General features: G+C 38.6%; 2 protein-coding genes across 3 annotated transcripts in view; one reads left to right on the top strand and one right to left on the bottom strand.

The window, feature by feature from the left end:
* Window positions 1–14,885, bottom strand: part of TGFB3 (transforming growth factor beta 3) — a 22,200-nt gene extending 7,315 nt beyond the window's left edge. Inside the window, exons 1-5 of the mRNA XM_032231811.1 lie at window positions 14,168–14,885; window positions 8,077–8,240; window positions 3,272–3,401; window positions 1,637–1,744; window positions 594–765 (exon numbers count right to left, since the gene is read on the bottom strand). Coding sequence (XP_032087702.1) covers window positions 594–765; window positions 1,637–1,744; window positions 3,272–3,401; window positions 8,077–8,240; window positions 14,168–14,513 — 920 coding nt within the window. The 5' untranslated portion in view covers window positions 14,514–14,885. The remainder of the gene's footprint in view (window positions 1–593; window positions 766–1,636; window positions 1,745–3,271; window positions 3,402–8,076; window positions 8,241–14,167) is intronic.
* A 2,769-nt stretch (window positions 14,886–17,654) lies between these two features.
* Window positions 17,655–95,955, top strand: IFT43 (intraflagellar transport 43). Of its 2 annotated transcripts, none has more exons than XM_032232777.1 (11): window positions 17,655–17,758; window positions 19,168–19,251; window positions 25,790–25,851; window positions 58,497–58,532; window positions 61,562–61,605; window positions 81,072–81,144; window positions 81,398–81,473; window positions 82,028–82,090; window positions 84,066–84,225; window positions 94,720–94,857; window positions 95,849–95,955. In XM_032232777.1, the coding sequence occupies exons 1-11, from the start codon at window positions 17,717–17,719 to the stop codon at window positions 95,851–95,853; spliced, it is 783 nt and encodes a 260-aa protein (XP_032088668.1). In that variant the 5' UTR covers window positions 17,655–17,716; the 3' UTR covers window positions 95,854–95,955. The 2 variants fall into 2 exon arrangements, with proteins under 2 accessions (XP_032088668.1, XP_032088679.1); XM_032232788.1 differs by having other exon boundaries at window positions 61,562–61,593.
* The last annotated feature ends 48,224 nt before the right edge of the window (window positions 95,956–144,179 follow it).

The following is a 144,179-nucleotide window of genomic DNA, read 5'->3' on the forward strand; positions in this document are numbered from 1 at the left end:
TTTCTGGATCCCTTCACTCAAATGTTGTAATCTAACAGAACTCATGAAGCGTGCCTTCTTAACCGAGGACCCCACCTGGTGGAATACCTTCTCCCTGAGCTCACAAGCCCCACCCATTTGAATTTCCAGAAGAACTTAAAAAGATGACTTTTCCTCCGGCATTGGGATCAGGTGAGGCTGGACTCTAATGGTAGGTGTGGTTTTGTTTTTCAAGTATTGCTTTTAATTGTTTTGTTTTTCCACTGCAGTGAATCAAATAAACAAACATGCAAAAGAAAGAGAGAATTTGCCTTCTCTTTTTCTAAAGGGATGACTTGGTTCTTCCTACACAAAGTGGAATTTTTCTTCTCTCAGCCAGAGAAAATAGATTTTGGATACTAATTTCACATTTAAAGTGAGGATTAATCAATTGCCAAGATTTAGAGCTGGGAGGGAATTATAGTTCTCAGAGACAGTACTTAACCAGTGGGGTTAATCAGTTGCACTTCACTTTAAATTTCAAAATGATCCAAAGTCATCCCAATGTTGCTTTCAGGAGCATTTTTTGACAAAGAGATGGTTATTTTCCAGTAGGTTCAGGAATCTTAGCTTACCGGAAGCAATAATTGGTGTCCAATGCTCGTTTCTTTCTCTGGCTTCTCACAGCTGAACCTCCAAGACGATGTGGAGGCAGCATCATCAGAATCAGGTGGGGGTTTTGTAGGTCTTTTTGCCTCTTCAGGCTCCCCAAATCCCCACGGCCATGGCTCTCTTCACCATCTATCCCTGAGAAGCATGGGGAGAGGGGGGAGGGGAGAGGAGAGACATCAAATGTCATAGTTGCTTTAGAAAACTTGGAATCCATAAATCTATCTTTTGTAAGGATTGTGGTTTTAACAGGATAAATAAATCTGACAGAAAATCCTGAAGGTCCATTTGTTTTATAATTTGCAGACTGATGATGGAGATCATTTTAATCTATCTCTTGATATCTCAGTCAGTTCCTGAACTGGCCAAAAGAGATAAATTACTTAATAATGGATGATATCTGATTAGACCCGAACGGCTGGAAAAAAAAATCTGAGATATAAAATTCCTGAATATTATTGCCAACAGTGCAAGACCCAAAGCCAAACCCTTGCTAATACTGAGATTACAAAAGTTGCTGGCTTCCTATGATATTACAAACCATTCCGAATCTCTATGCCCACACATTGCAGCAGCACAGCAGAAGTGAGTTTTTGAAAGGCTGGATTTACAAAGTTGTACTTATAACTCAGTGACACAGGTAATTCCCATAATACTTTTATGGGAATAATAATAATAACCCCATAATACTTTTATAGTTTTATGCCAGTTAAACCATCATAGGTTTCCCCAAAGTTGTATGAAAACATGGAGAATTCTACTAAGAGATACCAGTTCTAAGCAGCCGGCTTAGAGTTCCCTGAAAAGAGTATTGTTGTTAAGGCAATCTGTAAATGCACAAGTGCCTGAGCTCATTATCTATCCTTAATGTAAACAAATATCTGACAATTGCTGGCAGAGAAGCACACACATTGCTATGTAATGGAATATGATTAGGCCATGAATGCAATAACAATACTCAAATTTACGTGAGTTACTTTACTTTCCCCTCCAGTTTCATTTCTGTCACCTTTGAATTTGATCTCCAGCACCTCATGCAGATTCTCCAGAATGTCACCATTGGATTGGAAGGTATTACATGGGCAATGGACACTAATCTCGAGTCCTAGATTAGATTCTGTAAAAAAATGAAGAATTAAAAAAAAAAAACCAGCCAATATTTTACCAACCAATATTCCTGAAAGCAAATAATGTCTCAGCAATTTTCATTTCTTTTCTTCTATTAATTGAATCTGTTAAGAGTGGAGATCCTGAATGGATGTTCTCTTAGCATTACAAAAGATTCAGAACTGAACTATGTGTGCAAACCATACCAGATTCCTTCCAGTAGTAGCTTCGTATTGAGTTTTCTGTCTTGTTCTGGATTGCTAATCTGAAATTATCTCAACCTTAAACAAAAACAAGTTATACATAATGTACTATGATGATATTTTGGAGCAGGCTGGACTGACCTATCAACTTTTGACAGGGATCTTAATGGGTTTTGCCATATTAGTTTGAACCTTAAGATACTTTTGAGTTCCTCAAAGAAATTAGCAAGGCCTCAGTATTTTATTAAAAGGCTGTTGGTTAAAAAAGAGAATTTGCCTGAATAATGTGAATAAACAATCTAGAGATCAGTGACACCCAGTTTCAAGATTTCCAAACCTTAATTATTTGGATGGAGCAATACCACAGAAATCAATATATCTTTCTTCCAAATAAATAGAAAAAGGCCTGGCTGTTGTATTTTTATACAATACCTTTTTCCAACTACATTCTATAAATGAAATAACTAAGTAACTTTCTGTTGGAGGTCTAAACCACTAAACCCAAAATCCAGCAAGAAAAGACCTTCTGTACAACAATTAGGATTTATATGGGAAATGAATATTCCAAGTTTACATATAATATTTGGACACTGCTTTGCATTTAATTGTCATGGAATCTGAACATTCTTGGCAGAATTATTGGAGATAGGAAACATGAGAGTAACAAGCATATCCCTCATAGGCAGAGACCGCTGTCTATGGCCAGAAGCATAGTCTGAAGTTCAAGCCTGAATTTTAGCACCTGTCCAGTTTTCCAAGCTAGCTGCAGCTGCTGAATCTCACAGCCTGTGTTTTGTTCTATTATTCTCAGCTGAATGCTAATCTCTGTAGCAACTGCTGTATTGCATTAAGCTATAAGGCTCCAGGGTAGGACTCTCTGTCAATTTGTAGCTCTCAGCATTACCACCACCACCACCACCAGCAGCAGCTTTTCCTCTATGAACAATCCAGGCACATGATCACTAGTCTGCTAAAATCATTTGCCTACATATCTCAATTTTGGCTGCTGCCCAGATGCTAATGTTCCTGTGAACCTCAGCAACCAAGAAACTAATTTATAAATCATGGTATGATGTTCGGCTCATTACTAATTATGTGAGAAAAAACTTCATATAAAACAATACTAGAATCAATTCACATCAGATTTTTCCAATCTGGAATTTCCCAATGTATTGGACTTAACTCTTATTGGCCATGATAGAAATTGCAGTCCAATACTTATGGAGCCCATTAAGTGGGGAAAGGCTGATTTCCTATATGTCTCTGTCTAAGCAGACACATGTAACTTGAGTAAGTTAGTTAGAGAAAACTAACTTACTTTACGTGCCACTCACCTCTATGAAAAAGCCATTCACGGACAGTCTCTGTGACATCGAAGGACAGCCATTCAGGAGAGCCCCGTGTCAGTACATTTCGGCCACTTAGGTACCGCTGCTTTGCAATATGCTCATCAGGTTTCAAGATCTACCGAAGCAGATGACACATGACATTGTTTAGTTCACAAGGGACAGTTCCTGGGTTTCCTTTGATAAGACCAACTCTTCTAGTAAGAATGCTTGAGTTATGTTTTTCCCATCTGGTTTTCTATAATATGTAAAATGTCTAATGTGATTCATCTGAGCAAATTCTAGCCATGTCTCCCAAAGGAAGAATTGAACATGACAGGAAAGCATGCATGTAAAAACTGACATAGGGAATGATAAAATACAAGGGGATGAAGTTACAAACTGAAGCGGGACTGCACAATAATTTGGCCCATGGTTTCCCTAGAAAACTACTTGTCAGAACCATGTCTTGATTCCCTGTGAGAGATGTGTATGCCTCCACATGAAGGGCTTAACTTCTCATATGCTACCATCACTATGAATTTTTGAAACAATACTAGCCTAGATACCCAAACTGCCTTATATCTTCCTGGGAGCAGCTCAGGGTAAACATTGGCCATGAACTGAAAGGGCAAAAACTATGGTTAAAAGGAATAATACTTTCCTAAATTATTAGTAGGGCATCTAGTTTCAAATACATATCTTTCATTCAATAAGGGTGCTGTGAATAAGCCAAGTGCTCAGAAATGATTTCTAATACAGCACTCCTATTTGATATTTTCTACTTCTCAAACTGAATTACAATATTGGATATAATGTAAGTGATTAACAGTATGAACTTTCTCTTCTACTTACCAGTATGCCTATTTGCTTATATTGGAAGACTGCTCAAATCCTAAATGACTCTAGGAGACATTCAACTAAAAATCAAACAAAATTGGGCTCCACGATCATCTTGTCCCCAGACTTGGGAAAACAATCAGATTTTCAAAATGTCCTGGATGACATTTAAGAGGGAGTCATAAAAGGGAATCTTTATCCAGTAGACCTTTCTCCCAGGTAAATAGGCATATTTTGCAATGAAGAAATTAAAATAGTTGATAGCTTCTGTATTTTAAGATCAAACAAGTAATTAAGAAACACACTGCAGTATTTGGTAGAGCAGCCAAGATGATTTTTGAAAAGTTATTCAAGTGCCATTACATCTTTATACCTACAAAGAGCATAATTATACAACCAGTGGTGGGTTCTGGATCCCATTGCAACCGGTACAGTGCAACAGGGCCGGGCATCCACCACATGCACACACGCAACATGTGCATGTGTACTTACCGCCCGCGACACTCCGTGACATTCCAGCTGCTCGGTGGAGCATCATGCAGGCGCTGTATGCTCCGTGCGCATAAGCCCCAATCGGCTTAAATACAGGTGAGGGCGGGCGGGCCCTCTGGAGAACCATACCGGAACGGTACTTGGTGCTCCCAGCAGGCACCAGTATGCCTGTACCGGAGCGTACCGGTCGTATCCCACCACTGCATGCAACCCATGGTTTTGTCTATAACACTCTGGAAGAGAAAGTTGGACTTTGAAAAAAACAGATAAGAAGAATATTGATGCTATTGGACTGTAGTGATAGAAAGCACTGAGAATGCCAAGAAAGTCTGCTTGCCAAGAAAGCAAACAAAGAGATAATCAAACAAATCAACCCAAAGTTCTCACTCAATGATAAATGACTAACTTTGGACATATTATATAAAGATCTAGCTTTCTGGAAAAGGCTGTAATTCTGGGAAAGGTAGAAGAAAAGAGAAGAAAATGACCAACAGTCAAATGGAGGACTCCGTTACAGTGGCAATGAGTGCTTCACTGGAAGACCCAAAGGACCAGGTTAGGGACAGATCACCATGGATCAAATCTATTATGTGTCTGCTAAGAGTCAACAACAACTTGATGGCATGTAATCATTCAACTAGGCATAAGGATTGCATTATGCTATACTGAATCCAATGGATTTCCTTGATTTAAATGGCGTGCTCTCTGAGTGCCCTTATGCAAAGTATTTGCTTTTTTGTTGCCTGATTATAATCACTAAAAGACCTAGGCCAGAGGAGTTATCCAATTATAGAACAATCAATTAACATGATCAAGAGATAGACAAGGTCATGGTTCGAATGCTCCTCACTGCACTCTTGTTGCTGCATGCCCTGTCTGCCCCCTGCCCACTATGTTCCTGAGAAGCAGGTGGCTCAACAGGCTGACACAGAGTCTGTCTTCAGTTTGCAAGGGAAAGATGGTGTGGTGTTCGACAATGCAATAAAAGATCTTCATCCAATAACCACCTCTGCCAGTCTGCTTTTATCCCATACCTGCTCTATGTGTTTCTCATTCGCAGAGTGATCTGTCTCTCCCCATAGAAGATTCACTGCTATCCCCTCTAAAGTTACAATGCCAAGAGAAAATCCTGCATTCTCAGGCCACCAGTGTAGAGTTATAGAGCCATTTGCACGAAAGAAGGAAAGACAAATCCTCTGGACTTCTAAGGAGAAAAAAGAATCAACTCCTTTCTACAAACCAGATCAGATTAGTTAAGATTCCACCCTTAGCCTGTCCCTCCCTCTCCTTTAAACATTAGTTACTGTTGTTGTTTTTACTTCAAAGAGCAATTTGTTTATATGATAACAAAAGAAAATTGCAGTATTTTAACCAGCAGCTCAAGAAAAGAAAAGAAAAGAAAAGAAAAGAAAAGAAAAGCAAGATAGTTACCAATTATGTTGAATACTGCAATCTTGATTATATCTCCTCCCTCACCCCACTGGACTTCCCTGGTTAAGAAATTAATATGCTTCATCCTTCCAATAATTTTGTCATAGGCAACATTACCATATGAACAATTTCTAGGCACATTTTAAAATGCCATTAAATAAATATTTTTAATATCTAATCCGATTGTCTCAAAGATGCTTTTCAAAAGTCAACTGGACTTTCTGAGCTTTTTCTTGAAAATGTTTTGCTTCTCACCCCAAGAAGCATCTTTATCCAATTGCTTTTCTACTTTTCAGGTATTTTAATTTTTGATCAATTTGCTTTATCTATTTTTATCTCTTTTTATTAACATATAAATATCAGTTGCTGTATTAAGCAAGCACCAAAAGCAAGGACCTCACTTGAATGTATCTTCCAACTTTCTGCCAATTTCCCATTGAGTGCTTATGGGGAGCCAGCAGAGAATGTCAGAAATTGTGATCACATAACTCCAAGGACCCATTATAAATAACTAATACTTAGATGTGAATTGCAGTGATTCTTTTTAAAAAAAACTTCAATAATACTGTTTGTAACTCTGACATACTACGTGGTAATTAATACTGACAGAATCATTTTATCTTTTTTACTATTTTTTAAACTTTTAGTTTAGCTTTGCTTAGAATCTGATCTTGGGGATAGGGAAATTTTCAGAAGGGAAGATGATGCTCTACTCTCCTGATTTACCAGCAACCCCTACCCTATGTATCTCCCCACCCAATAATATTCTTGCCTTCCAGATACACAATGAAAACTGCATGGGGGCAATGCCTGGAAGGGGAGAACTCGTTCACATCAGCCCGTTATCCATTAACATATCACAGGGCTATCCTTGAGATTCCCCCACATGGTGCATTGACATCCATGCTAGATGTTTGCATCTGGTGATAGTGGGGGCTGCTATCAGCAGTTGGGGGTAGGGCGTGCTGGGATTTGAAACATTTCCCTCTTCTGGCAGAAGCAGTCAGCAGCTGTGCTGGCTTACTGAACAGTGAGGAATCCCTGCGCAATATATTGGCAGCCATGGCAGCCGGCTGACACATTGTACAGTAAAGAACAGAGGGGAGGGGTCATGCCTATACCAGCCCAAAGTGGCCAATAGTTGTTGGAATGATCTCTTGGCTTTGCATCATTAACTTAGTATGAGCCAAAGTACTAAGCACAGTGCAAATAGCCTGATTTCCAGGGGAAGGTGGAAACCTACATTTAATTTCAGTTTGGCTCAGCTGGCTTGGGCTATGGACTAGGGTTGAGAAGGCTGCATTATATGTATGATCTTTCAAAATGGTTAGCCAGATATTCTCAGGATGGACGTAGGAAGATGTGAAGATGTGCCTTTTAGTAACAAAGGACAAGAGAAGTCACTTTCTAGTTTGCACTGCTGGATAATATTTATTTATTTATTTATTTATTTATTTATTTATTTATTTATTTATTTATTTATTTATTTATTTGGCATAGGGATCCAAGCTAGTGGTGGAATTCAATTTTTTTTACTACTGGTTTTGTGGGCGTGGCTTGGTAGGCATGGCTTGGTGGGTGTGGCATGACTTGGTGGGTATGCTTGGTGAGCGTGGCAGGGGAAGGATACTGTAAAATCTCCATTCCTTCCCGATCAACTGGGACTCGGGAGGCAGAGAATAGATGGAGGCGGGGCCAGTCAGAGGTGGTATTTACCGGTTCTCCGAACTACTCAAAATTTCCACTACCGGTTCTCCAGAACTGGTCAGAACCTGCTGAATACCACCTCTGATCCTAGCACATAACATGCCTTATCTATAAAATGATGAAATAATTCTATAATGCTAACACAACCATAGCCTTGCTCATTCTCCCTTCATCACACCCCTGCCTTCTGTAGGAGGAAAATACTCAGATACCAGAGACAAAAGGTTTGTAGTCATGGACCAGGCCTTGGAGAGGAGGGTATTGAAAAGAAAGCAAAAATGTCCATTAGAATTAGCAGATTGTCCCTTAAAATGCCCTGGGGTCCTGCTAGGAAGCAGGATTACCTGAAAGAGTTCAATACGCTGCTCAGAACGTTTGGAACTGAGGTTTGGCAAGCGAAGGACCCGAAACTCTGCCCGGAAGAGGTTGGTGATGTTTGTCTCTGCTGAAGACACATTGAAGCGGAACATGTTGGAAGTTACTCCTTTGGGGCACAGCGGCAGCTCATCTAAAAGAAAATGACAAATGAGCTGGAATGGCATTGAGGAGGGAGATCATAACCCAAACAGGATTGAAAGCATTTCATTTAGTTATTTATTAAATTTATATACTGCCCATCTCACAGTTTGACGTGACTCTTTAGATCTAGGTAGAAAAATCAAGGCAGACTTAACATATTATTTTACTCCTTGGAAGTACTTTCTACCCAGATGCTATTCCTTAGACAGATTAAAACATTTAAGAGCAAAAGAAACAGTGGCCTAGTATGAATCAATAAGTTGATATCTTCAAATAGCCATCTTTTAATGATTCATCCTTCAAGCTTATTAATAATTTGGTCCCATATATTCAGGATAAAGAACAATCTTAAACTGAATAAAGAACAATTGGTTTAAAGTCACTGTAAAGGATAACCACCTAAAACTGGCTCATCAAAAACCAAAAAATTATTTTAAAAACACATTATTTTCAAACAGATTCTCACCTAAACCAACTAGGAAATTAGTAATTTGGTAATTGTTTTTATAATTAAAATAGCTGTATTCAATCATTTAAATATTCACATGTCAGTTTTTTCTTATTTCTTCATGAATAAACAAATTAACCCCAAATCAAAAGCTGCTGTTTTGCCACCAACTTTTGTTGGTGCAATCTTGAGGAAGCCCTTGGACAACATACTGTATTTGACATTGTGATTTCCCCTCTTTTTCCATGACTAGTCATAGAGTAGGTGTATTAACACATTTTTTTAAACCCTACATCGCACATATTTCGGTTTCTATTGCAGTTCTTGTATGTCCCTCACCTCAAAAATGGCAGGAAACTCAAATTTAGTGATATGTTCATAGGGGACTCTGGAGGCTCTAGGTTGTCTCTCTTGATCTATGTTATCAAAGGCTACTGAAAAGTCCAAGAAAATCAACTCCAGGTGGAAATAATACATTGAGATCACTGGAATGGACTGAATGCCAATTCATAGGTCAAACTTACATTGAAATAGGGCTACACAAATCTTGTCAGTCTCAGGTACCTCCTTATCTAACTTAGCTTGTGCTTCCTTTGCTCTCTCTGTCTCCTCTATAGAAGCTTTGGTATTTTTCCACAGAAGTTGACTTTACACCTTAGGTCCAAAAAGCAGACCACCAGGAGAGGGCTAGATGGAGTCTTTAATTCCTCAATTCCTTGCCCACACGCATAGACTACTCCCCCAAGCCCCAAAAGACAGGGCTCTCCACTGCTTTTGACAAGAAACAAAGATGTAGTGCTCTGGGAAGCCAGCCACATGGCGTCATGTGGACAGGAGCCACTGTTTTTTTTTGGGGGGGGGGGGCCACATACACTCCTGTCCTAGAGATGAAATGGGCGTGCATATGCAAGGATCTACTTCGCCTGTCATCATTTGGAATCAGGATGTGGGACTGTCTGCTTTTCTATCGGAGTGAAAGCTCTCCTCCTTCTGCTATCTTGCTTCCTCTTCAGGGCTAAAGTCCTGGAACAAGACAAATACTTTCAGCTATCTGGTGAACAGTTTGGAGCCAGTTCTATTTCCTGTGTATGCCGTTCGGAATTGTCTGTATCAGCACTGAAACCTCAATGGAATAAGACTCGCCCCACTTCCTCGGGTGGCGGGGAGTGGGGGAGGAGAGTGGGCTTGGCTCTATGTTTGTTCTGAATCACCACCTGGCAGAGGGACAAAGCCAGGGAAAAGTTGAATACTGGCCACTTTTGAAGACATGGGACCAAATCCATCATCCAGGCAAGGGAGAGAAATGGCATAGATTTCAGCAAGGCAGGCCTCTGCTTTCACCAGGGTTAAATTGCACTCTTATTTTCTTTATCATGATCTAACTTCTATGGCATCCCTTGGAATGCAAATTGTTTGGTCCCAGGAGACAAGTCAAAACAACACTTCCTCCCAGAGAGTCCACCGTTCCACTTCTCACTGTAAGCAAGATCCTACCTGGTTGAGTCTGGGATTGTTGTCAGCCAATCTCTGTTCTTACTGCCTTTATCTTGGCCTGGCGTTTCTCTCCCTGCCCAAGTACATTGACTTTGTATCCTGAATAAACTCCCACAGATCTTTGGCTAAACTTCTTTCCAGGACATACTTCAAATTAAGTATCATTTCCCCTATTGAAAAATACAGAATTTTTGGGAAGTTGGGCCATAGTTGGGATTTTAGAAGTATTTTGTAATCACTTCCACAAAATAGTTATTCATAACACAGCTGCCAGAGTTGATATGGGAAATCACAAATCCCCTGTTAAGTAGAGGATAGATTGTTGGGTTCCTGATGTTCCCTTAGCAACACCCAGGATTATGTCTATCATCCAACTGGGTTGCAGACACTCATTATTTTGGTTGTCTAAGAACATCCACAGTTCCCTCTTTCCATCAACAAAATGTAGCTCATCACTGTTCTATAACTAAAGCCAAATGTTGACTGCTTTCCCTTTCTCTGTACCTTAAGATGTGCTTCTGACAATTGTTGCTATTGGCACGGATCATATCCATCCATTTTTATGGAACAGTTTAGTCAAATTAAAGTATGATGCAAATGTACAGAGACATTTGCATCGTCACCTCATCATTTATTGCAGCTTGGTAGACATAGGAATCCCAAATGTCATTCATGGATTACTTTTTCCAGTTGCGATATTTGAAAACTTGTGAAAGGTATATGTTATATCCATTAATTGTTTTGCTGTCTCTTGTGTAGAGCATTGCAAGTTTCCACCAAATTCCTTGCCAATTTGTAGCAAGGAACAGAAACAGAACATATATTTCATGTTATTTCTCAAATAGCATTTCAAGCAACTCTTCCTTGTGTTTTCATTTATTTCCTGAATAACAACATTTTTAGGCTGCTGCACAATTTGTTCAGATAGTGTCTATTATGGATCAGGAAAATAATTGAATAAGTAACTATAAAGTGCCAACTTTATTGAACTAAAACTCCTATGATCTCATTTAATATAACCATATTGGCTAAGGATGCAGAAGGCACCTTTTTTATCCTTCAAGTGGCATTTGTTCAGGGAAATGGGCCTCAAAATAGGACTCCATAAGGAGATGTGAATGGGGCAGAATTTAAAGGGTGGTGACAAGCTTCAAGCAATGTCTTCTGTTGAAGAGTTTGTTGACTGATTACCTTCAATAATTGGATCCTCCCCATACCTTCCAAGCAGGGCAGTGGGGCCTTCTTTCAGCTAAGGCTGATGTAATCTAAGTCGGCACAAGAACAATAGAAGCAACTTTTGAGACCGCAGTGGCTTTCACTGCAGGAAAATCAGTAAGTTGGCTGAACTGAGTAAGTTATGGAAACATCTTGTTCTACTGGTTACTTCTTTTTCAGAACAGAATGTGAATTAAATGATGGGAGGTTTAGTTATATTTGTAACTAAACTCAAACACTGAATAATTCCCTAATCCTTTTATGATTTTCCTAACATGAATTCACATGGGTTAAGCAATGAATCCCTGAAACTTCTCTCTCTGAGGAAAAAATCAGATAAGCATAATTGTACCCTACAGTCTAGGTACTGCAATACTTTATTATAAACTCCTCTTTTATTACACTACCACAGTGAAATGCTGAAACTCAGAAATATTATTTTAAATTTCATTTAGCTTTGGGGCATTTGTTGTTTTTCATCTTCTGTGGCTCCATATTTTTACTACTTCATAGCAAAAGAAAGCACAGGTGTACAACATCTGTATCTTTGGTTGTTTTTTTAACCTATGTGAAGACCACTCAGAATCCTCTTTTCCTCTTATTTGCTTTATATATGTTCTGTTATGTATCATTTTCATAATGCTCTCAGCATTATGAAGAAGCTACTGTGCCACCTCTATTATCCTCTTATTCATGTCCACATTTTTCAACTTAATGAATTTCTTGGAGGGGAAATAATGTGATGGTGTAAATAAACAACTCTGTTGGTGTCTCTCAGAAGAAAAGCCATTTTTAAGGGTAGCTGCCTATACATAGGCTGAGTTTCTAACTTAGATCCTTGTTGCCAAGATAAGGACTATGATCTCAGATCTGATGTTACACCTAGTGTAAAGAAAGCCAAGGCTCTGCATGGAAAGGCAGAAGCATCTTCTTGGTTTCCAACAACAACCTGGCTGCAAAACTATTATGACAATCAAGATATATCATCACAATAAGGAGATGTTTACATTTTTGCAGAACTGGCAAAAGATTTAAGTGGCTGAATTACCAAATTTGCCAAATATTTTCTTTAGAATTCCAACTCTGCTCCTGAGTGCAGGTTCAATAGTCATACTGATTGCTGATTATTGAATGATTTACTTCATTGCATGCAAAGCAGAAACCAACTCTACCATGCCAATTGTGGCTGAATATACATTATGTATTATTATAGGAGAAAACTTCCCCAGCATCTGCAGTGATTGCTAGTGACATATGGAACATATTAATATATCTATTCTGTCCTTCAAAAATAATTTTGGCTTCAAAGCATCAAAACACTTTTTGCTCTCTCAATCTTGAAGTACATTGCTCCCACCCACTCATGTTCTTTGTCCCCCCCCCACTTGAGCTTTGTAGATATCCTTGGTTCTTCTCACACTGTCTGGATTTGGGGATGATGTTATTCCAAGGCACTGAAAGCTAGCTGAGCTTGCTTATTACCAATGCTAAAAACTTTTCTACCCGTGGGAAGAGGGGCTACACAACATAAAAAACCCATGATGTTTGTAACTGTTGGGTTCAGAGGGGCTGCAGGCTTCCAAGAGGCTATCGGTGTTTGCTCAGAGGCCAGCCCTACTTTCCTTAGTAAAAACTTACTTTCAAGAAAGGTGCAGAGATTGCAGCCTGAATTGACTAAGCTCTTACCCTCATCACTCAATCTATCTTCAGGTCTCTGCAGTTATCATCAACAAACTGGAAGATATTCTTGCCATTCTCTTCTCTTGTTGCTTTTTCTACCCCTCCCTCAAGGATACTTGGCCACGTCTTCTGTCTCACCTCCCACTCAGCTCTGCTATTAATTCGAGAGTCCATGAGGACACCTAATGGCAGTCAAGGAAAAAGTACTTATGGCCAGAAACTCACAGCCTCTTTCTCCAACTCTTCCATTATTAGAAAACCCATCTGAGCACACTACCAGACCCAAACCTGAAATATGCTTGGTAAAGATAGGTATTAACAAATCATTGTACAAATCTGTTTGACCCACAACTTTCACCCATGAGTTAAATTTGTATGCCACTTCTAAAGTCAGATACACTTTATTCTCATACTCAAAATGTTCTCTCCACATCCAACACATATACTTAAACATTTCTGGTTATGTTGGAAACACATTTACCTCTGTCTTTTGTATTTGCTCATATACACAGACATACTCGCACAGAGACACAAACACAAACCTATTTGCAAAATCACTTGCACATCTAATATATGTCCAGGCAATCAGCTCTGATGGTGCATGCATACAAGTATACCCTCATCCTTTTGCATAAATATCAGTGTCTTGGCAAGCACTCACCACTCACTGATACACCATGCCGCAACGAACAGTTATTGCCAAAAGATTCTGCATCCTAAAAGGGGTGGGGAAAACTATTTATCAGGATAGATCTCTCAAGAGACCTGGCAGAGAAATGCTCTTCATTTTTGCAACCAGGAATTTACAAACAGCTAAGCAACTGCAGAGAACCCAGACTGCTGTCCCTTGGATTCAGATCTATGCTTACAGGAGGACTCAGTCATGCTAAGGCAACAAGGACTCAGCTGTTGTCACAGGTTTTTTCCACACTCCAATCTTTAACTGCTTGGTGACTTTTCTTTCAAGAGGAGATGCTGTGTCCCCCCCCCCCTTGAATAAATGTTCAGTAGGCAACATCTCCCACCTCTTCACACTTTTTAAATTGCCCTCCAGGAACCCAGAAGGAACAAGGACTTACTGTGTTCGGGAAAGCCCTGGATCATGTCAAACTTGTGGATCTCTTTGGCGTAGTACTCGGACTCCGAGTTTTCCTGAGAGCAGCTGTCCTCCTTCTCCTCTTCCATCTCCTCTAGTAGTTCCCGGGTGCTGTTATACAGAGCCAGGACTTGATAAGGCACGTGGCTTCGCCCCACACTCTCTGGAGGGCTGGTTAGGCGCAACTTGCTCAGGATTTGGCCCCGGATGGCCTCTATCCTCTTCTTCCTGATGTGCTCCAGGTCCAGCGTCGTGCAGGAGGAGAGCGACAGGCTAACGGTGGCCAAGCTCAGGAGCGAGAGGAGCAGCAAAGTCCCGCGCAAGTGCATCTTCAGGCGGGGCGCAAGGTGGGGAAAGAGCGGCGGGGTAACTCCGCAGGGAAGCCGCGGGCGACCAAGCAGATCCTGCCGTTTGGCACTTAGCAAGAAGGGGCATGAAGGATCTCCCCGCCGGCCTCGGGAGCGGGTTGGACTCCGGAGCCTAGGAAGCACCGACGGCCGCCGTCCAGGCAGAGGAGGAAGCGGATCGGCACTCCGCCCCGCCGGGGTTCCTCTCCATGGGGGCGAGGGCGTCCGCGCAAGGGGGGCAAATCGGGCCGAGCTGCCGGCTTCACCGTCTCGCCCGGGCTCCCAATCCCGCTGCGCTGCTGGGCAGCTTCGGAGGAGGCAGGCGGCGGGGAGACTCCACGGGGAGTGCACGTGTCAGGGACCGAGGGAGCCCTTGTGGCTGCCCATTCATGCTGCTTCGTCGCTCGCCATGCCGGTGGGAAATGCGCCGGGACCGGGTCCCCTCAAGACACGCGCCTGAAGGGCCTTGGCTGTTCTTCCCTCAAGAGCTCCTGAGCTCCGCTCGGGCGGGCGGGCGGGCAAAGCTGCTAGCGGTGCCTCCTGACCGGCTCTCGGAGCTCGTCCGCCGTCGCCCGTCTGCCCAGTTTCTGATGGAAGCCGCCTCTTTTCTTCCGCCGAGACCCAGCCGTTCCGCTCTCGACCGCCACCGAGCTCCCCTCGGCCCCCTTTCGCCGTCCGCCTCCTCTGCCTTTTCTCGCCAGGCGCACTGCCTGCTTCTGTTTCTCTCGCCTGAAATTTTATACCTCCCTCTCATGACGTCTTCGAGACCGGGCCGGGCACAGGGGGAGCAACCGAGGGCTCTCTCTCCCTCCCTCCTTCTCTCTCCAGCGCAATGCTCTGGGGGCGTCTTCGGGCTCTGGGGAAGGCGGGGGCGCCTGAGCGCTTCGGCTCCCGAGCTTCGACGAAGTTATCAGTTAGGGGCTGAAAGGTTCGCCTCACGAATTGCACCGTCTTTCCTTTCTCTTCCTCCCCCCCTCTTCTCCCCAGAAGAATGGCGGGCCCGAAAATCCAGGGCCGTGAGATAAAATAGGGAAAGTTGGTCGGAAATTGTTCGAGGCGCCTCGATTACAGGCGGCGTCCTCGAAGCATCCCAAGCGTTTTTTCTGTGTGCTGGTGTTTTGCCACTCTGTCGTGATCACCCGTGGGGCCAACAAGTGGAATCTATGTGTTGGCACACCTGTATGATCCTGCAGTCGAATCATTCTCCAGCACCAAAGGCTCAACTGAAAGACCAACTGAACTGAACTGATTCCATCACGGAGCCAGACTCAAATATAAAGCTTGGTGGAATGATTTCTCCCAAGTAAACTTGGCAGATCGGTTGAATTCTAATAAAGATCCTCGTTTTTAACTATGGCTTGAACGTATTACAATGTTACAGCGCCGAAAAGCTCAGTCTCATAGTTGCTGAAACGGCGCCGTGACAAAATGTTGACCTTGAAGAGGAAAAAAAGAAAAGGAAACAGTTATGCTGTGTTTTGAAGAGCTGGATGTTCTCTCCCGTTTTGTTTTGTTTGTAAAGTATTGGGAATGTGAGGTTGCGAACTGATTTAGCAAGCGGCTTGGAATGCCCGTGTGTTCTGTTTTTAATTTAATTTTTAGAATTTGTAAAATCATCTTTTGTATTTTTGTAAACCCCCCCCCCCCAAAAATCAGGCTCTCTTCTTAAGCATCTTTAAAATTAACAATAAAAAAGAACTATGCTGTGCGTCGTGACCCCGCCCCACTTCATTAATTTTATTTATTACATAAATCGCTGCAGCATAGGAATAAAGCGTAGCCAAGGAAGCGAATAATGCCCTCTGGTGGAGAGTGCTCGCTTCGCTTTTAGGAACAGCTCCTGTTGGAACGGTTTTCAAGGAAGCTTGTTCCTGAAACGGAAAAGGAGAATGGATTGAATATTTTGGCATTACTATATATCATCCTCCCTTCCCAGTAATTTCCAGATGCTAAACAATATCTTGAATCTTAATGCTATTACGACTTTTTATTTTTTTAAAACCATTTCTCTTCCTGTGACAATCTATTTCCACTTTTATATTAGTGGCTCTTAGAATGAAAACATGCCTGTTGGAAATATGCCATTCCTTACATCCATAGGTAATATTTTAATTGATTTAATGTTAAATAAGTACTTTACTTTTCTATTAGAGAATAATATTCAAAATATAAAATATAGCAACCAAACAAAGCAATGACAACAGTTCTCCAAATGTATAAAGAGAAAGAACACGATGCACATAGAAAGCAGAAATTTAAAAATTTAGAAAATAAGGAAGTGATCTTTTTTCATAAAGATTGAGTCATTAGTGCCCAATGAATCCAATTAACATTACATATTCCAGTGTAATAGAAAGAGCTACAAGAACATGCATTGATCAACCTTCACTATCTGCATGCTATAGTAAAAGACATGTTATGCAAATTGCTCAATAATCAGAAAAAATGTATAATAAAGAGTATTTGTGTGACTGCTTTGCTAGCATAAAAGCAATACATTTCCAGCAGGTAAAATTATGGAAATATGTTACTTGAATGGAAATTTCTAATATGAGAAATTATCTCGGGGTTCAATTTCTTGAAAATCAAGCATTTGGTTCAGGGTGAAAGATTTTTATCATCTGAAACACAAATGTACAGACTTCTTGGGCATTAAACTTTCGACGTCTCTGCTTTTCTTAGTTTTTTGTGTTAATTTAGACCTTAGTTTTAACTTAGTTCTTAGATTTCTTAATATTCACAGCTTGTCCTCAATGAGCCTCCACGATCCCTGACTTAGAGACATATGTGCAGTAGTTCTTAAGACTGAGCAATGCTTAAACACGTGTCTTGCTAGCACCTACGTAATTAAATTAAATACGTCCAGGGGGATAGCAAAAAATACTGTACGGTCAGCACCTTTCACTCCAATCCTCCAGCCAGAAGATGACCGCGGACCCTTTAAGCCAGAAGTCTTCAAATTTGGCAACTTTAAGACTTATGGACTTCAACTCCCAGAATTCTCCAGCTGGAGAATTCTGAGAGTTGAAGTTCTTAAGTCTTAAAAGTTGCCAAGTTTGAAGACCTCTGCATTAAGCGGAAGTCGTGGTTGCTATGGACGCTTAAAGGGCGGGTGTTTTTTTTTCTCCGGAAGTAAACGGCTCCTCGCTCCCAATCTCGCGCTCCGGGTACGTTGGGCCTGAGGGATGGAGGACGAGTTGGAGCTGGATGAGGAGATCTGCAAGGGGGTAAGGCGAGCGAGAGGACATGAATGCCATGGTAACGGACATGTTTTCTCCCCCCCCCGGCCCATTTTGCAGCCCGTCTTTTGCGTGATTTCCTTTGGCGGGCGAAGAATCTCCTTCCTCAGGCATTTAGCCGGACTTCGCGGCTGAGGTCTTGCCCCCCCCCCCCGCCTTCCCCGCCTTCCACAAACCCAGCCCCAGTTCCCTCTCCAGGCCCCAGAGTAGGTCTCTCTCTGGATAGGTGCGTAGCCAAGTTTGTGCCGCAGCTCCGTTGACAAACTCAGATTTGGCGCGCCGGTCGTTAAAAGGGCTTTAAACGACGAACTTTGCAGCAGAGCCTCCCGGGCGAATGTTTTTTTCTCGGAGGGTGACAGCAGAAACGCACTTCGATCATTGCTACAAGTTGACATCCGTACGAGGGGAAGCTCTGCCTCTTATTATGATTTTCTTTGAAGACGTTTCGCTTCTCATCCAAGAAACTTCTTCAGCTCTGACAGGATGGTGGGGAAAAGAAGCTTCTTGGATGAGAAGCGAAACGTCTTCAAAGAAAACCCAGAAAGTCCCGTTGCCTCTTGAAAAAGCATCTTTGGGACAACCATGACCTGGATGACTGAGAATCTCAATAGACATTCATCCCTTAACTCTTCTTGATGAAGTTTTTTGACTTTTCACCCCGTTATACGTCAATTATTCTCAAAGGTGTTTCCTGAGTGATAGCTCCAAAAACCATTGCTGTGAAGCTTGTCCATCTTTCCCTCCTTAATGAACTCTTTCTGATAACACACTAAGGCACATCAAAAGAAATGGTAGTTAAATCTGATGGTTATGAATGGTCCCTATACAATATTGTGAAAGAGGAAGGACAATGAAACAAACCAAAACTTCATCCCTGATTACTCTCACAATAAATTTAATGGGCAAGGGAATTTATACACATTTTCTTTTTCAGAAGTAAACTATACTGTATCCAGTGGAGCTTACCCTTTAGTATTTTGGGGACAGAAAACTTTGTTCAAAAGAATTGAATCTTTCAAATGTAACATAAAGAATTTGTAAAATAAGTCAAACATAGCTCTCTAGTTGAATTTAATTTCTTCCACTTTCTTTTCAAGAGGAAAAGAAAGTGTTGCCTGTTTTTTCCTCCTTCCCATTCTGCAATGGCTTACTTTTCTCCTTTTTTGACACTTTATTCAATTTTTTGAGAAAAAAAGATACCTATTTTTGTTCGCTGCACATGCTTATTGTTGGATTCATTTTTCTGATGTAAAATCATTTTTTTACAAGTCATCATGCATGAATGGCTCCAGGCTAAAATAGTCTGTTAACCACAGATTGATTATTCCTGCATTCAATTATTATGTGCAGTTCTGAGGCAGATCTTTTGAATAACTACCGTAATATTCTTCATGTAGGTAGTAAAGATGGGTAGACGTGCTCATCAAGATTTCTTTCCAGAAGAAAACCACACTAGCCAGACGAACTCTCCGGCTGCACAGGTGGGTATAACTAAATAGAGCAACATTGTCTGGAGGACTTGGATTTGACTTTCCTGATAAATGGATACATGTTACTCAAGTAACAATGTAATGCTACCCTTCCTGGATTGCAGAATTCCAGTTGACCATTGCAAAACAGAAGAAACAGAAGAATATCATACAGTAACGGTTGTGTATTTATTTATCAAATTTCTACACAGTCTATCTTACCTCAGTGAATTTGGACAGTTTGCAGACGTCTGGCAGTTGTCTGTATTTTTGCAGCCCAGATACCCATAGTGAGATTTTCTAATTGTGAGACCTGCTAGTTGTAGAAATCTTGTCCTTCTGGAACATGCTGTCAAATATAGCTTTTCACTACATGTTATATTTTCATACATCTGTGACAGAGTTGGAAAAGCTGGTTTGTTAAATTCTGAATGACTATTTACCAAGTAATCATTTACAACACAATGTTTTGAAGTACTTAGTAAGTTGGTCATTGGTATAATTTTTATCAAATAGCATTACTTGGTTCACCATATTTCAGATTGGTTGCTGCATGTCATAATGTCCTCAAAGTTACTGCAAATTTGAATAGCAGACTGGAATATTTTCTTACGATTACGTCAGTTAAATGACAAATTATTCAATGTTTGTTTATATGCAAAAATATATCAACATGTGTAAGGAATAGACAATTCTCTGACAGCATGGATATCTATAGAAGGACCTTTTCAGCAAATCTGAAGGGAAAAATTTGTAACAGATCTCATGGATTCTCATATTGTCATGCCCTAAGATGTGTAGGACTTTAAGAGTTAATACAACATCTTAAATCATGCTTGATAAGCAATTGATCAAAAGAGTAGATATTTCAGTATGGACATCTTGCAATCTCTTTTCCTTTAGCAGCCTAGGTGCTATAATTTGCAACTTGGGGACACTTTTAAAGGATATTTCATGTACTGAGCATGTAATAGTTAGGATAGGGTATAATCTAGGCATAAATAACTGCTGTTAAATCTTACTAGCCCAGGAAGTGTATTAGTTGTACTAAGTATAATTGTTCATTGTTTATTTTTCCTCATTCTACATATTATTGATAATAGACAATTTTCAAAAGCACTATTCTCATTATATTGATGACACATTAGTTCAAATGCTATTCTCATACAATTTTATGCAGTATCAGCATGTATAACTGAGAGGTTCTGAGGATATAAAGTTGAAAAGCCTAACTATGGCATTAGAAGAATTGTATACTTGCTGCCATGCAGTGTTTCTAGACCTTGGAATATGAACAAATGATCTCTTTAGACTGAAATTAGATAATGTTTGCCAAAAAATTTTTTACCCAGCTTCTTCTTGCTGTAAGACGTCTGCTATGACTTGACATTTTTCATTTTCACATGAAATATTAAATTCTTATCATCATAATAATGGGCTGAAATGAGCAGTGAATTTTGGATTTTATCCCCCCACGCTTCTCCTTTTCCTATGTGACTGAGAAGGAGGTATTCAAATGTTTTTTTTCTTAATTGTGGTTTCTTTCAACCAAAGTGACAAAATGTTTTAATATTAAAACCATAAAAACTCAAAGCAGAAAGAATTAGCAAACATAGAAATAAATTATTGCAATATTTATTATATCATGCAAAACGGAGACATTATTCTTGTAAACAACGTTGACGGGAACTGTCCACTTTCAGTAGTGCTACAGTGTTGTTGTTATTCCACCTAGTTGTGGATTTTTACTTAATTCAGGGCATATAGTTAGATTAACCAAAGCATAGTATCATGTACTTCTGGGATATAAAACTCAATGTGGAAACACAATGTGCTTTGAATAATACAGAAATATGGAGATCTATACAGATTTTCTATTTGAATACTCTCTTCAAAACATGTACTTTAAATATATAAATATATTTTCCATCAAAGGAGAATCAGTATTAGTATTGCCCATCCTATGGAAGTCTTTGTGGAATGGATCAGTGTTTCTTCTTTTGAAGCCATCCAGCTGCCTGTACAATAAGTGTTGGACTTCCAACTGTTCCCTTGGTATGTTGCCAGATTCTCCAATAGGAATCTGAAAAATGTAGCTGAACTCATGTTCCCTAATTAGGTCAGCTTTCTTAAAATGAGCTATAGCCTCATTCAGCCTGAAGCTCCCCAAGGTCTTTTATTTAGCCTGTAGAACCTTGAATAGCTGCCTAGTTATTTTTGGCCTGCTGGGGTTATCTCCTTATCCTCAATTACATTTTTCATCATTCTCCTCAAAATAACTTTTAAAGTATCTATATTTCCCACTACTTTTCATTTTGGTCTTCACTGTTAGTACACTGATCATTGTCGAGTGTTGAGCACAAGCTCATGGGAAAGGTTACATAAAAATTCTAATTCTACCATGTATTTCACTTTTTAAAATTCTTTCTAACCAGGCCCCACCAAAAGATGAGGGAAATGGCTATTATTTGAATGCTGTTTTTCCTCACATTGGCTGGCCTTGCAACATTGAAAACTATTGAAATACACTGTACAGTACTGTGCCATGGATTATGTCTCCCTAAAAGAGTTTGGATATTTCGATATTAACAACATGGTCGTGGATATAAGGATAATAAAATATATTTTTCAATTAGAGTTAAGCAAGACAAGAGACAAAGCAGGTACAAGAGATACTACAAATTTAAACCTTTTTCAAGGTTTCAAGTAGGGATTAGTTTTAAGAGGTTCTATGCTTATATTAAGCAAAAACACTTCTATGGATAAATAGGTAATTTAGACATAGTAACGATTTATAAATATTTCTATAGAAAGAACATACTTGGTAGTTAGGTTGCAAGATCCATATTGTTTCATAAACAAGGATTACTTCCATTGGAATAAATGTATTGTCAATACAATGTAATGACAATATGAAAGCATTTTTATTCGGATGTAATACCTGAGACCTGTTTAGTTTCAGTGAAGGAATACACTGTACTTCCCTTACATCCAGTATTGTTAATTAATTAAATAAAAGCTCATCCAATTCCAATATGGCATGCAATATAAATTTTAAATGATAGAATATAAACAATACAAAACACAAGTATTCTGATAAATAACATAATTCTAAAATACCTATTGTCATCATACAATTTTTCACAGATCAGTTGTCCATTAAGGAATCCTCTACTCACTTATAATCCAAGGAGAAAGCCAGATTTTGAATGCTCATTTTAATAATAATTGTAATCTTGTGGGGGGGGGGATATTTCAGGGGGCAGGTACTATGACAAGGAAGGCCTGATTCATGGTCCCATCAGATGAGACTTTGAAAATGATTGAATACCTTTTGCAATGGAAATTCCTTTTGATCCTATCTTTCCTTCCAGTTATCACTGTATTGTATGTCTCTGAACTTTGCAAAGATGTAATCAATTAGGTATTCTTTACTTTTATCCTCCCATTTTTATTCTTGACTAATCTATTTTTGCCCAATCTTAATTTTACTCACTCTTTAACCCTTATAACTGCTCTTGCAAAGTTTATGCCAACATTTAAAGTCTTCTGCCTTCAACAGCCATGATACCATTTATTTTAAGCTCTCCTACTTTTTGTAAGTTAAAAATATTAATTAACTACTTTCTTTTTGTTAATGTTTTAATCTGCAGCTGAAATTTATATTTAAGTGAAAGTTATCTTGCTAAATTTAGTGGGATGTTTATTCTTAAGAAAATCCTGCCTAGGACTGCAACTCTTATCTCCCACAAAGTTTGAATCTAGTACTCTTCTTTGTCTTTATTTTTTGTCTGTCTACACCGTATACACATTTTTATTTATGGTTGTGGGATACTTATTAAATCCATATTTCTATTCTAATAATTCTTCAGCTCGGTTTACAACAAACCCTCCAAGCCATTCTATACTTAAAAGTTGTATTTTATGTGATTTAGCATTTTTGTTAAAATCAAGCATAGAGTTCCGCCAGTGTGTATGGCACACATAATGAGAAAGTGAGGGAGGAGTCTAGAAAATGGCAGACGAACATGTTTCTTGGTCCATTCCTTTAGTGGAGGAATGGACCAAGAAGGTTAAGATCTTCAGCGATCCTCAAGCCACTCATGGCTAATGACTCTTTCCTTAAAACATGACTCTTTCCCTCAGCATGCCTAATATTTCTTTACAACACCCAAAGAGAGCTATTAAATATGTTACAGACTCAAGAAGGAAACAGTTGCCTCATTTGATTAGTTAGGATATTAGTTGTTTTTAACTAATATAGACATTGAATATTTCTAAAGGATACATAACTGCTATTTTTATTGAAAGAAAACATTAACAGTCTACAGTTAGCAATATGTCTCATTTAAATACTTTGCCTATAAAAGTATAAGAGAAAATTGAGAGTTTTGCTTTGAGGAAAGTTTCATAATGGTATATACAGATGCAGTATCAACTACTTACAGGTTAGGAAAAAGTTATTAGAGATATGATTTTTTTTAAAGTGTAATAAATGACAGCTTGTACATATGTGTAGCTCAAATATGTTGCCTTAATGCATCTAATCAATGCTTGGGAATGCGTCTAATCAATGTTTTGGAATTCAGTATATTCTGTGACAAAAATATGTATGGGGTCTTTCTGTGTATGTAGTCTTTTACATCCATATGTGGTGAGTTTCCTTAAAGCATCCCAATTCAAAATGCTCCTTTTTTGGCACTATAGTCTCCTGGCTTTGGCATCTTAAGAATCTGGAGAAATAATTTAAAGATCAGAAAACTCCATTCACTGCAGCCCCTGAAGGTTTCACATTTTGTGACACAGTCATTCCAGTCGACTGAGCTCTGTCGCTTGCGGATAAGCCCATATAAGGAAGCTATTTCCTGCTTTCTAAGCTCTGTTTGTCCTTCTGCCCTTCTGTGCCCCCTTTGCTGAAGAAATCTGGTATGTTGAAACTGCAGCACTTGGCTTGTCCCTTCTCCCTGTTTATTTTTGGAGAATGACTGTTTTTGCTCCTGTTAGGGAGTTATGCTGGGTCATGCCTCCTCCTTCCAGCAGGCAACAGCTTCCAATTTCAAATATTGTTTATTTCCCACACTTATAGTCTACCTAAAAATCAATTATCTCAATATCTATAGGAAAGGCTGAGTTTCCCCATACAATTTAATGTTCAGGAGTGTTCTCCATTCTTTGTGATTTTTTAAATGATTGTCCATTTTTCTTGCTTTATTATCATTGAAGAAACTTACAAAAACACTAATCTACAAACATTGTTAGACTGCTTGATAGCCAGTTCAAACTGTATCACTTTAACCAGTAAGCATTATTGGATATCACACCTTAAAAAATAAGAGCATTGTAGAATCAGACCATAGAACTGTCTATATGAGCATCCTGATTTCAAAGTAGCCAACTAAAAATCTGCAAGTGGGACATAATAATCAATGCATTTATACACCCAAGATGGCACTGAGACCAGAAGAATTCTTTCCATTCTTTCTTCAGGGTACTGTAGTACTATCAGCATATTCCCCCAACTTTATTCGGATAGCAGGTTTTTCCCATCCACAGTATTTCAGTTTCCTGAGACATTTGTTGAATATTTAGAAGATATTCTTTTACAGTATGTTTTTTTTATAGTAACAAGACCTTAGTCCAAATATTCAGATGACTTTTATTAACTATTAAAAATTGATATTAATAAACAGAAATTAAATGATACAAACCTGGCGTACTCCATTTGCAAAGGGTAGAACAATGGTCCGTATGTCAAGTAATGTCCTTGTAGGACATTACATTAGATTAGAATCATTGGACTTTTCTCAGCTAGCCCTCTACTTCAGACTAGGTAATGAAGAGAAATTCCACAGCTAGTAACATCAAAAGCCATTGATAAATCTCAGGGAACTATCAGAGTTACGTTCTCTATCTTCCTTCTCCAATTCAACGTATCCTTTAATAGTTGCCCACTCCTGTATTACAGAAAGTGCAAAAAGATGTAATAGAAAAAGTAGGAATTAAAATGCATACATTGGGAAAAAAGTGCATGGAAGAAGGTAAGGTTTTTAAGTTTTTAAATATTAGGTTAATATACAGTTAGAAAAAACATGAAAGTGAATGAAATCATACTTGACATATTTCCAATACATATAATAACACTCCATTGGTTAAATTGTAGCATTTAGACCTGCGCCCCCCGAAACTTTAAGGCTTGTCACCCTGGCGGGGGGGGGGGGAGAGGGGAAGCAGACTGCACGGGCAGCAGACCAGCTTAGCTTGCCACTTGTTGAGTGCCAACCTGCTGCTTGTGTAGCCCAGTTACAAATAGGCTACGGCTTGGTAGTATGTTGCAGCACAGGGGTTGGGGACACCTGATTTAGACTGTAAAAATATTTAAGTATAAGTACTATTGTCATTGTACTTAAATACAACAAAATTGGTTATAACACTTGATTTCATTATAATTATTAGCTATTATAAATGTCCCCTTCTTGGGTCACTAATGTAGAATACAAATGACCAATAATAATTACTTATTTTCTTTTATATTGTTTTTTTACACTTTAAGCGTCCATCATCTAAACCACATATACGTGAAGGAGTGTGGTCTGGCTTTGTTGGTGTAAATAAGTAAGTACAATTTTGTTTAAATAAACTAAATATTCAAAATATGATGTTACTGTAATCTGGGCAACTTCCTAGAAAATGGCAGTGGAAACCTTTTAGAGTATTATAATGTTGGCTCAGCCTTTTTGGTTTTGTGCAAAACCAATAATGCATCTCACATGCATTTTTTCTAGAAGAGCTTGAGGTCATGGGGGTCTAGTGGAAGAGAACACTATAACAACAGAATTTATGTCAGCTCTTGGTTCTTTTAGGAGCTAGGTCTTCTGAGATATAATTCCATTTCTTTAGAAAGCTATCCCACACTATACTTTTCTTGAATGGAAAGAAAATAATGCAGTCCTTACAATTGTTGTAAGTTTATGATAGCATGTGGTTGGACTGTGTAATACTTTGGTGAATTAATACTCACTAAAATCCCACAACTGCTATCAACCTTAAGAGTTTTTCATCTAAAAACCTTGTAAAAGCAAATTTTTACATCCTTTCTGAATAATAAGGATGGATTTCATATATTGGGACAATATTCCAAAGTGAGGGAGCTGGTACCAAGAAATTCATTCTTTAGTCTCAGTGAGTGGGTTCTCATCACATCCCTTCTTGGCTGTCTCATATTGTGTGAACTGATGCCACCTAAAGTTGGTGGTTCTAATGCTAATAAAAACTTTAAGTAACAACCTGCCCCTTGAATTGGGTCCAGAATCCTCTTGGAGATCAGTGTAGCTCAAACATTCCCAAGCCTGAATCCCAACTGGAAGAGATCCAGATATCCGTATCGTCCAGAATACTCAGTAATTGCTGCCCAGTAACTTCTCCAGCCTTTCCTAGAAAGGGAAGGTTGCCAGTTGCTTGATACCCTGTTTCCCTGAAAATAAGCTCCCCAGATAATAACCTCAATCGGGCTTTTGAGCGCATGGGCTAAAATAAGCCCTCCCCAAAAATATTGCAACACAACATAGTCATGAGGTTACCACGCTCGCCGCTGCCTACACCTTAAAAATAATAAAACCTCCCCAAACATAAGGCCAAGCGCTTATTTCGGGGGTCAAAAGAAAATAAGGCCCTGTCTTACTTTCAGGAAAACACAGTATTTATCTTAAAAGGCTGAATTGAATGATAGAACAGGCCAGGAGGGGCATAGATTTAATCTACTGATGACTCAGTTCATCCTAGAAAGAAATCTGTCCACATCCATTGATGTCATAAGGTCCAAAACAGTGCCAGATGATCTTATGAGGAAGAATCCAAGGTGATCACAAGACATTGTGTTTGTCATCTCACATGTCTCTGTCCCACTGGAGTCTAGATATGAGGATATATGCATTTTTGTCTGCAAAGAACCTGGCAAACTGCCCAGTGCGTTATGGCATTTTCCATCAATTTCTGGAATGAGATTTAGAATCAGAATCTTTCATCATCTTTTGACATTTGGTTTATTGAAGTGCTGAAAAAATCCATGTTTATAAAAGAAATGTTGAAGGAATGGTGGTAGCACCATGAGTTAGTTCTCACCAGAAGCTTATATTCTCTCATCCAAAGATATTCTACTAATGGAATTCCAGATGCGGTGCTTGCTTTGTTAATGAAATTGAAAAGCCTTTTATGGGATTTTAGGACTATCTTGGAGGAATAAGTTGAAGTTGTCAGAGCATCACTGATGTTTCATGAAACATTTTAAGAAGCACTACTATAGTGGGCATGATAGATCAGGATATATCAAAAAGAAAGAATAACCCAAGATAAATATGAAAGGGACACGAACAAATAAGTACAGTGTGTTTGCATTCTTTATATACTTAGTATCTTCACTATTTTCATTACATTGCTCTATAACAAAATATATTGAACTCTGACTAGATATATTTCAACTACATGATTAGTTCTTCAACCAGTAGAGGGCACTCAAGTTCTGTTTTGAAAATTGTACAAAGTTATTTTATGACATCATTTACCTTTTGATAAATAGATTTACCGTAAATGGCTCCTTATATTAGCTCATGCATTACATTTATAAAACAAAGCAGGAAAGAAGACTGTGCTTGCTGAAGAAATCACCAGTCATACGGCAAAGAGGCACTTATTTTCATGTGTTAAGGAATTTAAATGAATGAAGGTTGGGGAGATGAGAGGGTAGAATGAGATAGGATGAGAGAATTGCCAATTTCTTCTTTCAAAATCTTAATACGTTCTGCTTCTATCAGAGATTTCTTTTATATTCTATGTTTTGCACGTCTTTGTCTCTGTTTATAAAATTAACATGTAGCAACTTATATAGTTTTTTCTGTTCACTTACACACGTAAACTGTAAGTGCTTTGTAATACAAACACTATTTTTTATCCTATTCTCCAGTGATAACTATCCCTGAAAAAGAATCTTAAAATATGAGTAATATATTTGCTCCTTATATTTGATTGGGTAGTTGAAGCAAAAGTGATATGATTTCCCCCCAAAATGATGCTTATAACATGCAAATATACAAGCCTTCATATTAGCAACTTAGCTAATACTTGAACCAGAAACTTGATTTGATCAGTGTTTCATATTTTCTGAAGTGTTGTGAGCAATTTATTGGTTTGCCGTTTTTCTAACTTTTTCCATCTAAGCCTGTCCTGTTGATGTTGAGCTTCAAGATTTAAAGATGAAATGACACTACACTGGTTTAAGCTGATTTGCTGAGCTGTGACATATGTATATTAATGCATGCTTTTATGTCTTGTGAAAATGTTAATATTGTTTATGCATTTAAATATCAGGATTGTGTTTCAGTCTTCCAATTATAATGTAGAGATAATCTGATTAGTCTATAAAACTTTTATAAGAATAATAGTAAGATAAAATATGAGAAATGTAGTGAACATTTCATGAGATTATTTGCTGCTTTCAGAGATGTTTCAAGATTTGATATTGGTGGATACTTCCCTTCCCTAACTGAAATCAATTGGGAGAAGATAGCTATGCCAACCAGCTCTAAATTGACATGGCTGAGGACTTACACTTAACCCTGACCTAATCTTTCATTCATAGCCTACTACTGAAGAGAATACCACCACTTAGAGATGTGCATCTGCAGAATTCTTAAATTCAATTCAACTTAAATTCAGCCTAGAACACAGAAATCATGGCAGAGGAACTTGATCAAGTTCTACTAACTTGCATTAATTACTGAATTTGGGACTTATGTTCAGTTACTTAGCTTGGCAATAGAATATTCATGCTAACTATGATGCAGAAATGTAATATTTATGTGGAAGGCTCACAATTTTAGTCTACCTTAGTAGAACAATACATTCTTTTTAGGATCTTTGGCCTGCCACACTCTCTATTATTTTACTATGCTTTTTCATTAATGGCGAATTGGGAGGGGGAATAGTAAGGAGTAGAATGTGTTGTTGTCAAAATAAAAAATTCCTTTCTAGAAGCCCAAGGTCATCCTTTGTCTCTACACCTCTGAGCCTGATCAGAACTGGATGGATGGAACTGCCAGCATGGCAGTGGAAGATTGGACCATGTGATGGACTGGTGGGTGTGGGGGAAAAATCATGAACTTTCAACTGGGTGGGAAAATCCAGGAAGCTTTCAGTTTTGGGTTTTCCACAGATGTGCCAACATGTCTCTCTTAATAAATTGGAACTTTGAGGAAAACTCTGCCTTGGACTCTGATTTAATTTTGGATGATATTTGGAACGCTGACATTATCCTGAATCTGCCCTCAAAATAAATCACCAGCAACCCTGGCATGGTGTGCTGGCGAGGGGTGCTGACTCCCAACACTGAGCTGACCCAGTCAGCATAAAATATCAGCGAAGAATTAAGATAGAGCCTTGAGAAAAGAAGCTGATGATGAGTCGCTTCTCTGCAAAGTGCAAAGGAATTTGTGGAGGAGTAAAATTTGAAGAATTATAGTGTCTGGAAAGATGCAGCCGGAGGGGGATGGAAAGGCTAATTCTACACACGGCTTGAGAGGACTGAAGCAATCACCCAGTAGCCAACAAGATGATTGGAGCCTCCCAGACCAACTTGTGCAGTCAAATGTGAGTGAAAATTCCCCCCTCCTTCCCTAGCAAAGGCTGCAATGGACTGGAGTGGAGATGTTTACTCCTTCCATACAGCAACAAGTAAATTGACCCATTCCCCTGATCTGAGTTGCAGACAGACATGGGGAATTCAACCCAGCCAGCAGGAAGGATTTGGCTAGCATCTCTCACTAGTCAGCCATCGATGGTTGGGCTGCAGCCTGTGAATCAAGCACCACCCAATTAGGCTTTCTTCCCAGGTCATGGATGGGAGAGATGTCCGTGGCTGCCTGCTTGGCCACCAACATGGGGAATTCAACCCAACCAGCAGAAAGGAGCTTGGGCCATATCATCTCCTACAGCTAGCAAGTGATGTTTGGGCTGCAACATGTGAATCAAATAACCCCGGAATGGACTTTCTTCCCAGGCCATGAATGGGAGAGATGCCAGTGAGCACCTGCACCTCAGCAGATGGCACCATGTCGGATAACTGGGCAGTGGCCAACTCAGGGATTGACTCTCCCACTGTCCAATCTCACCTGCAATGCCCCAACAGGTTCTTACTCCACCTTCCGACAGAGAAATGTTCTTGACAATGGAAGAAGGGATGAATGAGAGGGAAGCTGCAGGATGGATAGTGGAACAATGTGATGAAGTGCTTCCTAAGTTTAGAGATGTAACTGGGTTCCTTTCCTCGTGGGGTCCAATAAAAGGCCACCAGTGCTGTCAACTTGACCACAGAGCGTCAGAGTGCCTGACTCCAGCCCCAATATCACAAACGTGCACACCAACTGCTAGCGCGGTAAAGAGAAGGCCCCAGATGCCACCAGAAAAGAGTCATCTGGGCCAACAACCTCAGAAAACTGATCCCCAACCTAAAGTGATGAAGACTCCACTCAATGGGGAAACTTTGGAGGAAGAGAATAGTGTAGATGACCCGATGGTGAGTGCACCCATCCATCCCTTTGCCTTCCAAACCAAGCTCCAAGTACTCGAAACGGGGGTGGTAGGGGAAGTTGAAGCAGTCATGGACACCGGCTGCACTCGATGCTTAATCAGCATATCAATTGTAAAACAACTGGGCATATGCACAAGACCTCTAGCCTGTCCCATTGGGGTTGAGCAGGTAGATGGAATGCTAATTGTGGGGGGGGGTCCTAATCATGTTAATGACCGAACTAGTAAAGTTACAAGTAGGCCGCTACTATGAGCTTCTCAGATTCATTGTGGTTCCAAAGATGCCAGAATTAATTATCTTGGGGCTTGCATGGTTTGACAAGTAGACGCCTACGATAAAGTGGGAAGACGGCGGTAGGAAATTGATGATTGCATTTAGGCCACTACCACTGGTGGAGCCAAAGGGCCACCCAGGGACGATTGAACCCAAGAGCCCAGAACCTGTAGCACCTGCAGCAGAGACAAAATCCCTAGGTCTCCAACAAGTACGAAAAACCTTGTTGGTGGATGTTTTGTCGAGAAAGCTGCAGTACGACAGTGAGAAGGGAGAAGTTGTTCACCCCATCCTTTCTTCCTCCCACCAAAAGGCAGCCCAGGTCACCATCCAAAGCGTGGATAAGCTGATGACAGCAATGAAATTGGCCCTCCCAGCGGACACAGGGCTCAACAATAACAAGGCTATCCTAACAATGAAAGATGGATTAGCCTGGAAGGGGTCCAAACTATACGTCCCCGTGGGGTTGAGGCTGGAAGTTCTACAGTGAAGCCATGAGGCGAAACTAGGAGGCCACTTTGGATTCTTGAAAACACTCCACCTCGCCATCAATTTTGGTGGCCGAAGATGAAATTGGAGGTGGAAGATTACATAAAAAGCGGTGCTACTTGCGCAACGATGAAAACACAACCAGGGAAGCACCTTGAACTACTACAACGAGTGGCCAGCCCTAACCGACCATGATGTCCTTGATGAATGCTGATGCTGTGGAGGCGGCTAGCACCAGAACAGCCCAAGAGAAGGAATGAGAGGCCAATGGAGATTTATGTGACGAGAGTGAAATGGACAAGGTAAAATTGTCAAGAGGAGTTGTTAGAAAGTAAAATATATTGTGACAATTCCATTCCTGTTCATCAATAAACTGAAACTTGCTGCTTTTGTTCTGGGCACAGCTCATTTCAAGTGCTAAGTTTTGTTTTAGTCATTATATATAAGAAGGATTTAGACAAGGATTTAACCCTTTAGAAAAAAAACTCCCAGGGGTGTTTAAACTTGACAGCTTTAAGACTTGTGGACTTCAACTCCCAGAATTCCTCCTCCAGTCATGTTGGCTCAGGAATTCTGGCATTTGAAGTGTGCAAGTCTTAAAGCTGTCAAGTTACAAGACCCTTGCACCCCTAACACTTTAGAAAAAAAACCCCAGGGGTGTTCAAACTTGACAGCTTTAAGACTTGTGGACTTCAACTCCCAGAATTCCTCCTCTCGCGCTTCATCTTGATGATGTGCAGATGGGCGAGGGGAGGGAGCTGGAACCGGTTCTAAATGGCACTGTATATTTGTGGAACTTCTTCTATAGAAGAGATTAAAACTGGCAGGAACCCACCCCTGATGCAATTTGAGAATTCTCTGAATTAAAATATGCATCTGATCCCACTATTTCTTAGCTTTCTTTCCTGTCCACCAAAGATGAGAAAACATACCTTTAAATTGCTTACATTCCCAACATATATTTGGCATCCTTATATATGTTTGATGACCTGTCTATTATTAAATACCAATGATACATCATCTTGTGAACGTTATCTTTCATATTATAACTTAGTGTAACTTTCCATTCTTTACTCCATATATTTCCCATTGATCAAGCATTATGTTGTATCCCAGGTTTTTTGCCCATTTAATTATAACACTTTTTAAAAATTCATTTCCAATAATAGTTGGATAAAAATTCATTTCCAATAATAGTTTGCAAATAATATGTTCTTCACTAGCACATAAATCCAATTCAAAATCAGTTTTTTCATTGATAAAATCACATTTCTTTTTGTCCATTTGAAATCTTTCTGTCAACTGGACATAAGCATAATATTGACAAATGTGACCTTCCCTTTCCAATTCTTCACTAGTTTTTAATTTGGCCTCTCCTTCAGAGAAAGTCAATAAATGCGCACAGGTCAACCAAATTTGTGTAGTTATCATTTCTGTTAAAAAAAAATTCTGGCGGCGTTTACCATCAAGGAATTTTAGGATATCTTGCTTTATATCTATTCTAAATTCTCATTATGGCACTCCTAACAAAATATTTCTTGAAAATCTATGTTAACCTTGACTTTGTCATACTATAAATAACAGTGCCACTCAAATCTCAGATCATGTCCTTCCAACTTTAATAATCTCCTATTCTTCAGAGACATCCAATCTTTCATTATACCAAACAACAAGGACCAAACTATGATTTTAAATCTGGTAGACCTAATCCACTGTCTTTTTGGCATCTTGCAGCAATATATATTAAATTCTTGGAGTTTCGCCCTGCCATACAGACTTAGAAATATCTTTTTCCATTGTTTGAATGATGCATCAATAGTAAAGACTGAAATTGTCTTCAATAAAAATAAGCCATTCATCTTAATCACTAAATTCTATCTAACAATGACATTTGTACTTTTCCCCACCTCAATAAATCCTTTTTAATATCCTTCCATACCTTGAAATAGTTATTGCAAAGCAACATATAATTCATATTGGTCAATGTAACCCCTAAATATTTGCTTTCTTAATTTAAAGCCATTCCTTTTCATCAGACTCTCTTGGGCTTGTACACTCATACATTTAAACAAGATCTTTGTTTTTTTGTTTATTATAAATCTGCCTAATACATTAAAATTCTTTAGTGTCTTCATGAAAAGTTCAATACCTTGCTGAGGTTCTTGCAAAAACAACAACATCTAAATTGTCAACAAAGCCTTTAATTAGTAAGTCTTGTTTTAAATTTCCAAGCCTGTTATTTTCTCATACTGTCTTAAGATTTCTATTCAAAATTTATAGAACTAAAATAAAAAGCAAAAATGGCAAAGGTCATCTTTGTCTTGACCCCTTCTGGATTTCACATGATTTTGTTAAGTCACCATTAATAATAATGTGTTTTTTGGGTTGTATACATCTGATTTCTTGAATAATCCCCCCCCCCAAATTCGTATTTTTCAAAACTTTAAACATCAAAGGCCAGTTCAAATTGTCCAAAGCCTTCTGTGCATCAAGAAAGATAAATGTTACCTTCTTTTCATTGTGTTGTTGAAATACTCTATCACAATCAATATAGTTCTTTGCTTTTTAAATTGTTTTTAGGTAATAATACACATTGATAATCCTGAATAAAGTCCTGTAAAATTTCTTTAATCAGCCAATATTGTTGTATATATTTTGTAATCATTATTCAACAGTGGAATTAGTCTATACTTCTTGGTTGAAGTCAAATCTTGTCCTTCCTTTGGAAGTAAGAAAATATTAGATTCCAGGATTCTAGCATAGCAGATTTTTTTTTTCAAAATAGAGTACACATTTTAAGTGGTCACCACATTTTAAGTGATTATGAAAATTGATATTCACAACACTTATAAATCAAATTTAGGTGATATTCATTAAATTCACAAATTACATAATGGTTAGGGGTCTGATCAATTCACAACACTAATTATATTAGATTGCAGCATACTTTGACAAGTTTGAAGATTGGGATGAGAGGAACACGATGCCCTTTAACAGGGAGAAATATAAAGTTTTGCATTTAAAGAGAAAAAAATAGGACCACATACCAGATGGGAAAATAATGGCTTGGAAATACCATATCTGAAGATGACTTGGGTATAACCATTGGCAAAATGAACATGAGTCAGTCGTCTAAGACAATTGCTAGATGTTCTACCCTGCATTAGAGGAAGATCATATAAAAAAGTACACAAACTCTCTAGTCTCCATTGGTGAGACCACATATGGCATTTCAGAAGGATAGTGACATATTAGAGATGGTTCAGAGAAAATCAGAAGATGATAAAATAAAGATGATGATAAAATCAATGAACTTGAAGACATACTCCATGAAAATAGGCTGAAGGAATTAGGAATGCTTCGCCCAAAGAACAGAAAACCTGAGGTAGCATCATGATCAGAACATAATGTTCAGATACCTAAAAGAAAGCAATAGGGAAAGGAACTATTTTGCATGGCCACAGAAATTAGAACCAGAAATAAGTTGCCGCTACTTAGTTTTTTAAAAACTAAGAAAACAATTATCTTATTATTATAAGATGTATACAATAATCTACCTATAGTGATTGTAGGTTCTTCATGTTTAGAGATTTTTAGGAAGAGGCTGGACAACCAGGTTACATGGATGGTTTAATTGATCTTCCTGCACATTTCAGCTGATTTGACTAGATGATCCCTTTGATCCTTCAACTCTACAGATTTATAGTTCTATTGGATATGGTCAAGCAGCACTGGATAGCTTTCTTTTTGGAATGTTTTAATTTGGATTTATGTCTGCCTCATAGAAAACACAAGAAAGAGAGTAAGGAAAAGGAAAATGAGACTAAATTCTACCATTATTGGGACAAAGAAATTTGCATGAGCATTCCCACATTGACTTGTAGTTGTTGGAACATTGGTAATAATTAAATTCATATATGGACTTTCCAGAAATAGTCTCAGAATGGTTTATACTATAAATTACAGTGAAGACTACAGAACAAATCATAATACATAATTTTAAAAATATCTGTAAACAATAGAACTAAGATTCAATTATAAGAATAATAATGCACTGATTAAAGATCAGTTTATAGCACAGTAAAATGAAAACTATTTTTATTATGGACTTGACTATGGAAAAATAAGGAAGACTATATAATTTAATTTATAACAAATGCTGGACAAAAGATTAGATAAATATTCTGTACCATTTGTGATAGTAAAGTGGGCCTAGTCCCTGGTGACTGTATGGATAATAGCTTCTATCTCACCCTTTCCCCCATAATAATGCATAGCTCTTCCAAGGACATTCAGTAATCTTGATTCAGTCTATCCATTTTTTCTGTTGCTTCTACTTTTCCCTTCAACTTTCTAAAGCCTAATCATTTTTTTTCTCTTTGGTCACTTGCTTACATCTTATGTTCAAAATAGATGAATTTTGGTTTGCTGATTATCATATCTAGGCAGCTATCAGTTTTTCATTCAGACCAATTGACTGGTTTTTCTTGTAGTCCATGTTATTCTTAATAACTATTCATAATTTGAAAATATTTATCTTCCTTCTCTTTTGCTTTTTTATTGTTTCATAGATTAATACTTTGAGTAGAAAAACAATGCTATAACTATTCTCATCTTTCTTATCATAGAAATGCCCTTATCTTTCATGACCTCTCTGAGTTTGTCAATGTCTTCCATCCTAGGATTAATGTCTTTACTGCTCCAGCATACTATCCATCTTTATTTATTATTAAGTCCAGGAAAACAAAACTATCTAGTACCTTCACTTCTTCATGGTCAATTGTGACCAAGCTGATTGACATTATCTTTGTCTTCTTATTTAATATTAACATTTTTCACTTCCGATTTTTGGTTTTTATAATGAGATGCTCTAAGTCTTCTTAATGTTCAGCTAAAAAGAGGTGTCATATGCATATCTCAAATTGTTAAGTATTTTGACATCCAGTTTTGATTCAAGTTGTCATCTTATCAAATTTTGCCATTTATATAATATATTTACCTCACAAGTGAAGCAGATATGAGAATAATATTCATCTATGCCATTCTGCACTCGGAACCGATCAATTTCTCCAAACTCAGTTTTTACAGGTTTTTTTGTGGCTTTATAAAAAAAATTTTTTTGATAAACAATATCCAAAAATAACAGCATACCTGTTATTCTTAATAAACGTTTTAGTATTATAACATAATCAAAGACCTTGTTGTAATCAATATACAGTAGAAGGTGTAAATTTCCTATGTAGGTTCCCATACTCTTTGCATTATTCATCTTGTATTATGTCCCTTTGGTTGTCTGAAGCCCCTATTCATTTGCTATTTCTCTATCCATATATACAGAGCTGCTCTGCAAGCTCCATGGGCTGCCAATGTGCTTCCAGGTCCAATTCAAGATGCTGGTTTTAACTTTTAAAGCCCTTCATGGCATGGGACTGAGTTATCTGAGGATTTACCTCTCCATGACATCAGCCTGTCCTATTAGATCATCAGCCTGATCTAATAGGTTATCAGCCTGTCCTATTAGAAGAAGCAAAGAAGGCATGTTGTGGGTACCATCTATCAGGGATCTACATTTGGTGGATCTCAGAAGCAGGCCTTCTCTGCCAGGGTGCATGGAACATTCTCCTTCCCAAAGTCAGGTTATCTTTATCCCTGTCATCATTTTGGAGGTGGTTAAGACTCAAACCTGATTATATCACCAGAACTGCGGGGACCCAGGGAACTGGAAATATTCTTTGATTGCTCCATTATGGTTGAACTTTTTACCATCTCTGGCTTGTATGTTTTAATTTTTTAAATAGCATTTTTCATTTTAATATAACTGTTTTATATTTTTATAATGAATATTTTACATTGTTGTTTTATTGATTATTGTATACTGCCTAGAGTTGCTTCTTGTTAGATGTGCAGCCATATAAATAAATAAAAAATATAGCTCTTCATTTTTCCACTAAGATTTTAAGCAAAACTTTGCTCATAGGAGGATTGAGTCTAATAACTCAGCAATATGCATATTCTCTTGCCATCTATATTTTTCAATATAGCCATTTGTATTAATCTTTTCCAAACTGTAAGTCACAAACTTACTTCATATTTATTGATATAAACTTGTGAGTACTGGTAGTACCTTTTCTTCTGCAGCTTTAATCAGTTCAGAGTATTTCATTTGTACCTGGTGTTTCCTTTTTGACAGCTGGTCTTTGCTTTTTTATAATGGAGTTGGTTCTTGAATATACCGTATTTATCGGCGTATAACACGCAGTTTTAAAACTAAAATTGCAAGCTTAAACCCTGCCTGCGTGTTATACGCCGATACTGCGTGTTATACGCCGGGTCCACTGTTCCCTCTAAGGTGCGCGGCCGCGCGGCCGCGCACATGGCAAGAAACCCCCGCGCAGAGGTTTCTAACTCCCGCGCAGAGGTTTCTTTCAAAGCAAACGTGGGGAAGTCCTTTGCAGGCAGCTAGAACTGGCTGCCTGCAAAGGACCTTCCCAAACTTGTTTCAGCGGCAGCTCTCAGCCTGGCGGCAGCGTCACACAGACTGTGGAAGGAGGGGGAGGAGGAGGGAACCAAAGAGAGCTTTTACCGAGTCTGCGCCCCACAGCCAGGACCGTCCTGGCGCCTCCAGCCGCGTTTCTTCCTGCAAAGCCCTTCGGGCAACCCGAGAGTTCCGCTTGACGCCAGAAGGGCTTTGCAGGAAGAAACGCGGCGTTTCTTCCTGCAAAGCCCTTCTGGCGCCAAAAGGAACTCTTGGGTTGCCCGAAGGGCTTTGCAGGAAGAAACGCGGTTTGAGGCGCAAGGACGGTCCTGGCTGTGGGGCGCAGACCCGGTAAAAGCCTCTCTTTGGTTCCCTCCTCCTCCTCCTCCTCCTCCTCCTCCTTCTTTCTGGAGCCCCTTCCTCAAAGATTTGGTACCAAAGCAATGCCGGTGAGGAAGTTGTGTCTTTTGGATTTTGCACTGTTGTCTTTTCAATGGTTCTCAGACTGGTTGAACCTTTAGCAGCTGGGGTGATATTCTTTACTGTTAAGGTTACAATTGGATGTGTTGGACAAATCTTAAAAGATGAAACTTTTATTAAAACGTTTGACTTAACTAAAAACGTCTTCCTTTTTCTTCTTCTTCTTAAATATGATTTATTTATTTATTTTTACTTCAGAAGTTTGATGACCGTTGTACAAACTAATCCAACCTAAATGTAGAGGAGGAGAAGAAGGGGGGGGGATTTAAAAAGAGCAGAGGAAAAAGAAAAGAAAGCATGAAGAAAACATAAAGAAAGGGATGGGAGGGAGGGAAGGAAGGAAGGCACTTTATGTTGAAACAGAAAATATTATATAAGGAAGAAAATGGAAATAACTTTTTGCTCAAAGAGGTGTTTTTTCATTTCATATTTGCCTTTTAAGAGGAGTTAATGTTATAATTCATGTTCTAATGTTATAAATTTTAATCCAACATTAAGTTCCGAGCTTCCAAGTCATTTATTTTTAATGAAAAAAATTTTTACTCAAATTTTTGTGTTAAAATGGGGGATGCGTGTTATACGCCGGTGCGTGTTATACGCCGATAAATACGGTAAATTCTATACATATGTTTCCGCCATTTGTAATGTTGTTTATAAAGTGTATCAACACATTTTCCATCTTGTTTTACCCTTTTTGCCTGTATTATATCTCATCTGTAACTTTTTTGAATGCTTATAGCTTACCTATAAATATTCCTGTGATTTTAAATTTTTATCTAATCTTAAAACCATTTTCTGATTATTTATCTCTATTTGTTAACATTTGTGATAGAGATTTTTTTTCCTTGTCCTTTCCTACTTGATGTTGAAAGTTGATCTTCAGTCCTAATACGTCTTTCTAGTTGCTCAAGGCTTTCATCATCTATCTTTCTTGCTTTTATAATAATTTTTTCTGAAAGTCACTTGGATCTTTTTTTCTTTGAAATTTTGGGAGCATTTTTTATGTTTTAGTTATCCCAATTTCTTTCATCTCTTCTCAGAATTCCTCAGATTCTCTTTCATATAAATCACTGAATCTATTACACTGATCTTCCAATCTTATTCTACGTAACAAGATGAATTCAGGTTGGATCTTCTTGGTGCATCTAGTCTATCTAGGTTACCAAATTTAATCCTTGTATTTGACACCAAAAATTTATGAAATATCATAGTCTATGCTTGGATTTATCTAGACTGACTGGATTGCTTTTGCATCTTCTGTCCTGTATTATCTAGTCAGTTTAATTCTGATATTGTCCATCTAATGATGTCCGTATATACTACCTATGTTTGTGTTAGCAAAATAACTGTCTTCAGAAAACTGTATTAAGCATGATTGTGTTTATTAACTCGTAATCTTCCTAAAATTCCAGATTCCCCGGTTTCTCCATTATTTGCATGCCAATCAAGAATTAATTGTGTTAAATCTCTTTTAGATGTTGAAGAAGATTCTCAGTCATCCAGTTAGAGTTGCCTGGAAGTTGAGTCATGGCAATTGAGCTTTTTTGTTGGTTTGAAATATTGCAATGCTTATCCAAATAGTATCTTCAGTCTGAGCAGCTTCCAGATCCTAGATGTTAACATTGAATTCTTCAATGTCTTCCATCATTTGTTTCCGTGGTAGGAACATATGCTTATATAACATCAATATTCACTGAATGCCCACTAATTCTTATAGATATCATAGCAAGACACATTTATTGCAGCAGTGTTTTTTTAAAATATTATTGTTGTTCCATTCCTGTATTTTTACGATCTTACAATCTTATCATGTATCATGTAATTATCTGATTTAACATGTCCCATTTTGTCTAATGTAAATTAACTTATTCCCCAAACATCCAATTTTGCATGCTACATTCCATCTACAACAATTATAGGTTTTCCATGGTTTGGGGTTCTCATATTCCAATTGTTTGTGTCCTTATAAAATGAAGAATCCCTGTTTCAGCACTGATTTCCCAGTGACTATTCTTCTTTATAGATTTGGTCTAGGGATGTCACCATTTTAAAATTTACTCATGAAAATTCTATATTCTATATTCTAAATTCCTTCCAGCTCTGGAGATTTGTCTTATTTGGACACCAGTTTTGGACTGGTTCTGTGGAGAGAGATTTTTACACAAGCTTGAGGGGGCATCATTTCACATGCTGCCTGCATCCTGTGGATGGAGCTTCACTTATTTGCATGGCCCTGTTTCAGGCATGCCACTGGTTCCATTCCACGGACGATTGGGTTGGGGAGCTGTGCTGTAGAATATTAAATGGCAGGATATGCTTTGGGATACAGTTGACTTCTACAAAAGTAAAAAATGACATTTAAGACTGGTGATTACATAAAAACATCCATATGGGTTCTTTCACAATGGTATAGAATGGTCTCGCCTTCTTCCAGTCTTTTAAAAATCTTAGTCTAATTTACATCCTGGGATTGTGTAGTGTTTCCAACCTAAAGTGATAACCAAGCTGCTGCTTATCCTAACTCAACTACTCACGGAATGTTTAACATTTAAAACTGATATCTAGGAAGTGGTAGTATAATTCCCGGAGACTGAATTCTCCACTTAAGGGCTATGATAATTTTAACTACATTATTAAAGATAAATTGACTAAACTAGTGCAAATTCTAATTTATATCCTTATATTAATACAATATAATAGCAGAGTTGGAAGGGACATTGGAGGTCTTCTAGTCCAGCCCCCTGCCTAGGCAGGAAACCCTATACCATTTCAGACAAATGGCTATCCAACATCTTCTTAAAGATTTCCAGTGTTGGGGCATTCACAACTTCTAGAGGCAAGCTGTTCCACTGATTAATTGTTTTAACTGTCAGGAAATTTCTCCTCAGTTCTTCTTTCCTTGACCAGTTTCCACCCTTTGCTTCTTGTTCTACCCTCAGGTGCCTTGGAGAATAGTTTGACTCCCTCTTCTTTGTGGCAACCCTTGAGATATGTCTCTCCTAGTCCTTCTTTGTATTAAACTAGACATATCCAGTTCCTGCAACCGTTCTTCATATGTTTTAGTCTCCAGTCCCCTAATCATCTTGGTTGCTCTTCTCTGCACTCTTTCTGGAGTCTCCACATCTTTTCTACATCATGGCAACCAAAACTGACTGCAGTATTCCAAGTGTGGCCTTACAAAGGCATTATAAAGTGGTATTAACACTTCACGTCATCTTGATTCTATCCCTCTGTTTATGTAGCCTAGAACTGTGTTGGCTTTTTTGGCAGCTGCTGCTGCACACTGCTGGCTCATATTTAAATGGTTGCCCACTAGGATTCCAAGATTCCTCTCACAGTTACTGCTATTGAGCAAGGGACCACTTATACTGTACCTGTGCATTTCATTTTTCTTGCCTAAATGTAGAACCTTACTCTTTTCACCATTGAATTTCATTTTATTAGATAGTGCTCAATGTTCAAGTTTGTTAAGATCCTTCTCTATCTTAAGCCTATCTTCTGGAGTGTTGGCTATTCCTGCCAGCTTGGTGTCATCCGTAAATTTGATGAGTTCCCTATTTATTCCCTCATCCAAATCATTGATGAAGATGTTGAAGAGTACTGGGCCTAAAACAGAGCCTTGGTACTCCACTGCATACTTCCCTCCATGTAGATGCAGTTCCATTGAGGACTACACGTTGGTCAGCCAGTTACGAATCCATCTGGTGGTGATGCTGTCTAACCCACATTCTTCTCCTTTATCTAGTAATAGATTATGGTCTACCTTATCAAAGGCCTGAAGTCCAAGTAAACTATATCTATGGCATTCCTCTGGTCCACTAATTTTGTCACTTTTTCAAAGAATGCAATAAGATTAGTCTGGCATGATCTGTTTTTGACAAACCCATGTTGGCTTTTGGCTATTACTTTGTTTACTTCTAGGTGTTCGCTAATTCGTTGCTTGGTTATCTTTTCCAGAATCTTTCCTGGTATTGAGGTCAGGCTGATAGATCTGTAGTTTCCTGCATCTATTTTTTCCCTTTTTTGAAGATGGGAACCACATCAGCTCTTTTCCAGTCCTCTGGCAGTTCCCCAGTGTCCAGGATCTCTGAAAGATATAGTTCAGTGGTTCTGAGATCTCATCTGCCAGTTCCTTCAGAACCCTGGGGTGTAATCCATCCAGTCCTGGTGATTTGAACTCGTCTAGGGTAGACAGGTGCTCACTTACCATTTTCTTTCCTATTTCAACTTGTGTTCCTAATCTGATTTTTGTGGTGCTGTTTTTGATAGGTTGGACTGTTTTATCCCTTTGTGTAAAGACAGATGCAAAAAATGAGTTAAATAGTTCTGCTTTCTTCCTGTTGCTTGTCACCTTCTTGCCACTTTCTCCCAGCAATGGACCAATTGTTTCCTTAACTTTTTTCTTATTTTTATTATTGTCCATCCTACAACTTTAACATAATGTAGATTTTGAACAAAATAATTAATTACTCATAAAAACTTTTATATCTTCTGTATCTTAAAAGATCCTTAAGGTATAATGGAAACAAATATTTAATTGTTAATGTAAAGATTATTCATCTGTGGAACTTGGATATTGTTTATATTTCTAACCCCACAGGATCTTTCAACATAAAGAAGTATGAGGAGAATATGCCCTATGAATGCACTCTGGTTCATACATAATTTCTTCATCCAATTCCTTAAATGGAAAACAACAATAAACAGTTGAACTGATTTGTTGTGATATAGCTATAAAGCCTGGATTTTAATTGTTGAATTTAAGCTCTTAAATGTTGAAAGAGAGTTTTTGGACTTTTCATTGTGACTTGTTGCTCTGTTCACTGGATGGGTGAGAGAGAAGAGAGGAAACAGTGTAAGGAAGCAAAACTTGAGTAAAAGGAAGTCTGATTAAGTTTTGGCTTGAAGTGTCACTTTTTGGGTTTTTTCCTGCATTGATCTGCAAGGGAATGAGGCAAGTAATGGCCCCTTGGGGACCTTCAGGACTTTCTTCTCAATGTCAGACGTCATTTTCAATCACCCTCTCCCTCCCAGCTATTAATTTTGGCCTGGGATCATGGGGACTTGTCCATCTATCACACCTAATTGACACTAAATGATCTGTCAGTTTATTGATGAACGGCAGGAGTGGAATTGTCACAATATATTTTACTTTCTAACAACTCCTCCTGACAATTTTACCTTGTCCATCTCACTCTCTTCACATAAATCTCCATTGGCCTCTCATTCCTTCTCTTGGGCTGTTCTGGTGCACAGCATCAGCACTCATCAAGGACATCAAGATGGCGGTAAAGCTGCAGTCTGTGGGTTTCTTTTTATAGAGTAGATGTTTCAGGTATGTTAACCGGTTCCTGTCCTCTTCTCCTTCACTGTCATTGCCAGGCTGGTTGGCTTTGCGAGTCAAGAAAAAGAAACATTATCATCTTAAGGTGCTTACAGTCATCTAATGATGACTGTAAGCTTTTGTTTCTTTTTTTCTGCTATCTTTTTAAAAAAATCCTAAAGAAATTGTATTTAATGAATATCTTGGATTCAAACTATTAAAACGTATGGTTTTCCAGATAGCAATAAGAAAAGATTAATCAACTAAATTTCAAGACTAAGGGAACTGATTGTCTAGGTGAACTCAAACTACAGGAAATAACATGTCAATATGTGTTACAAATAGAGGCATAATTCTGAAGTTTTAGAAGGACTGGGTTAACATTTTCTAATCTATTAAAGAATGTGATTCATTCTGCAAAAAAATGGCATTTTAGTAAGTTTTATATCTTGTAATACCTTTTACAATTGTTAGTTTACAAACTATGCCAAGTTCATCCAGGCTTTTGGCAAGGGAGAATGAAACCCCTTGCTTCATTCCACTTGGTCTGTCATTCTTGCCACCTTTTTAATTTTTTTTATCATCTATTAATTTAAACTAATAAACTCCCTCTTTGAGGGAGATGGGTAGTTCAGAAATGTGAAAAATAAACAAATTGTAATTTCTTTCTTTGTTTGATTGTTCAGGTTCATTCGAAGTTGGGTGGCATACAAATTTATTAAATTATGGTTCAGTGCACAGTCAGCCAGATGTTTACACTAACTTTGGCGTTTTTATCCACCTATCAAGTCCTTCTCAAGGACCTGGTATAGGGAGATCTTGTTTGATGGGGTTAAGGATATTGTTTCAGGATGTAAGGTGTTCCAAGTAAAGTTGACTTTTGCAATTGACTGATGATAGTTTTATTAATGCCAGTGGGAACTGGCATTTATTAATGCGAGTGGAACTTCAATTTTGGGATTGCAGCCGAAGTGCCTATTACTATTATTATTCTCTTTGCTTTTTTTCCGACACAGTCATTCTATTTCTATTTGCAGGTCTTTGTATTTTGTGATTTTCTCCAATTTTTATCTCAATAAAGGAGTATATTTGTAGCTCAGGCTTGTTTGTTTTCTTGCACATGTTTCATTATCTAAAGTAGGTAACATCATCAGTGCTAGTAAAGAGTGGGGTTTGCTCTCAGTTTTTATTCTAGTGGCTTTCCTGTCAGTGTTGAATGGGAATGTTGTTGGAAATTCTTTGGTTGGGCTGTTTACTGTTAGCTTCTTTGGCAGTTCCTTGGTTTGAGTGTTATTTACTTCATGATTATTGGTCTGATGTTAATCTTGGAGTTAATCTATGTTCATCTGGGTGTTGATTGCTGGTGGGGAGGTATTTGAATTCTTCTGATAGCTTGGCATTCTGACAAATTAGCCATCAATGGACACATAGACATAAGCAACATCTACATAGTGTGCAGGAGACAACAAACAAGTCAAAAAGGGTAAAAAAAGACCAAAACACTTCCCCACCAGCAATCAATACCCAGATGCTTGTCCATTTCAATTCTAAAGTCCAAGAGCGAGGGTATATAAAAAATGATGATTTTTTTAAAAAAATAATAAAAAATAGGATTTTTTAAAATTTAATTTGGATTTTTTAGATTTTTATCCGATTTAACTTAATAAAATGCTTTTGGAGGAAAAAAATCTATCTAAATATAGTTTTCTATTTAAGATGCATTAATAATTTAGTTTATTCAGCATGAATTGGAGCTTAGTTATGTAGCATAAGGCTGTATATTCTGCAATATTGGGACTGTCGGGACAGGTCAGAGGAGGAACTGCTGTGGGACAGAGATGACAGTTGCTATTTCAATCTTTCAAAATTATGATTTAAATCAAGCTGATTTAAATCAAGCCTTTTTACTAGTGATTTAAATCATGATTTAAATCAGCTTGATTTAAATCAAATCCACCCTGCCCAGAGCACTTTAGTTTTGTCATTTTCTATTACTTTGTCTATTTTGTGGTCCCACCAATTCTTCAAGTTAAGCCTAATAAGGAATTATTAAGGTATTGTCTAAGATTACTGTTATTAAATTTTATCTTCATCTTTATCCAGGAGGTCAGGGTGGTATATGCTGCCCTTTTCTCTATTTTTTCCAGAACAACTTTGCACGTAGATTATTGGGCTGAGAGATAGTGCTTGTTAGAAAGTCAACTAAAGAATTCCCACCACTGAAAGTGGATTGGTATGTGGTCCATGCTGTTAGTGGTCCAACACCTTAACCCATATATTATACTGGCTCTTATCTATTGCTTTGCATTTATTTCACTGAATTTTGCAATCAGCATTCTCTTACCAAGATTTCAGGAATGGTAATATTCAAATAGATGAGAGGTTACAATTTTTATTGGAAAGACAATAATACATTGCCCTATTGGATGATATTACTCATACATAATTAAGGTAGAGTTAACATGATTTATCCTTTCATACATTTATAATAATCCCATCCAAAAATGAACAATCCTTTCTGTTTCTGTTTAGTTTTTAATATAAATAAAAATCAGGAATATAACTTTTTGGGGGGAAATTGCTCAACCATAATGCTACTTTCTGTTCTGAAACTCAAGCAAACACAGTAAAAAGAGATATTTCAAGAAATCCTGCAGTTTAGACAGTTCTGGCAGATTATTCAGTTCTGCAGTAAAAAATCTCTAATTTTGCTATTTGAACTACATTTTTATATATACTATAATATTCAATCAATAAATAAATATGTATGTATATTATGTATATATGTATTTTATATGTATTCTTTCCTTTTTTATTCATTCCTAAATAAAAATATAGTATTTTTTTTTTAGTATTTTATTGGAATTTTTAGGCCGCCCTTTTCCCTGAGGGGACTCAGAGCGGCTTACAATCAAAAAGGGGGGGGGGTGCAAATACAAAAACAAAAACAGTAGGTGAATAAAATAAGACAATAAAAACACAACTTGTATTCAACATTCAACACTCAGGTGGGGCGAATTAGGAACTTATCCCCAGGCCTGACGGGATAGCCAGTTCTTGAGGGCTGTGCGGAAGGTCTGTACGGTGGTGAGGGTGCGAATCTCGACGGGGAGGTCGTTCCACAGGGTCGGAGCTGCTACAGAAAAGGCTCTCCTCCGCGTAGTCGGCAGTCGACATTGACTGGCGGATGGAATTCGGAGGAGGCCCAATCTGTGCGATCTAATTGGTCTGAGGGAGGTAATCGGCAGGAGGCGGTCTCTCAAGTACTCAGATCCACTACCATGGAGAGCTTTATAGGTGGTCATTAGTACCCTGAAGCGCACCCGGAGATCAACAGGTAGCCAGTGCAGCTCGCGGAGGATGGGTGTTATGTGGGCGAACCGCGGTGCGCCCACTATCACTCGCGCAGCTGCATTCTGAACTAACTGCAGTCGCCGGATGCACTTCAAGGGCAGCCCCATGTAGAGCACATTGCAGTATTCCAGCCTAGAGATCACAAGGGCTCGAGTGACTGTTGCGAGGGCCTCCCGGTTCAGGTAGGGTCGTAACTGGCGGACCAGGCGAACCTGGGCAAATGCCCCCCTGGTCACAGCTGACAAATGATGGTGTAGTGTATAACAGCCAGACCTTTGAAAATTTAGCAGATAAGAAGTTTATAAATGGAAAGGAAATCCATATATAGGCCAAAATAATTTTCTGCAGAGTATTAGAAAGTAGATTAAGTGCAGAATTCATGTTCTTAGGTATTGGGAATCCTGCCCTGATTCTTTAGTTAGAATCTACAGTAAATTACTGTGCAGATTGTGTATCATGATAGTTAAAAATCTCGGCCTTGCAAATTGTTCTATTGTAGTTTATGCCTTGGAGACAAAACTGTCCCCCCCCCATTCCTTGAGTAGGGGGGCTATCAGTGCATACCCCTAATATTGTCAGTACTTTTATTCAGAAGCAGGGTTTTTTAATATGATAAGCCTAGCAACTGGGTCTACTTTTCCTTTGATGAATCCTTTCTTCAAAAATAGAATTTCTGTGAACATCAGTACTTTCTTTTCCTTTCTGTTCTTCTAGCAAGAGGGCATCTTCAAGGAGCTTTCGTTTTGCAGGTCATTCATAAAAGAGAAACAGCTTAGGCTAGGCAGTACATTCCCTTCCATTTGGAAACATCCCCTTCAGCTGTGATGGGTCTTCTGCATTTGGACCTTCAATACCTTTGATATTCTACTCAATGACTTCCTGCAGAGCTCAGACGGTCCCATTCTTCATAACTGGAAGCACTGAGGAAATTTTTATTTGTTACTTTCCAGAAGTAAAAAAGTCAAGCAGTGTATTTCTGTGAACATATATTGATATGTTTTTTATTTCTGGAATTTTTCAAAGTAATAAGATTCCTTGAGTACAACATTGCTTGTTGCTGAGTTCAGTCAAATCTTCAGTATTCAGAATCTCAGCTAAAAATCATTGTTAAAGCTTGCAGAGTATAGTAACTGTGTCATTCCAGTCACTCACTGAATGCAAACCTTCTGTATTATATATATTGTTAAAATTGAACAAGAATTTTGAGCTAACTGGCAACGGATAAATATTTAGCCAAAAATGAGATTTCTTTACATTTGCATGATTCCTATTAACTGGTACATTAGGTTTTTGCTTTTGCTTTTTTTAAAGCAGAACTTCACTACTGGGGAAATTAAAGTGGAGATATGGGGGGGGGGGGAGAGGAAAAATAAATACCATTATAAATTTAGTCAGAAGGGGGCAAACATTGCACAGAAATAAGTACACATTTCAGTCTTTGTTTCAGTGGTACTCAGAATTATACCCCATGCCATTCACTACTCATTTAATTTGTCTTGTGATGGTTTGTGTAGTATAAACAAAAGCTTTGCTTGCACAACTTGCTTAATTGGCCAATTAGGTAAAGATTAAATCAGAGATGTTAATGATAACAGTTTAATTCAAAATAGTCCCAGATTTTATTGGGGTTAGATGCCATCCCCCTTTCAGCAATGTCATGCAAACATTGGTTACCCCATTCAAAGTGAAGCAGTTGCCAAGTCCCATTTATTTAATCTTCTGAGTAGAGGGCACAGATCCATTGGAAAAGTCAAGTTCTATTCACTGCTGAACAATTCTTTGATGACGATTGGCTGCAGAAGTCAATCAAGTTACTTACTTTATCCATCTCAGTGAGATTCTTTGTGGGTACTGGCAAATGGAAAAAGCTCATCAGAGGCTCTTATGCCAAAATTCTGAAAATATTTACACAATATTCCCTGACTAGGTATTTTGGATCTCCAGGATGCGCCCTAAACAGCTTAAAGGCAATCCTATCACATCCCCATTGTCCCTCTGTCCATATTTTTTCTTTCTTACGAGATTCAGGTGTGTGTGTGTGTGTGTGTGTGTATGTGTGTGTATGTGTGTGTTTTGTCAATCAGAGTTACTTGGGCAGGAATCATTATAGCTGACCTACTCCCTAAGAGGATATTGTGTTATGGAGAAGGATGGTGTTGCTGCAAGAGAAACAAACAGCAGGGACAGACAAGTAAGAAAATTGTAAGCTTTTGTGTAAACTGGGGCCCCGGGGCTTGCCTGTTCCTCATTACTCTTTTCATCTTCCTTTCATACCACTAATACCTGTATGATCAATAAAAAAAGTGGTGCTATCATGAAGATTGCCTGTATTTCTCTGTTCCTCATTGGAGAAAATAGTTGAGGCTCCTCTTTTCCTAAAATTGTGACTCTGTCTCATTCAGCGTGCCTGAGTGCCAGTAGAATTCCAGTAAGGAGGTTTGGCTTCATCATACTAATAGCTGATTAAGTAAGTGTGTTGTGCAAACAGGATCAGAAAATATCAGTCTGTAATAGAACTGGAGAATAATGTGACTTTTTTCCTGGAGTATTATTTTTATGTTGTTTACCGTATTTTTCAGAGTATAAGACGCACCGGAGTATAAGTTGCACCAGGTTTTGAAGAGGCAATTTTTTTAAAAAAGTAGGTAGGTAGATAGAGGGAGAGAGAGGAGAGAGGGAGAAATACAGTAGGTAGGTAGGTAGGTAGGTAGGTAGGTAGGTAGGTAGGTAGGTAGGTAGGTAGAGAGAGAAAGAGAGAGAGTAGATAGGTAGGCAGGTAGAGGGATATATATATATATATATATATATATATATATGTATGTATGTATGTATGTATGTATGTATGTATGTATGTATATACATACATACATACATACATACATACAGTAAGTAGGTAGGAAGAGAGAGTAGGTAGGTAGGTAGATAGAGGAATAGAGAGAGAGAAATACAATAGGTAGGAAGAGAGAGAGTAGGTAGGTAGGTAGAGGGAGAGAGGAAGAGAGAAAGAGAGAGAGAAATACAGTAGGTAAGTAGGGAGAGAGAGAGAGTAGGTAGGCAGGTAGGTAGGTAGGTAGGTAGGTAGATGTTTCCAGGTGTATTTATCCAGGTGCTGGAGAAGGAAATCGCTGTCAACCTACAGCACCTAAGACTTGTTTCTGCTGGCACAGCACTTGACCAATGTAAATCTCATCAATCACTCTAACTAAAGAGCTTTCTGAAAGGGGAAATTTTTTTTTTTGCACTCTGCAAACCTTCCAAAAATGGGCCCGTTTTTTTCAAATAAAAGGCATGAATAGCCTTGGGGGGGCTTGCAGAGTGCTTGGTGGGGGGGAGAACAAGCAAAAAACGGCCTAATTTTGCAAAAAGGACCCATTATTTTGTCAAAAAAATGCATGCATAGCTTTATGGAGGCTTATAGAGTGCTGCTGGGGGCGGGGAGGGGAAACGGCCCATTTTTTGCTCATTTCTGCCTCCCCCAGCCCCCAGGAGCTCTTTGAAAGCCTCCATAAGGGTATGCATGGCCATTTTTGTGAAGGGGCGGGGCTTCAGGAGGCAAAAAAATGCTATATTCAATGTATAAGATGCACCCAGATTTTCAGCCTCTTTTTTGAGGAAAAATACTCCGAAAAATACTGTATTTATATCCCGCCTTTAATTTACAAATAACTCAAGGCAGGAAACATATCCAACACACCTTTCTCATCTTATCCCCCCCCCCCCCAACAGCAACAACATTGTAAGATGAGTTGGACTGAAGGTGTGTGACTGGCACAAGGTCACCCAGCTGGCTTTCAAGTCTCGGGGGGACTAGAACTCAGTCTCTTGCTTTCTATTCTGCTGCCTTAACCACTAAGCCAAACTGGCTCTCTTAGCATGTTAGTCTGATGAAGAAGGAGAAACCCAAATGGACTGCTTTGTAGGAAAACCACCTTCATAGAGCTTTTTGCTTTCCTCAAAACTCATCTGCACATTGTTTGCATAGTTGATTTTAACCTTATAGATTATTTGCCTTTGAACTGAATGTGTTACTTAACTGTGTTTTCAGCATTTCTAGCCAACAGTGACATATTGCACTTGGTTGTGCCAGGGCAATAAATAACATGATGCTATTTACATACATTTCCTTATAAGATGGCTTCTAAAGTAAAGGAGTCACTAGGCTAATATTTTGCACCTAATATTTTGAATTGATAGTAAATATGTATTTTTTATTCTCTTGCTTAGAAGCTGCCCCGAAATCCCTTTTGTATTAAGGAGATCTAAAAATAAGTAATTAGTTCTTAAGCAAGTTTCAGGAAAACAAAGGTAGCACCTCGAATGGTTTACTATGATTATTTTACTACTTATATCTAATATTTTTTTCTCATAGTCTTTTTCAGTTCATGCCTTTTTATCCAGTATTCATCATAATACTTTGTCTTATTTTTTCTTCTCTCCCTTAACAATATGAAATACATTCATTTTCTGTTATATGCCTTTACAGTAGACAGACTTGCAGCTACATGAAATATAAGTACAAGAAAGAAGAATAACTAGCCTTTGTGGGCTAGAGATATTAACGAATTTCAAGGGCATTTGCCCACATTCATCCCACTTATGTCACCTGTTAAAACAGGTTAACGGTGTCTAATTAACCGCTGAACATTGTCATCCTGCATGAATTTAGTATCCTGGCTCTTCTTGAAGCTTAGCTATTTTATCTCCATTAAATCTTTTCAATATTCCATTAAATAGGAATAAAATGTTTTAACAAAGAGGATGTCTACATTAATGCTGTCTTTCACCCTTCAGCACTTAACCTCTGAGATATAGCATTTATGGAGAATTGCTTCCTCACTTCAAACCTAGAAAACTGCTTAGTTGTGGGAAGAAAATCTGAACATCTCTGTTGTATACATAAGTGTATAGGAAAGCTGTTTCCATTTTAAACATTTGTCCTACAGTACGTATCTGAAAAAGGAGGGGTTCTATCTAACAATATATGTAATTGTGTTATCCGACATCTCAGGACAAACCATGGCATATCTTTCTCTCTTTTTAATAATTCTGCTGGATTACAGCTATTCCTCAATTTACAATCACAATTGAATCCAAAATTTCTATTGTTAAGTGAGATATTTGTTAAGGAAGTTTTGCCCCATTTTACGATTATTCTTGCCACAGTTATTAAGTGAATCACTGCACTTGTTAAGTGAATCCAGCTTCCCCATTGGCTTTGCTTGTCAGAAGGCCACAAAACATGACCTCGAGATACTGCAACTATTATAAATATGAACCAGTTGCCAAACATCTGAATTTTGAACAGGTGACTATGGGAATGCTGCAATGGTCATAAGTGTGAAAAACAGTCATAAGTCATTTTTTTCAGTGCCGCTGTAACGTTGAATGGTCACTAAATGAACTTTTTTTTAATTAAATAGGTATGATATGCACATAAAAACCATTATATCTTGGTTGACTTATAAAAGAGTTTTGTGGATTGTAATTCATATTAAGATTAATGAAAGGGATGAATAGAGGATATAAGCTTTTGAGTTCTCTGAGACTCTTAGGGAAGGTGTGGGGAGTTAACTCTAGTCTGAGCAGATTGAGAGTTGAACCTTCCTACGTCTGTCTGCTATCAGAACAGATACCACTTGTGAGGGAAGAAATTTACATATATGACATTAGAATCAGAGTACTCCATAATCAGATTTGATAGCTTTTGAATCATAGCTGTGCAAATATTTCATACTTTTTGTACCATTCTCCTACATTTCTCCCTCTCTTGTGTGCATGTGAGAATCACTGCTTTTGCCAAAATGACTCACAGATGACTGTATAAATGGCTTATATTTGTTTGTTAGATAGAATTATTAAGTAAAAGATACTGCATTTGAGATGATGTATACTTTCTGTGATAGTCCTCAACTTACAGGAATTTGTTTAATGATGGTTCAGAGAAATAATGGTGTTGATAACTGTAATTTTGATCTGTCCCCAAAGTTACAAGGTCTTATCATTTCCCTGGTCACACAATTGCAATTTGGGGGCTTGTCAACTGGCACACATTTACAATGGTTCAGCATCCTATAGGCACATTGCATGTGACTTACCACATGACCCTTTTTTTTTTTGGTCATAAGGAGAAGTGAATCACGAGGCAGCTGATGCCAGTATGTTCTACCTTGTGCATTGAGTACTGGGAGAAAGATGAGTATCGGGACAAGATTTTTGCTTCAAAATGTGTTGAGTACCAAATTAAATGAATTTTGAAGCAGTCAAGTACCGTGGCATCACTGTAACTAGAACCTACTACAAAAGGTTTAAATATATAGCTGAATGTTAACATTTTAAATTATTTTCTATTTTTTGAGATTTATTTTGGACCTATTTGTACAGGAGTTCAAGCCAATGTATGTAGTGTTCCCTCCTATTTTTCCCTACAACAACCTATGACATTTAACTGGATTGAAAGAGAGTGGCTGACCCAAAGATGCCCAGGAAACTTTGTCTGCTCTTGGCATAATGCCTTAACTACTACACAGCATTAGCTCCCCTCCTTCCACTCTTTTTGAAACAGAAATGAATAATTTATTGGATTTTGCTAAGCATTAGTATTTACCATTTGTTAAATCAAACCTCGAAGGTTTGCTTGCAGTTTCTTCATCACTACTTTCTGGTGTATTGCTGCTACTTTTATCCTATCTTTATCACTCTATTCTTTTTTGTAGTCACTGTCATCTTCAGATTCCTAGCTGGGTGTATTTGTGTCTTCTGACATCAACAGCACATACTGTAGCACCAGCTCCACTAGTAAGAATCATGGCATAGTAAAACTCTTCCAGTATGCAAAACTGAAATGTCTCTTAGTCTAGTTTCTAGTCTCCAAATTATTTGAACCAAAACATAAAAAGTTTGCACTGTTTGTGTAATTGAAAATGAAGGCTGCTTTTTTAAAAATGAGAATGAGACAATTTCCACAGTCTTAAAGAAACAGGCATTATCTTTTAAATTTTCAGTGATATCTTTTTTGTAAAAGCAGAACATGTGGTAGAGTACAGCCTTATTATGTACCTTGTCATGCTGTGCTCTTTGCTCCAGGGAGTGGGAAAAGAGTATTTCCCAATGTGCAGAGTTAAAAAACTTCATCTTGTGAAACAGTCAAAGCAATCAGCAAGTGATGGAGTATCTGTTAAAAAGAAACCTGACATTTAATTAACTTTTCAAAGTGCTGGTTCAGCAACCTCTATGTTCTACATTTTGAATATTGAACAAGGACTCCTAATCGGATCTGAATTAGTTCTGGGCTTGCTGGGGTGGTGAAGAGCAAGTGAGTTGTCTGCAATCTTCTGCCCCATTGTCACAATATTATTAAATAATAACAATAATACTATGCATTTAATATTCATTTAATAACATTTAAATATTATTAAAAACTGATAGTAACCAGATTTTGCCTGATCTTCAGGGCATCTAAAATGAGTACTTCCGGGATTATAAGAGATAGCTGGGTTTAATAATAATCGTTTATAGTTCAAAGTAGCAGGGCAAAGGTATCATAATCTTCCTCTGAGAGTTAAAAAAGCTTTATTCTTACATTGCTTTAATTTTGAAAAATATTTAGAGGCTGCATTTCAAATAATCGTGTTAAAAAATATCTCCCCAGGACCTATTTTTGTCTCATGATTCAGTGTATTCAATTCAACCTTGAGAGCAATTTCAGATGTTACAAAAGAGTAGTAATAGTGATATTATGAATAATTTCTGTGTCTTCACTTGATTCTTGTATAAAATGAACTATGAGAATGTTTGCATCTCTTCATAAAGCTGTGTATGAATGTAGATCATATGAATGCAGATTCTTATAGATAGCAATAGATATTAAAATTATATTTGTTTATTATTTATTAAATTTATGTGCTGCCCATCTTATTGATACAGTACACCTAAAAAAAAAGAGTAAACCAAAACTGCAGCTGCTTTTGAGATAAGTACAAATATTCTCTTGAAGACTGGATTCTGTTTGCTTTTTAATGTTTAGTGACATAGAATAAAATAGACAGTGATGATTTTTGTATTTGTATTTGTTTATTATTTATAGGCTGCCCTTTTCCCTGAGGGGACTCAGGGCGGCTTACAATTTATGGGGAGAGGAATACAAAACAATAAGACATAAACAACACATAAGTAAAAATAGAACACAACATTCATTCATCATTCGGGTGGGGACGGATTACAATCTTTATCCCCAGGCCTGACGGGATAGCCAGGTCTTGAGGACTGTACGGAAGGTCTGGACGGTGGTGAGGGTACGAATCTCCACAGGGAGATCGTTCCAAAGGGTCGGAGCTACTACTGAAAAGGCTCTCCTCCGCGTAGTTGCCAGTCGACACTGACTGGCGGATGGAACTCGGAGGAGGCCTAATCTGTGTGATCTGATAGGTCTTAGGGAGGTAATTGGCAGGAGGCGGTCTCTCAAGTACTCAGATCCACTACCATGGAGGGCTTTATGGGTGGTAAGTAGCACCTTGAAGCGCACCCGGAGATCAACAGGTAGCCAGCGCAGCTCGCAGAGGATAGGTGTTATGTGGGCGAACTGCGGTGCGCCCACAATCACTCGCGCGGCCGCATTCTGGACTAGCTGAAGTCGCCAGATGCTCTTCAAGGGCAGCCCCATGTAGAGCACGTTGCAGTATTCCAGCCTAGAGGTCACAAGGGCCCGAGTGACTGTTGTGAGAGGTAGGGTCGCAACTGGTGCACCAGGCGAACCTGGGCAAATGCCCCCCTGGTCACAGCCGACAGGTGGTGGTCAAAGGTCAGCTGTGGATCCAGGAGGACTCCCAAGTTGCGAACCCTGTCTGAGGGGTGTAAAATTTGGCCCCCCAGCCTGAGTGATGGAACACTAGCCAAATTATTGGGAGGGAAACACAACAGCCACTCGGTCTTGTCCGGGTTGAGTACCAGTTTGTTAGCTCTCATCCAGTCCCTAACGGCCTCGAGGCCCCGGTTCATCATGTCCACCGCTTCATTGAGTTGGCACAGGGCGGACAGATACAACTGGGTATCGTCCGCGTATTGGTGGTATCTTATCCCGTGCCTCCGAATGATCTCGCCCAGCGGTTTCATGTAGATGTTAAATAGTAGGGGGGATAAGACCGAACCCTGCGGCACCCCATATGTTAGGGGCCTAGGGGTCGATCTCTGCCCCCCAACAACACCGACTGCGACCTGTCCGAGAGGTAGGAGGAGAACCACTGCAAAACAGTGCCTCCCACCCCCACCTCCCGCAGTCGTCGCAGAAGGATACCATGGTCGATGGTATCGAAAGCCGCCGAGAGGTCAAGGAGAACCAGGATGGATGCATGGCCTCCATCCCTGGCTCTCCAGAGATCATCGGTCAATGTGACCAAAGCGGTTTCTGTGCTGTAACCAGGTCTGAAGCCGGACTGGAAAGGGTCAAGGTAACTAGCTTCATCCAAGGACCGTTGAAGCTGGAAGGCCACCACCTTCTCAACAACCTTCCCAACAAAGGGGAGGTTGGAGACTGGACGGTAATTGTTGAGAACAGCTGGATCCAAAGATGGTTTCTTCAGGAGGGGTCTCACCACCGCCGCTTTAAGTGCGGAGGGGAAGTGTCCCTCCCGAAGGGAGGCGGCAACGACCGCCTGGATCCAGCCTCGTGTCACCTCACTGCTGTTGGCAACCAGCCAGGAGGGACACGGGTCCAGTACGCAAGTAGAGGCGCTCACAGCTCTCATGGCCTTGTCCACATCCCCAGGGGCAACATCCTGAAACTCAACCCAGAGATGGTCTGCCAATTTATCCCCTTGTGCCTCAGCTGGATCTGCAAAGGTGGAGTCCAAATCCGACCGAAACCGAGCAACTTTGTCCGCTAAGAACTGGACATAATCCTCAGCCCTACCCTGCAAGGGGTCCCCCGTATCCCTCCTATTTAGGAGGGAGCGGGTTATCCTAAACAGGGCGGCTGGGCGGGACTCAGCGGACGCAACCAAGGTGGCAATATACGTTCTTTTTGCTGTCCTCAGTGCCTTGATGTACTCCTTGGTGCAAGTTGTTAAGAGTGCTCGGTTCGATTCGGATTTATCGGACCTCCATAGGTGCTCTAGGCGTCTCCTCCGGGATCTGCCGACCCGGAGGGGCCGTAGTACAATCAGAGTACTTTTTAAAAAGTTCACCCCATCTAAATAGCCTGCAGTATTGGGTCAGGACTTTCTTAATATCTTCTTTTCGGACTGGAGTCAAGGAATAAAGTTGGGTTTATCTGCCCATGGTTACTTAACCCCAAATAGGAGCGACTAAGAACAAAGCCATAGTCAACAGTAAATCAAACGAAATGTAGTGAATTTGGACAGCCAGCTCAGATCAGTAAAGCTAGTTGCAGTAGAGTTTGTGTTATAATTTAATTTGTGGACTCTTCTCCAGGCTGTGTCTTTGGATATATGCTCTTCTATAAGATTCTGGGTTGGAAGGAATAACTGACAGGGATGAGGTTCTCCATAAAGCAATTATTCATTCTTCTTTCCTTTCCTCTTATTTTTTCCCTCAGATCTATCTAGTCTTTTACATTGTTAAATACAATAAAGATCTAAAATTCTTAATGAGCCAGTGGTGCACATTCTAACAAAGGTATCTAACTTTTAGAGATATGAAGGAAGGGAATTTTCTAATTATTCCTCTTTTGATAAATCAGTGACAAAGAAGATTTCTCTGGGGTAAAGTATCTGGTAGCAGCACACTTAATCCCCAGGCATTAAAGAGAGAGTACAGGAGGTTGCAGGAGGAAAGTTGGAAGAACCCTTGTGGGAATCAGTGGAGACCAAGCCACCATATACCATGTTGATCACATCCTACTTGCAAGTTTCCATTCAGCCAAACAATCTTAGAATTAAAACCAGGTTTATTAAACTGTTGCCTTCCTCAGCACTAGAGTGATATGTGGCATATATGTTTTATCATTTAACTTGTTTCTTTGTTACATTTATATCCTCGTGAGCTTAAGACTGTGTTCAGTTTTCCCACACAATGGCAATTCTGTGAAGTAGAGTGACTAGCTCAATGCTAAAAAAGAAGCTGAAAGAAAAAAGAACTGATCTGTCTTCTTTGCTATATCCTCAATAAATCAAAGATGATCTTTTTATTTGAAAGATGAATAATTAGGAGAAAATGTAGATTTCCTTTCAGATAAATGCATTGAATCAATATGTACTTCTGAAATAACACTGAAAAGTTATTGTGAGTTTTGTTTTTTCCATTGTTCAGTGTAGGCCTTTGTTGTCTTTTAGGTCAAAAAAGAAACCTGCAGAACAAGAAGTTGAAGAGTAAGTGACTTCCTCATTGTCTACTATGTTTCTACCTAAATGTTAAGAAAAACTGTTTCATTTTCATCATTTTATGTTTGTGGTTAGTGTCCCTTGTATATATTTTTGTAGATTTTGGTCATGTGTATTGAACTGGTTATAAGATGTTATGGCTATGCAGTGATCTAAATTTAAAGGGGAAAGGTGATTCATAGCACATATGGGTGCACCTGCATATTCATCTTTTGATCAAAGATAACTACAATACAATACAATAGAGTTGGAAGGGATCTTGGAGGTCTTCCAGTCCAACCCCCTGCCTAGGCAGGAAACCCTATACCATTACAGACAAATGACTATCCAACATGTTCTTAAGTGTTGGGGCATTCATAACTTCTGGAGGCAAGCTGTTCCACTGATTAATTGTTCTAACTGTCAGGAAATTTCTCCTCAGTTCTAAGTTGCTTCTCTCCTTGATTAGTTTCCACCCATTGCTTCTTGTTCTACTCTCAGGTGCCTTTGAAAATAGTTTGACTCTCTTCTTTGTGGCAACCCCTGAGATATTGGAACACTTCTATCATGTCTCCCCTAGTCCTTCTTTCTATTAAATTAGACATACCCAGTTCCTGGGTATATATAACTGCCTGAGTTCATACAGTATATGACTCTGGGAAAAGGCACAAGTTGGCAATATGTGCAAAGATCTGTATCTATACATGCTCCAAATCATCTTTTCTTAGAAACTAGATTGCTGCACAATCTTATGAACTATTTTCTTAAATGCCAAAGGGGAATAGATTAGACTGAAGTTTTATGATCTTCCAAAGAACTTCAACTTAAAATCTGAAGTATTATAAATAATTTAAAATAACAACTGGGCATTTGGAAGCCACACTTTTGAAAAGCTGCTTTCATTGCTGATGTTTGTGGATTTGACTTTTACAATGGTTTCTGTTTGTTCATTAAATTTATATGGTTATCCATGACTCCGGATGAAAGAAAACTAGCACTGCCAATATTAAATCTCCAACAGATGGCAGTACAGATGCAGTAGAAGTTCTGAAGTGTAGTTTAGCATCTGTTCTTTTATTGCGATTAATGAGAATTTGCTGTAAGAAAAGGTTATGATGCTATTGTTTGTGAAGTATGAACCTGTGGTGAGTACTTGTCAGTACACTTTAAGCAGCACACCATCACTGAACATATGCCTCTTCAAGACTGTTAAATGCAGTTGTTTATGGCAACGTGACTTTGCGAAGCGAATACTGTGTGCATCACAGTGCCAAAAAATGTGATGGTGAACCAGAAAAAAATGATTTCTGTGCGTGATTAAGAATGAAGTGCATGGCCTGCGGCAACAACTGTCAAGTTTCACATGAGAAAGTTTGATGAACTGATCTTCTTGGGGAGGCATAGCAAACGGAAGAGAAAACCTGCAAAAGTGTAGCTAGGGCACAATGATCACAGCAAACACCAAAGAACCAATGAGTAGACTGTTTTTTTAAAACCTCTCCAGATAACAAGGGGATAGGAGATCACCCACATATGTTCTAGGTGTCTGTTCCTTGTGGAGACAGAAAGGTATTCTGTGAATTTGAGCAATGAGAGACAAAGGGATTAGCCATCTTGTTGCTACTGCAGCAGTATAGGGGAAGGAGTGGCAGAACCTAGCGGAATAGTTAAAACAGGAATCAGCCTAGAATGTCTATGTAACCATAAGCAGAGTAAGCCCAAAGTCCTTTGAATTCTGTTGACCTTTATTTAACTCCTAGTAAATACTAATCATGGCTTGAGAATATTCCTGTGCATAGGCATGAATAGCAATAAATCAGTTTAATTGGCTCTTCACCTATGGATCTAATCCTTTGTGCCTGACAAGCAGAGCCTTTTAAAAGACACTACTTTTGTAAGTCTCTTTAATCACTTTCAGAAATTTCCTATTAAGCATCTTAAAACTATTAGAGATCTTTGGAACAACACATTTGAAAAGTTGCTGGGTGAGTTTAGCTGCAATATTAAACTAAAGAAAAATTAATTGCAAACTTAAAAAATAAAGAATTTGAAATAAACAGCAAAAAGCTAAATATGATTTTGATGAAAGAAATGGATTAAATATCAAGTTAAATTTGGAATATTGACATTTACTATAAGATTTTGGAATTAATTACAAAAAATAAATAACTTCTCATGTAAACAGAATTATTTTGACTATCCTTGTTCATAATACAAGATAAATGACTTTATAATTTTAGGAACTAGATGCTAAAGAGGACTAAAGATTCTAAATCAATTGGAAAAATACAAGTCTGCTTTTGGTACTGGTTAACTGAAACTTACAAAATGACACAAAATGTCATAACATTGGAAATATTAAAGGGGATCTTTAAAAAATTGAGTTAGAAATTAAAAGCTACAATATCAAAAGTTTAAGTAAAGATATCTGATTGTATGAATAAATTATGTCCAAAATATGTTAAGGAGGAAATGATAGATATGAATTTTGTCTGACAAGACAGGAAAAGTACTGTAAATGGAACTATGAATGATAAGCAAAGAAAATGATTTAGAAAAGGACAAATTTTTATTGTTCTTTATTATTGGATTATTGGATATATTTAAGAAAATGGCTGAATTTTTTTAAATTACAGGAGAATTACAAATGGCAAATCAAGACAAATACTTGGAAAATATTTTCTTATCAAATCTACAAAAGATTTGTTAAACCCTTGAAGTTCGAAACTAATTTCAAGGATATTTTTTCTTGTTCTATTTATTAAAACATCCCTATTTAAGCTAAAATTATGGATTTGGAACCATTACTTTTGATTTGGTCTTCAGATATGGTCTTTATTAGAGTCAATGTAATATTGAAGCACCGTGATATATATGCAAAAAGATATGCAAAGATTCACTCTCTTTTCTAATAATTTGTAGCTTTATAGTTCTTTTTAGAGCCAAAAAATTCTATATGGGTTTCTTCAGAGGAAAACTTAAGATGTTGTTTCATACACTTGCCTCTAATGGTGACTTCACTTTATAATATTTTTCAGTCATCGTCTAAGACAACAGAGCATAGAGGCAGGTAATGGAGAAGGTACAAATTTCCCTTTTAATTGAAATTAAGGTACTTTCATGTTTCTGACGCCTTTTCTTTGGCTGGAAGGCAGCAAAGAAATTCTGGATATCTTTCTAATGTAATTTATATGTTATCATGCATTATGTTCTATTTGTTTTTGATATCAAAAGTCATTAGAATATTAATGTATATTATTAATTTACCATTTTTTAAATAATTTAATATCCAACTTTTTTTCAATGTATGTTTTTAAGACAAGCACTTTAATAAATTCTTGTACTCTGCTTCCCCAAATATAAAGTATAAAATACAGTTTAATGAAAAGTTAGAGCAACTAATTGAATGTGTGTATCTTGATAAAATGCTCACTAAAGATGGGAAAATATATGAAAACATTTTAAGACATTCAAATGGTGGGTTCTATGGTGAAGAATGAATTTGTTGAAAGAACAAAAATGGCTGATCTTTCTTATTTTAAACATTTATATAGCCTCCCATCTTATATTGAACTCTGGGCAGTTACCAATCACATTTTTAAAAAACCAATAATAAACTAACATGATATATACATTTATTAAATGTTTAATATTTAATTAAACATTCAAAAAACTGTCAGCAAAGTCAACAGTCCTTCATTAGAATCTCTCATCCACCTCATCCTATCTCAGTGCTTTGGGGAAAAGCCATGTCTTTAGTGCTTTCAGAAAGCTAGAGAGATAGAGGCCTACAAACTTAAAGAGAAAAGATTTTTTTATAGGGCAGGGGCTACCACGGAAAAGACAGGTTTCCTACTTTCCATAAGATGGCAATGTTTAAGGGAAAGATCTAGGAGCATGCCCATCCTATCTGATCATGTTAGGACAGGTATCATTAGGGGGAGGTGGTCCTGCAGAAAACCTGGCCCCATGCCTACTTTTAATGGAAGTCAGACTTTGGTATGTTAAGAGAAAAATAAAAGTAAATATAATGGGAATTGTGTGTGTTAAAATAAAACACAAGGTCAAAAACTTAATGGGAGCTGGATTAGTGGGAATACAAAATGAGTAATTCATATGAAATAACTATATCAATGTAGTTTTATGATAAAAGACAGAATAGATGAATAGCAAACAAATATGAAGAGAGATGAATGGGTGAAATGGAAGGAGGATCAGAAAAATTATAGTTAAATGAATATAGAGGTGAGTTGTAAAGAAGAAAAGTCAATATATGAAGTGATATATAGACTTGATAAAATCAAATGAGTTAGAAAGATGAATGATGTTGGTATAAATTATATTTAGCTATATTTAGCTATATATGTTCTTATGCTTTCCTTTAAAAAAATTGCTCACTCTTTCTTACTCCTTAACTGCATAACACCATTTATCCCAAATTTGTATGTACTGCATGTATACTTTTTACTGCATCTATCTGTATCTTTTTGAAAATATTTATACAAAGACCAATGGCAATCCCATTGTTGGGCATCTATGTTATATCTGACATTTCATTTTTCTCTAGACATTGCTATTGCACTTTTTCATTCAGCTCTAATAGTTATGAAAATTAAAAACTTCACTTTAAAAAAAATCCAACAAATTTCCTGAATTTTAATTCTAAGTATAATCTTTATTGTCATTGTACTTAAATACAACGGAATTAGTACTGTTTATGTTCTGTTTTATATGTGGGATTTATTATTTATTAGCAAAGTTTGCATAGATGAAACAGTAGAGTTAATGCATTTCTTTGTGGTACATGTATGTATATGAATATACTTAACCAATGCACATTGAATGATTAGTGGAATGACTTAAGTTATTACTGTCTTTTTTATCTTGTTTTTAGACTTAAAGACAGACTAGCTTGCACCACAGGAAGCTATTTTAATAGGATTTAGTAGATGACAACCCTAGGAATAATAAACTCTTGGAAGCAACAAAAATTGTTTAATTCCTAAAAGACAGACCTGGTTGAACCACTTTTGGCCAGGGGCAATTGAGGACTTAATATTGTGTATGTAGCAATCTGGGTGATCTAAGAGAAAAGCGTTTAAGGGTAATTGCTCAATTTTCTATCCATGTCAACAGGGAAAATGGGCAGAAGTGACTGAGCTCAGCTCAATAATAGAACTGGATGAGATGGGAGATGCCAGGCTAAAATGGGAATTGAAAAAATGCTATCTGTTAAGAATTTCCACAGAGCTCAAAGCAGTTTGAGCTTATTCCAAGCTCAAACTGCTTTATGGGTCTAAATAAAAAAAATTAAGTCTTTTAAAATAATCAATTTGCAAGAGGTGGTATCCTATTCTTTGGAAATATTTTATTTCTTCCCTTTTCTTGATTTGCTAAGAACAAATGAGTATAGTTATAGCTGTGCAATATCATTACTAACTTAATTAAGATGTTCATTCTGATTGCAATTATGTCCTGCTATTCATTAGGACCTTATTTTATTTGTTAAGTTCTTCATTAAGAACATAAGCAGTACCCTGCTGAATCAGACCTTAGGGTCATTTAGTTCAGCAGTCTGTTCTCATAGTGGTCCAACTAACTGCACAAGGAATCTACCAATTTCCAAGCAGAAGGACTTCAGAGGCAAGCATACTTCCATCAAGGCTAAGCATCTCATGAAAGCAAATTCCAAAGCTTAGTTATAGGTTGTATGTATATATAGGTATACCTTTTGTCTGTCTTGATTCTTCCAGTATTCAATTTTTATTACTTGAACTCTGGTTCTAATATTTTGGGAAAAGAAAAACAGCTTCTCCTTTTCCACTTGATCTATACTATGCACAATTTTGTACACTTCAATCATGTCATCCTCATTCACCTCCTTTCTAAATTAAAGATTAGCTAGACTAGCTCTGTTTATGGGAAATACAGCTCGGAAATTAACTATACAATAAAAAAATAGGAATTACGCTCTTTTGCATTTGATTGTCTTGAGCAGGTCAACCTAGTATTTCTCTTGAATTGCATAATTTCAGTGTTACTTGTTGCTACAAATGGAACCTAATTGCTGTATAGGTAATCCTTACAATACTTATTTAGTGACCATTCAAAGTTACAATGGCACTGAAAAAAATGATGTATGATGATTTTTCACACTTATGACCATTGCAGCATCCTCATGGCTACATGATTTACATTTGGATGCTTGACAACTGACTTAGATTTTTGATGGTTACAGTGTCCCTGAGTCATGTGATCCCCTTTTGCGACCTTTCAACAAGCAAAGTCAGTGTGGAAATCAGATTCACTTAACAACCATGTTACTGATTTAAGAACTGCAATGATTCATTTAGCAAATGTGGTGAGAAAAGTCATAAAACGGGCCAAAACTCACTTAACAAATTTCTCACTTAGCAACATAAATTTTGGGCTCAATTGTGGTTGTAAATTGAGGACTACCTGTACCTGAGGATATGGATAAGTTAAAGGCAAATGCTCTACTCAATCTATATGACAACTGAGTTGAGAGATTTGTCTTTATATATAGTCTGGTATGTATGTATTTTATTTATTATAGTTGTTATTTGTAAGAGGACTTTAAACCAGATGCTGCATTGTGGAGGAGTTCATTCAGTCTCTATGCCAGCTATGTTTCTTACTGAAAAATTGGGAAATTGGATGTGGCCTTTTCACTGATGAGTACTTTACTAATTAATTTGAGATTCACAGCACTTCAGTTGATTCTGCCTTAAACAATTAACATGAAATATTATTATTTTTAGCTACTGTAGTTTTAAACATGAGCATTCAGTGTAAATCAAAGTGCTTGCATTATAACTGAGATGTCTTGGCAAATACTAACCACTAAAACTATGGAATATTTATAATTCTAATAGTCAGAGTGAGGAAAATATGATACAGCTGCTTAAGAAGGACATTGTAGATTGGATAAAATGAAGATTGGAGGGAAAAGTGTGAGAAGTTTTATATCAAAATATACTTTATTATTTATAGTATTTCCATCTTTCCTTAAAACATTAACAGGATCCATAATGGGCTCAGAATTAGTGTTTTCACTAGATAATTAACAGTTATGCTGAAGCTAAGTTAATCAACTAAAAATAGCAAATGGCAGAAAATCTTTTACTCAAACTTTCTCAAATCCCCCCAAAGTTACCCAGACCTAATCCGCATATAAAGAATAAGATCTGCAAACAGAGTTAATTAAATTAGGTCTCCCAGCGGAACTGCATGTTCACGAGAATAAACATCATAGACATACCTACACACACATGTCTCTCAAGTGTCACCCTAGGATCATCACCTAGACACTTCCACATCCAGGACAAACCTCCCTATATGTTATTGTACCCCATTTCTCTGCAGCTGCCTTTAAAGGCAAACACTTTGCTTTTAGGAATAAATATTTCTTATTTCCTTATAGCTGTCTTGATCTCATTTTTGTTTATACTTGCACAATCGCAGCTTAAGTTAGAGCCCCAAATTATTCTTCTAACAGAAGGAACAAATTAAAAATGATTATTTTAAGTTTTAATTTAACTTAATATTTTATGTAGGTCTGATTGCTAGAGAATAAAATTATTATAAATGATAGAAAATATTTATAAAAATTACCAATTTCTATGGTAAACTTGATCAGCAGTCAGTATGACAGCAATGAGGCATCTAAAAAGTTTATTTGTGAATTTTTAATGCTTTTTAAAAAAATACATTTTATGACTCTGAAATAAATGGTTAAAACAGTATTCAATAATGTGCATCATTTGTGTAAAGGTGTTGGATTGGTAAGTGCATGTGTTTTGAAATGTTTGATATTTTCATGCCAAAATTATGAAAAACAGTACATTGTCATATTGTAGCTGTGATTGTTGAGTCCTTAAGTGTGGTTGATGGACTAAGTTTATCTAAAAGACCCTTTAAGAAAAGCTCTTGAAATATGATTACAGAACTGAGGTGCCATCATTTGAAAGTGCCTAAGGCAAGATCCTTTGAAAATTGCAGCTGTAGAGGGACAGCAAGAGAACTGCACAGCCCTTAATTGTAGTGTTTTTCCCTCAGGATTTGCTCCCCCCATCAATTTCTCATCTGATAGCAGCACGAAAGAAAGCAGCAATTGGAGTCCTTGTCTGAATTATGAAAATCTGATTCTGAGTGACTGTGATCAGTCCCAGTGGCTGTCAGCTATAACAGCTTCATGTGCAATGAAGGGGCTTCTGAGAAGTTTCTGGATATGAAAATGTCATGAATTCTACTAATCATATATATGTATAAAATCATACATATTCACAGTCAGAAATTTCACATAAAGAAATCCAGTTTGTCTTATTTTTTTCCACTCAATTATGAAAAGGATTAAATAAAACAGATATATCTGTGCTCTAACAGTATTGAATAAGATATTTATGAGAAGTTCCTTTTTGATCATATATTAAAGTAGTCCTCATTAATGTAACTGTATAGTATAATAATATAGAGTTTCTATTTTCTTTCCCTTTCTACTTAGGGAATGTATGACTATACCTCAACACAACTACTGCATAAATAGGCACTAGTATTATTTAATATTATTTAGTTTTGGTAGTTTTAACAGAATCATGATGATAATCACTATTTATTTTAGAAACATTTTAGAGCTTTATAATTATTACTTCTAATATTTATATTTCCTGATGACTTCAGAGTAGCTTTTTCTATAAGACTTACAGTTTTTCCTGTTAATTCACATTCTGAGTTTTGAACATATTCTATCCAATAAAGATTTTTTTTACTGTGCTTCCTATGCCAGCTCTGTTATTTGCTTTTTACCGTCAGAAGCTTTTTTTAGATATACTGCATTGAAGAGAAATTTTCCTCAGGTAGGCTACACTGCTTTACAGCTGCTTTTTTTCTATAAAAGAATGATACGTAGTACAAATTCTAAAACTTATGCTTCTATTAATATTTATCAAAATAAAAACTGATCCAAATTTAGATATTATATTATCTTGTCAGTGATGTAACATTATGAACAAGATGTTTTAACCACATAATAAAATTAATGTAGTTTAAATGAGTATTGTTTTTGGTTTTTAATTAAACGGTTTTGACTTTGATGCTGCTGCTTTTTAAAAATTATTTTGTTGTAAAGGAGAACATTCGAAGTCCCCAGGATAAAACAAGTTCTTAGTAGTTTTTATAACCTCCTAACTAGTAGTTTTCCTTCAATTCAATTATTCCCTTTACCAAGCATTATTCTGTGTTTTATAATTGAGTGGTTGTAGGAAATTTCCTTCTGCAAAATGTATATTATAGAAAAACTAGAATACTGTTCTCTGGTGTTCTTAATGTAGGAATTGTAAGGCTCAGTTCTCCTGCATTACTTACAGCTAGTGTACAATTAAATCTAAAATCTGTTCTGTACGAAGCAATAATGTGTGGCATCTACAGATGTCATTTTTGTATCATGCCCTGAGGCAACATTGATAGAATTAATAGGAAGACAACTGAATCGCCTTGCTTTTTTAAAAAAACTTTTGCAGTCTGTTAACATTTCAGGGTAGAATCACCACTATTGGCACATGGCCAATCATTAATTATTTTATGTTTGTTATATTAAGCCAAAGAATATTGTTTGGCTGAAACCATTTTATCTAGCTGGTTTCTCAAATATGAGGTTTTATTATTTTACAGCTATTAAATTGTTTAATGCAGCACAATTTACATACTCAGTTGTTTTTTCTTTTTCATCATTTTGTAAGTAATTTTATAATTGCATAATTAATTACATGTAGCATTTGCTATTCAGTTCAAACAGTAAATGACCATTTTACATGTATTGTATTTGTAAGCTCAAATATTATACATATAAAATAACTTTCATTTCTGGTAACTGTCTACATATTACTTTGATGTATTTTCCTTTATAGACATGTAAATATATTTCCATGATCTGCAAATATTAATTTGAATTAATACTTAGTTTTAAGAATTTATATATTATTATTATTATTATTATATATTATTCCCTCTGTACTTTAAATATATGGTAACATAGTTTATTCAATAGAAACCTTGGAACAAGGTGTATTTTGTCTTCTTACTTTCCTATAAATATTTTTCTATATCAAGTTTCCCTTTAAAAATGATACTCTGTTGAAAAGCAAGAATCCCTTTTATTTGTGTCAGTTTCCTAACTTCCCTGAATTTAAATGCGTCTAGTGCTCTTTCAGTTTTTATCATTTCCATTGTCTGTTAAGTGAAGATAGAGATTGCCATCGGGCCTGGATATCCAGTGATGTTGGTTAAGAATATGCTAAGTGTTTGTACTGTTAGGAAAATGAATGCTGCTTTTCTGCAGATTATATATTTTAAAATTTTAATAGTTTGGGGTTTTTTATGTTTTAATGGCTTTTGCAGGTGTTTTTTAAAATATTTCTTGTATATCTAAGGCGTCACTATAATTCACATTCTATAATTCTAGGACAGCACCTTAGCCTACACCAAACAAAATGTATCTAACAAAAATACCAACAAAACTCTTTACACAGAACTCTGAATATCTAATTTAAAAAACTAACCTTCATTCCCTAAAATCTAGCTAACAATTGGGGGGAAGAAGAAGAAGAAAGAAAGGATAGAAAAGAAAAGAAAGGGAGAAAACTCCCAATTTGTTTAATTGATAGGTTCATCAAGCTTCTAAACCAATGAATTGTTTCTAGATAGACTGTTGTGCTCCTTTTGTGACTCTCTGAATAGTCAGACATTCCTTGTGGTAATAAATAGCCATTTCTAAATTGCAAAATGTCCTTATACCAGTATCCAAAGATAAAGAAATATTTTATTTATTGATGCCTCACTTGGAGGTCTGCTTGGTGAAACTCTTCATGCTTCTGTTTCATTTTGTAAGGTAGATCTGGAAGGAATATCAATTGCTTTTCTTCATATTCCAAATGTGCTGCAATTCTAGAGTACTTGCAATATTTTATCTTAATTTGATCTCCAAAAAAAATAGTAACAACAGATTCATGGGACTGTGAGGAACTAGAAGGCACACAATAAGATGCTTCAATTAGTTCAACAGCCTGTCCAGAACTGAAGCAGGTTTTGTTATAGCTTGTACTAATGTTTCTTTGGGCTCTAAGGAAATGATATCAAGCTCTTTAGTTTTTATTGCATCTTGTACAATTAAAACTGCAATTGATTTCTTGGTTTCTTTAAACAATTTCTTTTTCTAGTCTTATCAAGTTTCTCACTATATTGTGAAAGACAAGAAATAATAGTAATAATTTATTAAATGTGTTGGTCTCTGAGTGACAACTCAAAGTTCTTAGAATCTCAAAACTGCTAACGTACCAAATTATAAATTAGATGGAAAGTTCCCACCTGAATTGGTGTTTCAACCACATTTCCCACTACTGTAATAAAGTTGGTAAATAATTTATTTAGAATAGAATAGAATAACAGAGTTAGAAGGGACCTTGGAGGTCTTCTAGTCCAACCTCCTGCTTAGGCAGGATGAATAAGTAACTCTCACTAGTTAGAAATTGTGGCTGAAACTCCAATTCATTCTCATACCCCTAGTCTATGACAATTTGTCCAGAAGCTGAAGCTGTGTAGATCTGCACTGTAACAGATGAACAGAGGAAAAACAGCCATTTTCTTGTTTTATGATGTGATCAATTTCCCAAAATAGCAGAAATAGTATGAATTAATTTCTTGCTTAATATATTTCTTCACAAGTTTAATTTATTTTTGAGGGGGAGGGGAGAAAGATAAATTGCACTTTAGCAAATCACATCTTATTTGAAGTCTCTTTCTGCTCCTCTGATGCTACAGTTTCTCCTCTTTGGTATTTCATGTTATCTTCTTTGGATTTGAGTCTTCTTTTCTTCTTTAGATGAAATTTCAGTTTTCACATACACACATATCTAGCTGCAATTCTCACATATGTTTCTGATTTCCTTTTATCAGGTAGGTGGGTGACAGGTGGAAAAAGTATAGAGATCCATGAAGATTTGGATTAATTTGCAAAAAATTATACCCATTGATATGAGATTTAAGCTAAATGCTTCCTTCAAACTAAGCTCAACTTTTGGAAATTTGATGATTGAAGAATGTGTTCGGGAAATGGTTTGCCATTGCTTTCTTTTGTATTTTTTTTTTTTTACTTTTTACTTCAATCTACAGTTTTGGGATTTCCTGGCAGTCATTGGTTTCAACCCAGTTTAACTTCCAAGGCTATATAACATTGCTCAGATAAGGCCATTCAGAGTGCAGTTAATTGTAATAGGTATATTTTAGGAAGTCTGATTACTTGAAATGTTATAGTGTCTATGAAGATATATATTGCAGTGAATAGCATAATAGTGATATATTATAATTCTGGGTTGACCATGAAGGAATTTTTAGGTCTCAGAGTTGCCTAAGTCTAGGAGGACAAGGTTCACATATGCTGTACTTAGTGCCAAAGAGTCAGTTTTCAGATATATATTTTTTTTAAAAAATGAAAGGGATAATAGGTTGTTGCTGTACTCTGGTACTCAACGCCTACAGCAAATAATTAAATGATAAATAGAAGAACTATACAGTGTGGAAGAATTTGCAGAAGTTCTACATGGACAATAGCATGCTACAGAATCAGCCTCAAGCATAACCTGCATTTATGCTATATCTATGAAACTTCATAGACACAAAAGCACTGTTAGAATAAAATGAGGGACAACTTTGCCTTCAAATGAATGTCTGTTTTGTAATTGGTCAAACCCACCATGACAACTAGAATGTATTTTCAAAACTTTAACTATATCCAATTAAGGACCTCTGAGCAAAAGGAGTCATGCTAAAAACCTTTTGGGAGTATTGTTTTATGAGCACTGTTCTTGGAATGGGCTATATTAAGGGAGCTTTCCTGTCTTTTTGATAGCTATGCTTGCAAGGAGAACAAAGAAAGAGCAAATGTGCTGCGCTAATTCATGAGAAGACAGGAATTGCTGTAAGGACAACCTCACTGTCAAACTATCAGTGAATCAAGAAGTTTTTTATATACTTTTTGGGATAAGATTAGTCAACAAAGTAGAAATATTCTGCCAGAATGAGGAAGTTATAGGTTATGGTTAGGGTTAGGGTTAGGGTTATTGAACTGCCAGCAGCCCACTTGGCTTGTAATAATGATTTCTGGAAGTGCTAAGGAGCATCTAGAGCAGTGTTTCTCAACCTTGGCAACTTGAAGATGTCTGGACTTCAACTCCCAGAATTCCCCAGCCAGCATTCGCATTCGCTGGCTGGGGAATTCTGGGAGTTGAAATCCAGACATCTTCAAGTTGCCAAGGTTGAGAAACACTGATCTAGAGGGTTTCTATACCCCTTCAGGATATTTTAAGGAAAAATGTTTAAAAATAAATTTACACTTTTGAAATAGGATAGCAGGATTTGAAGGGTAGTGTGCTTAAATTTGTTGACATAAAAAAATAGTTCAGATTGACCACACTGTGCACGTTGATTATTTTATCAATCCAAATAATCCCAAATAACTTGTTGTTGGAGTACCTAAATGAAAAATGTCTGTACAGAGAAGATGGGTTTGAGAGGTTGGGAAAAGGCAAAAAGACGAAAATAAGGTAACTGTCAAATACAACTTATGCCAAGTCAGTTCTGTTGGAGACAGGGGAGAGGGGCTCTTTTTCTTTCGCTCTTCAAGTTTAAAAATTTCACTGTTGATTTTGTAGTAAGTTCAGTAGTAAGCAAGCAAAGGAGATGAGAGAAAGGCAATTGGGGTGCTGAGAATGAGTTGATATTTCATGAATAAAACCAGGGTTAATATAAATCATAGTTTCATGTTATATATTGACATGACTACTCTCTGTCTTTAGGGAGTGTTGCAGTATAGTTCCAGCTTTCTGAAGATTTGTTTTAAATTTTCTAAAGTTTTGGCTTTGTTTTTACTGAAAAGATTTGAAGCACACTTCCCAGATACTCAAAAAATGGTTATTAGGCTGATCTCAGAAAAATTAACTATAACTCTCAGTTTTTATATTATGGCAGCTAGTACACAGTTGCTATGGAACATATGTTTCCATAATATCTTCCTTAATATCCTTACAAAACTGAATGAGCAGCCTTATTTGTGTCTGCCTTCACTCCTGGTTCCTTTCAGTTTATGAAGGCTATAGCCTGTTGCTTTCTGCTTTATTTTTCTTATATCTACGGTATTTAGAAGAAAAATAATTATCAGATTGAAATTTTCTAATTAAAACCATTTTTTAGTATTTGGTTACTGTAGTCTTTGATGTCTCTCTGACAGGACCATGAAATGCATGGGGTGTCTTTAGGGACAGAATTTGCTGAACATGGTGCTTTGTAAATGCGGGAACACAGTGTCGCAGCAGCTCATGAATATGAAACGCCCATGATGCTACCTCAGTGGACTTGAGAACACAGATGAATCCTGTCATGTGCTAAATGAGACCAATTTCTTTCATTTAACTTCATCTTCAATCAGACCCTCTTCCATTTGCCTGTTTAAAATTCCCTAAACGTGATGCAGAAGGTAACAGTGCTTAGTAAAAAAAAAAAAAAAAGTTTTGCAGTTGTAAGGAAATTAGAATTGCATGTGGTTGAAGTTCCATGCCTTAAAAATCAACTTCTTTCATATAAATTAGATAAAGAAAGTTTTGTTTTAAAGATTCTCATTGCACAAAATGGGCCAGTTAACTTTTCAAATCTCTTTATTTTATGTCTTTTAATTTTCTAGTTTTGTACATCAAGATAAACATAGCACTGTACATAAATATTATCATTTACATTCTTGCATTCTGTATCTTCTGTAGTTATAATAAAAACTAGATTACTACTAGGAGACTTTTTCATTCTAACTTGGCTACTAAAAACAGCAAGTCAACAAATTAGGATCAGAGCCTATCTCATAAATTATTTGAGGCAGGCTTTGATTATTGGGAAAATTTAGTTTCTGTCTTCTCATAGATTAACATCATTGTGAATGTTATGTGGGAGTACAGCTGCTTAGGAATTAATTTTAACAATGAGCATATGAGCAAAACTATGTATAAATAAATATACTCAGTTCATATGGCAACATATGACATGATAATTTGATTATTAATCTAATAGGGTGTTGGATGTGTCCTGTCATCCTAAAATATGACTGGGATCTCTATAGCTTTGTAGATGTTACAGTTATTAGTCCATTGGCTTTCCTTGTTAAGACTGGTGGAGTTTAGTGTTTTTGGAGTCATACTGTATCCTTCCATTCCCAACATAAGATTATATGCCATGAAACAAGCTTCGGGCAAAGAGAGTAGTCATTCCCAGTAAAGTAAGATAAATCATAATGATCTTTTGCCAAGGAACTCTAGTCCCTCTTTTGCAGTCTTATTTCTGTGCTCAATAAGTGTCACCCAGTTTATTTAGAAGGGTTTGAACTCATCGTTGGAAAATCTAGACACTTGTTGCTTCAGAGAAACTCAACAAAGTACCATTTTCCTTATTTTAATTATTGTTCAATATATTTTAATCAGCCTAACAATAGAAATTCTCTAGACAGTTCTGGAATACTTAATCTGAGATGCATATATTTGAGTTGCAGTTCGTAGACTTCTCTATTCCTTTGTCTAGAGTCATTTATCTAAGCTATTTATTTGTTTGAATGCAAAGGTTTCAGAAGTAAATGCTGTTGATATTACTGAGAACTAAATAAAGATATGAAAGTTAACATTTTGCCTTAGATCAGCATTTCTGATAATTTGCATCTTGTACTGATTACGTTCTCTGCATGCAGCAGTCTGAACTGTGTAGTTAATCTGTAATGAGTTAATTTGTGGAAGAACTTCCAAAGAATTGGAAAAAGCCATTCCAATCAAGTTTTTTCTTTTACTCAGTACAGAGATTATACTTGAACACATCAAATAAAGAGAAACACATGTTTTCTTGGTAATTGATTTTATTTCTGAACTGAAGTTATCATTAGAAAATGTTTCTTCTGCCATCATTTGGAATCTGCCTGCCTTATTGGAAGGTAGGTTAAAGTGGATCTTGCGTAATGAAGAATAAAGTTAAACTGTAGCTTTCCATGTAAATTTTGCATCTGTTTATGCTAAATTTAATTCTATTGTTTTTAGCCCATTTCTTCATTAGTAATATATAGAATTTTGTTTCTGACTAGATTAGCTGTCCTACCAATTTTGTATCAGCTGCAATTTGGAAAAGTATTCCTTTTTCCATATCATTTGTTTAAAAAATAGAAAGTGCCGAGGACTAAATCCTATGACCTAATTTGAATACTTTCTCCAATTTGATGGTGAACATGTTTAAGCATTATTTGAATATATGATTTGAGCCAGCTATGTATTCTCTTGATTGTCATGCTGTTCAGCTCACACTTATTTGTTTGTTTGTTTGTTTGTTGAATTTATATTGCTGCCTATTCACACATGGCGACTCATATAAAAAAATCAAACTAATAAAAGAAGTCATATAATAAATTAATATACTAAAATCACTCCCACCCCAGCGATAGCACCTCACACAAGCCATTAATTGGGCTCCATCTCGCTCTGGATTCCCCAGGCCCTCTGGCAGAACCAGGTCTTTAGCACCTTCCGGAAGAGTGCTAGAGTGGGGGCCATTCTAATTTCTGTGGGGATGATGCTCCAGAGAGAGGGGACCACCATGGAGAAGTTCCGTGTATCTCCCTAGGGGATGAATCCTGCAACATTCCCTGCCTCCTCTGATCGGATAGATGTAAACGGCAAGAGATGGTCCCTCAGATAACCTGGTCCTAATTAATCCTAATTAGAATGCCATACGGTACTTTGTCAGATGCTATCCTGAAACCATATATAACATCTACACCTTTTTTTTTTTACAGAAACTATTAATTCAAAAAATGAAATCATGCAAGTTGGCAAGATCTTGTTTCCAAGGTGCTTATAGATCAATTGCTAAAATGTTCTCTGGTATTGATGTCAAATTAAGTGGATGGGAGTCCCCCTGGAGCCTTTTTAGATAGGCATATCTTACCTATTTCAGGCATTGGGTCTTCCACCGGTTCTCCACTTGTCAGCTAGATTATATTCAGCCATGTTGGTTTGTTCCTCCTGCTTCTATTTTTTGTCCATTTGCAAGATTTTAAAAATATTTGAAGCCATTTTGAATTCTTTTCCTCATTAGCTTTTCTGGCGATGGAATTTAGAATTATTATTGCTCAGGATTCATTTGATGTCCATGTTGCAAGTTTGTCACTTTATTTTGATTTCCCTTAAAATCAAGGACTCGGCATTATACCATCATTTTCTGACAGAAATTCTTCCATGGTTGGTAAAATTTGCCTTTCAGCAGATATCAGGGTAAAGTTCCCCTATCATTACTAAGAAAATTGCATTAGATTTATTGCATTAATTTTAGGACTAATCATAGTGTATATTTCAATATTTTTTTACTAAAGAATATGGTTGACTTCAAAAAATTGTAAAAGTCTCCCAAAAATAATATTGAATTGTTAAACCATGTGTGATAGGTAAACATGGTCTTTTTTTTTCTTGATTTTTTTTTCATGTTTTGTGAGTCTTGGTTTGTTGTAAAGCACTCATTCCACTAGTTCAGAATAACCATTCCTCTTTTAGAATAAGCAGAATTTGATAAATTCCATTCAACCTTGACCAACCAGCAGTCTTACTCCTATGGTGAAACAGTTGGATAGCCATCACTATATTCAGTGCTCACAGCAGGCCTTGCAACATTAAATGAGTTGTATGAATTGACTTCAATTCATTACTTAAATTAGAAGTTGCCCTGTCTGCCCTGCCCTGTCTTGTCTGTTTGTTTTAATAGCTGTTGACTTTATTAGTTTTAATTTCTGGCTCTTACCATGTGCAGGCATTGCTGCTCTGATCCAGCATTTTTGGACACCCAGAGCATCTTAAAGCCATTTAAAAACCAAGTTTCTCTATGAAAGAATTGGATCTTAAACACAATGTATATGACCTAGTCAAGACCTGGATACAGGTAGTCTTCAATGGGCAACTGTAATTGAACCTGCCCATTGCGGTTGTAAATTGTGATGGTCATAAAGCAGGTCATGTGACCAACTGATTTTATCTTTTTTGCTGCGGTTGAGAAGAAACACTACAGCTCTAAAATGAATGTCACGGTCATTCAGTGCATCCATTTTTGCTCTGAGGCATTTTGCCTAAAACCAGAAGTAAACACTGGCTTTCAGCAAAAACATGATAATTCAAAGGCACCTCACAGGACTCTGGAAATTGCCATAAATGTGGGCCAGTTGGTGATGGCCTGAAATGTGATCATATGATCAGGGGAGAGCAACCATCAGAATGGGATCCTAAGCACCTTGTCAGGGGACCATTGTAACTTTGAATGGTCACTAAGTGACTGATTTGTAAGTCAAGGACTACCTGTATTGGATAGGTGATTCCTAATGATTTAGCTGTTGTCCATTTCTGTCAACTGATATTTTTATTCAGCTAAGAACAGAGAACTTTCATCTAACTGCATGGTAGTCAACCTGGTCCCTACCGCCCACTAGTGGGCATTCCAGCTTTTGTGATGGGCGGTAGGGGTTTGCTGTAACTCTGCTTTGTAAATTTTAAACTTTATAAATCACCATTACTGTGGAACCGGTGGGCGGTTAGAAAATTTTACTACTAACACTTTTGTATCTCTGTATCTAACAGAGATACAAAAGTGGGCAGTAGGTATAAAAAGGTTGACTACCCTTGATCTAACTAATGGCCACATATAGTTTTGAAAGGTGCAGGAGACTATACTTCATAGTGGATGTAGTCATATAAAATAGAAAGTTAAATATAAATAATACACTCAAACCCAGCTATAAGGTAATGCACAGACCTAATTCAAAAACTCTACTCATGTTCAAACATACATATATTGATAGAATCATACTATATTAATCATTTTCTTTTAATAATTTACTTACTATCCTCTGACACACCCACCGACCCACACCATTAAGTTGTAAAAAGTAAAATATAATGTATCACACCACAGGAAGGTGATCCTGAAGTTAAGAGTCTTTTCTCAAAAAGAAAATATAAGAGAGAAAAAATATTTTATCATAACTAGTTTACCCATCCTGCCTTCCATGTAAAACTGTCCTGGAGATTTTCTTCCTCATAAAAATGTATATAGTACATGTGTTGTACTTGTGTGTACAAGTGTTTATATCTATTTATGCTTATTAGAAGCCATATTCCAAAAAAAGCAGGGCCATAACAAAAATGAATATAAATTGTATTAATAACTATTGATTAAAATTCATTGTCTATAAAATAAGGTTCTCCAATTATGTCCAATAAAATCAGCAGGCAAGCTGCAATTAATCTTCAAAGACATGTATACTTTCCTTCCTCGCACTTGTTTGTTTTTAAATAGCAATATCTATTCTTAGTTATTGTAAGATAATCTCCTCCTCCCATTCAAGGAAAAAAATGGCAAAATATGGTACTTTATTCTCCATTTATAATTCATTCCAAGCCCAGTAGAGGGAGCTAAATCAGCACCTAGGAGTGGATATCCAGATGTTCTTAGATCTGAAAATAGTTTTAAAAAGGGGGGGGATTGAAAGGAGCAAGCCAGATAAAGAAAGCAAAGGAACAATATTGATGATCAAGGCTGAGAAACAGCAAACTGAGAATAAGCTAAAATGGGTTTAGTTTCAGATGGAAATGCAAAAAGGAGACAGTTGAGGAAGAGGAAACTACACTGAGTTTTGGGAACAAAAAGAAGACAGAAAGAAATAGACTGATGTTGCAAAATAGAGGAGAAGAGCAGTAATTCTGATCAGTCCTCATGGAAGACCTATTAAAAGACAGTCCAGAAAAATAAAATAGCAGTTGTCTCATATATCAAAACTCAAACCATATGTTACTAATAACTTAAAACTCATATTGAACAACTGCACTGCACTTCTCAGGGTTGGGTGGGTAGGCCCAAACTTGCATACATTCAACCATCCTACATGAAGTAGATTCTCCCAGATAGTTTGAAGAAACATGAAAATAATGGTAACATGGGAATTAGAGCTTGCAACAAAATAGATGTCTATTACTGGCACCATCTTTTTGTACCATTTTTTGTACCAACAGCACCATTACAAGTCCCACCAGGGTTCATACTATCTGAGAAGGTCTTAACAAACAGAAGGTCTCAATAAACAATTTTAACACATTAAAATTATTATTTGATATGGTACTTGTAATCTGTATCTGCATAACAATCCTGTTTTCCCTCACTTTTCTCCCCATCTCAATTTAAAATCTACTTCATTTTAGCCATTCGGTGCTATCTGGTACAGTGATCTGGTATAGTTCATGAAAGCTTGTGCCTTTTAATGAAACATGTTACTCAGAAAATGTATCTCTCTGACATATCAAATTTCTTCTGTTGCTGAATGTTATTAGGAAATTACAAGGAATAGAAAGGCAGGATAGCAGTGACAGAGAAAAAAAGTGATGTGGTGATGGGAAGTATAGCAGAGTGCAGTTGAAGATACAGAGGAAAGTGGGAGTAGAAGGCAAGGGAAGGCTGTGGAAAGGCAGGGAATCATTGTAGAATGCACTCTCAACCTGTTGGTCTACATGTGGTTGGAGGCTGCAATTATTGTATTTGTGAGCAAAATGCAGTCTTGCAGAAATCCAATTCTGTTACTGTGCATACTTTATCACTATGGCATAGATTTGCTAAAGAAGGAATTTCAGCAGCCCCATTTCTTTTATATTCATTTAGCCTATGAGCTAAAAACCACTCTGCTTTAGGCAGCAAGTCCTTGGATAGTTGAGGAGCTGGAAGGCATAACTCTGCGGAGACTGTCCAAGCTGTCACTGTCTCTTGTTTTGGTTTGGCTCTGTTTGCAGCTTCTCTTTCATTCAGCTCCTTCACCAGGCATCCAATTAGAGAGAATTCCCACTGTGTGGGTTGCTCCAAACACTACCCTTGTCAAAAGTCCACGCTAACCCTTGCCCCACTGCAGATGGACCAGTCCTGCTTCCATCAAGGTCAGAGGAATCCGCAGAGGAGGAGGAGAGGTGGCTGGTGCATTTGGAACTCTGAGGGGGGAGATTGAAAAAGACCTGGACATGGGCACTAGACTTCATAGGACGAGCACTTTTCAGAAAAGGCAGCGCTTAAACAACCAATGGCTTGATGCAAAAGCAGTTACAGGCCAAATCTGAAATGGGCTTTACAATTCTAAGGTACCTTGGTTAAGATAGTGTGTAAAATATTTATTCATTATTTATTAATCACACTGATACTCTGCCCACAAAGCAATCAATTCTAAGCAATGTACAAACTGAAAATATTTTTTAAAATTAACAAACAAAACTTCAGCTGAGCCTGCTAGTTCCCCAACCATCTAACTCAGTGGTCTCCAACCTTGGGAACTTTAAGACCTGTGGACTTCAACTCCCAGAGTTCCTCAGCCAGCAAAGCTGGCTGAGGAACTCTGGGAGTTGAAGTCCACAGGTCTTAAAGTTCCCAAGGTTGGAGACCACTGATCTAACTTATCTGGGACACTATAATAAATTTCAGAATGGGATCAGAACAACTCAGAGAACAATCTTGCCCAATGCTTAAGCATGAGGACTAGTACCAAACTATTCAAGAGCTAGCTTATTGAAAAAAGGCGTATTGTGATTGAGGAAGAATTAATTGTACTAGAAGGTAAATTGAGGCTGTATTTCTATGAATACACATGTTCATGTACTTGTACAAGGTGAATAAAGATTATTCTTCCATTCAAACATCCAACTATTTTTCTTTTGCTTTTATCTGTTGGAATATTTATTTATTTAACTTTTTTATCCTATCTATATTATTTTTATGAATAACTCAAGGAAACAAACATATATAATACTCCTTCCTCCTATTTCCCCAACAATGTCAACCCTGTGAGGTGGATTGAGCTGAGAGAGAGAGTGACTGGCTCAAGTTTACTCAGCTGACTTTTGTGCCGAAGGCAGGAGTAGAACTTCTCATTTCTAGTCTGGTGCTAAAATATACTTAATTTTTTTGCAAAGATTATATCTGTCTGCTTAAACAGTTAAAAAAGAAAAAGGAGGAGGAGGATATTAGTTGTCACATAAGTTAGGACTATTATTAGGACAGGGACAGAGACTGTGTGTCCTTAAAGATATTGATAACTTATGTCCTAATGTCAACAGGTATCATGGCTACGATGAAAGATATTTGGAATCGTAGAACAGCAATAAAGTCTCTACAGATTTCATATACCAGTATTAAGTTATTTTTTTGTGTACAAATATATTTAAACTATTTGTCCATCTGATCCAGAATAGTCTGTTCCAGTTGATAGAACCTCTTCCAAGCAGAGGCTTTTCCCATCACTTGATGTTTTTCATTTGAGACGCCAAGGATTGAACAAGGGGCCTTCAGATTGCAAAGCCTATGCTCTACCAAAAAACTATGGTCCCTCTCCCAAAATAAACTTTGCAATTCTGTAGTAATTCTTTCTTACTCATCTTTTATCTCTTGTAGATATACCAGTGATCCCTGACTTGGAGGAAGTACAAGAGGAGGACTTCGCCATGCAAGTGGCAGCCCCCCCTAGGTATAGTAACCCCAGAATTAGTTCTACTAAGTTGTCCTACTTGGATCAACTTCTGCCCCACATGGCTGATTTTTGTACCATATGTTATAATAAGGGCAAATGAGCCCTTCTTCCGAAGGGAAGAAGTAGCTGCTGTAGCTACTGAGTAAAGCTAATTAAAGACTTTTTAAAATTGGAACCAGCTCCATATTTTAGACTTCCTAGTGAAGGATGGAGAGTGCTAATTTCATTTCTGCTCTAACCCCAATCACAGTGTTCAGGTGAATAGAGTGCTGACCTACCATGACTTGGACAATGATCTCATGAAGTACGCTGCATTCCAAACCTTGGTGAGTGCAGTCAGATGGAAACTGAGATTTATTTATATTTCTTCCAGGAAGAATGGAGCATCAAGACTTTTCTGTTGATACAGTACTACATAAAATTGACATTTATTACATTCTAGATGTCCTTTTTATTCTAATGTAATATATGTATATTTTAACTATTGCTTTGATAGATCCTTGGTCTTGGAAGCCTAAATAAATATCTAGTGAGTTTATTTTCTTATTGTCTATGTAACATTTTTGATGTTCTTTTAATCATCTTTGGACATTCCGTAATCATATAATTCATTTGACGGAATGTCTTTCAAGACTTATTTAATTGGGAGGCAAGACTAGACACTGAGTTTTGGAATTTTAATTCTCCAAATGTATGTATGTTATTGCTTTTGAAAGAATTTTCTAGGTGAGATGTTAGTGCATTTGGTCTGATTTGCTCCCTTGCTGGACATAATGTGTTTTTCAGAGAAGGAATGGGGCTGTCTTGCTATAATAGATAAAATGCAGATGTTGCTACTACTTGTTCTTCGAGCAAATATGATTTTAATTTGTTTTCATAGGATGGAGAGATTGATCTCAAATTGCTCAGTAAAGTCTTAGCACCAGAACAAGAAGTACGAGAGGTGAGTTTGGTTCTCAATATTTTTGCTAGGCCTGCTCTTAAAGTTAGCATCGATTTAAAAATGTTTGTTTCACTCCACTGTTTCAGTTCCCAGTTTCCTTAGGAATTTGCCTTATTGGAATCATAGTATGGACAACATTTTAATGCTTCTCTGGTTTTTTTTTTGTTGGGGGTGGGGATCATCATACCAAGCAAGCAAGTAGTACTCGCATAAGCCTGAAGTCCAAACAGAGATGAGATTGATCATCTATGCAAAGAATGATAAAATATTCTCACAATAAATTCCCAACTGTTTCAATGCTCCTTCCCCAAGTAATTTGATGAAGGGGATGGTTAGATTTTTTTGTGCAAATGCAATGGAATGAAATAAGTGATCCCTTTTCACTGCGCCCAGTTCCATGAAGTAGGATTACAACTGTGCCTGAAAGAGCCCCAATCTATGTTTGGTCAGATTCATCCCAGACATTCCTCCATTCATATTGCATCACTATAGTAATACATTGCTTCCTTGCTCTCAGCTTCCTGGTGCCACCTAAGTGCTGCTAGATGGAAAAGGATACTTAGTGATGGTTTCAAATGACGTTCAACAAATTAGCCAGGGATTCAGTAGGACTCCTGATTGGCAAACATGTTCAGAAAACTATTAATTTGTTTTCTGAATTGGATGCCAATCTAAGACACACCAGGGAGTGATTTTTGTGACATTGGAAAGCTTACTTTCATATCTCTATCAGTTGAACTGGAGAACAACTTCAGTGTGTGTAGGACTGGGGATGAGGTGATGTAACATTGATGTCAGACTTTTAAGGTAGACCAGACTAGGGAACCAAAGACATGCAGAACCAAAATCATGCAGGCTAATACTACTTTTATTATAAAAGCATTATAAACAGAATCTTGCAAGTCTGAATGTGTTCCCTCTCTTTAAGGAGGGTCTTATCTAAGGTGTTTTCTCAGATTACAGTTCTGACTCTGACTCATTTCTTTAATTGACCAGTAGTGGCTCTTCCCCTGTTCTTCCCCTATTCCTTCTGCCTATTACAGGGCCTGAAATCCATCAAGATAAGACACACGGTATATCACATTGATGCACCAGCAATCATCACAATTATCTCAGAAAGGCAGATGATTATGCAATGGAGTGATAGTATTTAAACAGTATTGCTCCATTATTGTGGCCATCTACAGACTAAAGCAAATATTCAAAATTAGAACACTGTTGGTTGGAGCTGCTGGCCAATGAGATGAATTCTCATAGACCATAGTCATCACTTCTGCATCTTCTGGCCCTACATCACACAGTATCCCAGAGGATAGAATTGAGAGAGATTAACTTTCTTCTCTTGTCTTAAAATATATACCATGTCAAATACTTATTCAGAATTAAATTCTGGTTAATAAAAGTTTTACCAGCAACTGATGTAGCATTAAAAAGCAGAATCTTAAGGGTGAAGGGTCCACCTTGATTGTCACCTGGATTTCTTTGATTAGACTACACAACCTGGAAGAGAGAGGTCACCAGTCTATCCATCCTTCCATATACCAACAAAGTTCCAACAAAACTTTGTTCTTTCGCCACTTCCTTAAACATAATGTCAGCGACTGTTACTAAGATACAGCAAAAATAAATTATTCTTCCTCTGTTACATTCCAAACATTCATGAGGACAAGAAGCCTGGGCCACCAAAGGGATTCTCAGAAGTCAACCTCTTTAGGTCATCTTTCAGTGGTAAACCCACTAAGGCAGAATTCCTTTTAACCCATGGAGTGGGATGATGAAATCTCTGCAGAGAAACCCAGCTGAGAAATTCTTCTGACGTTCTCCTGCAAAGACAATTGATCCCACTACCTGTATTAGCACTTAGGGATTGGGTCCTTGCTGTAATGTATTTTTCCCCATTTGAACTGTGTCATAGTATTTAGAAATACATTGCCCCATTGGTACATTTTTTACATTTGTTATTGTTCTTTGACAGGATGATGTCATCTGGGACTGGAACCATCTATACACAGAGGTTGCCTCTGAACTTCTAAGCGAATGGGACTCTGGGCAATCAGAAAAAGAAGAGAACCGGGCTTCCGGGGGGAGGAGCCTGCCGTCGCCGGTGGCTCAACGGAGCTGCCCTCAGAGTTCTGGTTCGTATATCTATAAGATCGATAGATATCTCTTCGCAACGAATGTTGCGTTTTAATTATGTACTGTCTATATGTAAAAGTCTGTTTCCCCCCTTCCTTTTGATTGTGAGCCGCCCTGAGTCCCCCCAGGGAAAAGGGAGGCATACAAATAAACACAAATTCAAATTCAAATTCAAATTCAAATTTCAGGCAAGAAAGAAGCAGGGAGGAACTCAGTCGTTAGAATCCTCTTTGTAGTTCACAGCTTTTTTTCTTTTTGGCTGTGAACGGAGAAGAGGTTCAACAAAAGCTGAGTTGTTTTTTTTTTACTCCGGCCAAATCTTCTCAGCTGTTTTTTTTTCAGCTGAAGGCAGGTCGCCCCCCCCCCCCCCGCAGGACAAAACTAAGTTACTTAAAATCAATCTGAGCAGCATTATTCAAAATACCAGCTTCAATTTTATAAAAAACTCCTTTGTTTAACTGCTTTTCAAAATGGCGATTTTATAGCTTCCGCATTTGATATATGATATATTTAATCAGCCCTGTTTTCTTGAAGACTTCTCTTTACTAATTGCCAAAAGTTTATTGAAAGTATTTTATCTTAAATCAAGGTGAGCAGAGACTTTGTTTGTTTCCTTTTTATAATGGCTCCGAAGTCAAAAGTCTAAACGTTTCTTTAACAATACATCCCAAGCAATTGCTATAAAGCTGCATCTCTTGCCTCCTACGCCCTCTACTGGTGATTTGTTAACGAAAGAATTTCTTTTTGAAACTCTTAAAGAATTTAGAGAGGAAATGAAGCAACTTATTTTGGACTTATGTGACAAGCTTGATGCCAAGATTGCTCAAACAAAGGAGGATATGATCGGGGTCATAACTGTAATGACAGATTATATTGCAGGAATGGAAGATAAACTGGAGCTTTTAGAGGAAGCTAATTCTAATCTGTGCTCTACATGGGGCTGCCCTTGAAGAGTATTCAGCGACTTCAGCTAGTCCAGAATGCGGCCGCGCGAGCGATTGTGGGTGCACCGCGTTTCACCCACATAACACCTATCCTCTGCGAGCTGCACTGGCTACCTGTCGATCTCCGGGTACGCTTCAAGGTGCTACTTGTCACCCATAAAGCCATCCATGGTAGTGGATCTGGGTACTTGAGAGACCGCCTACTGCCGATTACCTCCACGTGACCCATTAGATCTCACCGATTAGGCCTCCTCCAAGTTCCATCTGCTGGCCAGTGCCGACTGGCGACCACACGGAGGAGAGCCTTCTCGGTGGCAGCTCTGACCCTATGGAACGATCTCCCCGTGGAGATTCGTACCCTCACCACCCTCCAGACCTTCCGCACAGCACTTAAAATCTGGCTATCCCGTCAGGCCTGGGACTAAGATTGTAACCCGCCCGAATGGTATGAATGTTGTGTTCTTAAATTTGTATTGTTTTATATGTCAAAGTTTGTTCTTCCCCCCTTTCCCCTTTTTAAGTTGTGAGCCGCCCTGAGTCCCCCCAGGGAAAAGGGCAGCATATGAATTTAATAAAATACAAATACAATACAAAATAGACATCTAAAATTGAAATGTTGCCACAGGAAGTTGAAAACGCAGAAAAGCAACTTGTTATGACAAATTATAAAAAGACAGCGTTTGCAATAAGAGTTAGGGGATTGCGTGAAAATCAACAGGAGAATTTGAAACAGACCTTTTTTGAGGCTTTCAGTCGTTTGGTGGGAAGCCCGGGACTCAACTTTGATTGGGAGATCCAAAAAATTTACCGCCATAATTCGTGGACAGCAAAACAGAGACAGCTTCCAAGAGATATAATTATATATTTTGCCACAAGAGAATCCAGAAATGCGATATTACAAGAGCTTTACAACAATAGGCTGCGAATTGATGGACAGGACTTGATCGTTTTTAAAGAAATACTACCCCAAATGTTAAGAGCCAGGAGAGACTATGCTTTTCTAACTAAAGAACTCAGAAATAATCAGATACAGTACAGATGGGAGGTGCCATTTGGTATTACAGTTACATTTGATGACCAAAAACATCGCCTCAACTCTGTTTGGGAAGCTCGAGACTTTTACTATAAGATCCTAAAGGCGGGACTTCCTGAACTACCCGGACTTGGAGAAAGACAAGGAGAAGTAGAAGAGAAACAACAAAACACACAACTACAAGACGGGAGGTATCGCTTTCCCCCTCCGGAAGGGCAGAAGAGCAGAGAACAAGGATTTAGTTATGCTTCCAAAACATTTGCTTAATTTTAACTTGAATAATACTTTGTGACTTCTGTCTTGTATAAAATGGTATAGTTGTATACCAATGAAGAGACATTAAGGCTGAAAGAAGTGATGCGGATTTCCTCGGAAAATATATTGTATGGGACTTAAAAAAGACTTGATGGATAACTCTGAACTTTTATATAAATTGTTTATGATTTATTTTCTAGGGTGAGGAGGGTGGAGATCGGGATGTTCCTGGATTGTGGTTTAGGTTGAATAGAGTTGGGACGCCTGGTGTAGACAGGAGGGTAATGAAGGTTCAATTAGAGCTTATTTTGAGTCAGAAAGTAAGTTGATTTTTATATAAACTGTTATTTGAATATAATGTTTGGAAGGATATATCCAGGGAGTGTGCAGGAAGGCGGAGCAAATATGAGAGGAGTACGGATGAAAATAAAATATATATATGGACACGGGTGAGGTAGGATGAGAAGAGTTGGAAAAGGAAACCGAGAGAAGTATTTGAGAAACTGCTTTATAGAGAAGGAGGTAAAAGGGACAAATTAAAGGTTTGGAATTGGACAGATATTTAGATAAAGAGACAAGGCCCCTAGCTAGAGTAGAATTCCATCTGATTAACTTATTCGGTTTCAATATAGTTTGAAACCCTGCAAGTAATAAATTAATCAAGATTAGGAATGATGTACATTGTTTAAGTTTTAATAATGATGGGAAGCTGAGCTCAATATAGAGAGTTTATTGATTTTTCCCTTTTTTTTGTTTTTTTTATTTATTCCTTTCTTTTTTCCTTTATCTTTTAATTTTTAATTTTTAATCTATTTGGTTTTAATATACTCCAGACTGTGTTTGATAAAAAGCTATGCCGGGTATGGGACCTGGGAAGTCGGAAGGGGGTTAGGGAGGGGGTTTACTGGGGGGAGGGGGGAGGGGGGAAATATAGCTTTAATTTTTAAAATAACAAGAATGCACTTGTATACTGCTGCTCTCTTTTCTTTTTTTTCTCTTTTCCTTTTATTTTCCTTTTTTTCTTCTTTTCTTTCAATTTTAGTGTAAAATACAAATCGAATAGGTTAATGAATAGTAGAAATACACCGAAGTGAGGAGTAGAGGGAGAGAAGAGGGAGGAGCAGAGAGGGAGTGAGAGGGGAATGTAAGGAGGGTGAGGTGGAGGGAAGGGGAGAAAGGAATGTTTGAGGGGGAGGGGAAGTAGAAGAGGGGAATGCTGGAGGGGAGAAATGAAAGTTGGAGGGGGAGAAGAAAGGGTGTATGGAGGATTGAAGTGTTATGTTGGTTTTCCATGGTGAAATAGAAGATGAGTTGTGTTTATTGGTTTTTTTAATTGCACAGTATATAAGTGATTGTATAAAATGAAAATGAAATAAAACAGTTAAATTCGGGGAAAAAAAGAAAAAGAAGAGAACCTTATGAACAAGAATGCTTGAATTTTGATAGATTGCATAAAAGCACAGTTGTAGAGACATTCCTTTTTAGTATGATTTTTATTTGGGAAATTATTTTTGCCTACCCAATATAACAATAGCTATTTCAGAAATGTATCTAACAAAATTCAAAAGGAGTTTTGTATTGATATTCAAGTTAATTGGTTATATTTTTTTAATTAACTGGGCAATAATTTTCAATTCTCTTCAGTAGGTAATATTTTTCCAAGTACTTACATGCCTATTTTAACATATTTTTTTCTTAGATACATGTATGCCTCATTGTAAAATGTTATGCTTTATCCTCAGAGCTATTATAGTCGAACAAGTCTGGAATATTAAATTGATTTATTACCTTTCCTCATTTAAGTGGTGACTCTAACATATATTCAAATTTGTTTAAATGTACATGAATAATACATTTGTAAAGAAGAGGCTACACAAACAAAAAGCAACACAAGTGCACCAATAGCAGTAGTAGACTTATACATCACATGAGCGTTTTGAATTTGGAAGTGAACTGGGAATACCAGTTTCCTGTTCTAAAATATGCTGGGGGTTGACTGCTTTCCCAAGATCAAAATTTGTGAATTTATCTATGCTTATCACCAAGGATAATAGTATGCTTAGCAGTGTAGTGGGCAGTGAAATGGAACCATCAACATTAACCACAACTAAACCCATTTTGAGAATAAACACTATATTGGAGGTATAAAAGATGGGAAAATTAAGAACTTTTTTCATTTGGAATTGGACTAGTCTAACTTCCCTCCCAAACTGAAACAGAATATTAGAAACTACTGAGCAACAATAGAAGGGAAAGCAGCAGGGATGAGCATATATTTTCAAAGAGATTTGTCTGAATGTGCAAAAGCATCTAAGAAGCCCCTTGTTTCAAATTGCCAAGTTGTGGCTGTTTTCCAGGTTTTCCTGGTTTGTTTAGAATAGGACTGGGCAATTAATTTTCCCAAGAAACTGAGTGTCGTGCAGGATAGAACCAATAACTGCAAATGCACGCATGCACACACACAAATGTAAATTCGGGGGCGGGGGGTTTAATAGCAGTCACTTTCTAATATAAAGCTTACATAACAGAGTTGGAAGGGACTTTGGAAGTCGTCTTCTCTAGCCCTCTGCTCAAAAAAGAAGACCAGGGGTGTACCATATACCAGGGGTTCTCAACCCTGGGTCGCAGCTTGCTTGGAACCTGTGCGCATGCAGGTGCTTGCGATTGCACTCAAAGCTCCCATTTGCAAGAGTAACAGGAACTTGCTCTTGAAGCTCCATTTGCACGAGCAGCAGGCACTCACACTTGCAGCTCCATTTGCAGAATTCCTCTCAGAAATATTCATATATCTCTTGCATACATGAAATGTCTGCATAGAATCATCACCACCATCAGTATACTGTCTGTGAATTGGGAACCGATATGGGAATTACTACTTAACTTGTTAAGGTGCTCTTCAAAAGCTTTGTCTTTTTTTCTCCAAGTATCTCTTGGCAAACAGTTCAATATTTGTTTCTTCAGTCCAAAGCGCTTCTAAAATGGGTGTCTAAAGTTCTACACTTGCCATATTAACTATTTTTTAAATTTTGAATTTATACATTTTAAAATTTGCAGAAAGTTGTGTTTAATTTTGTACCATGTATAGATTGTATTTTTTTTCTGTTCATGTAGGGATTTAATGAAACATATAATTTGACCTATGATTTAGGTCAAAATTTAAATTTAGCAGGCAATAGTACCTGAAAACACAGAAAGAAAACGTGTACAGTATTTCATTTTTTAATTGCAAGCTGTGGGACTTAGAAGGGAAGGATGCTTTCTGTCTTTGATGTTAGGGTCAAATTTGGACCTGTTCTTTTCTCTAGTTGCGTCCGGTGTCTTTGTGTTGCTGCTGTTTGCTTTTGTATTCCAAAACCTGAAGGGATCTTGCCTCTGGGCTGGGTTGATGTAGTGGACCCTAAATCTCCATAGATTACATGGCCTATATTTCCAGCTATGCAGATTTTCTCTTCTGATGCACACACATATTTCATTCAGTCTGAAAACAAAAGATCTCCCAAACCAGGGCAATTGAAATTGAATCAGGAAAAGGAGCTATTTCATTCAATTTCTTAGAAATTTTTTCAAGGACACAGGTTTGAGCCAAGGAAGGAACAGGAAAACAAAATCCTAAGTAGGATCTTCACAAAGGATATGTGAAGCATATTTTTCAGTTGCATTTATCTATTGAATCCAGCAACTTCCTTTGACTTGATTTTGTCACTCTGTTAATCTTTCTCACTTTATTTCAATCAACTACAACAGAGAAAAGAAGAAAGAGCATGATGGAGCAGATATATCTTACTAAGAGTCGTATTAATTTGCAGCAGATCAGCAAGGATTTTTCTTAGTGTTACTTCAACAATAGTAGCACCAAAGGACTCCCTCTGACAAAATTATATCACTTAAATAAAGCTAAGGAGAAAACAGTAATTCTGTGTGTAAAAGAACAATGGTTTTACAGAACAGTGGTTATACTCTGCTTCCTGGCTTAGAATTATTTTGTTCTAAGTGTATGGATGCTTCCAAATGGAAAGAAAAGACAGCATGGATATTCTGAAGATGTGACCTCCTTAAGAGAATTGAACTGATAAGAACAATAGGAGAAGGAATGCTGGGGAAACCCAGAATATTCAAGACCTGACACCAAATCAAGCTTCCAATATGCAGGTACCCCATTCTATCCAGTGCTTGGGTGAGGGGAAGCCACGTTTTCAGTGCAGAAAGCTAGGAGGCTGGAGGCCTGCCAAATTTCAGAGATAAGGGTGATCCATAGGGCAGGCATTACCACAGAAAAAGCACACTGCCTAACTACAGGGTGGCAAGGTTTAAGGAAAAGGACTAGGAGCATGCTTATCTTTGGTTTGACAGAGAGAGGAACAGAAAACATCCTACTATTCTACCATCCCAGGCCATAAATGCTTAATGTTTTTTGTTTAGAGTTAAACAAAGATGTATAAATACTGTAGTCCAAATTCAGCATAGCAAAGTTGAAAAAAACTCTTTCCTGAAATTCTGAAGCACCACTAGACTATTCGCAGCCAGCTATCAGAACAGAAAAAATATGTTGCTGCTGAAAACTGACATTTTGGTAGCGGAGATTTGGGAGAGCACAAAAAAGGACTTACATGCAAGAAGTTTGAGGGCTGCCAGTTGCCGACCGGAGTTAGATCAATGGTTTTGATTTGGTGTAAGAAAGCCAGCCTTATTTATTCCAAAAAATTATAGTTTTGCCTCCATGTCAATTATAACGATTATCTCAGTAAAGAATATGTAAAATGTGAGTTCAACATTCATAATTTAAATTATGCAAATCAGTAGGAACAAAGAGAGTTGATTCATCCAATTTATTTCCCTCTCTTTGTGAGACTTCTTTTAACTCCTACTTTTATTTATATCTTTTGGGAGGTGGCTAGGAACTGATTACTTCCTCTTTCAAATAACTTGATGTTCCAAAATGAGCTGTGCATGGTTGTTATATAATCAAATGGAAACAATGAAAATAAATAAGTTCTCAGCTGTGTGCTGGAATGTATCCAGGTGTCACAGGTGAGACAGAGTTGCACAACAAACACTGATTTCTAAGGGATTTCTCTGGAAACTAACTGCATCTGTTGACAACTACAGAGCACAGTTTTTAAATGTAATTTTTCTGGGTTGCATTGAAGCTTTTTTGTAACAACTCTTTATACACAATTCTCCAATGTATTGTTCATAATTTTCTGTATTAAAATTGTCCTTTTAAATCTAAATAGCAATATATGGAAAGAATGTGGTGCATGCTACTTAATGCATTACAACAATAAATCTCTAAGAAATCTAATTGAGGGTAAAAACATCAGGGAGATTTTCTAAACAACTTTAATAACGTCTCTGGCCACCTGCAAGCACCCAAAAAAGACCACTTTATTAAATGAGACAAAGGGATTAGAGATCAGTGGAGCTACTATGTTAATAACTTAGAAAGACTATGCCAATTCCTCAAGCTGGAGGGTTTCAGGGAAAACAGAATTAATTCATGGCATATGCTCTCAGCATCTGTTGCTGTGGCCTGCAATGGCAGGATCACAGGGCAAAAGAGCAAGAGGCAAACTTTTGCCTTCCTTTATTCTTCTCTGGCTTGGCGAGGAGCCTGTTTCCAATGGCTGGGCAGGAGAGCAGGTGTGGTGCCCGCTGCATCTAAAGTGCCCTGGAACTCAATGTGTGAGTTAGGAAAAGAGCTGGCTATTAAATTGGTTTTCTATACTGCAGAAATGCCTCTTTAATTATTGGGAAAATCATAGGATGTTGTATTTGGTAAATATTGTTTCCCACAACCCATATTAGGAGGGGCTCGGTCTTCTGAATTGGGGTACCTTCCCAGAATCCCATAGGAAATTATACTGCGAATTCCGGAAGTTGAATTCCTGGGAATTCTGGCTGGGAAAAGTTAAACTACAGAGGTTTAAGTAATAAAGTACATGAAGTACCAATTCTGAGTTTGTTGTTCTTGGGTTATCCCTTCAGAATACCAAGAAGGATAATATAAATTCTTCACCAACTTCACACTTGAAACTAAGAGTTGGTGAGTGATTCGAACTTTTCAACTCTTTAATATTTTTGCTCATGACTACATTGTGCAGGAAGTTTGCCAAAAAGCCAAGGTGTGTTGCCACTTATAGACTATGGAATCCTGCTTGATTAATTAGCTGCAAATATAGGGGTTTGCAATTTCTGCTTGCAGCTTTGTCTGCATTAATATAATCTATGGAGTTGCATTGTATCAAGTAATTCTCTACACTAAAAACACTCCCCCTATAGTTTGCAAGTGAGCACTCTGAAGCTCAATTGTTTGGGGGCTACAAATATCATCTGAGTTGGCACTGCTCCTATGCCTTAATAGCAGCCCCAATAGAAAGAATTTTGGCAAAAATGTTGCTATCATCTCAGAAGCAAAGCTTATTTTGATAACAATGACAAATTGAACCAACCAACACAATTCCTTCTCTCCTTTCAAATCTCCATTTAGCTCCCCCTACTTTTTGCCCCAAGTTCTCCCTATAAGCCTTTTGAATGACCTTTATCAAGACCCATCTCCTGTTATTTTCAAGACCACTTAATTATCCCTTTATTATTTTGCTTATCATTATTAATTATCACTCTGGATTGGTTAGAGTGCTGACAGCTGCCTCTTGTCAATTCTTTCCCTCTTGTTTTAATCCTGCTCCTTATCTGAAATGAATCTGATCCTTTTTCTTTTAATTAAAAGAAATCTAGTCTGCCCTGCCCTCTTCCTTGTGTGAAGAAAAAGCTGATGGCTTCTCCTGATAGATAGGAAATGATCAGCAGGCTCTAGGTTAGATAATCTTCCGCAGCCTGACAGTGGAGGTCATCTTGATAGTTGCCATTTGATCCAGGCATATTGGAGAGGGGTCAAAAAAGTCAAGATGGCAACTTCAGTTCCGTGGTTGTTGCTGCTAAAGCCCCCCCCCCCGAGGTTTCTGACTAGGATCAGACCTCTTGTGCGTGGTCAGCCATATTCATGTAAGAATCCTGCATACAATCCGTCTACCTACAGGTTAATAAGGTCTTCTACAATGCCATTTACAGCTTGCACACAAACAAGGGGAGCTTTTCTAATACTTAATTACTCTGCATTTTTTCTAGTAAGCATAGTCTGTCATGCTCTGTGTGTACACACACACACACATATATGGTGTCAATTAAAATACATGAACACAATAAAATGCAAAATAGCATTTATTAAATAAGGGCTAGTAATTTCTTTCCAACAAAGGAAAAATCACTTTTTAGTTATTCTATATGTATTTATTTACTATAAATACTATATTTACTTTGTTATCAATAAATTATAATTTCTGGGATATAATTCAACATCATATCAATTTTAAGCAGTATTATTTCAAAGCCTAGTGGCCCACAGTGGGATAGGGAAAGCAGAACCTTAACTACGGGCTGAGATTTTTCCCAGCATCTTCAGAGGTACTTTGCAACTTTCACAATATTCAGACGTAGTACCCGCTCAGAGACAATGCCAGGCATATATGGCTGTAGTAATGTAGTCTACTATTTGTTGGATAGTGACTCCTCTGTCTTCGAAATAACCCCCAAGGCAGCATTTCTTAGAGGCCCCATGCATTCCTTGTGCCTAGGCACAGGTGTGTTTTTGTCTGTGTTCATGCACCTGCCTGCAAGTCTATTTTTCGTCTCCTGGTGACTACAAGTCCTCCTCAACTTACGATCACAATTGTGCCCAAAATTTCTGTTGCTAAGTGAGACATTTTTTAAGTGAGTTTTACCCCCATTTTATGACCTTTCTTGCAGTTCTTAAGTTAGTCACAGGGTTGTTAAGTGAATCTGGGTTCCCATTGACTTTGCTTGTCAGATAGTCAAAATGACCAGGGAACACGGCAGTCATCATAAATATGAACTATTTGTCAAGTGTCCAAATTTTGATCATGTGACCATAGGGAGGCTGCAATGTGTCAGACCTGGAAGCCATCTTTTCCTTTTTATTGTAAGTGTGAAAAACAGTCATAAGTCCCTTTTTTCAGTGTTGTTGTAACTTTGAATGGTCATTAAATGAATTGTTGTAAGTCGAGGACTACTTGTACGTGGATGGTCCCTGCAGCTTTCTTGGGAGGCTTTCCATAAGTGGTTTCTACTGACTCTTATGGAGGGAGTGAGGGAGAGTGAATAGCCCACCTAGAGGAAGAAAAACTGATTGTTTCCCAGATTCTAGCCTGGTTTCTTAACCCCTACACCAAACTGGCTCTCTCTAGGACAGAGGTGTCGAACTGGCAGCCAGCAGGCCGAATGCATCACATGCAGCCCACATCCACCCCAGCTCCGCGAAAGGAAAAAGACTTGCAATATGTCACGTGACAGCACGATAGGAGCAATGGAATGTGCGAAAATGAGTAAGTTGACATATGAAATTAGAGAACAATAAGATAAATAATTTTACAGGACATGGGATCTATTTAATTAGTGGTTAGATTAAAAAAAAGATGATATTGAATTGAAAATTTATTAGAGAATGTTACCAACACCAAATAATAGAATGATTTAAAATGGGATATATATATATATCCCACTTATTATAAAACACTTATTATTGGACACGTTGAAGATGATGTAACGAATTATTATAATATAACTGAACTCATGTTTAGAATACCTTGTTTAAAATGAAGAAATAATAGTGACAGTCAAATAAATGAAGTACTATAATAATAATAATGTATACAAATATACCTGATCGACAATATTTGACTTTATATACAATTTAAGGGATGACTACAGAAAGGATGCACAAAAACCTTGTAACCAATTGACACACTGTATGGAATGGAAGATGTTTTTATGTTACGTGTTTTGTTTGTTTATGTTTGTTTTAAAAAATAAAAACATATAATAATAAAAAAAAGAAGCACACGCAATTGGTAGAATTTATAAGTTCACCATGAAAACATGGCTTAGTTCACAGGAATGTTCTTTCAGATGTTTTCTTTTTTAAACATTCCTTTTTCTTTATAGAGATGCTTTAAAAATTACCATTTTCATCAGATTATGCACCATTCTTAAACTGTCATCAAGCTAGCAGGCATCAAAAATTGCAGACAAAAATTTAAGCCATTTTTTACCAGTTAGATTTCTTGATACAGAAATGGCTAGTTTATACTATTATGTAAAACAAAAAAAATGAGTTTTGATGTTACTATCTTATTTTACTGTACCAAAGGGAGTCCGAAGTCAACGCCTTTTCTTTCTTTTTCAATTCTTTTCTACGCTCTTCCTTTTCACTCCCCTATTTTTCCTATTATTTGTTTTTTGTATTTTGGGTTTTATATCATAAGCTAATATTTTTTTTAAAAAAAAAATAAAGCCATTTTCTTGCCTTTTTTTCAGAATGAACATGCAAAAGAAGTTGACTGAGATGATAATCTGTGATTGTACAAAGAAAAAAATTGTAGGGAGACATCTTTGAGAATATTCTGTACTCTTTAAGTAAACGTGACATGAACATAATCTTTTATAACACTCAAGTAAAAATTACAAAATAGCCAAAAGATGTTATTCATTCTTCTAGGTTTCATTTTTTTTGGTCTGACAAATGTAGCAATAAGTGTACATTGTTGTAGGGAGGCACCATGGAAAGGCCACCCTATATAGCGTGATATTCTTTTAGGGCATTCACATGCTTTGAAAGTTAAAACAGATACTTTTCTTCCTTATAATTCCTGTAATTTCTACACGAGGGAAGGGGTTATGGCGTATATGAGGGAACAGCCATTTTGCAAATTATACTGGATCCCTAAATATTATTTTTCCCCATTCAGAAAGGCTATTCATACATTTAGTTACTGTGTTGAAAATGACAGCATTGAGCAAAACACCTGCATGTGTGGAATGGACGTTGGTTTGGGTGAATCCCTAGGCTGGCATTGAAGTCTCTGTACAAGGGAATGTCTATGTTTGTGCATGGGAGGGGGGGGGAATTTTGACATTATTAGGAACTAAATGCATGCCTGTTCAGTTGTAAGCATTTGATAACCTCCCACATTGTAGTGTGATCACTAAGTCTTTTGTGCACATGGGTTATCATTTCTTGAACCCCATTATTTTTCTTCTACTGCATCAGGAAAATAATACTTTTTGCTTCCTGTTGGTTCTGCAGATTGCAAAGATTACTTGTCTTAGGCTTCATCCGCCTGCCTGTCTCGGCTGTGCGCATACGCACCAGCAAGTGGCTGTGGATAGAAGTTTTTATAGCAATTAAAATGTTTTGCCTGTGAGCTGTTTGGGGGGATTTTTTTTTTTGAAGTGAGAATTTTTCAGACTTCAAGGTGTTAACAGCTCCTCTAAATGGTTTTGTTTTTTAATTGCAGCAAATGACTGCAGAGCCATTAAACATGCGCCTCTCTGTCTCTGCAGTTGTTTCTAAGCCCTCGCAGTCCTCCTTCTATTTATTCTGTTTAATTCAGTCAGGTAGCTTCAGGGTACTGAAGATCAATACTTTACTTTGATAGAAAAGAGTCAGGTTTGAAATACAGAGATAAAACTGACACATTTTGTATAAATTTAATTAAAAATGCACCTTCAGTGGCTTGTTGCCAGCACAAAGCAAGCCTCCGTCTCCCTCCCTCCCTCCCTCTTTCCTTTCTTGTTCCTAACAGAAAATCTCAGGATCTGCCTCGCCAATAAAGGCAGCTTATTTGTTGTTTTCCTCCCCTCCTCCTTTTTGCCTTGGAAGCTTCAGCATTTGGGGATGGGAGGCATGCGAGATTTTAAAAAGACCTTCTGTTCTTCCACCCTCCTTGATGATAGGGGGAGCACCTCCCATGGGGAATGGGGCTTGATGAGAGGTTTTGCTTAAGCTCCCACCAGGCTAGTCTGTGACACGAGTTTTCCATGTAGCTCTGCCATGGCTTCTCCACAACTTCTGGCTTTGCTAAATAAGGATTTCTTTTTTCCATTAGTGGATCCCATCACAGGCCACATCTCTATTTTCCGTCTTGTCTGCCCATCCAACGCTCCCTATTCTTGCCGCCAGTAAAGACATTTATCTTGTGTTTTATATTCTGGCCCTTTCCACCCCCTCCCCCTACACGTCTCTCTTTCTCAATCCCGTTTGACTTGGTTCATTTTTCACCTGAGTGGCTTTTCTCCAGTCTCCTTCTGCTCCAGCCTTTTCTTGTTCAACACCAATAAAATACACACAACATAGGTAGGACAAGGTGCCAAAGTTCAGTGTGACATACTGTTCACGTATTGCCCAAGAATCATGGCCGTAAATCTTCCTTGCTCACCTACTTCAAGTTGACAGTCGGAAGCCAGACGCTGGAATAGGGCTGAAGGAAGCCTTCTTCACCACAGTTTCTAGCAGGAGTCAAAGGACACTCATGGGCCCTAGTCCATAGCGGTGCTCGAATCCAGAGCTTGTAGTCCTGCAAGACTAATCCAGCTAGTCCCAAGCTACTTCTTGGCTGCAGAACAAGATGGCATAGTATCAGCGATTGATTCTTAAATTGCAATACAAAAATATATGGGTTTATTGAAAGGGCCAGAATCCAAGCAGACATGCTGGAAAGAGTGGGTGCGGAATGTCAGTAGAGATTTATGCAGTTCTTCTTTGTTTCTTCACTGTGGTTTTATGTTTCAGCTGGGTTTTGTAGAAATGGGTGCCACCAATGCTTCTCCTTCAGGATTGGGCGGCCTATAAATAAAATTAAACTTACAAACTTACTCTTAAGATGAAGAATATAAAATGCTTATGTTGAGATGTTCTTTTTACCTCATTATGAGGACAAAAAGGATGTGGAAAAATCTATTAAAATAAATAAAGCATATATAAAGAATGTGGAAAAGGTGTTCATAATGAATAGACTAGAATAGAATTCATAATGTAATAACTAATGTAATGTAGTTAATGTAGTGTGTAGTTTTCCTGGATTGTAGTGATAGGACTTCTAAGGAAATGTCTTTGAAATATTCCAGACCTTTTTCTTAACTTTCTTCTTAATTATTTACATGCAGACCACCATTTCTACGCATGATGCTTTCCAGAGTGGAAGAGAGGTCCCAGAGCTAAAAGGCTTGGAGTCATTCTGCCACTCTCTGGGTACATTTGCATGTTCAAACCATGTGTGGTGTTTCTTAAAGTGGCCAAGTTGAGCCTTTGATCTGGCATTTTACTGCTTCTTAAGCAGTCACTTTGAACGTTCCTGCCTTGTTCTACTTATCAACTTCTCACTAAGAGGTCACTCCTAGGTTTCCATACCATTTGCAGAGGCCGACAAACCCACACACTGTTGACACTCAGAGTCCTTTAGTCTCATCATTAAAACAAAATAAAACAAAATGAACCAACATAATTATTCGTTTTTTAGTACCAAAACATGATCTACATGTGAATTGTGAAAAACATATGTTACCAAGCATGTATATAATTCTTTTGAACCTTCAGACTATTCATGTTCCTCTAAGGTTCATCAGCAGGAGCATATAGGAGGTCTGCATTTAATGTTTACTTGCTCAGTGACCCTTGAAATTTACAATGGAGCTGAATGAGTGGTACTTACGACTGGTTTTCAAAGTTCTGGCCATCACAGCATCCCTGAAATCCCATGATTATGATCTGGGCACTTGGTGACCAGCATCCAGCTAGTAGTTATGTTGTTGCAGATTCCAACCTTCACATGGTTGCTATTTGTGACCTTCACTGCTGGTTTCTGGCAAGCAAAATCAGTGGGGAAGCAGGAAATAGTGACCACATGACGTCACATATGATGTTGTGGGATTCATTTAATTATGGCAACCAGAATTACTCTGACCTGCTTTATGACGACATTGTTTAATTCCAGTCATAATTGCTGTTGTTAATCAATAACTACCTGAATAGTAGATTCCTTAAGCTAGGTAAAAATGTTTGACAGACAAGTAAGGAATGTGATTTGTCTTAACACTTGTAAGGAACCAATCCCTCTGGGATGGGGGAATAATTCTGTAGGATAAGAAAAGTCAAAGGTGTTTCTCCTATGACACATCAGTGTTTTTGGTGGAGGAACCTACGTGCAAAACAGTGTAGGAGCAATCAGTTCCTCTGAGTTACACCTCTGAGAACATAGCGCTGAAGGAGGTTAATGCAGTGATGTGCTCTGCACTTCATTTATAATATGAATGAACCGTAGGGTGGCAGTGCCTCTGTTTCTATCTTTAATCTTGGCAAACTGGAAGTTTCCACGCCGACAGAAAAGATGCCAGCTTCGTGTGTGCCACGGGGCTCCTGATTCTCCTTTTGGTAATTGCAGAGACAAGTGGTGAGGTTTGTGTTTTGTTTTCTGTTTTAATGGCAGCTATAATTGAAACAGAATTTAGAATCAGGACCCTGCGGGTAGCACTTGTTGAAAGAAGAAATAAAGATCATTTGGGTCACCTCTTTCTGTAATTTGCGTTTAATAATCGTTCCAGGAGGTACGTACAAAGGGAGAGGAGACATGAGCTGCAGCAACTCAGTCTGCATCTCCCTTGCCTCACAGCCTCTTCTGAGGAAAAGAGAGAGGCCTGAAAAGGGAGCTCTCTTTTCATCTGGGAGGTGGGACAACGCTTGGATCTGCTACATTCCCCTGGTGAGAAGCAAGGGAGGGCTGTGAAGAAGGAATCGTGCCTGAGTTGTACTCTACAATGAGAGGCTTGCTGAACTCCAAAACATGTTCTTTTCCTGAAGGCTCTGACTCAGTCTGAGGAGCAGAGGTCATTCCAGATGACACAGGTGCTTGTAATTGAAATTACAATAGAAATAATTCTCTCTCTCTCTCTCTCTCTCTCTCTCTCTCTCTCTCTCTCTCTCTCTCTCTCTCTCTCTCTCTCTCCCTCCCTCCCTCCCTCCCTCCCTCCCTCCCTCCCCCCCCTTCTATCTCCAGTTTTTATGGACCCTGCTCTTCTAGAGTTTGTGAGTTTGCATGATTAGGTGGCTGAAGGATCATTTCAAACATATGTGCCCATTTTTGAATAAGAACTTGGATGGTCAAGGCAATGCCTGGATGGCTATAATGAATGGCAATAGATAGTGTAAGAAGTTACAAGGACAAGAATCATATTTTTTCTACATTGTACTAATGCCCCCTTTTTTCACAATCAGAAGGCAACCTATAACCTTTGAAACCTTTTAATGTACCTCCCACTGCCTTCAAATTATGTCAGCCAAGCTGTAATTTCTATAATGGAAGGAAAACATCCAGAATTGCTTATTATTCTTTAAAATTATTCTTTAAAAAGTCTCCTTATTTCTTCCCTTTAAAGCAGTGGTTCTCAACCTGTGGGTCGGGAGCCCTTTGGGGGTTGAACGTCCCTTTCACAGGGGCCACCTAAGACCATCAGAAAACACATATTTTTTAAAAAATACGGAAAACATTAAATATCTATGGTTGGGGATCACCACAACATGCGGAACTGCATTAAAGGGTTGCGGCATTAGGAAGGTTGAGACCCACTGCTTTAAAGGTTTTAAATGAAGGTTGTAAGTGTTAAATATGAAAATTTTCAGTGTTTTGACAACCAGTACAAGTAGTCCCCAACTTATGACCACAATGGAGACTGGAATGTTCAGCCAAAGAATGAGATTATTAAATAAGTTGCACCCTAATTTTACAACCTTTTTTTTTGCTGTGGTCTTTCAGCAAATCCAGCTTCCCCTATTAGCTTTGCTTGTTCGAATCCCCCTGAGATGGCTGCAAATGGTGATCACATGACCTTAGAGCAGTGTTTCTCAACCTTGGCAACTTGAAGATGTCCGGACTTCAATTCCCAGAATTCCCCAGCCAGCATTTGCTGGCTGGGGAATTCTGGGAGTTGAAGTCCGGACATCTTCAAGTTGCCAAGGTTGAGAAACACTGCCTTAGAGGCTGCAATGGTCATAAATACATGTTGATTGCCAAGCACCCAAATTTTACTCATGTGATTGTGGAGATGCTGAGATGGTTGGAAGTGCGAGGACCAGGCATAAGTAATTTTTTTCAGTACCATTGTAACTCTGAATGGTCATTAAATGAATGTGTCAGGGTTCCAAGCAACACCCTCAACAAAAGTAGACTCCAAGGCTTGAGATTCCTCAAATTTCCATTTTATTAAAGATGTCATATTGGCACATCTGGGAAAACCCAAATCTGAGAGTTCTGGGTTTTCCCCACCCAAAAGAAAGTCAAATCTCCTGCACCCAATAGTCCATCACATGGTCCTATCAATTCACCGTCCCAACTGGAGACAACCCACAGCCACTCCTATGCAGGTGCAGGCCAAATGCCCTTGATTCTCAGAGAAAGGAATGTTGTTATGGCTAATCCTCCACCACTCCTTTTAATCCCCCTCCTGTTTTCCCAGCCACTAAATGTGGCAGACCTGAAGCTTCCAAAACAGGTAATAAGGTGAGGACTATCTGTAAACTTCAGTACCTAGTTAGGAAACAGCAGCTAATTAACCCTGTCCTAATTTAAAAGATTAAGAGGGTCAAATCCGTCTCCATCTCTGTCTTTCAGAAACAGGCAATGGCAGACCACTTCCATACAGGTGAAACAGCTTCCAAGTAATGTTGTGTGGAACAGTGAATATGTGCTGATGTTGTTTCTATGCTGGCAAGTCAGCATATATTCATTGCCTCACATGGCATTATTTGGAAGTTATTTCACCTATAAATATTAACCCACAGGCTTCCATGTTGCTGCCAAGACTGTTACACTTTGGTGTCTATATACTCATTAGGAACTGAAGTCAACTCAAGGGAATTTTGCCTTGAGCAGTGAAAAATTATTCTAATTTCCCACCACAATGGAGCAAATTTTGCCAAGATGCAGTTTGAGAAGTATGACCTCACAGGTTATCTCTGTACACATGCTTTAAGTTAGCTTGCTCATCAGCTTGCTATAGCTGTAGCTTTAGAATACCACAATCTGATGGAGTGAGACAGTTGTTAAGTCAATTTTGACCCATTTTATTATCTTTCTTGCCACAGTTGTTAAGTGAATCACTGTGGTGGATAAGTTAGTGGCCCAGTTGTTAATTGAATCTGGATTCTCCATTGGCTTTGCTTGTCAGAAGGACACAAAAACACCCTGGGACACTGCAAGTATCATGAATATGAAGCAGTTGCCAACCATCTGAATTTTGATCATGTGACTATGGGGATGCTGCAATGGTCATAAGTGGTGAAAATGGTCATGTTACTTTTTTCAGTGCTGTTGTTACTTTGAACAGCCATTAAACAGCCATTAGTGTAGGTTGTAAGTTAAGAATTATCTGTATTAGCTAAAGAGATTGATTAGCAATATGGGTTCATAACTGAATCTCTAACACATAACTGAATCAAACCAGACCTTGAAAGGGCCACCCTTCTGCTTCCCTCCAGCTTCTATTTCCTCTTGCCCAGTTTCCCAGGTCTCTTCATGTAGATGTGATTGAAGGTTTTGGATTTCATACCTCTTGCCTCCAATCAGAAAGAAAAACATCTGCTCTCTTCATCTAAACATAAAGTGTTCAGTGCAGTGGTGGGATTCAATTTTTTTAACTATTGATTCGGTGGGCATGGCTTGGTTGGGCATGGCAGGGGAAGGATACTGTAACATTCTCCATTCTCTCCCCACTCCAGAGGAAGGTTACTGCAAAATTCCCATTTCCTCCTGATCAGTTGGGACTCGGGAGGCAGAGAATAAATGGGGATGGGGCTAGTCAGAGGTGGTATTTACTGGTTCTCCAAACTACTCAAAATTTCTGCTACCGGTTCTCCATAGCTGGTCAGAACCTGCTGAATACCACTCCTGCTTCAGTGGCTCTTTCAGCTCTTATTCTATAGTAGGGATTTAAATGGAAAATGGGAATAAGGGCTGTGTGAGGCAGGTCATAACCAAAAGAATTGGAATTAAATCATGGGAGTAAGAGGGGCCAGCACTTCAAGGAGGCATTGGGAAATTCCTCCCCCACTATTTTTAAAAATGCATTTACCCTACATTAATTTGTGTGCGTTTTTGTTCCAAGTAGTTGCCCATTGCTATTCCAAATGAGCAGATTATATTTTAAAACTCACAGTCTATAAATCCTTCTTCTTCACACAAATGTAGAGAAAAATAATAGAAACCTAAATCATGCTTCAAAAGGTCAGTGTCCCCTATCTGTTTTTTGAAAGGCTCTTAAGCCTTTTACTGGTTTTGGAAAGAAGCACACTTTTCACCAATGGCCTGTAACTATTCTCAACAAGATTGTTCTCACCCCTTTCAAAAAACAGATAGGGGGACGCTTAATTTACACACAATAGGAGAAGCCCAAAAAGCTGTAGGTTTGCATGTGTACACACACGCATACAAGCACACATGCACCCACGCAAGCTGCCCCCATTCTCACCTCGGATCTTGGTTTGCTCCCATCTGTTTTCTGCCTAATTGTGTGCCAAAGTCACTTCCTTTCCACAGCCGCCAGATCTGGGTGCAGAGGGTGCCCCCTTCTTTCCCCCAGCAGTCCGGTGGGCTTGTGAACATGTGTTTCTGGGCAGCAGATGCCAGCTGGCTGGGGGTGAAATTTGCATATTCAGCATGAAGTGCCGGAGGTGAGCTGGGAGCGTGCAGAGGAAGCTGTGGCAGGAGGGAGAAAACAGGGCAGCTGTGGTCAGCTAACGGTCAAGTGAAGCCAATTTCCAAATGAATGGCCAGATGGCAAGTAGAGGTAGAGGGGGCAACAGTAGCAGCGGTGGTGGTAGGGGGGAAGAAGGGCTCAAACTTCTGCACCAGATAAATAGTTAAGCATTAAGTGCTTTGCTGGTCAATAAGTTTGCACAGGAAGTAATACATTTATGCTCTTAGTGACGTCTTGTGCCCAGAAAGAAAAGTGTGTGTATGTTTGTATGTGTATGTGTATGTGTATGTGTATGTGTATGTATACGTATATATAATTTGCCAAACACTTGCTATTCTTGGGAGAGAATATAAGCATAGGGGAGTTTGTTGTTACAACTGTTTAAAAAGATCTATTTTATACTACCTGGGCATAATATTGATACTTTGTTAAATAAAGATTATTTTTTCATAATTAGAGCCAGTTTGGTGCAGTGGTTAAGACATCAGGTAAAAAAATAACAGGAGACTGTGAGTTCTAGTCCTGCCTTAGGTACGAAGCCATTTAGGTAACTTTGGGCCAGTTGCTTTCTCTCAGCTCTAGAAAGGAAGCAATGGCAAACAGAAAAACAAAGTCAAGAAAACAGCAGGAACTTTTCCAGGTAGTCGCCAGGAATCAACACCAACGTGAAGGTATGCATACAATTTTCATAATCAACTGGTAGTACATTACACTTAGAATCTAATCATGTAGGTGCATGACAAAGATGTCACAATATCTGGAAAAGATCTAAAAAAGAATCATCTATAAATAAATAATTTTTAATTTATATCATAAGTGAGACCAAGCCAGGAAATCAACTCCACGAGAAGTCTTTTATTGAGATTGTCTGCATCCAAATTTTGCACGTCAGATTGTGCTACGTATATCTACTTCTCTTTCCCTGAAGAAGGGAGGCATTTACCTGCAGTTTCCCAACATTATCCTGTTGTTCTGGTCTTTAAAAAAGTGTTTTAGCCCCTTTACCTTGGTAGAACTTTCTGCATACCTCTGTTAATGTTACCTTGTTATTCTTACAGATAACCAGTACTAGATCTCTGTATGAAGCAGCTTTATGATAGCCAAAACCTCTTCTTAAACGGGTAATTATTTAATCAATTGTGATGGTGGAGGACAACATTCTCGGAGGGGAGGGGGGAATACAGATTTTGCAGATCTGAAGTTTGCTGTTTGCAGCATATCTTAAGATCTATCAAATTCCTGAGAAATGGGGATGCCTTAAGTACATCAGCATGTTCAATGCACAGTAGCTGCAGTGGTCTGGTAAAGCCTTACTCTGGAACTGGCAGCCATCCAAGCACCCAGAGAATAATTGATGATGGTAGCCCTGGGATGTATGCCTGACATCAGCACCAAGGTCAGCACAGGTATGCTGGACTTACTAGACTTTTTAAAAAAATAATCAAGACTGATTAGCACCTTTATTTTATTATCAATGTCATTTAAACATATACGAGTTCAGGTAGAATGTCAAAGTGTGTATGTGGGTGGCAAAATCTCAAGTGTGTGCTTCACAAGTGAAATAATAGAACATGACTGCCACGATCTTGAGGTTTTTTTCCAATCCCCTACCCCCGCAGAAGCCTCTGACCACTGGTTGAATTTTTATGGTTCACATACCTATCTCCACATGTTCTTACAACTCTCTATTGTAATTAGATAGGCCAGGGTAATTTCCAGGGGGCAGAAGCAATTCTGAAACTTCTGCGAACTATCATATGTAGGAAACTAAAGTTTATACTTAAGCACAGCCATTTGTGGCATGGAGTCTTCAAATATGCCCAGGGAATCCACAGTTATAGTTCTCTAAATATCCTGCTATGATGAAGCTTACTTATTTATACAGCAGCTATCAGTTTTATTCAACTATATTAGATAATACACATTTGAATCCAGATTTGAATGCCTTGAGTAGTTTTAGATATGCACTTACAAAAAATATCTTGCATTATAATTTGGCAACAGTCATCCAGCCTTATGTTCTTTTTAGGCTACTTAAGTTCCACAAAAATTATTTTGCATGGTAGTGAAGGGCTTAAGTAATATGAAAATAGATCAATACTCTTTTTTTTAAAAAAAGAGCAACTGTGAACTCCGGAAATAGTTCCAAAGCAATCGGGAAACCGTAACTTTGAATGAGATATTTAGTTATGTTAAGGATCTTTTCAGTCTCATTTCCTTGTGCAGAAATTAAAATCCCAGTACTAAATTGTGCTTTTTGCACAGTGCAGTTTCTAAAGGAACTTAGGGGGAAGAGGAAGCAGCTTCCCTCCAGCATCACTAGAGGTCTCTGTTGGCCACTGAGTTCTTGTCTGGAGGGCAAAAGGAGAAAAATACACTTGCTCTCAATAACTTCTTTATTGAGCTCCTGACAGCTCACAGCTTTTTCAAGAGCAGGAATCCAACTCACTTTGGCAGCAGGGAGGGGGTCTATTTCTGTGACTCAAAGCACTGGCAGCTACGGAACTAATAGGGCTGTGATGGTGGCACGCAGAGCCCTTTCTGTTGTCAGCTGCTCTTCTGGTTTCCGCGTGCTGGCCAGCTGGTCTTCGTGGGCGCAGGAGTGCCTGAAAACGGCCTGAAAAACAGCCCAAAACAGCCTGAAAACAGGCCATTTTGGGGCCATTTTCAGGCAGTTTTTCAGGCCTGGAAACAGACCAAAAAAAACAGCTTGAAAACGGCCTGAAAAAGCCCCCAAAATGGGCAAAAAACAGACATGCGTGTGCCGGCCAGCTGGTCTTTGGGTTTCTGGCACTCTGGTGTGCGCACACGCATGCATGTGGATTTATGTTCCGATTTGGACACTCAATGCCGAAAAGGTTCACCATCACTGTGATAGGGCACGTCCTGTTCCATGGCTTACCTTTTGTGTGCTATTGCTATGGAATTTCCCAAGACCACCTCACCTTATGAGGGGAACAAGACTCTCACAAGACTTACCTGCATACTTGTTTCTTATCTGATTTCTTACCTGTGGAATCCAGTACTGAGATACTGGCTTGAGAATGCAGATAGACAGCCTTTCCTTAGCCCCCAGAATGCGGAAGGATTTGAGACCAGTGCTAAGTCATTACTTCTAGCATTGCTCAGTGAAACACGTAGATATAAGTATGGAAACTTAACAGATATTGTGTGCACCATGACTGATGAAGAGTATAACAACTCCATCTGCATGACTGCACAATTTTAATGCTGGATTCCAAGGCTACTAAACAACTTTAGTTCAATTGAACTCATCCATTGAGAAGAAATCGTATTTGATTTCACCGAGTTAAAAATAAGCTATAAATCCCTTCTAAGAAATTCAGGATAGACAGGAGAGCTAACAGCAACACAGACAGATCCCTCTAGCAGCACGAATGTCCATTAGCAAGCCTATCCCTTCCTTTGTTATATGCAGATGAGATCTTACAGTACTGCTGTGAATCAAGATTTGCCAAAGTATCCCATCAAGTCTTTGATTGGTGCTTAACACCACTCTCCACTTTCAACAACCTGAAATGAAGATGAAATGAAAATCACTTGTCTAAGAGTTAAAAATGAACAACATTTGTAAATAATATCAAAATATTCAGGATGGCACGTGCCCAACAGATTTTACAGAGCTTTAAAAGAAACCAAGGGGATAATTGTGTGTGTCAATGAATTTGTAAAAAGATGTACACTAAGGAAAGAAAGAAAAACCGAACACTGCAAAAACTAAACTAGCATTGAGATGAAGAAATATATCAGGAATGTGATTTATATTCAGTTGATAAATTTTGTTAGGAAAGGTTTTTAAAAAAAATGAAACTCTCAATTGCAATCCTCTTATATAAGGCTAATATTCAACAATGCTTTATTATGGTTTAAAACCAGGTACATAAAGGATGTAACAGGATTGCAAAAAGATACGGAAATTAAACAGTCCAAATTCAGGAGCATTACCGAGGAAAGACCTTTACCCTTCCTGCTGGAAAGAAACCCCAGGCTAGAGTTTATGAGTACTAAAATAGTGTCCTAACGCAACATGTTTTCTCATGTTGTCTTTCCTGCATAATATTGTCATTGTTGTGCCACCATATTTTGTACCAGCTAGTCAGCAATTTCTTCAGTCACCCCTGAATCCTTCACTCTCATCAATCTATCCCACCTGCCATAAGGCTGGAGAGGATCAATCTAAGAGCAAAGAGGAGCGAGTTGTTTGCAGATCCTTGGAAGCTCTCAAGGGAACCTCACAGCACTTGGATGACAGTGAGTGTGGCAGGTAGCTGGGGGTGATAGATTGAACAAGATGAGGCCATTGCTTGGGCTGGGAGGTGATATGCAGCAGCTGTGACAGGTGCCTATGTCTGTCCCTTCAACCTGCAATCTCTCCTAATGGGGAAGATTGAGGAGTCCAGTATGAAATGTGTCAACTCCAAGAGGGATGGGAATGAAGCTGGAGACTCCACGGATGCAAAGAGCAGAATGGAGGGGAAGGGAGGAAAAGAAGCTATTATGGCTATCATCAGAATGTTTTCTGCTTGCTTTTGAAACAGGAAAACTCAAGTTAGACTTTCCTTTACCCTTTTCTTTGTAAAATAAACCAAAAAACCATGAAACTAAATTCTAAAGATATTAAAACACTATGTATTTGTAATCTAACTGTTGATAGGATTTGATGACAGATAATTAATCAATGTTTGTAACCCACATATATATCCATCTATATTGCAATGAAATCAGAAAGACTTTTCTAGATTGATATGAACAGAAATCATTGTCTGATAATCTAACTATCTAGCTAGTTTATTTTAATTTTATTCTATTGAATTTCTGTGCTGCCTACCATCCCTAAAAGGTTTAAAAATGTTAAAAACATTTTTAAAACTATGGAAAAATGGTTATAAATCAAAGTGTTTAAGTGGCTGATTTTCCATCTAAAGTCCAAAATAGTTAACCAATTTCTGCATTGTATTCTATAGACGGGATAACCTCCATTTAACAATAGCAGGTAGAAGAGAGAAAATATAATTTTGTGCAATGGGAGGAAATGGCAAGTTTTATATAACCAGAAATTTGGATAATTTCCAAGAAAATATTTAATTATCAGCATTATGACAATCTGGAACATTCCCCTTCCAATAGTTACCTTCAGAAGGAATCAGATTGCGGCATAGCATAAATGAAAAACAATGTTGATGTCATAGAATCAGAAACGGTTGAAAGTTGAAATTGGTTGGTTGAGCCACTCAATCCAGCCCATTGCAGAAGCCAAATTAAGGCTCCCAGACAGGTAGGTCTATAGCCGATGCTTGAACATATAGCACAAAGAAGAAGCAATACCCTTCTATGGAGCTTGTTCCAAAATCTGACTGAAGAGAAGCAACAGTTCCAGTAACCTTCAGAGATAGTCAGTACGCTTTATTATGAAAAGAAATATTACCACTTTCCTTTTATTCCTATTTGGAGCAGTGAAAGCCATATTACATTTATTACTTCAGTAGGAAATGTTAATACTGATAGAATTTTTATTTTTCTGAAAAAAATGTTTTTAATTTATTATTTTCTGGAAGGGTGGTTTCTCTAAGTCACAGTTTTCCAGGAACCCAGAGCAACACTTCCGGAGGGATCGAGTGAACTTAAAGAGAAAGCTTAAGCATCAGAAAAATCTATCTTGATGCTTGGCAGCAATACATCTGAAGAGCTAGAGAGATTCTCTTTCCTCCTTTTATTTTTGTTATATTTCCTCCCTGGTTTTGTGTGATATTCCTAATATTGAACAATTAAGCATTGGAATATTGAAAAGCGCAATCCAGAAATTAGGTTCATATTCCCATCTGAAATCACCATTTCCTGCAAGAACCATAGTAGTGGCATAATGTTAATAATCAACATTTTCAAAGAGTATGTTTATTTTTAAGCCCCAAACACTTGAATTTTAGATCTTGTGTGCAATCGTTGAATTAATGTTATTATTAATAGCTTTGTGTTCTCATTTGCTCTGCTTTTGCTCAGTTGGTGTACAAAAATATTCATTCTTATTGCTAAAACAAAAAAAAAGATAAGATACCTTGTTTATTACTGTCATGCAAATACTAAGTTAGGGGAAAAAAGCATCTAAATGGAAAGAGGAAACAGAAAGCACAGATCATAGGAAGAAATTAAGTTAAATACAAACTATGCTTCAAAGATAGTGACTCTGACTTTTTTACGCCTAAGATCCATGACAGATCAACGCTGCCATTCATAAATAATGGGGACTTGTGCTCCTACGTTAATCTCCATGTTTGCTTCCTGTTTGTCCCTTCAGGCCTGTGCCTGTTATGTGCCTGTCTTTCAATACAAGGTGCCGACTTGCTTATTCTATCAGTCTGGAGCAATCAATGCCATCACGAACCATGGTACAGAAGGTGAGCTGCTGTGTTGTGCTAGTAATTATGGTAGATAAACGGCTCTGCTTGAGAGCTGCGGGCCCCCATAGACTGCAAGACAGGCAGTCCAACACGGCTGCGGAAGTCTATTCATTTTAATAAGAGGGACACCCTGTGTTATTAAGAAGAGTGTTTATTACTGTCGCTGTGTGGTGACAGCAACTTCCATCATCGTTAAATGGCAGATGCGGGAGGGAGGCCAGGAACGCCAGCCTGTTCTGTTCTCTGAAAGGCTGGGCCCCTGTAGCGGGTCAGGGTTGAGAGCTGACTAAGAGGACCTCTGGAGGCTCAGGGGACTCACCTTGCTGTAAAAAGAATCAAGCTGAAGGAGAATGCAGGGTTACCTTCTGAGCAGGTAGTGTATGCCCTTCCCTTAGTCTGAAGGGCTGTCCTACCCAAGTTCCAATTTAAAACCCTATGAACGGAGAACTGGAACTTCCGACATTACCTATCAATTCTTTAGCCACTGGTTTATCAGACAGGTCATCTCATTATAGTCTTCCTCACTATAGTAAGATAAATTATTTCAGTCAAAACAATTCAATTCAATTCAATTTATTAGATTTATAGGCCGCCCAATCCTGGGGGACTCCGGGCGGCAGTTGTTCCTAAATTTGGATTTATACATATACTGTAAATTAGCACACACAAATCTTGAACCTTCCTTCCTTCCTTCCTTCCTTCCAGAGGTGGTATTCAGCAGGGTTTGACCAGTTCTGGAGAACCAGTAGTGTAAATTTTGAGTAGTTTGGAGAACCAGTAAATATCACCTCTGATTGGCCCCACCCCCATCTATTCTCTGCCTCCTGAGTCCCAGCTGATCGGGAGGAAATGGGGATTTTGCAGTATCCTTCCCCTGGAGTTTGGAGAGAATGGAGATTTTACAGCATCCTTCCCCCGCCATGTTCACCAAGCCACATCCACCAAGCCACACCACACCCACCAAGCCACGCCCATAGAACCAGTAGTAATTTTTAAAAATCCCATCACTCCTTCCTTCCTTCCTTCCTTCCTTCCTTCCTTCCTTCTTTCCTTCCTTCCTTCTTTCCTTCCTCTTTCTGATAGCTGATGGATGCAAAAAGTGATACTTTACCTTAATCCTGGGTGTTGAACTCTTTCTCAAAGAGTCTCTGTGCTGATTAATGTACCTCTGTGTATTCACATGCCGTAATTACCAGCCAGCACAACATTCCTATTATTAGTTTCAGGACCAAATGAACAGCAGGTATTGTCATTTGGGGGTTTAGTTGTTTCTTTTCATTGTGAAAAGAAGAGACCCAAGAATTAGAGGTGTGGGAAACATCTACACCATGCTGAATTTGAACCCATGTTCTGGTGACTACCATTTGTGATATCATCAAATCACCTACCATACCTTTTAAATAGCTACCTAAATAGAAAATAATTGATGGGTGCGTAGCCTCATTCCAATGCATTAGTGTATTAACCTTACAAAAGGCCTGGCAGAGGAGGAAAAAGAAATAATTGAACCAGAAGTCACTTAAATGCTTCGAGTTACCTTAATATCCAATTGCAAAATTGCAAGCTTGATTTAGCATTCATTGCATTTGAGCTGAAGAACTTGTTGATGAGACGGTCTCATGCCTTGGGCAGGAGGTTAGACTAGGAGACCTCCAAGGTCCCTTCCAACCCTATGATTCTGCTCTGCTCTTCTAAGAGAATAACAGAGTTGGAAGAGACCTTGGAGGTTTTCTAGTCTAGCCCCCTGCTCAGATAGGAAATACAATTTTAGACAAGTGGTTGTTCAATCTCCTCTTAAAAACCTCCAGTATTGAAGCATCCACAACTTCTGGAGGTAAGATATTCCACTGATTAATTGTTCTAACTGTCAGGAAATTTCTCATTAGTTCTAGCTTGGTTCTCTTCTTGATTAGTTTCCATCCATTGCTTCTTGTCCGGCTTTCAGGTGCTTTGGGGAATAGGTTGACCCCCTTTTCTTTGTGGCATATTCCTTAGCTATTGGAACACTGCTATCATGTCACTCCTAGTGCTTCTTTTAATTAAACTAGAGATACCCAATTCCAGTGATTGCTCTTTATATGTTTTAGCCTCCAGTCCTGTAATAATCTTTGTTTCTCTTCTCTGTACTCTTTCTGGAGTATCAAAATCTTTCATTACATTGTGGCAACCAAAACTTTTCTGTTCTGTTCTGTTCTGCTCTGCTCTGCTCTGCTCTGCCCTCCTCTATTCGAAAATTCAGCTCTGATGTTTGCCTTGTCCAAGACACACATTCAGCCTTATAAAATGATTTAGAAAATTGAATCAACTAAATATAGATTTCTGAATTAATTCAGAAATCACATTTATACATGCTGTGAGGGAATGATTTTGGGCTTGCTGTCTGTATTTGGGAAAAGTATCTGCAGCCAGGCGGAAACAATTCCCATCCCATTTCCCTAAGGCTAAGTGCATGCTTTCTCTCAGAAGGCTATAAAAGTTTACAGCCCCAGAAACTTTCATTCATTCATACATCCACTCATTCTTCCTCTCATGGAGGCTACAAGCATCCATGCTGACTTACAGGTGTTTGTTAAGTGAAACACAGGGATGTGCCAATATTTATGCACATCCTCACCTCATCCAGGTCCTTAGCTTACAAAAATGTGGATGTATAGAAAAAATTGAAGAAGAAGAAGAAGAAAAAGAAGGCGCAACAAGTAGAAGAGGAATATATGATAGATAAGCAATTACCAGGACCACAAACGGTGTGATTCCTGCGCGGAGCCTGATTTAATGCTTCGTATAGAGCTTGGTAGCAACCAGAAGACGCAGCACCTTTCCTAAAACCTCAAAAAGCTTTTGGAGAGAGGTAAAAGTTGTATGCAATTTTACAAACTTTGAGACTTTTGTTTGTTTGAAGACCTGAGTATTAAAAACACACAGGGCTACATCGATTTGGAAGGGTGGAGTTATTTCAGAGCAACAGGAAAGGTATGTGTACAAGAAGACGAGGCTGAGCCAAGGGAAGGGCCAAGTGTGTCATCAGTCTCAAGTTCCTTCGTGCCCACAAGAGATCTAAGTTCAGCCCATCTTGAATTCTGTTGACTTTTATTTAATGCCAATTTCCTTTCACCATTAGTACTTCAGATTCTTCAAGGGAATATTAATAGTCATTTAGACCTCCTTGCTCCCTGATTTTTTGCACATGACAGCATGTCCCACAATAAAATATTTTGCACAGTTATCTTCTATGCTGTGGTATGTCTAATCCTTGGAAAACAAAGAACCCTCACACATGCATAAACTTCTGTCTGAAATCTGAGTATAATCAGTACTTTTTCAAAAAGATTTGGATTTTCATCTTGAAATGTGATTTGAGACAGAGATTTGGTGAATGTGCTCTTGACTTGAACCTTCAAAATGAACATTCACATGGACCTGTTTATGGCCCAGATAACACTCCTGGTGAATGTTGACATTGATCTCTACATTCACCATTCAGTTCTGCACTGGACAATCAGATGTCTATGAGATGTTTGCAAACCATTGATGAGCAAAATAGTATTTGTCAATTGGTTTCCTACTACAGTAACTCTGTCAAGAGATATAGTATTTCTATTACTGCTGATAGAATACATGCTTGTAAACAATTATAAAAAAAGTTCAGAAGTTGTAAAATGGAAGCAAAAAAGCTAGAATTCTAGCTTTTGAAAAGACAATTTAGTAGTAAACAAATTTTTAAAAAGCTTTGGGGGAGGAATTATAAGAAAAAAAATGGAGATTGTTCAGAAAGTAGAATGCCAGGTATGCAGAGATACCAGCCTTAGCTGTTTTTGAGAAAATGCAATCCATTACAGAAGAAGGGATGGTTGATTTGAAAAAGAAGGAAGAATTCCTTCATCACCTTAGGTAAAGGTAAAGGTTCCCCTCGCACATATGTGCTAGTCGTTCCTGACTCTAGGGGGCAGTGCTCATCTCCGTTTCAAAGCCGAAAAGCCAGCATGAAGATGTCTCCGTGGTCATGTGGCCGGCATAAATAAATGGCAAAGGCGCACAGAACACTGTTACCTCCCCACCAAAGATGGTCCCTATTTGTCTACTTGCATTTTTACATGCTTTCAAACTGCTAGTTCGGCAGAAGCTGGGACAAGTAACAGGAGCTCACTCCGTTACGTGGCACTAGGGATTCGAACTGCCAAACTGCCAACCTTTCTGACTGACAAGCTCAGCATCTTAGCTACCGAACCACTGCGTCCCTTTTTTCATCACCATATGAAGTTCATTATCAGGAGATACTTAGTTTATCACATGAAATACAGGTCGAAGAAAAAAAGCTGAACATGATGTAAAGACAGAAGAGGAAGAAAGAAAGAATTATAAGATGAAAGAATACGAAATTTTAAAGATTAAAAAGAGATTCAATTAAGTGTGAAGAGCTGATATGGCTCTGAAAAGTACTCTGGTTGAGAGGTTTGCTTTTCACAAGGAATTAAATACAATAACAACTGGTCAAACAGTTGCTAGAATTACAGACATTTCCAGTCTTATTGGGGAAAAGGGGAAGGGAGAAGAACAATTCTAGAGGGGGTTCAAGGAAATTAAAACAGAACTGTGAATTATGTGTGAAAAAATGCATTACTTTTATTGTAAAAGAAGCAAACATTTAAACATCTATAGTTAAGATATTTCCTTATAGGGAAGGTTTGCAAGCAACTATGGGTACTTGGAAAGATTAGGGGTTAGAAAGTAGAGAGACAGCTGAATGGAGTAAAAGAGGGATAAGGAAATTGAAGAACAGTCTGTTTATCTAAGAAGATCCTCAAATAGATTGTATTTGACTCTGTGGTTTTGCGGGGAGGGGTGGCGGCAATGCAAACTGTATTGCGTGGGATAGGTTTGGGTTTATGATTTAGGAGATGGAGTTGAGCTTAAGATAAAAAAAGAAGGATTAACAAATTGGATTTGATGGGTGCAAAGTGCTTGGTGTGGTACTGGAGTTCAAGAGAGGACTGAAAGAAAAGAAATATTTAAAAATGTATTTCTGTATAAGTGACAGCCAGGGAACAAAGTGTGTGTGTGTGTTTGTGTGTTTCCCTCTTCAGTGAAAGCATGGAGAGGCTTCTACCCCACTGTGGTGCACTGTAGCAGGATCTATGGGAGGCACTGCCGAGGCCTTGTTGGTAGAGGGTGTTTTGTAGGAAGAAGTTTAGGGTAAGTGAGCTTGAGTGGAAGTAGGGTGATTGGTAGCTGTCGATTGGGAAGACGCTATTTGCTGAGTTGGATGGCTGAGCTGAGTGATTCTGCAGAAACCTCTGGCATTGCAGCCTTATTGAGCCAGTAGAATGAGAAGGTGGCAGATGCTAATTTGAATCCCATTTTTTTGGGAGGGGGGAGTTCCTGGACAATGGTGCTGGGGGCAAAGAAATGAGATAGGGATAGGCAGAGAAACGCTTATCACCACATCCCTCTTTATTGCACATACCTCTTACCTTTTCTCTCAGGGTCAAGGAGGAAGGGTCAAGATGGGATGGATGCCTCTTCTCATTTTCTCTTTACAGCGCAGTCGGAACTCCATGAAGTGAGGTAGGCCAAGAAAAAAAAGACATCTTCAAAGTCATCCAGTTATTTCCGTGGTGCCCCATTCCTGGTCTTATACTTTAACCCAGTGTTTCTCAACCTTGGCCACTTGAAGATGTCCGGACTTCAACTCCCAGAATTCCCCAGCCATCATTCGCTGGCTGGGGAATTCTGGGAGTTGAAGTCCAGACATCTTCAAGTGGCCAAGGTTGAGAAACACTGCTTTAACCACTGCATTTCCCTGTCTGTCAAATACAATATGTGTTCTCTTTCAGTTATACAGTGTAGTAAAAAGCTGAAAACTGGGATTCCCAGGCCTGAGTTTCTTGCCATGTTTATTTTTCGGACCTCTTGATAGAAAACTCTTCTAGGGCCTGACTTTTCTCCCGCTCTCTCCTAAAACTGCTATGGTTCTTTCTACTGGCTCCAACCTTCCTTCCTGGGGCCCTTGGCAGCCATGCATGATATTAAGCCATGTCTTTGTAGGATGTGCAAGGTTGATGGGGACCAGTGCACGTCACTCTAGGCCACTTCCTCATCATCATAACTCTAAGGGGAATAACAAGAAGCTGAGAATCTGCTAACGCAGGCCCTGCCACAGCACCCGCTCACATTCTTTTATTTGCCCCCGAGATTTATGCTGCCTATCTCCCTTCCCTTTGTCCACTGGCCAAGCCCTATAAGTCATGTCCCCAGTCTGACAGGTCACATGGACTGTGCTGCTGCTCTGTCAGAGTGAGTGATGCCAAGGAGTGATTAAAGGAGAAGGGGGTGAGAGGTCAGCAGCAGACGGCATGATGGGAGTGTGGAATGTAATTATCAGCCCTGTGACATACTGCTGGGGCTTTAATGGATCAGCACACATTGGCTGGGGGTGGGGAAGAAGGTTCGGATGGAGGAAATAGGGCAAGGAAATGGTTCCCCCACTTCCCACCAGCAAGCATAGTGGTTCACAGACGATACTTCAAAGTGTACACTTATCTCCAATGTTTTGTGCGGGTGCTATAAAGTATAAGTTTTTAAGCATTGCACAAGAGTTTGTTTCTTTAAGTGGCCATAAAAGGGTCCATCAAGATCAACTGCAACATCCAGAAAGTTTTCTATTACCTTGGATCACTCATGTCTTGGTAGCCCAAAGCTCATTTTTAAACCGATCTAGCTTGAAATCAAGTGATCAGTGCCGTTTGTATGATGATTGTATTCCTCACAATAGCCTTGTGGCTGAAAATTCCATCATCTATCACCAGAATCTTTTCAACTTATTCAAAGAAGCCAGAGAAAAAGAGGGATTTTTCCAAGATCAGGCTACTAAGAATATTAATGAAGTTCAATGTTGTTAGAAAATGGGATTGAAATGAGAGCATTGTAGGGTGTTAATAATGCTTTAAACTACAGTGCTGTACTCTTCTATACACTGTACACTAGTGCAGGGGGCTCCAATCTTGACAACTTTAAGCCTGGCTGACTTCAACTCCCAGAATTCCCCAACAGCTTTGTACCTATGTCTTTGTACTTAAAAAAAGTGGCCTCCCTCAGCTAAGCAGGTTTTCTGAATCACAGGTCCTCTGGATGTGTTGGTACTGTAACATTCAGAATTTTCAACCCACGTATACTCAGTATATCTCACCTGGAATATACCAAAGTAACAGCTGCTGCGTAATTTGTACTTTGGCTTGGATGAAACATCCAAATACATTGTTAGACAAAGCCAGCAGTTTGGAAAACAAAAGCAGGACCTGAGCACGCTGTGCGATTGATATCTAGCCACAAGAATCTATAGTTCTTATTAAAATGATGCATTTGGTATCTTAAAAATGTACATGCTACAACTTGGGCTTATCCTGGATGGGAATTCCAAATGCAAAGCTTCAACAGTGAAGAATATGACCACAGGAATTGGGTGAGGGGGATGGGAGGATCTACGTTGAATAACTGCAAAACTGGGAAGCAGTGGGATTATAAAATATCTCCCTCCCTCCCCCTCTCTCCTGTCTCTTTCTCTCTCTTCTCTCTCTATCCTGGTATAATTCAAGAAATGGAATATAAACCAAGGAATTCTGCTCAGGAAATAAATTATTGTAATTCTCCCTCCCCTCCCCCAAGATAATATATTTGATTGTTATAAATGGATTTCTGGTGATAAATGCCCTTTGTGAGTTGACATATCATATAGTGCGCCTGTGACAAACTGAGGATGACAGTGGAGTTGGTCTAATACAGCTGAAGGCTATCAGATTGTAGAATGAATTTATGGAGAAACATGTTAGAGAAGATGCAGAGCAGAGCAATCCTTGTGGGGGAGGAGAGAAAGAAACTGAGATAGAGCAACCAAATGCAAAGCTTTGCTATGGTGATGCTAACAGGACAAAGATGAGGGGCTATTTTGGGGGGCAGGTGATGGGTTTCTCTTGGCTAGTATATATAATTGCAGCTTCTGTCCAGATCTTCAGTCAGGATTTATAACAAGGAAACCTAAATGTGGTGTTCATAAGAATCGATGTACTGCATTTAGGTACTTCCATTGCTACCTGATGCATCACTGCACTGCACATTCTTTTAAAAACAGAATATAAATTAATTGAAAAAAGACACAATATCATCTATTACGCTACATAGCGCAATATACTTTATTTAAAAATAAAAGTGCTGTGCAATGTAACCCAATGTTTTGTTTACAGTTATGGACATATTCAGACAGCCACCGTGACCCAGCACAACGGTGGCCTAGTAATCATTTTCTGAGCATATCTCTGTGCATTGTTACTTGTAACTTTTTGCCCTCCGCAGTCAGGTGGCTTCAGGTGTGATGCTCTGGAATGGGAGTTTAACTCTAATTCTGAAGCCAATGTAGTGGCCTGAAATGACCTATTCCATGTTGGCAATCTTGTAGCTCTAATTGATCCCCTTGGTTTCCTGTGAGAACCCCCTTTCAATCTGATGCTTAACCACTTTCACTTTGCATATCTCCAAGCCCTCTTTTGATTGCAAGGGAAATTGTGATGCCGATAATAGCTTCAAACATACAAAATTCTAAGGACTGAAGCTTGTGATTCATTTGGCTGAAGATTCCGCTCCAGCCTATTATATACCTGGACTCTGATACCATGTTTCCTCCCAGTCTTCTCTTTTCCAGACTGGTCCACCCCAAATTCCTAATTTTGAAACACTGTTTATTACTTCAGGATAGAGGCTTTCTAAACTAGAAGATAAACTATTTTGCAATACTGCTTGTTATTTCTCATTCACAGATATTCAGTATATATGCCTCCCAAAATCTTAGATAGTGGTATATTCTTTCTCCTCTTGCTGCTATTGGCTAAAATTGTATCATTGTATTTATAATAAAGGTAAAGGTTTCCCCTTGAACATACGTGCTAGTCATTCCCGACTCTAGGGGGCAGTGCTCATTTCCGTTTCTAAGCCAAAGAGCCAGCGCTGTCCAAAGACGTCTCCGTGGTCATGTGGCTGGCATGACTAAATGCTGAAGGCACTCCGAATGTTGTTACCTTCCCACCAAAGATGGTTCCTATTTTTCTACTTGCATTTTTTGCATGCTTTCAAACTGCTAGGTTGGCAGAAGCTGGGACAAGTAATGGGAGCTCACTAAGTTACGCAGTACTAGGGAGTCAAACTGCTGAACTGCCAACCTTCTGATCGATAAACTCAGCGTCTTAGCCACTGAGCCATCACGTCCCTTGTATTTATAATTGTAACACATTAATGTAGCAAAAATTGGTAGATGCTGAAACATATATAACCTCCTGTCCAAAGGTCCAGATTGTTGCCATTTTGGCAACAATCACATACAATTATCCTAACTTGGTGAGTTGCAGTTCAACTCATATTGTGGGTAACGGACCATAAATGTTGCCCATAATTATGTAATAGGGTCAATCAGATTGACTCATAGGCAGCACTTTTGTTGAAGGTTAACTACAGATATTCTTAAATTAAACTATACAATAATTAAATATCATTAAAACCAAATTTATATGTGCGTTTGTGAGAGGTTCTTTATCTAGACAAAGCATAGTATGCACGGACCTTGTGAATCTGTCCAGAATTTCTCCTATTTTTACATTTCAAAGCTAGAAACGGTTTAATTTCTCTTTCCGCCATGCAAGGCTAACAATGCAAGAGGCATTCAGCTAAAGCATACAAACCGATCTCCTCTCTCCTCCTGCTTCTGGCATCAGAACAGAGTGGAATGTGACAAATTGATTTATAGCCTAATTGCTTTACTCAGCTGAGGTTAACTATCTCCCTGCCAGCAATAATAATAATAATACTTCTGCTACTGTGTCAATGTGTCTGTTTTAACTTATGGCTAAGTGTGTAGTTATTAGTAAATTACCAAAGAGTTAAGGGGTTTACTTAAAACTTAACCTGGCAACTTTTCATGACTTAGAAGAATAGAACCTCCCCCTCGAGAATCTGTGCTGGGAAGGCGGATCTCACATCCTGCCATCATCCTCCCCTGCAGTGACCTCTATGCTGCTGACTCATCTTTAGTGAGCCTCAACCACCCAGGAACCTGCAGCTCTGTAGCAATCTGACACTATCTAATTCCATGCTTGCTTCTTTCCTCTTCTCTGAGTCCCATGCAATTCTCTTCCTACCAGCTCCTTAGCACATTTCAAACCAGGGCTGGGCTTCAAAAATTTTAGCAACGGGATTCGCTGCCTGGTTGCTGGGTGGGCATGCCTAGTTGGCCTTCTGCACCATGGCAGAGGAGGGCATTTTCACCTTCCCTGGGCTCCAGAGGCTTTATGTGAGCCTCCGGGAGGGCGAAAATGGCCTCCCCTGGGTTCCGGAAGGCAGAAATGCTGGAACTTCTGGGAGGCCCATTTTTCACCCTACCCAGGCTCCCGAAGTTTTCCTTGAGGCTCCAGGAGGGCAAAAATGTTCCCCTGGTCTCCGGAGACACTCCAGGAGTGGGATTTGCTGGTTCACCGAACTGGGCAGATCCTTAGCTAGAGGATCGCCTGAGCCCATGTGAACCTGCAGCAGCCCACCCCTCTTTCAAACTCTTCTTCCCCCAATTCTAATGAGAGACACTGTCTGTGTGAAAAAAATAACAACCAACCAATCCTGATCCATTTGTCTCAGCCTTTTTCCTATCCTCATATGATCAGCTCTAAGTACAGCCTATGTATCTGGGAGGTCAGGTACAGGATAGTGTAACTTCTCTATTCTGTCATCCTATTGGGTTAACCCAAACAAGATTTGCTGCTCCAACTAGAGCTTCTTAACATAACATGGAACAAGTATTTTGTCACTGGCAATGTGATATTGGAGGAAATATAATGCTACATTCCTGTGCTTGGAAACATTGCGCATCATGATACGGAAAATAGGGTATATTTTTTATACTGTCCTCTACTCTTCAGCAATTAGAGGCTGTTTTTCAGAGTGAAATTTTCCATGTTATCAAATTCATATGACTTCAAATGTCTCTTCTGAGGTATAGCGATATCACTTAACACTTAGACTTATATATCTCTTCACAGGGCTTTACAACCCGCTCTAATCAGTTTTCAAAGTCAACATATTGTCCTCATTTTACCGACCTTGGAAGAATGAAAGGCTGAGTCAACCTTGAAGGTATAGGTCTCATCTTCTTCCCCTCCTGCCACAACTTCATATGCACATAGTTGTACATGATTAATATACATGATTTTTAATATAAGAACAAAAGCAATTATGGGAAGTGAAGTGAGTCCTTTTTTCCAAAATGGATATTTTCAGAATTAAAGACTTATTCATGCTTTTTTTGTTTTTCTAAAAAAATCAGAAATACGTTGGAAATTTTATACAGGATAACATTTATTTCCTAGAGTTTCCAAAGGTAGTCCAAATGTTTATCTGGGGAAAAGCTTTGCTTCTAAAAATAATTAATATTTATGTATTAATTCCTTTCTCCTTGATATTTATTGATTTATTAGCTCTCTATGATTCCCAAATGCTCTGGGCAACTAACAGATGGGTTAGTGGGGATTGCACAGCTACTTGAAACACTGTATTTTGACAAATGTCATAATGAATGGATCAGTGGTGGGTTTCAAAAATTTTTGGAACCTACTCTGTGAATGTGGCCTCCTTTGTGGGAGTGGCTTGCCGGCCATGTGTTCTCTCTCTCTCTCTCTCTCTCTCTCCTTCCTTCCTTTTGTCTCTCTGTCCCTTTTTCCTTTTTTTCTTTCATCTCTCTCTCACTTTTTCTTTCTTTTTTCTTCCTTCCTTCCTTCCTTCCTTTCTCTCTCTCTCTCTCTCTTTCTGTGTGTGTGTGTGTGTGTGTGTGTGTGTGTGTGTGTGTGTGTGTGTCAGTGGTGGGTTTCAAAAATTTTTGGAACCTCTTCTGTAGGTGTGGCCTGCTTTCTGGTGGAACCTCTTCTAACCGGTTCGGTAGATTTGACGAACCGGTTCTACCGAACTGGTGCGAACTGGTAGGAACCCACCTCTGGAATGGATCCAGGGGTTTAGAGTGGATGCTGTGGTGGTGATGGGGGACCTGAGCAACATGATGATGGACATATAGGATTGTCATCACAGGCAGATGTTGGAATGGTGGAGGTGTTTCATGGGCCATTAAATACAGAGAATCTGCATATTCTTGCAGGCCCCTTCTCAGTCAGCGTCTCATCTTTGTCAATACAAAGGCCAAACTGTCATATTCTTTGGCTTCTGATTGCTTTTGGTCAATTCCAGTTGCGGGTGGGGGGTGGGTGTTGTATACTGCCATGGATTTTTTCACTAATTCTGGGTCTGTGGATGTACGGTGCTGTGACAAAAAAGGAATCATCTTCTCACCTTCTTCTACTATTAAATATTTGGTTTTCTGGAGCCAACATAATGGGGAGTAGATAAAATATCCACTCATCTGTGAGATGTCCAAGCCACTCCCTTCTAGTACTGAAGACGTCAGCTAGTCTAGTTCACAAAATGCCTGCAAGCTCACAGTGCACCACGGACTCCACATATTTTCTTTTATTGGAACAACTTTCAATCCTGTAATCTCAGATTGGGTATCTGTTTATTTCCAAGTTTCGGAAATCCAATTAAAATCCCTTCCAATTAAAAAAATGTTTACGTTATTTTCTTTGCATCCAGTCTTGAGTAGCTACATCTGAACATGTGAACCAAATCCTAAAACAATATCTATAGTATTGTCTCTCAGAATTCGCCTACATTCCTTCATCCTCTCCATTTCAGGTGGCTTAGGATCGCCACTTCCATATTTTGCCCTCCAGAATTCCTGCATATGCAGTTCCTCATACCTCAAACTTCCTGCATGAAAGGCAAGCTGCTCAATGCCTTTTAAAGTAGCAGCAAGATTCGACAAGGGCTATCTATGTTAAGTGGGCCACAGATGCACACAGACAAGAGGGGGTCATAATTGAAGAGATAGATTTAGTGTGGCTTTCAATGAAGTTTTTATCTTTTGCCCTTCCCTTCAAAAAGCTAGACTCAACATATTTTGGCTCCTTCCCAGTGGAGCAGCAAATCAATCTGGTAGCCTTTCATCTGCAATTGTCTACAGCAATAATGATTCATTTTGTTTTCCATCAATCCCTGCTTGTTCAGGAGGCACTCACCTGCAGCTTATGTTCTAGAATAACTTTATCTCTCTCTCTCTTCCCCCCCCCCTCTCTCACACACACACTCACTTTAGTGGATGGGGAAGCACAGTATGAAGTGGCGCTATTGCAGACTCTACATGCTCTATCTAACCACGGTATCTGAAATACTATGTCTGTAAAATCTGAAGAAGTGCAGAAGATCCTCTACAGTATGTGCTGCTATCTGTGTGTTGGAAGAAATATCCAGGTCCAGGCCCAAGCCAGGAGATAGGCACTGGAGACAAAATGGAGGCTGGAGGCTGATTGGAAAGAAGGTCAATTTATTGATGAAGCAGAACCACCAAACACATATGATTCTGGGTAGCTGACCATATAGAGTTGAGAGTGGGGGGGTATTAATACCTTCTCTTTGGATCTGCACTTGAGCTTCCTGTTCCTGTGCAAGATGATGTATTTTATTGGCTGTTGTCAGACTCCCATGGGGCCATGTTCAAATTCTAGAAGTTTGTCTGAGCTAAGCCTGGTTGAAGTTTGGCTGATGCAATGAGGGGGCTTGTTGGGCAATTCCTATTGTGGCTGAGGCAGGGCTAACCCTACCTTTGTTCAGACCTTACTGCAGGGATTAATGGATTACCAAACCTTCATTTCTAAAAGCTGGCCTTGGCTTAGTATCTACTTGGGGGCAGAGAGCTGGGGCTCTGAGTTTCTGTCTCCCTTAGGATTTTTATTCTCTTCTAGGGGAAATATTTTCTCGTGCCTTTTTAATATTATTCAAAATATTTCATTCTTCTAGGAAAGGGATGGGTGCTAATTTTCTGCATGTGAGTTACATATCTCTTTTGGGCATCCAGGCAGGGGGTGTGAGGATGAATTCTTAAGGCAGTATTTACTACCTGTCTGATGGAGGGAGGAATTAATCCTGCATTATTTAAAAAAAGAAGCAGTGAAGAGGGAATCTTTCAATCCTGCCACATCAGTAAAGTTCAGATCAGTTTCTTTTCTCCTCTTTGGAGGGAGACAATTAAGAATGTGATTGCAAATCAGACACACACACACACCACACACACACATATTAGAGGATTCTAGAAGACATGAATTATTTGGATCACTTTCAGTTGTGTTACATTCCTGGGTATGGAACATAAAAAAGCTTTCACTTTTTTTGTGGGTGACTTTAGTTCAAACCAGAGGTGGGTTGCTAATCTTTTTACTGCGGGTTCGGGCTACTATTGGTTCGCCTGATCCAGATTCCAGGCCGAATCGGCAGCAACCCACCTCTGGTTCAAACCCAAATGCGTGCATTGCTCCTCTATTGTCCTGTTAGCCCTTTCAGCAACATTGACTGTGATTTCCTTCTCTGCCACTTGCAATGATCTGAGGCTGGGGATTCTCTTTTTTCATGTTTCCACTCTAACATGTATAATTCCCACCAGAAGAGTGTGTGTGTGTGTGTGTGTGTGTGTGTGTGTGTGTGTGTGTGTGAATTGGTTGAGTCCATGGTTACTTTAATGTGGTGTTGTGCACAGGCCTTAGTTCTCACTCATGTTGCTTAACATTTATATGGAATTGTTGAGAGAGGCGACAGGTCAATTTGGAATGATGTGTGCTTACTATAAGAATGATACTCAATTATGCATCACAGTTGCAGATCAAGCTGAGATGCTGTAGACATCTTGAATTACTACCTGGAGACTGTCAGGAACTAGACGGGGAGAAACAATCTCCAATTCAATTCTTGTAAGACTTAGTTTATTTTATTCATTAATCTAATCTATATAGCTGCCTATCTCAGGTATGTGACTGGGTGTACAATTTAAATAAAACAATTAAAAGCAATGTAAAGTCATGAATATAATTAAAAACAAAGTAAATAAAACCAGAGGAAAGTGTTAATTGTCTGTTTAAATATTCTGATATTTTGAAAACATCATCCTGAATATTGTTCTTTTCAGAATTACATCCCATGTATGGACCTAGTCCATGATTTCAGGGACCTCCTGGATGTATGGCTCTTACTTGAAAAGCAAGGGGGTGGGGCAATGGCCAATGCTTACCCAATCTTCAACTAATGTAACAGTTACCTGCACTAGCTGGCCTTGAAGTTCTGATGTTAAGTTCTAAAGTTATATGAATGAATTTATGGGCTATTATTAATAAGAATAGTAATTAAAATGATGTAATTTGAAAACTCTTTATAATAAGTGGGCTGTACCTGCATATTTTTTATATTTGTACTTAACTGCTCATTATATATCCAATTAAAGACAAAATATATACTGTCATGTAACTGATGCAAGACCATTAATATGGTGCATCTCCAGTCTTCAGGTTCAATGGGGAATGTCTGAATTGCACATAGGCTGCAACTGACTAAAATTGGACAAATTATATCATAAAAGATGGACAATGCATGAATACATCTATGGGTCAAAACTATTACGTAGCAGGTGCTTTTTGGCTTAAATCTAGGAGAGAACATGAACAAAAAAGTTGTTCTTAATCATGGCAAGGTAAGTATTTTTTGGGTGACCACAGACACAGAATGTTGATGTGGATGGAGTGCAAATGGGGGAAGGGGAATCGTGAAGATAAATCAAGAAAGGGTTTAGATAAGGATTGCCTAAGAACAGGCAGAGAAGAAGCCTATGGAAAGCAAGGGGGAGCTACTGAGAAAACGTGGAGGGGAGGGGAGGAGGCTTCAAAGAATGGAGGCATAAGACTCCAGGTGAAGGGAAGACAGCGTGACTGTGTCTGATCTACACTGACGAGTACCAATGTTAACTGTCACCTCTCATCTCTAAACTAAATCACACTTGGAATTGGATGCAGCGAGGAACCAATAGTCAGCCCCTGCAAGACGAGAAGTCAATCAGAGCAGAGATGCGTGGAGAGACACTGGCTTTATAGGGCTCAGCATGTTCATTCATACTAGGATTTACACCTGTCAGTTCCCCTGAAAGGGGGCGTGACAGCACTCATTCGAGTACCACTTAATGTGGAGACAACAGCCACAAGCCCTGGGCCTGTTTTTGCATTTGCCCTTTTGCCTACATGTTCAGGCTTTATATCCTGAAAACCTCTGTCCTCCAGGCTGCCTGCCTCAAGCAGCAGATTTAGGTGTGCAAGGAGATCATCTGATTTATATTTAGATAGATTTGTATACAGCTGGAATCATTATGACACAGTCAATTATTTGATTTGCAGATGGGGTTTCACTTCGCAAAATATATAACTTTGGGGGAGTGTTCTTTTTCCCAACTTTTCACTATATTGTTTTCCTCTTTCTAATTACTGGATTTCATCCTTCACCCTTCAAAAGCACTACCGTAGTACTCTTTGGCCATCCTTGTGCCTGCATTTGAATGCTCCTGGTTGGTCTTTAGATAGTAAATAGATCTCCACGGCTTGTTGACTAGAAACAAAAGATAAAGAAAAAAATGAAAAGAAATATAAAATGATGGTTTTATTATACCTGCTCTGAAACTTTACCTTCATACAGAATTATTGATTTCTTAAAGTTAAATGTATTCTTTTTTGGAGAAAAAAAGAGAAAGAAAAAAAGAAGGAAGGAAGGAAGGAAAGAAAGAAAGAAGGAAAAAGAAAGAATGCATTTCCTAAAGGGAATTTCCTCAGTTCCAATCTATGAAGATGAGAACTTGATGGTCTTACTGTACAATCAAGTTTTTGCAACTAAGTTTCTTTCAAATGTTTTGGAATCGCAGCTTTCAGATTCCCAGCTAGCACATGGACTGGAACTTCTAAGCATTGTAGGCCTCACACCTCTAGATAGCACCTTGTTGGGGAACATTGAGTGACATAGTTAATGGAAAAGACCGCCGCTTCTAAACAGACCCCATAAACCTAATACTATGCTTTTGTATAAGCACAGCCTTGCCAATTGTTGATATTTATTAAAAGAGAAAAATCAAAGGTGGGAAAGCAACCGCTATTTTCCCAAATTCCTCAGTTACAAATCTTCTCCCTTTTGTTAAAGCCACCACCTGATCAGGGTGTTCCCTGCTGGCTAAATCCTGGTACCAAAGCCAGTGTAACAAGCTTTGAACAGCCTGATCTCTTAATCCAGCTGTGTTCATTCATTTGAAACCCAAAGCAGCTCTTTTTTTACGTCTCCATTTCTCGGCATTAACTTCTCTTTGAAGTGATTCTCGCTTCCGACGCTTTTTCCCTTCATGGAGAAGATTAGTGTGAAATTGGCCTGCTCCTCCAGAGACTGTAGTGCTAAACCTCTAATTCTTTAACCAAAGTGAGGTGTTAGTGGGCCAGGTGAGGGGATTGGCTCTTGCATTTAGCTTTCAGCCTTATTTGGTGAAGTGTTTCACTGAAGAAACTGGGTGCAACAATGCTGCAAAAATTTCATGTTTTGTAAATAAGATCAGCAATCCAAAAGTCATATGTATTAACGTGAAGCCAATATTTAAAAGCACTTATGTTCATTAACATTAAGTAGATGTTGATCATAAACATTTTTATAATAAGCTTTCCTCTGGTACTACCTTAACTTTTCTTTCCTTGTACAATATTGTACAACACATTGTATTCTACAATGTGGCATTTTGCAAAATCACTGTGCTCCAGTGTTTCTCTACTATTACTATTTTATCAGTTCTGATTTGTTTTAATTTGGTAAAGAGGAGCGAGGTCATTAAAACGTACTCTCAGTGGCTGCTTGTCTGATAAAGATGGGAAAATCAGTATTTCCAGCACAACTAGAATTTTAACTGAAAGCTTTCTGATACAGTATGGAGTCTGGTTATATTGAATGCTATGCTGATTTACCATTTTAATTTCTATTTCAGCTGATTTAAGAATATTGCAATACACTTTAACTATGTATTGTCAGTCGGATAATGACAAAACTTTAGAAATATGGTTTTATAATTTGAAGAAGTACATTTGAGTCTTTGGAAGGATGGTGTCAAGACACTTTGCTACTTAGTGTGAAGGGACAAGGTGCTTCCTCCCTATTGCAGTAGGTAAACACTTTGAATGAATTGGAGGAAGCGCTTTGGACCTTATCTGAATATAATCCCTAATTGCTATCTTTTCAAGCAGCCTGATATATACGTCTTAAAGAGATACCACCTTTCTTTTCAGATTTATCCAGTAGCCTGAAAAACACCAGACTGCTTTAATGAATGGTAGTGGACTTGTTTTTTTACAAAATCTGAAAGATTTCTTCTGTGTCATATTTAAAGGATGTTCAACTGTAATATACAATAGCTGAACAAAGAGGTAGTTTGTCCCTTCTCTATGCCCTTTACTTCTTTAAGCTGGATAGTTTAGATGGGTATATACTAAATATAAAATTTTCAAATTTTATTCTAATGGATCAATTGGTTAAGTGCTTTATAAATATACCAGTTCGTTATAAATTCATCTTACCTTTGGCTTCTTGATCTTTATGTCTTGTCTCACAATCAAATGTCCTCCTAAATTTATAAGGAACTCTGAGGTTGGTGCACTTTAAGACTGACATAGACATAGGCTGTTCCAACCTGTTGTAATGCAACATATATAGCTGGGTCTCTCTCCCTCCCACTGTGTGTGTGTGTGTGTGTGTGTGTGAGAGAGAGAGAGAGAGAGAGAGAGAGAGAGAGAGGGAGGGAGAGAGAGAGAGAACAAACTAAGATGCACAGATAGAAGGATTCCCATCTGAAATATAATCAGTGTTTGAAATGATCAGATGGATCACAATTTTTCATTCAAGGTAACCAAAGTAAAATAATGTGAAGAATTATTTCAATGATTTAGATCACCACCATTATCATTTATTGCATTTATTTCAGATTTCATGCACAGATTTCAAAAACAGAAAAAACACTGGGAACAAATACATTGACATAATATGTAATGGGAAAGGTATGGGTTGCAAAGGAACTTTTTGCCCACAAACCTCTCTGTACTAAAATGCTCTAGGCTTCCTCCGCTCACCCCCTGCCCCACTCCATTCAATAATGCCTGATTCTCACAGACTGGCTGGAAAACTCTTCAGTTTTCTTGACAAGGTTTTTCAGAAGTAGTTTACCATTGCGTCTTTCCTAGGGATGAGAGAAAGTGACTGGCCCAATGTCTTCCTGCCCAAAGTGGGACTAGAACTCGCAATGTCCCGGTTTCTAACTGATGTTTTAATATTTACGCCAGACTGGCTGGCTCTAGGTTTAACCCAAAACACCAGGTTCCCTGTCTCCCTGAAGAAGTATGTTGAAAGGGTAGTGGAACACACACAGAAGTACAAATCTGTCTTTGAAATTACAAGTTCTAGCATGCATGCTCTCTGTCACAGCCTAAACCACATGTCCTGGCTCTCCCACCTCCAAGAAAAGGTACCCAGAGTCTCCTTCTAGCTAAACCTTATGTCTTGATCAAAGACCAAGGTGTTACAGAATTGCAGTAAAACGGGTGACCCTCTTAAGTCAAGGTCATCTCTTGTTGGGCGCACTGATGGACCATTTCCCTGGCAGTGGGAAGGGAACTGATTTCTTTTTCTTTTTTCCCACTTTGATACTTATTCTACAAACCCGGATGCTCTCTCCTGCAAGAACTACCCACGCAGCTGGATGGATTCGCTTTTGGAGATCTGCTAGATGCTACCAGAGCTCTCTAAGCTTGGAGCAAAATGCATTCTGCACATGCTCAGGGACAGTCTCCCCTTTTCCACACCTAGAACACCTTTCTGTTTCCAGTGCCATCACCTCCCTCCCCGGGGCTCCCAGGCGCTCCTTCATCGCCCAACCCAGGTCTAGCAAGACACTGCCTGTGTCACATGCCTCACAGGTCCCAACGACACGGATTTCTCCGGGGACTCCGTCTCTTGCCTTGCCCGGGGTGCCATTGTCTCTGCGCGGGCTAGTGGCGCAGCCCCCGCCCTCGGCTTAGCCTTGGGCTTCGCCGCTCCCGTGGACTCCAGCCTCCTCCCCCTCGCAGGTCCGCAAATCACTCCTTCCCGTGTCAGCCAGCAAATTGGTTTATCCTCCCCCCATCTCGGCTTTCATTACCTTGCCGAAATGAAGCGATATCTCCTCGGTGGAGGCTTCCCGTCGCCGCAGCCGGTACCCAAATCATGAGAGCTGGCATAATAAATGAAGACAAAGTGCCGGCGCGGTCGGGGCCATCTAGCCCAGCGCACCACCAGCCGCTGCCAGCTTCATTATTCGCTTAAGTTGCCGGAGAAAATTACTTAACCCTGACCCGTGTATTAGGGCCCTGTATTAATGCCGCGACAGGCGCCTCTTACAGCAAAGAACAATTTATTAGAGCTGAAACAGGCTGCTTTTCTCTGTCATTTTTCCAATCTGAGCTTTGAACACACATCATTAAACTTGTCTGACTCTCTCCCCTTCTCCATCATTCCTTTTTTATTTTTTTCTCTCCAGCGAAAGTGCTGCGGGGAATGGCGATTGCTCGGAGGCCGCTAGCCGAGTGCCTCGGGCTTGCCCTGCCCCCCCCCCCAACCTCCCGTCCCGCCCATAACCCCCGTTCCCATCATCCCGGCTTCCTCTCCCTCCCTGAATCTTCCCCTCCCTGCAATTGGTGTCGTTCTGCACTTTTCTTTTGGCGTTTCTTCTTTTCGAGCGTCTCCCTCGCGCCTTCTTCTGCGGAGGGTTCATGAAAGCAACCGAAGGGCGAAGCTCGCCGGCTCTCTTTTCCGTCCGGCAGTTCCGATCCGAAGTGGATGCAGGCGCATTTACACAAAAGTAGATCCCCTCGAGTTAACTGGGATGAGTTGAGGGTTACATTTTGCCGCCCCGTGGGGGTGGAGGTCGGTCAAACGATTTCCATAGTTTCGGAGCAGTTTTATGTTTTAATCACAGGCCTTGACAACGATTAGAATCTAAATGATCTGATAAATCCAAGCTCCCTAAATTATGAATGCATAATTTGACAGAACGAAAAGGAGCAAAATTAAAACAAAGAACATGTAAAGGGAAGCAGTGTGCTAACTACAATACTAATAGCTTTAGCTAAGTGAGCTAGCATTGAAAGTTTTTACGAATTGTCTGCAAGCCTTAAAAATCGTAGATTTCCCATCTAAAAACTATCAATGGTTATGTTAAATTACATAAATACATTAAATATACATCTTTTGATGGCAGATGCGCTAACCACAATAGAAAAATATGCGGGTAACATTTATTTTCTGTTGGGTCCTCATGATCTTGCTTTAATTTTGACCCAAAACCATGAGTGAGGTTGCCTAAGTCACCCTCCTTATTTCAAGGTTAACCTTACAGATGCATAAAATCTGGTAATTTTTGTCAATCATTACCTTGGAAATAAATCAAGTGACTTTATTTCAAAAAGAAGGGGGGGCAGGGTAGGAATTGGCAATGGGAAGAGCATACCTTGGCTTAATTTTCAGATAGTTCAAGAATAGACAGATTATAGCATTTCAACTCAGGACTGGGGAAAGGACCTTAATAGGCAGTTTTACTTACAGACAACTGGGATTAAGATGTTGCTTTAGCTTTGGCAATAAAAGAATGGTTTTGCTGTAGAAATCACAGGTAGTCCTTGTCTTACAACATTAACTGAGCCAGACAATTATGGTGGGTGGTAGTCATGAAGTGGGTCAATATGTGACCAGACCTATATTATATTATTTAATAGTTATTATACTATTTATTTTTGTGTTGGTTATTAAGCAATTGCAGTCATTAAGTAAACCCAGTGCTGTTTTTTGCTGGTTTGTTTTTTACCAGAAACAAAAAGTAAACACCAATTTCCAGCAAAATGGACACAAGTCATGATTATGTGGTTGAGGGGCACTGAAAATGGCTGTAAAAGCTGGCCAGCTGCCAAATTCCCAAAATGTGGCCACGGGTAGGGAAGCATGGCTGTTGTAACTTTCAAACCAGATCATAAAACTGGGGATCTGTTGTAACTCTCAACATTACTAAGCAACCTGTTGTTAGTCAAGGACTACCTGTAAAGTGATTCATTGAGTCAGTAGAACTTCAGGGTGGAACTGAGGACTTTCAGTCCTCTGTGGTTCAGAGCAATTCTTTTTACATTTGACTGAGTTAAAAGGATTGCTTTGTCCAAACTGGAAAAATGATGCTTCTTGGTTGATTCCCCAGTTATTTTTTAAAAAATTCTTTTTCTTCTGAACTACTTCCTCAGATCTCAAGCCATTTTCTTTATGAGGCTAATCTCAGGTAGTTTAAAACTTAAACTATGGCCTGTGATATTTCTGCCCTCTTAAATAAATTAGTCTAAGATAGTTTAATATTATAAGCCACCCAGTGTTACTTTGTGTTAAGGTGGGTGGCCAATAAATTTAATAAATAAATAAACTAAATACAGCAGCTTGGCTGGAAGCAAAATCTACTGGATAAATAAATCTCTATTTCTTAAAGAGAAATTTCAGTGGAAACCTAATGTGTACCCGGCTTGTGCTGGTACTGCAAATTACTGTTCTTCATTTTATCAGAGAGGGAATTCCCTAAAACCTGAAAAGTTTAGCAAATTATGTATAATAAAAAATTATATTATTATAATCTTAAAGAAAACTTATACAATGATATCAATCAATCAGAATAGATCTGGAAGGGACCTTGGAGGTCTTCTAGTCTAACCCCCTGCTCAAGCACGAGACCCTATACCAGGGGTGAAATCAACTTACCTTTGCTACCGGTTTGCAAATGTGAGTGCTAATTAATTAATTAATTAATTAGCAAAGACTTCATCTATTTATTCTGCTAGGTTGGGTGGCCTGTAGTATGCACCGGTAGCAATGTCATTTCCCCCTTTATATTGACCCATATGGATTCTAGGAGGTTTTCATCCTTGGTTGTTTTTTTTTTTTGTTTTTTTTTTTGTAAAGATGTAGTGATCTTTTATATGTAATGGAACTCAACCTCCTCTTTCATTCAGTCTATTTCTTTTGAATAGTTCTTTTGAATTCTTCCAACGGTACGTTCCATTCATGTTTTTCATCCCACCAAGTTTCAGTAATGGCAATTATATCATATCTTCCTTCATGTACTAATGCTTCAGGTTCACCCTGTTTGTTCCCTAAACTTTGAGCATTAATGTGTAGGCATTTGAGTCCTCTATGGGTCTTGGGTATGTTTCTTATATCTCCCATATTGTAGTTGGGATTTCCATCCTTTCCATCACTCTCTACTTCATTTTTTTCTTTTTCGTTACTCTCTCCCTTCTCAAGTGATTGGTTCTCTAGTGGTTTTTGCTTGAAATTTGGTTCTAAAAGTCATGAAGATTGCTCCCCTTCCCCCTCAATTTTAGTTTAATTATCAAATTTGGTTTAGTTATCAAATTTTTGATAAGACGAGCCAGTCATTTTCTGAATATAATCTTTCCAGTTCTTATGAGGTGCAGTCCATCCCTTGCCAATAGCCTTTCATGTATGTAATGCAAACCATGGCATAGGAAGCTGAAGTTCTGTTGATGACAAGTTTTTAAGCCAGTGGTTTGTTTCTAAAATTCTTTGCTCCCTCATTGGATGTTGGCCTTTTGTTGGAAGTATAGATGAAAACACTACTTGTTCTCCTAATTCTTTCTGTAATAGTTTGTTTTTGTTTTCAGATTCATTGTTGTGTCATTGGTCCCCACATATAGGAGAAGAAAGTAATATGTGGGCTTGATTATTTTAGTAAGGCACTCAATTACATCTTTGATTTTTGCTCCAGGGAGACTACATATCTCCCTAGATTGACTGCCTAGTTTTCAGACTATAGTTTCTGTTCTCCTAAAAATTGAATCTCCTATCACCAATATTCACCTTTTTTTTCTTAGGGAAGTCTGGGATACTTTTCTTCCTGTCACAGGAATGCTGGGTTGTGCCTCTTTTTTAGAAACTATTGATGAATGCTCTTTTGTGGGGGTCTGCATATTTTCTTCCAGGATATGAAAACTATTGTTCAGTTCCAGAAGGGCTTCATTGGAGTGGGCTACGGTAGATAGTAGGGGCTTTGCTCTTGGTTGTTGTTTTCGTCTAAAAGTGACATGTTTCCATCGGTCTTGCTTTTTAGGTGCATATGTAGTTTTTTACGGAAGCTGTTCCTTATTGTGTTCAATTTGAGTGTATCGATTTTTTCTTTATGTTCATATATGGGGTCATTTGTTAAGAACCTTATTGAGTTTTATTTTGGTATAGTCTTCTTGTTTAGGTTGGGATTTCTCACTTTGTTCATTGAGTTTCAGAGCAAAAAAGAATTACTAGAAATTACTAGTATATCATTGGTATATGACACCAGAGAAATTGTCTAGAATGTATAAAATTCAGTTTTATGTTGGAAATGGGGCTCATAAGAAAGGTCATTTTATTCTTGGTGAACACATGAAAAACTAAAAAAAATTGTATTCAAATATCTACACTGATCCAGAGTATTTTAAAAATTAAATATACAATTGAGACCAGAAATCTTCCTCTTGGGATTGAAGGACCGTTGAAAAAAATTCATGGAACTTTGTTTTTGTACAGTAATAACCGCAGCAAGATTATTGTAGGCACAAAGATAGAAAGATTTGACAATGTCTGCAACAGAGAAATGGTTGGTTAAGATGATAGAATTTTCTGAGATGGCCAAACTGGCTTGTTTGATTAAAGAAAGAGCCATTCTGTATCTACATTGATTACTCATAGGAAACCTCTTATGGAATTTTTGAATAATCACAAAATGAATTTATGATTATGGTTTGGATGATTATAAATATGTATGTATGTATGTATGTATGTATGTATGTATGTATGTATGTATGTTAGTTATTATGTCTCCCCTAGTCCTTCTTTTCATCAAACTAAACATACCCAGTTCCTGCAACCCTTCTTCATATGTTTTAGTCTCCAGTCCCCTAAGTCCCCTAATCATCTTTGTTGCTCTTCTCTGCACTCTTTCTAGAGTCTCCACATCTTTTCGACATCGTGGTGACCAAAACTGAATGCGGTATTCCAAGTGTGGCCTTACCAAGGCATTATAAAGTGGTATTAACACTTCACGTGATCTTGAGTCTATCCCTACATTATTTTTACGCTGCCTTCTCCTGATACTGTGTCACTTCATTTTTACTTGTAACTTTTCTTAACCTCAGTTGTGATTAAATACAGACAGTCCTTGACTTACAACAGTTCATTTAGTGACTGTTCAAAGTTACAGTGGCACTAAGAAAAGAGACTTATGACTGTTTTTCACACTTATGACCATTGCAGCATCCCTATGGTCGTGTGATCAAAAGTCAGATGTTTGGCAACTTATTCATATTTATGATGATCCCAGGGTCATGTGATCACCCTTTATGGCCTTCTGACAAGCAAAATTAATGAAGAAGTCAGATTCACTTAACATCCATGTTTCCCACTTAACAACTGCAGTCATTCACTTAACACTTGTGGCAAGAATAGTCATAAAATGGTGCAAAATTCACTTAACAACTGCCTCAGCAACATAAATTTTGGGTCAATTGTCATAAGTTGACAACTTCCCTTATTTATCTAATTTTTCTGTAATTCTGTGTTTTATACAAAAAGTAAACTTACAGCATAGCTCTGCAGGTTGTAAAAATGCCTGGGGTTGTTGGGGTCATGTGTAGATGGAACTGTGGAAATGTGGTAGTCCCCCAAAAAATCTAGCTGTTTCAAGTCAAAAGGACATTTCTCTATCCTAGCAAAGAGGTGATTTTCCTTCCGTCAACTCAGGACTACCTAACATGGTGATTGTGCTGAGATTCATGTTCAGAATAGATCAGGATGTCATTCAGAAAAAGCACTACAAATTTAGCAATGACATCAGAAAAAATAGATGCATAAATCTGGAAAACATCATTCCATAGCTGACCAATCCATACAGAATTAAAGTACACTCAAACTTGCCATACCTGGTATCAAATGCAATTAAGCATTCCTTGATTCTAATGAGATTGTATGCAGTATGAAGATTCAACTAGGTAAAGATACATGCAGTTTGTAATCTGTATAGTGGTGGATGATGTCTCACAGTCACAGATTTGAGAGTCTTTAAAGTTGAGTACACATGGAAACCTTCATGCTTGGGTTTGCACTGCCTAAGTTTTATTTTTGGGGGGACAAAAATGGTTATTGCTGAGGTTCAAAGGTCTAATAAAGCCCTTCTATAAGTTAGAGTCCAAATATTGCTTTAAAAGGGCTATCTCCTTAGTTGACATGGCCAACTGGAACATCGTTGCTGACATATTTCCCACCTCAATTTTTAAGCTTTCCTGGTGCCAGAGGAGTGTGTCTATTGTACAGTATTGTACAGACAATACAGTATTGTCAGCTGCTGCTCCAGCCTGCAGGTCCAATGCTAGCCCATGTTTTGGGAGTTGACTAAATTAATGTCAGGCACATAGGATGAGGACCATGTGTTAAATTGCAATTCAGAAGTATTTATTACTCAAGCCTATACACAAGAATCAATTAAGTTTCAAATCTGAATCTGAATCAGATAAGGGTCAATGGAATTCAGACCCCCCCCCAACCTGGGGGGCTGGACTTGTTTAACTCCCAGCTCTGCCTGCTCTTCTTTGAAGGACAGGTCTGCAATTAGAAGATTAAAATAACCATTTGAAGTTCACAAATCTCCTGTTGAGGTGGATACTGACACTTACTTTCGTATTCTTTTTCTTTTGGTATTAGCTTCATCCCTTTGGTCTCCAATGAGTCTGAGGTAGTTGGGAAAAATCCCATCACCAAATATCTGTGAATTAGATGAAAACTCTTAATAATTTCAAATGTTATTTTTTTATTATATTTTTATACCACATACATTTCTTAAAATGAAAAATAAACATAGTACTGGGGAAATTTACTACCTGTCATTTTCATATTTGTAAACAAAATAAGAGGTCATGAGAAAAAAAAAAGAAGAATTTGGAAAAAAAGCCATAACAGCTATAGTGATGAATGACAGATTTCCTTGCATGATTAAAAAATCAATATATGAAAAGGTAGAAGATTCAAAATCCACTTCAGATAGAATGCATTCATTTACAAGTAACACAGACATAGAGAGAAAGGTTGAAATGTCATGCTTCCTATATAGCATGTGTTAGGTTTTAGAATCTAACATAGGCAAGAGGGTCCGGATGGGGGTAAACAAACTTGCTCTCAATCCTGACAAGACCGAGTGGCTTGTGTTTTTCCCTCCCAATAATTGGCCATGTATTCCAACTCTCAGGCTGGGGGGTGAAATTATACGCCCCTCAGACAGGGTTCGCAATTTGGGAGTCCTCCTGGACCCACAGCTGACTTTAGATCACCATTTGTTGGCTGTGACCAGGGGGGCATTTGCCCAGGTTCGCCTGGTGCACCAATTGCGTCCCTACCTGAACCGGGAGGCTCTCACAACAGTCACTCACGCCCTTGTAACCTCAAGACTGGACTAATGTAATGCGCTTTACATGGGGCAGCCCTTGAAGAGTGTTCGGAGACTTCAGCTTGTCCAGAATGCAGCCGCGTGAGCGATTGTGGGTGCACCTCGGTACACCCACGTTACACCTATCCTCCGCGAGCTGCACTGGCTGCCTATTGGTCTCCGGATACGCTTCAAGGTGCTAGTCGTCACTTATAAAGCCCTACATGGTATTGGACCTGGGTACTTGAGAGACTGCCTCCTGCCGATTACCTCCCAAAGACCCATTAGATCCCACAGACTAGGCCTCCTCCGAATTCCATCTGCCGGCCAATGCCGACTGTCAACCACCCGGAGGAGGGCCTTCTCTGTGGCTGCTCCGGCCCTCTGGAACGATCTCCCCGTGGAGATTCGGACCCTCATCACCCTTCAGGCTTTCCGTATAGCCATTAAGACCTGGCTGTTCCAGCAGGCCTGGGGCTGATGAGTTCCATCCCCTCTCAAACTGGTGTGCTTGTTGAGACCTTTTAAACCGTTTCTGTATTGTTGTTTGTCTTTGTTTTCTTTTCTTTTGTATTGTGTCCCTTCCCTCCAGGTTTGTTAGCTGCCCTGAGTCCCTCCGGAATAGGGCGGTATACAAGTTGAATAAAACCTCTAAACCTCTAAGTTACATGTACCTGTTTTAGGACAAAGGCTCACTAGGGCTTTATGTGGTACATAAGAAAAGGAACAGAACTGAATCCAGCACATCCAACCCTTTAGATTGAAGTAGTGGGTTGGAATATGGTGTTTGTAATCTTGGGAACTCCTATAGAAGTTTGGATCACAGAAAAAAATGTGATCCAAAGGTGATCCAGCTGGGTAAGTTGACTTTAAAAAAAAACATGAATTAGAAACATTTTTTCTGCTTCTAAGGCTGCTTTTCTCCACTAGTCTGAGATTTCTTTCAGAAACACTATTTATCCTCACAATAATAATCCTAAGGCAGTGTTTCTCAACTCTGGGAATTCTGGGAGTTGAAGTCCGGACATCTTCAAGTTGCCAAGGTTGTGAAACACTGTCCTAAGGTTTTCAAAGCCAGAGGTGAGCTATGACTTCCAACTAATCCTGCAGCTCTGGTGGTCAGCTGGACTATGGATAGGAGAAGTCAGCTACGAGGTGAAATAGCTGGTCCTCCCCAGATTCCTCAGCATTCTGCTGCTCAGCCTGATAGCTCCTTCAAGTTCTTTAATCACCTTCCCGCTGTAATGAGTCTCTCATCTTGCTGATGGAAATCAGGGTATTTGGTTATGAAAGGGACACTGTTAATAACACGATCTCCCTCCTCCTCTACCCCCTCCCTGTTTTTCACACAATTCTCTCAATTAACGATAGGCAGAAATTAATTTTTCCCTGGGACTGGAACAATTGCCTAGTGGAGGATTGCCAGTGCTGATCCAGATAGGAACCTTTCCCAGCAGAGTCTAGAGAAAAGAGGAGAGACCAAGGCGATAAGTGGGGGCCCTATCAGCAACCACAGGACACCGTAATACAAATGTTATCCTTAGAAATGTATTTAAAGAGGATATGTTTATAATTCGGAAGAGATTGTCAAACTCCTCTCTGCCCCTCCCAGCAGCAACTCTGTCCTGCTGCTGCAGCTCAGCTCTTTCTTCTTCCTTGCTACAGCTTTTTCTAGCCTTCATGGAGCTTGGCCATGGCAGTGGCCAATACATAGGTCCCTTTCACCTACCCTAAATGGAAAGGATGAATAACATATGTCTAAGGCATAAAAAAGGGCACTGAGGCAATGCAATACCTTTCTGCTTACAAATCCTGATAAGCTGAGGAAGAAGCTAGCCAGATAGCTTCACAATGGAGCTGAGAGGGGTTCCCCTGTAGGTGGTCCTTTGTAGGGTTTTAAACATAAGTGGCATCAGGGTTGGGGACAGTCATTTTTGAGAAACTGAATCTAGCAACATTAGGGTGTCTGAAGGAATCCTTATTCTTGGTTGAGTTGCAGTCAATTGGTTCCCACAGGCAGCAGGATAGCTACTCTGGATTTTAGTACTCAATCAGCCAGGGAGGGAAGGAGAAGTCGCCTATGTTGTGCCATGCTTGTGAGGGTGTTGCAAAGCTCTTTAATGAGGAAGAATAGCAAGGGGGGTCTTAATGCAGAGATAGCAGCTGGCTTTGCTCAGATTGTGCTTCAGGGCTCAGTTTCAATCTACCTGGAGAGTCTGCCAGAGTTTTGCTGGTGCTGGTTGAATATGAGTTCTCTCAAATGCCTTCTCCTCCTTCTCCTTCACATGACACCTTTCTCCTCAGGAGCCACTCATGGCTGAAGTGGTTGAAGTCTATAAATATGTCACTAAGCCTCAGAGCTGCGTTAAGAGTTTCTGACCCTCCAAATTCCAAAGTATCATCATGAAACTTCTTCAAGGAAGTTGAGGAAAAGTACAGTTGTTACTTTGCCCAATGTGTGCACCTTCCTTCCTTCCTTCCTTCCTTCCTTCCTTCCTTCCTTCCTTCCTTCCTTCCTTCCTTCCTTCCTTCTTCTCTGTCCTTCCCAATACCAAGGAAAGATTAACTCTTCTCCTGTACCAGAGAAAGTTATTATCATTAATGAAGAATTAAAAGAGAGTGATTAATAAAAGGGCCTTATCTGGTAACGAGGAGGAGTCTGGACAATAGGAAGAAGATGGAGAAAATGAAAAACAATAAATATGGAGTGTAAAAGGAGGCGAGTGCTGCTCCCGCTTGCTGCTCGTTAGATCCCAGCTGCATCTCCTGAGGGGGGAAGGCTCCAAATTGCTAATTACTGCCTCTGAAAAGACCTCGCTCTGATATGTTTGCTGCTGAAAGGCTCCTATTAATGAAGCAGCAATGATGCCGTTTCCCTTTGACTTGCCTTCAATTCCCTCTCGGAGCTTCCTCCCAAGCCGGGAACAATGAGGCCCGAGGAGCTGGTGGCTCCCACAGGCCTTGCAGAGAGCAGGCCGGGGGCAGCTGAGAGAGAGGAGCTGAGCTGGTTGTGAAATATGGAGGGGGGAGATAAGGCAAAGACAGAGGAAAGAGGCTCACTCCCAGGAGCCCAGGGAAAATTTGCAGTTATTATGAAGGAGATGAGACAGATTAAAAGCCCTTGTGTTCTGCACTGCCCTTTTATTTAGTAGCTTCATCTCTGAGATGAAAGAAGTTGGAAATGACTTTCTCTGCATTTTGCTGGGAGAAGCTTCACGGCACATTTTTTGACTTTATTCCTCTCTTTGTCTCTTGTCCCGTCTATATTGTTCTTTAACCCCTGAAAGGGTTAGCGGAGAAGCAGCAGGCCTCTTTCCAGAGCGATAGTTGAGGGAGAGCAAAACATCCCTATTAAAAGTTGGACCATCACTGAGGAAAACCAAGAAGATGGTATATTCTTGGAATTATCCCCTTCATTTTATTTATATGGTAACTTGCATATACCAAATGAAAATAAAAAATGGCTTCCAATGTAGCACAAACACAAATTATTATCGCAGGGTCCAATCTAGGTCGGTCAAGAGAACCAAAGATTTTGTCTTCTCAGATTTTGCTGGATCCCATCCCAATTATTATTATTAAAGTTTATCAGAGAGTCAGCCTTATGTTTAAATTTAATTTGGAATTTTTATCCACTTATTGAAGCCTTTCCAAAGACCTGAATCCTTTCCAAAGACCTGGGATAGGCAGATATTGTTGTTTGATGGTGTTAAAGGTGTCCTTGGAGCATGTAAGCTTTTCAAAGTAAATGTTTGCAATTGATTGGTGGTGATTTTGTCAATTGTGATGGTTAAGGTGACCAGATTTTCAGATTGGTAAAGAGAGACACCATTGACCGGGGGGGGGGGGGGGGGGGGGCTTGATTAAAATTTTTATATTTTGTCAAACATGACCCCAGGACACTGAAACCATCATAAATACGAATCTGTTGCCAAACATCAAAATTTTGATCACGTGACCATGAGGATGCTGCAACGGTCACTAAGTGTGAAAATGGTCGCTAAGTGTGAAAATGGTCATCAGACACTTTTTTCAATGCCATTGTAACTTTGGTCAATAAATGAACTGTTTGAAAGGTAAGGCTAGCTTTCATTATAATGCCTTATGCTGGCTTACATTTTCAAGAGAGAGAAGCTAAACTCCTTGTTAGAATTGAAATAGAAATGAATAGAGTAGAGTAAAATAGAATAGAATAGTTTATTAGCCAAGTTGATTGGACACACAAGGAATTTGTCTTTGGTGAATATGCTCTCAGTGTACATAAAGAAAAATAAAATAATGGGATCCTTGCTGCACCAAGCTCAGAAAGCAGCGATCCCACAATCTCCCTCACACCTCCTCTTTCCAAAAGAGGAGGTGGGATGGGGGATCCTTGCCCACCAAGCTCAGAAACCAGCGATCCCACGATCTGCCCCACACCTCCTCTTTCCTTAAGAGGAGGTGGGGTGGGGGATCCTTGCCTACCAAGCTCAGAAACCAGCGATCCCACGATCTGTCCCACACCTCCTCTTTCCTTAAGAGGAGGTGGGGTGGGGGATCCTTGCTCATCAAGCTCAGAAACCAGCGATCCCACTATCTCCCACATCTCCTCTTTCTCCCTCTCGTTCTCTTTTTGGGGGAAGGAGGAGAAAGGACAAAAAGGAGAAAGAGGGAGAAATGGCTGCAGGGAGAGCGGTGCCCGAGAGAAGCTGGTTAAAAAAAAAAGAAAAAAAAAACTTTCTGATGGCTGAGCCTCTTGGCCCAGGACCAAGCCTCCTCCTTGCTGCGCTGCCTGCAGAAAAACGGTGTGCGTCAGCGCGCGCACGCCCAGGAGGGGAGGGAGCGGAGCGGAGAGAGGGAAACCACTGCCCTCTAAAGGCCCCATCGGGAACGACACTTCAGAGAAATATATATTTTTTTAATGGCGTCCTTTTTAAAATCGTTTTCTTTCTTTTGGAAAATTGGGACTTTTTGAACACGCTGCGGGACACGGGACAAATTATTAAAAATCGTGACTGTCCCGCCGAAAGCGGGATGTCTGGTCACCTTAGTGATGGTGTTCAAGTGGTGCTCTAGATATTTTGGGATTGTCCTCAAGGTGCGCCTATTGCTATTACTTGCTTTCCTTTGCAACTGGCATTCTATTTCTATTTGTGGGTCTTTGTATTTTATTATCTTCTCCAGTTCTTTCTCTTGTATTCTACTGTCTCCAAGGCCTTCCATGTTGACTATCCAGACTTTTTCTTTCTTTCTTATCAACAATTGTTAAGTGTGGGTTGTTATGTGGCCGGTGCCAGGTTGAATTCTAAAGAATTCAGAATTATTTCTGTTACTTTATTTTGCAGTCCTATCAGTTCATGCTTGCAGGCTAGTGGTATTTTTGCAGTTGCTCCAATGCACTATTGTTGCACCATAGTCATGCCATTATTTGTAGTCAATCTGTGAGATCTTCTTGCAGCTGCTAAGTAAGTGGTCACTGTTTCTTCAGCTTCTTTGCAGAGGCGGCATTTGCAGTCTGTTACTGTCTTCTCAATTCTTGGTCTGTATGCATTTATTCTTAAGGCTGGGTCTCCTGCAGCCATAATTAGTCAATCTGTCTCTTTTTTTCAATTTTCCGACTCTGAACCGTTGTTAGGTCTCTTTGCTATCTACTTTGCCCGCTAGGATTTTTTTAATGTGCTATCCATGTAATATTTTGCTTTGCCATCTCTCTTTTCATGATGAGAAAGCTTACTGTCACTTTCCTTCTTCATTGTCCTTCAGATATTCTTCCAATGTCTCCTTCTCCAACAGTCTGGTGTACTTACAACATTCCAAGCCCACCTATGCTACTTGATAAATAAATATATTATTATTACTATAAGGGAGGACAGTGTCACCATTTAAGATGTCCAGACCTGCTTTATGAGCCATAAACACCTATTCTATGATCCTCATAATTTTGGTCATAAAACAACCAGTCATTAAGAAAGGACTTCCTGTAGGCTATTCCAGATAAAACTGCCTTTTGTAATTAACTAATGGTGCATGTTCAAGTGGTACTTCAGATATTTTGGAATTGCACCCAATTACTATTGTTACTTATTTTTGCTTTCTTTTGCCACAATCATTCTACTTCTATTTGCAAGTCTTTATATTTTGTGATTTTCTCCAATTCTTGCTCTTTTCCACTATCTCCAGGTATTGCAATTTCCATTAGCCAGACTTTTATTGTTATTATGGAAATTTAACATTATCAGGTTTC

This window comes from Thamnophis elegans, chromosome 1, assembly GCF_009769535.1.
Source record: "Thamnophis elegans isolate rThaEle1 chromosome 1, rThaEle1.pri, whole genome shotgun sequence".
NCBI lineage: Eukaryota > Metazoa > Chordata > Lepidosauria > Squamata > Colubridae > Thamnophis > Thamnophis elegans.

Bases quoted from the DNA above. Each gene is read 5' to 3' on its own strand.
- IFT43 (XM_032232777.1), top strand. From the start codon at position 17,717: ATGGAGGACGAGTTGGAGCTGGATGAGGAGATCTGCAAGGGG. The intron at 81,145-81,397 runs GTATAGTAACCC...CCCCAATCACAG, and splicing joins CAAGTGGCAGCCCCCCCTAG to TGTTCAGGTGAATAGAGTGC. The intron at 81,474-82,027 runs GTGAGTGCAGTC...TTGTTTTCATAG, and splicing joins ACGCTGCATTCCAAACCTTG to GATGGAGAGATTGATCTCAA.